The 141,696-nt window shown below is 49.5% G+C and overlaps 2 protein-coding genes across 12 annotated transcripts; one reads left to right on the plus strand and one right to left on the minus strand.

Moving 5' to 3' along the window:
* The first annotated feature begins 291 nt into the window (after positions 1-291).
* LOC100733801 (beta-galactosidase-1-like protein 2) lies at positions 292-32,137 on the plus strand. Of its 6 annotated transcripts, XM_063256123.1 has the most exons (20): positions 292-440; positions 7,818-7,865; positions 8,291-8,488; positions 10,159-10,227; positions 10,828-10,923; positions 12,590-12,698; positions 14,435-14,527; positions 16,914-16,995; positions 20,078-20,148; positions 22,133-22,217; positions 23,566-23,703; positions 24,315-24,395; positions 24,670-24,776; positions 25,364-25,504; positions 25,774-25,845; positions 26,110-26,188; positions 27,825-27,912; positions 28,218-28,329; positions 28,724-28,840; positions 28,985-32,137. In XM_063256123.1, exons 1-20 carry the CDS (start codon positions 355-357, stop codon positions 29,069-29,071), a joined length of 1,959 nt encoding a protein of 652 aa, XP_063112193.1. In that variant the 5' UTR covers positions 292-354; the 3' UTR covers positions 29,072-32,137. The 6 variants fall into 6 exon arrangements, with proteins under 6 accessions (XP_063112193.1, XP_063112190.1, XP_063112192.1 ...); XM_063256120.1 differs by having other exon boundaries at positions 28,724-32,137; XM_063256122.1 differs by lacking the exon at positions 7,818-7,865 and having other exon boundaries at positions 28,724-32,137.
* Positions 31,766-66,340, minus strand: B3gat1 (beta-1,3-glucuronyltransferase 1). 6 transcript variants are annotated; one of them, XM_063256127.1, is made up of 7 exons: positions 66,111-66,340; positions 41,032-41,142; positions 40,754-40,900; positions 36,485-36,993; positions 35,796-36,092; positions 35,101-35,201; positions 31,766-33,844 (listed from the first exon to the last, which is right to left on the minus strand). In XM_063256127.1, exons 3-6 carry the CDS (start codon positions 40,863-40,865, stop codon positions 35,115-35,117), a joined length of 1,005 nt encoding a protein of 334 aa, XP_063112197.1. In that variant the 5' UTR covers positions 40,866-40,900; positions 41,032-41,142; positions 66,111-66,340; the 3' UTR covers positions 31,766-33,844; positions 35,101-35,114. The 6 variants fall into 6 exon arrangements, with proteins under 6 accessions (XP_063112197.1, XP_005004952.1, XP_023421924.1 ...); XM_005004895.4 differs by having other exon boundaries at positions 41,049-41,142; positions 66,111-66,339; XM_023566156.2 differs by lacking the exon at positions 66,111-66,340 and adding an exon at positions 65,681-65,959 and having other exon boundaries at positions 35,076-35,201; positions 41,049-41,142.
* Between the last annotated feature and the right edge of the window lie 75,356 nt (positions 66,341-141,696).

A 141,696-nucleotide genomic window follows, 5' to 3' on the forward strand; every position in this document is an offset into this window, starting at 1 on the left:
TGAAGCTTCCAGAGCCGCGCCGGCCCTCCCACCCTCTCCTCCGCCCCCTCCCCTCCTCTCCCCGCCTCTTGCGCCAGCCCCCCAACTGCACCCCCAGCCTCAACCCCAAGCCTGCACCCGCCCCGCCCCCACTCCATCCCCTGCCCGTCCCTCCCCCAGCCGTCTCCACCGGGACCCTGTTTATCCTCCGCCAGAGGCGGGGAACGGGTCACGGGCTGCAGCCAATGGGCGCCGGTGGGCCGGCCGGCTGCAACTGGTTGCCTAGGCGACCCGCGCGCGGTCCCGCCCCCGCCCAGGCTCGGGCGCCCGGTGCCGCCGGAGTGTGGGTCCGGCACCGGAGCGTGGCCGAGCGGGATGAGCATCGGGAGCCTCCGGCGGCGGCCGGGCCGCACCCTCGGAGTGCTGCTGCTGGTGCTCCTGAGCTTCCTGGTGCTCCGCAGGTGAGCGACGGCGCCCCTGCACCTGCGGACCGCGCGCCCTCTGGCGCTCCTGCTCAGAGCGCTCGGACCCCCAGGGCCCGCGGTGCCTGCCGATGCTCTGCTGCCCAGAGTCCCCAGCCTGCAGCTCCTCGGCCCTAGTGAGGCGGGGCTCGGTGCGGGAGACGCTCCCAGCGCTAAGAGAAGGCCCCGGGGAGGTTCCCACGCCCAGCCCCCGTCACGCCCCCTTCCGTGCTTCTCTGATGCCCCCACTTTTCCTCCCAAGGTGGGGCTCTGTTCTTGGGAGGGCAGCGCCCCAGCGCCCAGTGACAGTCGATTTAGCTGTATTGTGCCGTTGGCTTATTTGCATCGCTTTGGTACTGATAAACGACGTCGTCTCTCTGCTTCCCTCAGTGGTCACTAGCTCACTCCTTTCTCCCACTCACAAATTCTGTTTCTGACAAGTGGTGGGGTTCAGGGACAGGACGGCCTACCCACCCACCTTCTGGGCAAGTCCAGGTTTTCCAGGTGCTGTGCTCCAGAGTTTTTCTAAAACGTGTCTATTTATAGGAGCTTGCTGCCCTGGCCATCTCTTAGGTCGATGCCTGGCACTTTCCATATTCAAAACCTCCCGGGTGACTGGGAAGCGGACCAACAGACAAGGAGCATTTGGGGGTGAACATTATTGAAGAGATGAAGGCTGGGCCACTAGAGCTGTTGACAGGACCTCATCCATCAGCAACTTTTCTTTCTTCATTTCTCCAAACTTCCCTGAGAGACAGGGATGTTTTTGATGGAAATACAGATTTTTGCTGCCATAAGAGCACATTTAGAAACTTTTTCAACTTAACATCTTTTCAGGATTTATATCCCTGTTTGCTTCTGAGGCAAGGATGACATATAAACATTGTTTGGGAGAAGAAATGATTCTTTTCTCACCCTGGGGTCCAGAAAACTTAGGAGGAATTTCGTCTCCATTTTTTGAGGATTTCCTGTCTGAAACCCACCTGTTCCTCCTGGAGACTGGACTGTGCTCTTGGAGGTTGCTGGGCCTCCCAAAGGAGGAACAAGGCTGATGCAACTCCACAGAGTCTCACGGCAGAGGCAGCAGCAGGGTGTCAGGGAGTTGGGGCTCCAGGGTGCTCCAGGGAGCCTGTCCTGTGCTGTTGTATCTGGAGTAGCTGCTATCTCAGGCCTCCCAGACAGCTGCTGTGAGGGCTACAGTCAATGGCCTCGGAAGGTCAGTGGACACACCTGAGTAGCCCCAGGAAAAGGTGTGGGCGGAGGCTTGGTGCTGTGGACAGGACTGTGATAAGCTGTCTGGCACCTGACAGCTATGAGGAAGCCTGACCAGCTGCAATGACTTAAGCATGTCCCCACCTAGGTAAATGGCCACCTTAGCAGTCAGGCTGGTTCCTGGTATTTGGTTCGGGGATGGCAGCAGAGGGCACACAGCTCTGACTCAGGCCTGGGAAATAAGTTTGCCACGCTAACAAGGCTGTTGTTGCTGCCGCCTGTGGTCTCTCAGCAAATGAGACAGCTGGAGGTGCACGCTAGACTGAGTTTGGGATTCCTTAGAATGTGCACCTGTTTGATCATATCTCTGCTCCAGTGGTGTCTGCACAGCTCCTTCTGTCTGACTTACCAACAATTGTGAGTTACTCTCACAGTCCTAGGGCCTGGAGGAAATCATAATGTGTTTCTTCTTCCTGCCTCACCTTACCTGTCATGAACTGACCCAGGTGGAGGCCACTCCCCATTGTCACTGGGGAGTGTTGGTGTGGGCCAGAAGCTCACAGTTCTGTAGAGTCCTGCCGGTGGATCTGTGCTTCTCCCGGACTCCTGAAGAAGGTACTTGGAGGGAGCTGGGGAGACAGGGGTTTGGCTGTCACATCTCTTTTTCCCACAGTTGTTTCCTTGGGTTGGCTGGTGATCGGGCTTAACAATTTGATGGTATCATATCCAAGAAATAATAGGGTCAGGTAGACTTTTAGGGAGGATTCACTTCAACCTTAGGTTTTTAAGCTTGAACAGTGGTCTTCCTTATTGAAGACCACCACCTTTATTGAAATATAGTTGTCATGTCATTGTACATAGTTAACATATATAGTTTGCTAAGTTTTGATACTTAAAATATAAAGTTTGATAAACTGAGAACCTACCACCACAATTAAGATAGAGAAAATATCCATTAGTTCCCTCAGCTCTTTTTTATCCCCTGGCCACTCTTGCCCCCATCAACCCCTGCTTCTCCCCCTCCGGCACCCAGGAATCAGTTGCTGGTTTGCATTTTCTAGTTTTACAGAAGTGTAACCTCAAGTGTGTACTCCTTTTGTTATGTTGTCGTTATTGTTTGGTTTCCTTCACTTGGCCTATTACTTTGAGATGCATGTGTCCAGTACCTGTTTTCTTTCCTCTTTTTAGTTCATGAGCACGAGAGTGCCTGCTTGTTAAGAAATGGCTTCCATTATGCTTGTTTTCTTTAATATAAATGAATCACTGAGCAAAAATTTAGTCAACTCTGTGTCTTACATACCTGACACTTTAGCTGACAAGAGCAGAAAGATAGAAAAGCCTCCAGTAGGCAGCCAGCATCCTGCTCCTAAAAGATGGGTTCATTTCTTCTCTGAGCTCTGTCACACTCACTGTTTCTGCACTACCATTGTCTAGAGCTTTCCTCATAGAAGAGAGAAGAACCCGTTGGACCCTTCTCTGTGGTAAGGGTGGAGAGGTTAGCCCTGCAGGTTGTTTTCTTTGATCCGGGTCATAGGCTGTCTTCCAATGCTATTCAGATAAATTGTGTCTTCTTCCTAAGCTTCCGCGGGGCTTTGATTTATGAGCTTTGCCTCCTCCAAGTCCATACTCTGCTTGAGGCTTGAGTCAGTCCCTGTAAAGTTCCAACTCTTTAAATTCTGGTCCTTTCATCTTCGGGTAGTGGCGTTTTCAGCATCTGGAAGCATCTCTTTCAATAGGTGATGGGGAAACAGAGTTACCGGACAGAAGCTCCCAGTGGGGAGCAGTTAGATGTCTGAATTACCATGTGTGGGGAGACAGAGTTAGCCCTGGGATTCACAGAGTGCAGGTCAGCCGTGCCTTTAGGGAGACCAAGGTTGTCTTGAACACTGACTTTAGTGATATATTTGTGATTTAAAGGTCTTGGTTACTGAGGATATTGGGAGTCAAGAGCTTTGGCAACAGAAACGGCAGCAAGTTGGCTAAGATGTTGTTCTTGCCTTAGGGTGAGGAAGGAGCAAACGAAATAAAAACACTGGGTCATTGCTGAGGTGACTCAGAGCTCCATTGTGTCATCTCCTGTTTTGCTCTGTAGAAGAATTAAGGAGATGCTGGAGTTGGCAAGGAAGTTATCAGAACAGTTCTGAAAGGTGCTGCGGAACCCAGGGTGCTGTCTTCCACCCGCCTCCCCACCATCTGCAGACAAAGTCAAAGTGAGGCTCTCTTGGTATGGACCCTTTGTGCTTTCTTTCCATGTGCTTCTAATATTTGCTTAAAACAACTGCCCTGAATATTGAAGACCATCCTGAAAAAGAGTCCTCCCTCAGCAGGATTTCTCTGGGAGTGATAGGGCAGGGCATTTCTCAAGGTCCTAGTGGGAAGAAACTCCTACTCCTGGACTCTGGGGACCCCTTCCCCAAAAGGTGATTCTTGATAGCTATACCTCCTGGCCCATTTGCCCGTAAGATACCTAATTTGTAGAAACAGACCTCTACTGCTGAGAATTGCTTGCTTGCAATCTTTCAGCTGTGAAGTAAACAAAGTTGGGAGGAATGTTTACAGGACCTGTTTCTGTGGATAGAATTGCTGACCATAACATATATTCACTTTAAATCTGGATAGACCTTTCTAACACTGCATGCCCCTATTTTGTTGGACTAGTGTAAGGAAGATTTTGAGCTCAACTCTGTAGTCTAAGGAAGGAAATTCTGTTAGTTTGTATGTGGAAAGCCATATGGATTCCTTGGCTCTTCTGTGAACTAGCTTGTCTCTTATTTATGTGTTTGTAGGTAAGTCCACTGGGAAGAGGCCCCCCCAAACCCTGATACCTGGAATTGAGTCTGATCCTTTACATGGAATTATATCTCTGGCCCTTTAACAATTCTTCCTTTGAGATGATCTTGCCAAAAGTTGTCCAGGCTAGGCTCAAATTTGTGATTTCTGTGTCTCAGCCCCAAAGAATTCTGGGATTACAGTTATGTGCCACCATGCCCAGCTCAATAGATTTTTTAAAAAAATATGCTGCCTCCTCTTTTTTCCTGTTTTATGAAGTCATTCCACTTGGACTTTCAGAACATCTCCAAGAAAGAAGTTTGTTATTGAGAGTGGAGCCTGTTTGAGTTAATAATAGTTTTCCACTTCTATATAGGCTGGGGTATAATAATTTTTCTACTTATAAGGCTAACAATAGAATATTTTCCCATAGTGAAAATACAGCACTACAGAACACCAGAGCACTGATCCGTGTTGCTGTGAAGAGGTTGATGACTGATGAGGTTTGGTAAACTACTCCAAAGACCTCACACACACAAATTTCTTCACGCGAGTGAATCTAGAATGCAGATTTCTACTTAGTATTCTTGAGATTCTGATTTAGCTACTGACTCTCATGAAGTCTAATTTCCTCACCAGTCTTGCTCCCCAATCTAGGGTTCAGGGTATTTCAGTTCCAGCAGATTCCAGCCCTGATCTTTGCATTCTTGAAGGTTAAGGAAGCAACAGTTCACTCTGGCCCAGGCTGTGCCTTTAACTCTCTGCTTCACAGTATTACTCTTGGCTTAGCCTTTGGATGCTAGACTGAAGCCCTAGGCAGGTAGAACTCAGTTTTCATGTCTGACCTGGCTTTGGAGGCGAGCCCTTTTCTCGCTGGAGGGATGGAGCATGACCTGGTAGAGTACCTGGAGGCTGCAGGGTGTTGGGGGTAGTGCAGGGTGGCAGCCAAGACCTTGCTGTCCAGTGTTTTCCGGGAGTAAGAAGTCTCTTCCCTGAAATGAATCCAAGATGAAACAGCAGGTATTCCAGAAGAAAATATCTAAGCTTTTGCTCCAAGGAGAGCATATGCCCCTGGCTTCACACAAGAAGGTGTCATTGTGCCTAAACTGCTCACTGAATGAAGCTGCTGAAGCGCCCAGGCTTCCTTGGGCCTTGGTTAGAACCTTGTGGCACAAACCTGGCCTACAAGCAGAGTGCTTCTGACTTTTAAACCAGCCAGTTGTAACCATCCCATTGATATTTCCTTATTACCACTGAGTTGATTGCCAGGAAATTATGGGGTTATTCTTAATGATGATCATTAGTATTAATGATCATGATTAGCATTTAATAACCATTTGCATAGTGCTTTGTCGTTTGATATGTGAAGCTCTAACTAGCATCCTCTTCTTCACAGTGAATGCCCTGGAGAAACCCAGTGCTTATCATGTTTGTTTTCTTACTGATTTCTTTCCTTTTATTTAGTTATTGCTGGCTTTACCTAATAACCTACCAGCAAATTTCCAGGAAGGGGACAATTGAATGCTCCAGAATTTGAAATTTACTAACATATAACTTTTTTTTGTTGTTTGTGTTGTTTATTTCCTGCATTTTGGTAAGCAGTGAGAAGGAATTTTCTTTAAGTCTAGAAAGTATGATTGTAGTTACCAGTAAAGAGGCACTTTGCCCAAAGACACAACATACACACAGATCACAGGAGAAGGCACAGAGGTGCTTCTGAAGCTATAACCTTGGGATCTGATTAAAGTGCAGATTTTGATATAGCAGGTTTCAGATTAAGCTGACTTTCTGCTTTCCTAAAAAGCTGTGGATATGGATACTCTGCAGCCTGCTGACTGGGTCTGGAAGACTTGGCTTATGCTGATCATCAGTTAGGAGCTCAGATTAGTGGGGTTTGTCCCCAGCAGGGTCACAGAGCTCTCAGCCACCTGTCTGCACCAGCCTTGTGGGAGAGGGAGGTGCTCACACCTCTAAGCTGAAGACGTAATGAGTGATGTACACTTCAATTCAGAACTGGTGACGGTGCTTTGCGAGTTCTGACCAAAGGATAAAGCTTGTTACCAGGTGGAGTGATCACCAAATTGTATTATCATTGCTTTAAAGATAGAAAGATTGCATGCATGTGAGTTTTACTATCAGACTGCCAAAATGCCCATTTTTAAGAAAATAGTCTGTCCGACCAGTTCCTATTTGCACTACCTAGAACAGGCCCAGCAGGAGTGGCGTGGTGTAGGGTCCTTCAGACAGTTGGGACTGGGCAGGAAAGCAGAGTGTGTTCTTTGGAACAGGTATAGTAAAAACTACAGAGGTACGGGAAATCTCAAGACAAAGGCAAACCCGGTCAGGAGCTTGCCAGCCAAAGAGGAAACATGAGTGGTTAGGCCCAGACAGGACAAATGGGGGCCCTGAGGCCTTGTTTGAGTCATCTGGGGCTTCATCTGCCAAGACAAGAGTTGGCGAGGTTTCCTAAAAATGGCTGGAGAGTGAAGATCTTCATCTGTACAGTCTGTCTCTGTTGCATACTGCCTTGTTGCCCCAGCAGCCACCTGTGGATGGTGGATGTGGCATGTGGCTGTGGGCCAAGAAAACAATTCATGAACACTGAAATGTGAAGTTCATGTTGTTCTTATAGGTCCCTCAGTATTATTATTCTGATTATTTTCAGCCACTTACAAAAGTGGAAACCATTCTTAGCTGGCAGGGTACACAGAGAACAAGGCAGGCAGAGTTTGGTTGAACTCTGGCAAGGGGCTGGGTTTCATAGGAAAATAGGATCTATTTGTATAGAATCTCTTATTGTAAGATTAGAAGTTATAAAAAATAGCCTGGTACAAAGTCTATGTCATAAAATATTGTGTGCTAAAACAGGGAAAATGGAGAGATTGGGGTCACTCCATATTAGGACAGAAAAGCTCTAAGGCTCTTCTTTAGTATGCAGAAGCATGCTCATCTAAATTTGTTTCAGAGAGCAATAAACTCCTTGACCGCACGTGGCAGAGTACCTTGTTTCTATCTGACTCCCTCGCCAGCCTTTCTTCCTGTTTTACAGAAGCAGGAAGGCCATTCTGTGGGGCTGGGGTCGTTAACTCTGACTGCTCTACTCAGAGATTCATGCCCAGATATTCCTCTTTCAGATATCGTGTTTGCCTTCACTCCTCATAGAGGGTATTTTGGAAGAACTGAGTCCTAAACTGTCACTTGCAGGTCACTTGGAACATAGAACTTTTGTCTTTAGAGAAAGAAAAAAGTGATTAGTTAGGTCCCAGTTATCCACACAGAGTGGCTCCCCAGGCCGGCCACGGAGATGCCACAACTTGCTTATTCCTGATGCTTGAGCTTCAGAAGTGGAAATTTTGTTAATGAATTGACGCTGTTTAACTTAGATGATCTTTCCAGGTATCTGCATCTCAACCCGGACAATTGTGCCCAGGAGGGCGCTCGGAGGTACTGTTCTAGTAGTTGCTGCTTTAATGTTCAGAGCAGCTGGCCATGGTAGGAGCCTGCGAGTTACAGCTACTCCCGAGTCCCCGCCATAGAGAGAAGCCCCTTCCTGTGTAGTGTAACCCTGCCTCGTCCTCTTTTTTAGCACGTGTGTCTTCATGTTGGGCGTTATGTTTGTCTTGTTCCTGACTGCGTCAGCTTGCCCTTCCCCTGCAGCCTGGTCCAGCTCTGTGAGTGATGCTGAAGAAAGACTCCTTCCAAGGTTTGGCTGAGTCAGAGGGGAAGCTTTGCTGGCCACCTTGGGAGCTGGCCCTCTCCAGAGAGGAAGGCCAAGGTCCCACGAAGGAGGCGAGGATACCCATCTCCCTGCATCCTGCTCACTGCTGCAGGGAGCTCCCAAGCTCCAAGAGGGCCATTTATCTTTCCAGGTTGAACTGGAGCACCCTGATCCCACACTGGCTTCAACATCGGCAGTTAGGGCTGCAAGCCAAAGGCCAGAACTTTATGCTGGAGGACACTATCTTCTGGATCTTCGGAGGCTCCATACACTATTTCCGTGTGCCCAGGGAATATTGGAGGGATCGCTTGCTCAAGCTGAAAGCCTGTGGCTTGAATACCCTCACCACGTGAGTGCCATGCCCCTGCCCTGCCTCGAAGCCTGGTTACCAAATAGGGGCTCCAGGTGTCTGCAGGAGGAAAAAGATAAGAGGAGGATCCAGCCTAAGTCCTCTGCTTAGGTCTGTAGGGTAAGAGTTTCCCTTCCTCCTCATCCTTTTTGAAGGGCATGAAAAGGCCTAAAATTGATTAAGATCTAGACCAGTGGTGGCAAACCTATGGCATAAGTGCCACAGCAGGCTGTTTGTTACCATTGAAAGCTTTAAAAGTTTCGCCATCACTGCCCTAGAGCAACCAAAATAGCAATGTTTGCAAAAGAATGCAGTGAGGGAGGTAATTGTGGATGTGGCAAGTGATTCAGAAAGTATAATTAATTAATTATTTCTTATTGCAGTTTAAACAACAGCAATTTATTTTGTCCCCCTCCTGGAGGGAGGCTGGAAGCCCAAGCTGACGGTGTCAACATATTTTGTTCTTCCTGGGGCTTTTCTGCTTTTCCTGTTATTCCATGACTCTTCTTTTGTGGGTGCACATGCTGCTGCTTCTTCCTGTAACTAACAGACGTACTCCTCTGCCTAGTTTCTATAGCAGATGAGTGTAGCCCTCTTCAGGGGTGCCGACTGGGCAGCTGTGTGTTGGCTGTCTCCTGCGTCCCTCGTGTGGGATGGTCGCTTGTGCTGAGGCTCTGTCCAGCGTGTGGTGTGCCCATCAGCTCAGCATGGTGGCACAGAGTGAAGTGGTGAATGTGAAAAGCAAGCCTACTTATTTATAATCTTAGTTTTTTAAAATCAAAATTGCCAGTAGATATTTGGCTATGTTCCACAGATAAAATGGGTTATTAGATTAGATTAAACTGTTTTCAGAAAAAAAATGTGTAATTCCAAAGCCAGGAGGTAGACTTTCCGGGGTGGTTCATGAGCTGGCTGTGAAGGTGAGTTGTAAGGCAGGTCTAAGCAGGCTTAGCATTGTTGAAAGAATGTGGGTAGAGTCCTGGAGGACTACAAAGTCATGGCCACACCGCAGGGCTTGCATTCTGCCTTAACAGAGGATATTCATTGGTGTCAGTGTGGAGCCTTCAGTTTGAACTGGCAGCCAGAAAAGCGCCCCTCCCTTTGCCTGTGAATTTGCCTTGTGGTGGGGAGGGCTCAGCTAGAGATCAGCGATGGGCTCCAAGGAATGCACACCAGATCCTCTCACTGTGGCCCTTGACTTCTGCTCTCTGCCTCTTGGGTTGGTGTCTTTTAGCAGCTTATTATGGGGCCCTATCTTCTCTTTGGAGTTCCATTTTTCCTCAAGTTTTAGAAATCTGGATGCTTTGATAAAAACAGTGTTGAAACTGAGGTTTTCCTGTCCTACTTCTGTTGTTGCGTTCTTTCTTTCTCTGAGGAGGGATGAAGTGGCAACCCTATCTGGGGTCATCAGGTCTGATTTTTTATGCCATGGTAGGGCTTTACCAAATCCAACTAATCCCCCTGTCTCTTAGGGGAGCACCTCTTTGGTTTGCACCAGATTCTCAGTGATCCCCAGATCTCTTCGTTTTGTTCTTTGGCTCCAGTCTTAAGCTTTAAGAAGTGCATTGGCAGCCATCACACTGTGCTTCAGAGTTTAAAAGAAAAGGTGATCTGAAAAGCGAAGAGGAATGAATGACAAGCTCCTGCTTCTGATTATCTTTTTATTACAGCTATGTCCCTTGGAACCTCCATGAGCCAGAAAGAGGCAAATTTGACTTCTCTGGGAACCTGGACCTGGAGTATGTGGCGTTGCTGCTCTTCGACCCAGCCCAGGGAGAGGGGCAGAGAGGCGGCTGCTCAGGGTGGATTCAGAACCCTTGGGATCTCGTCTCTGCTTTGATGACCGGGGACACTGGGGGTTGAAGCTTTGTTCTCAGGATGCTGTGAGAGACTTTGTGCCCCCGGTTCAGATGCACCCCCTCAGCAGGCATTCATTGCCTGGGGCTAGGCCTGCAGCCTTGGGTCCCCCCTTTCCTCTGCAGCCCAAGACCAAGTGTCACTCCCCTCTGCAGGGGGTGCAGTCACCTGGGTCAGGGCACAGGCTGCCCGCTGGGCTAGGAAGGCTGCTGTTATTCTCTACTAGGATGCCCTGTACCCTGTCAGGGCTCTATCAGGGGGGCTGTGTGGATGGGCCTGATGCTGGAAGTCTGCACAAATCAGGGTATGAGGACTCCCTGGACTGCTGAGGCAAAATGGACCCTCCTTCACAGCCAGTGTCCCTGGTTGTAAGAGAACCGGGGCAAGGAGTAGGCAGCTGATCCTGTCAGGTGTACAGGCGCCCTTTGCAAGCAGCCGTCCTGTGGACCATCACCAGATAGCTGACTTTGTTTCCCTCCCAGGGCCTTTGTCCTGCTGGCTGCTGAGATCGGTCTCTGGGTGATTCTGCGGCCAGGGCCCTATATCTGCGCTGAGATCGACCTTGGGGGCCTGCCCAGGTGAGCCCAGCCATGAGGGCTTCCACGCTACTGGCCATATCTAGATTCTAGTGAAAGTCCTCACAGATGTTGATTTAGTTTGCATTTTAAGGTACAGTTTCCATTTCTGTGCTTAATTTCCTTTTCAGACTAAGTGGTGCCCACAGGGAGTCCTGAGCAGCGCTATAGTTGCTGGCCTTGTAAAATCTTGATGGGTCACTGTATGTGGTGAACAGGAGCACAGGGAGGTTGGCCGCTTTGAGGCATTTCATGCTTCTGGGCCAACTGTGGACTTGGGGCCCAGGCAGGTCATTTATCTGCTCCAGACCTTCCTTTCCCTAACTTCGAAATGGGAGAAATCAGACATGCTGTTGTCTATTTCTTAGAGATACTACCAATCATTCTTTTCAAGCCCCAGAATTTTGATGAAGAATAGCAGAAGCCACTGTTGTCTAATCGTGAGGTCTCATGATGTCTCGTCTGCCCATCTGTACGCACTCTCTGTTAAGATCAGTGTGCTGCAGCTGCAGGAGAGATCTGGGCAGGAATCATTTGGGACTGTATTCATTCCACATGCTTATCTGTATGGTCATTATTTTCCAGTGGGAAGATATTGCTGTTAGTAGGTGTAAGTTTTCCCAGCTTCACCCAGTACTCAGACATAGTGGGGAGAAAGCTGAGCCCTTAGGGATCATTCTCCCCACAGCTGAGCACTGCACCTGGCTTGTTTTCCCTCTTGTTTCCAATGTAACCCACCCTTCCCTGGGGGCTCTGCCTCTGCCTCCATCTCTGCATTACCCAGGATCACTTCTCTGAGTTGGCACCGTGCCCTGGGAAGGCTGCAAAGCCAGCCAGAGCTTTGCCTTCACTCTCTGCAGATTAGAGATCTAGGTGCCGTGGTCAGCAATTTCCTTGGGCTCAATCAAAGCTGTGCTTGGAGGACAGTGGGGTTTAGCAGGGGAAGGAGCTCTGACCTCAGATCTCTGCCATGTGTGACACCTGCCTTTTCACGAGTGGGTCTTTGAGCAGTCTGTGTGAGTGAGGAACCATGCCTGTTTGGGGGCCAGGGAAAGTGGGGTAAGGCTTGGAGATCCCACCTCTTCATTGCTAGCACTGATCAGTGCTTTTCCAACTCTGCTGGGGCAGGAGAAGCCTCAGAGCTGTGTGTTAAAGAGCATGATTTCTCAGGATTCCCGAGAAGAAAGTGCTCCGACCCCAGCTTAGGAGGAGGCCTTGGTGCTGCTCCTACAGAGTTTGTGCTTCCTGCAAATGGATTGAGCAGTGTGTAGGGGCACTTTCCTGCTGAGGGCTGAGCTCTGCAGGGCTGTGTGCCTCCTGCAATGGAGTTGATCTCTCTTTGAGATCAGGCTCATTTTCCTGACTGACCCAGAAGGGGGCGCCTGTGTCCTCCAGGCCCAGTGACACCTAGCCCTCCTGGATTTACCCTTTTACAAGGATACTGTAAAACCATAAAAGCACTGACAGGAGAGCCCTGAGTCCCTGTGCATTGTCTCTTAGCTGCTGGCAGGTGGAGGTGGTAGGGTGGATGTGTCTCCTCACTTGCTGTTCAGACTTTCTCCTGAGCCCTCTGAAGTTGCTTCCTTCTCCCTGCACCATCAGCATGCTGAGGCGAAGCCCAGGTTCTGACCCCAGCACCCCTTCCCTTTGCTTCCCTTGTGTTTCCAAGCTGGCTGCTCCAAGACCCTGGCATGAAGCTGAGAACAACTTACCAGGGCTTCACTGAGGCTGTGGACCTTTACTTCGATCACCTGATGTCCCGCGTGGTGCCACTCCAGGTAGGAGCACACACACTGTTCGGGTAGCAGGCGTCCTAGGTGAGTTCTTGGACCCCAGGATCTGGAGATCTTCCTGACACAGCTCCTGCTAAAAGGACAGACAGCTGTGAGGACTCACATTTCTCCATGTGGTGCCATTGCTGTGACTGATGAGTAGAGGAGGTGACTGAGAACTGAGAACACCCATCTGTCATCGTCCCATTGGTTCCATGGCTCAGGTTTGTGTGAGCTGGACGCTGGTCTGTTAGTCAGACTTTTCGTACTCACAGAATTTCAGCCGATGACTTTTCAGTGTACTTCAGTCTGCCACCAGAAAGGTACTGCATGGTACCCATTTACTATTCAAAACAAATATGTTAAAATGATTCTTTGGGGGAAAGTATCTTAATATCTTAATATTTTATGTGATAATTGGAAGCAATACAAAACAGGAGTGGGAATAATTAAGCCAATTGCTTATGTAAAACCATGAAGAGTGACACATGAAGAGAAATTAATACATCAATAAAAAATTAGTACAATAATAAATGCTTCTGAGTTAATAGTTTGGGATGTTCACAGAACACATAAATCAAAGAGAACTGCTAGATAAAACAAAAGTTATCTAGTTAAGTTTGTATTTCAGATAAACCATGAGTAATTTTTAAAGTATAAATATACTCCAGATATTACATAAGCCATATTTGCATTTTTAAAAAGCTTGTTTATAAAAAGTCATTGTACATTCAGATGTAACCGGGTGTCCTGTCATTTTATTTACTAAGTGTGGCAGCCCTCTTAGTGACAGAAGCTAGGTGTTTGGAAGTTCCTAGCGCAGGGAGGATGGCGCTGCTGCGCTGATTCCCAGGGTGGAGCTGGAGGTTGTCCTGGAGGTGCGGTGGTGAGCGCAGCAGGGAAGGTCATTCTGAGAACAGTTTGGCTTGAGAGCTTTTTTTCTGAGTATAATTATTTTATTTTTACTGTGAAAATACACGTAACACAAAATGTACCACCATTAGTGTATAAGTGTATCATTTGGTGGCATTCCCCCTCATTTCGGGGAAGGATATATCTCAAGACCCCCAGAGAATGCCAAAACCACAGTAGGATCAAATTCTACATACATCAGATTTTTTCCTATACACAACTGACAGTAAGTTCCAAACATAGTTAAGTCATGGTAAGAGTCTAATAGCAGTAAGCAATCAGAAGCTAGAACATTTTAAACATATACTGTGATAAAACAGTTTTATACTTTGGGGACATGCGAAATAGAATGAAACTGGGACTGCGGGTCTGATCACAGATGGCTACCGAGTGACTCAGGCAGGCGGCCTACCTGGGTAAATGCCTTCCATCCCAGGAGTGGGATGTGGCAACCTGGGCAGCTGCTTCCAGCCCTATCGTGATACACCAAGGAGCATGGCCAGGACGACTGAAGGCATGGTGGAAGTCCCACTCTTGCATGTGGCTGCTGCTTGGTTGTGTCGTTGTGTGTTTGCTTAGATCTTTGACAGGTTTCCTGAGGTCATATGATGTTATATATCACTTTATAGTTGTTTATCTGATGCTTCCACTGGAGAACAGAGCATGGTGCTTCCTGTTCCACTTCTTACTGGCAACACTCTTAATTACACACCAATCCTTTGGAGACTTGTTTTCAAGGGGTATATTGCAAGTAATTGGTAATAGGTATGATGGGTTTGGATAACATGGTCCGTGAACTTAGCTTCTGAATGTTCATCTCTCTTCTCTAGTACAAGCATGGGGGTCCTATAATAGCTGTGCAGGTGGAGAATGAATACGGTTCCTACAACAGAGACCCCGCCTACATGCCTTATATCAAGAAGGTGAGTCAGTGTGGCTGGTGTTTTTGTATGTATTACGTGAAGGGTGATGATATGTGGCTCTAATATTTTTCTCATATTAATGGCTGTATCTCTTGGCCCCATTTATTAATGGCAATTTCCTTCATTGATCCAGTTCAGCAGGGTTTCGGTAGGGTCAGCTGTGTATACATGGTGACTCGGAGGCTGAGTGGTCGTGTGTAGAGAAGTTATCCTGGCCTCTGCCATGATTCCAGCGCTGGGCCAAAGCCATGAGTCCCTTTAACTGGGGAGTTAAAAAAAAATCCTGCCCTGGCCACAGACTGTGCTGTATGATTGTAGGAGTCTGAGGTGGCCCCCAGTGTGTGAGCCAGGGTGAGGGTGGTAGCTTCAGTGCACAGCAGGTCAGGGAAGGACAGGACTGCAGTGACACTTAGCAGAACAAGCTAATACTCAGGTCTGGTTTCCTTCACTTGGTAGCCAAGACCTTTAACAAATGCTTTCTTTTTGCTAAGTCTTCTTTTTCTCTTATATAAAATAGGATTAGAAATAACATCTGCCCTTCCAGATTGTACTGTGTGAGGTCCGGTAACTGAACGCACTTCTAGGTTTGCAGTAAGTTGTCAGTCAGCAACTCTGCTGGTGTCCTTGGAGGGTTAGCGTCTGGAGACTGCGTGGCTTTAGCTTATACCCTGATTGCATAGGCAGCATCTCTTTTGTTTTCTTCCACAGATTCATTTTCCATCTGGAAATCACGTCCATCACTATAGACTGTAGACTCTCCTAAACCCTCACTGTCCCCTCACCTCTCACTGCAGAAGGCTTCTGGGAAGGGCACACATTGTGTCCATTCCCTATGCTAGTTCAGTCCTGAAGTCAGGCCCGGACACAGCCTGGAAGAGAGCATAGACCCAGCTTCCTCCTTGTCTTTGAATTACTGAAAGTGATCCCATTCCAGAGTCAGGCTGCAGACCAGCCACGCCTTCCCTGACTCCCTCTGGGGCTCTGTAGCCACTGTGTGTGATGGCTCATCTGCAGAGGAAAGTTGTGCAATGAGTGGGAGAGGAGAGGGGCTCCTTGAGGACCTCACTTTCTGTGCAGGGGGGTACAGTCATTGGTGCTGTTATCCTAGTGCTCCAAGGAGGATGCTTCTGAATGCCATGTGGCCCTCCTGCAGGTGTTGCTTGGATGTGGACACCACCAGCAGTGCATGACCTTGGGCAGATCCCCTGAGCTCCTTAGTGAGCCTTGGTTTAGCATGAACAAAATGGAATAATTATCCCTTGTAGGATGAGTCAGTGAATAAATGCCCGTGAGCTGTAAATGCATGCATATGTTATAGGAAGCAAAGCAGATGTTACATGTCAGGGAATGACTGATTGGATAGCTGAGGGGGTCAGTCCAGGGCTTTTGATAAAGATCTCAGCTGGCCTCATGGTAAACACTCTTCTGCTCTGTGAGTCCTAAGAATGATACTGCCTTTGCCCTTTTCTTAATAGAATGTTGACAGAAGTGTTACTCTCACCCTGAATGGTAGCTCTGCCTCCTTTAGTTCAAAATAATTCAGTTGAAATAAGTATTCCTGTTATAGATCTTCAGGGAAAATTAGGGGACAATCACTTTTGCAGGGGCTTATGATCTCAGTGTGTCTGCAGCCTCGGAGCTGAGCCTTTTGCTATGGACAGATTCTGGTGTCAGCCCAAGGGCTCCTTATCTCTGTGACCCATCATCCTCTCCTCATCTGTGCTGTTGATAGACTTATTGTTAAGACTTAATGGACAGTATGCAGAGTGCTTAGCAGAGTGACTGAACCTTAATAAATGCTAGCACCTGTCTGGGTAGTAGAAATCCTCACGGCCTTTCAGTGCTCACTTTGTCCTCAGACTGATGACCTCGAGGAGTGCTTCTCCCTTCACTGGAATGGGCAGTGCATAGGGCATGCCACTGCGACACAGCTGGGTCAGCATTGCCCTTGCTGTTGACCAGTGCCACATTGGGCTCAGTGTGGGGAAAGATAAACTGTCTGCTTGTATTATGGGCAAATGGGAAGATATAGGCACTGCCCTGGAACCCCCATGGCCTTGGTGGAGCCCAGAAGACAGTTGGCAGGTGACAGCATGGCAGCTGGCCTCCAAAGCCAGCCTCTGTGTAGGCTGTCTGGGAACAGCAAACTGGCCAGAACTTCAGAAGCAAGGAAGAGCTGCAGATTCCAGCAGCCCTGGCCTCGCTGCGTTTGGAAGTCAGGCTCGTTTGCTGAATATGGCGGGGACAGACAAGGAGGGCTTGCTGCAAAAATGCTTTCATTAGCTCTCTCCAATGACTGTTTCACATGCCTTGGCCCTAGCAGTGCGACAACACAGATGTCTGGAAGAATGAACACCGACTGTGACTTGTCCTTTATTTCCTGTAGGCCTTGGAAGACCGTGGGATCATAGAACTACTGCTGACCTCAGACAACAAGGATGGCCTGCAGAAGGGAGTGGTCCACGGAGGTACTTGCAGGTGGCATTGCTGTGCAGCGTCCTCCAGGTGGCACTGAGACACAGGCAGGGGGTTTTCTGTCTCATGCTCCCTTGGCACTGGGCAGGGAGCTGTAGGCTGAAGGGATGGAGGATCTGTGTCGGAGGTGACAAGCCAAGGCCAGCTCTGGGAGAGTGTCCCATCCCTGCCAGGCACTAGGGCACTAACAGAGCTCTGTATGTGCCATCTTGCCCGCAGGCCTCCTCTTGTCAGCAAGCTGCAGCTCTGTTTCCTCTTGGTTGCACAGGGTGCATACCTCTAGTGTTCTTCAGCTCCTCTCCCTTCTGCCTTGCCCACAGGCCATGGCCTGTCCTTCTATCTCTAGCCTTTATCTTCAGAACCCATCTGGAGCTTGGGTGTTTCACTCCTTGACTTGCTAACGTGGTCTCTGTCTTGCACTGTTGGGTAGCCTTCGGACTCCCTTCTCACCACCGATGCCTCCACCTCTTTGTCCGTGTAGCATCGGTGCACGTCCTTGAAAGCACAGCCTGGTTCATCGGTCTGGGTGCTCCCCAGGGAAGCAAAGGCTCTGAGAATAACCATTGAGGGCCTCCCAACTCGGCCTTGGGACTGGCTGAGCTCACTCCCAGGGCCTCTGCTTGCACACCCCTCTTCATCCTCCTGGCTTTCTTGCCATTCCTTGAGCACTGTCGGCCCCCTCTCGCCTGGAGGCTTTGCCCATCCTCCACAGAGCCACTGCAGCTGTTCGCCAAGGTCACCTGCAACTGTGCTTGCTGCTACTGTAGCACATGCTTTGCATTTGCAGACAGGGACTTTTATACCCCCAGTAGTAGCTGGCATGTAGAAGACTCTCATGCCCCACAGAGTGAACTGAAAAGACAGGTCCTGGAAGCTGGTTGTGGTGATGCCCAGTGGTGCTTCCTGCGATTTCCACATGGTGGTGCTGTCTCCCCATTCTTTTCCCAAGATTGCTGAGACTATAACTGTGGCAGTTTGGTCTGGGCAGGGCTTGACCTTTGGTTGCTGGTGAGTAGTTTCAGCTCTTTGCAGTCCACCGATGAGTGACCAATACAGGTGCCTGAAGCTGCTCTCTCCATGCCCCTTTCCTCTCTTGCAGTCTCCACACCTAAAGTCCCTGGTGCCACCAGCTGCTGCCTAGAATGATACTTTTACATTTAAGAAATCAATAAAGCAATGCATTCACAGGTCTAAAAGTAAAACAGTGCAATCCTCATGGAGAAACACAGTGCTGCCTGCCTCCTCAGCCTGGTCCCTAGAAATGAGCATCTTGAACTTTCCCTTTTCTTCCACACTTCCCTTCTACTGAGCTAACATTCTGCCTCTGGCTTCTCATTCTGGAGGTGATGGAGTTTTTCAGCTCTGCTCCCTCCCTCTCTCCCAGGGAGCTGGGTGTTGGGATGTGCATGCCGGATGCGGAGAGACCTTCCTGTGGACCCAGCCCCTCTGCTTCTTTCCCCTGCAGTATTTGAATCCTCCAGTTGCAAATCTGCTGGCTTTCCAATGTACTTAGTTCTCACTTCCAATGTAATAATTACTCTGGTTTTGCTTTCATTTCAATTTTTCTTTTTCTTCCTCTACTACTTTTGTCTTCTTTTAACAATCGCTTTATCCAAAGCCTTCACTGGTGCATATTGGATTCCACAGTGGGGCCTGGCAGGCTGCTGAGAGTCCTCCCTCTCATGCGTGCCTGTGAGCTCTCGCGTGTGTGTGCACATGTACGTGTGTGTGTGTGTGTGTGTGTGTGTGTGTGCGTGTGTGTGTGTGTGTGTGTGTATGATCTGCTAGAGGCCTGCACACAGCTTTATCCTGACTGGTCACTGTGTCTTTTGGGCTGCGCTTGCTTCCTGGGGGTTTGAAGGCATTATTCCATCATTTCCTAGAATGCATTGGTGCTACTAAAGTCCAGTAACACTCTTTTTGCATGTCCTATAATCCTCACTCTTCTCTTTTCTTAAAGATCTATGATTTTCTTTTTACCCATACTATTCTGACATTTCCCAATGACACTTTCTCCTGTGAGGCATCTTTACCTTCATGGCATTTCTGCACATCGCTGGAACTGACACAGTGTCGTCTATTGCGTTGAGGTGTTTGTCCATTCGCTGCCCTCCTTTGGCCACGCTGCACTGTATTACTGGGCGGCTTCTCTTCCTTCCTGCTCTTTGTATGTGCACTCTGCTGGCCCTTGTTCCTTGCTGTCTGTTCTCCCCAGGCTTCCAGATGAGGGATGTTCTCAGTTGCTTGGCTCCTACTGAGCAGCTTTATGAGGAATACCTGCTGGGTGCCCTGGGGTGGAGGACGTAGAGGGTAGGACTCCTGCCTTGTGGGTGGATGGGGCCATGCTGCTGATCAAGGAGGGACACCTGTGTGTGGGTGCCTGGAGACTGAGCACCACCTGGGAGCTCTGTAGAAAAGGCCTTTGGTTTTTGCTACAGATATTTTGGGACCAACTGTGAGGAAGGAGCAGAGACCTCCTGCCATATTCCCTTCTTACATCGTTCTTGCTGTCATGACCTGCACACCCGTGGCGGGGTTTAAGAGCACAAGGACCCTGCTGAGAGATGGGGCCCACTGAGCCCAGGCCAAGGCCTGTGCCTGTGAGGTTACTGTGAAGTGGGCAGCAAGCAGGCTCAGACCCTCAGAGCCAAGTGTTGCCTTAGCCCAGGGAAGCACGGCCAGCCACCAGCCACAGCGGATCTTTCTAGAGCATGTATTTAAACTTCAGAGTGAACTCATTACAGTGTAGGGTAGGAAATGACCCCTCATCGAGAAGCAAAGCAAGTGGCTTCCTAGGTCAGTGTCCTCTACTCTGTGCTTGGTTCGTGAAGCTCAGGTCTGGCTGCCACTGAAGCACAGTTATCCCAGTGCACAGGGGTAAAGCCATCTCCTCAGAGATGGGTGCTTCTTGAGGGAGGGCCATACCAGCCCCATGCTGAGTGATGGAATTTCCAAATCATTAAGATATGTCTGCTGCCCTCAGACTAGTTGATGGTCTGAGAAGGGCTTGGGGATTCAGAAAGTCTTCCTGACTTTAAGACCACGTTTTGTTTCTTCTTTCTCCTTCCCCTTCAGTGCTGGCCACCATTAACCTGCAGTCACAACAGGAGCTACAGTCACTGACCACCTCCCTCTTGAGTGTCCAGGTAAATCTGACCCAGGGGAAGCGCTGGGCCTGCCCCAGCCAGGTGCTGGGATTCTGAGTGCCCTGGGGGAGATAGACTGGGCTGCTCTGCCTCTCATTCAGCCCAGTTGCCGAGCACCTTCCAGGGAAGCAGCATAGAGGCAGCTCTGTGGTTTTGCTGTGTGAGCTGACATGCCGTGCGTGTGATCTGGCTTTTGAGGACTCCACAAGCCCCAAATGTGCTCTGAAGGGTTAAGGAAGAAGAGAAGTTTCCCTCTGTGCTATCTTACATAAGCTTCTGATCTTAACCTGAAAGGCTCCTCTGGTCCTAGAAAGATGGTTGTCAAGACAGCAGCCCCATCCATGCAGGTCAGGAGGAGACACAGAAGGGTGACTGGGCATGTGAGCATTGTTAGATCCATGGTCATGGACAGCTCAGTCCTGATCTGATTGCTCTCTGCTCAGCCCAGCATCTCTGCTGAGAAGACAGATGTGATTACGGAGAATTAAGGGCCCATCTTGAACCCTGGTTTGCTGAAGGGTGCGAGGAATCCTTGTGTCCACAGAGCAGGGCAGCATAGTCAGAGTGTCATCTTGACTGTAGAGATGGCTGGGCTCATTTACACTCTAGCCAGTAGCCTTTAAAGCAGGGGTTGTGTCTTTGGGCCAATCCCCATGAAGTCACCAAGGCCTTGTGGGATGAGGGCCATGTGTCCAGGAAGACTTCTACTGGGAAAGATAATGGATACAGGTGGGTCCAGCTCGAGTCCATTTGCTGAGTGGCTGACCTATACATAATATGCTGTGTTATAAATCGCAAGATCTATGTGATCATAGAATTTTTAACCTACTTGGGAAGAGAGAAAAATGAAATACTAAATGATAATAACTAAGATTGCACCAGAATGCTGCCAGAGAGAAGTGTAGATTGCAGTGAGCTACCCCTGCACTGACCTGGTCACTCTAGAGTGTACTCACCTGCTCACTCTAGTCTAGGGCAAGTCATTGAACCACTTGTGCATCTTTTCCCTTTAGTTAACTGAGCATAAGGAGAGTTCCAACTCATAGGGGTACTGGAGTTAGGGTTAATGGCCCACAAGTGTACCCCAAACCTTGGATCAGGTTTCATTGCTCTGTAGGCAGCTGCCCTCCCTGGCAAAGGGGACATTTGATTATTGCTGAATGACTGAGGAAGACTCTGGTACAGATTCTGAAATGGTAGCAGATGAGTCCTTATACTTTGCACAGGCACTCTAGGCCTTCTACTAACATGGTAGAGCCAAGCATGGCCCTGACAATGACCTTGGCCTGCTTGTGGCAATCATGCATCAAGATCAGCATTCTGAAATAATATTTCAGACTTGTGAAATATGAATTCAGACGGTGGCTGTCACACCTGTAGTATGAGTGACTGAGCTGGCAGGCCCTGATTTGGGGGTCTGGTTTTACAACCTGCTATTTAAACTAAGCTAGACCTTGAAATCAGTGCCCTCTGTTGCTCCCTGGCTCCTAGGTAGGGGAAAGCAGCAACTCTGAGGCATCTGAGGAGAGGCTCTCAGATACAGAGTCAGGCTGATGGAACATTTTCCTTCCCTGGAAGAGGATGGACAAAGCTTGCGTTGATCCAGAAAGCAACTCAGTGTAGGGAAGGGCTTCCCAAGCAGATGTCTCGAATTCTAATGAAGATCTGCTAAGGAAGATGTGAAGATCTGAGCTACTACCAGTGTCATCTTCTGGCATCCAGTGTATGTGCCATTAAAACCACAAAGAGCCGTCAGAACCTACAGCCTCAGCCTGGGTAGCCTCTTCCATTCTACAGATTCGTGTATGGAGGCCACACACAGGGGACAAGCATTCTCCTCCACGCTGTGCTTCCATGCCTCTCAGGCAGAGTTGTATGGTCAGAGAAGGGTCAAGAGGCAGAGGTGCTGGGGTTCCCTGCAGGAAGCGCATCCTTTTTTCTCTTTTGGGTGGCCTTTCTGTCTAACTTGTTTTGTGGTACCCAGGGAAATCAGCCCAAGATGGTGATGGAGTACTGGACAGGGTGGTTTGACTCATGGGGAGGCCCACACAATATCTTGGATTCCTCTGGTGAGTGCCATGCTTTGCCGACATCCAGTGTGTATGTTGATCCCAGAAGAAGGCTCCTCCTGTTCTCTGCCAGTTGATGTGTGGAGCTGTAGGATGCAAGCTTCCTGGGGTCATCTGTGTGCAATAATCAGCTTTTGATATTTCAGAATTATTTGTCTTTACATTTGAAGCAAAGGTAGGACTTTCAGCATTGCTTTTGTATGGTTTTATGATTATAAAAGTAATGCCTTTGTACCTCAGACATCCAGAAAACACAGAAAGGTGTGAACAAGAAATAAAAGAATGAGCTCAAAGAGTGACGTATGCATTGTAGACAGTTATTAATGCATCTCTACCTGTAGCCCTGTTGTGCATCAAACAGAGACAAAGGGGTTAGGCCCTGCTGACCTGGTTAGCTGCTTAACCCCATTAAGGACACAGAGAGAAGCTTTCTATACTACTCAGTGTGGATTTATATTGGCAGGGGCAACAGGCAGAGGTGCTGGGGTTCTGGGGTGCTCAGGCAGAGGTGACAAGTAAACCACTGCTTATTAACCTAATATTTCACTGCTGGGCTCTCAGGGGTTTCCCATGACTTTGGTGGATTCAGCACCATTTCAGGGAGCACTCTTAGACTCTGGTCTCATGTACCTGACTTGCCAGTTCCCTGTGATCACAGAATTTCTCCAGCAATGCAGTTTCAGCGTGTTTACTCACCAAACTGCCCTCCAGGAGGATCATAGCAACTTTCACTTGCTATGACTAAATGCTTTTCTGCAGATTCACCACATGGAGTATTAAAATAATGTTTAGTATTTGCCAGTCTTCTCATTGCCCTGTTTCATTTCTTTAATTGATATTAAGAAAATATGTCTATTAACCTTTATTTTTCTCCCATGATGCTGTCCTTCTGCCCTATTAGCTCATTGCCAGGTAAAGGTGGGACTGAGGCAGGGGATCAGGGCTTTCTGCTGATGGAAGAGCTCTGTTCACCTTGAGTGACTGCTGAGAACACAGCGTGTGGCTGGCCCCTGCTGCTTGCTGCCCATGTGGTAGTTGATAGACTCAACAGGGATTTTTTTTTTTTGGTGCCCGGGATTGAACTCATGACCTTGTGCTTGCCAGGCAGGCACTTAAGCCACTGAGCTAAATCCCCAGCACTCAACAGGGATTTAAAACATGGGGGTCAAGCTCAGCTGTGACTAGTGCCCACCTCCCCTCTTCTTTTGTGCGTAGACTGTCAGAAATAAAGCTTCAGGACACAGCAGTAAGGTGACTGTGCAGAGGGGCTGGCACCGTGAGCTCTGAGGTACTTTGGGCTTGGCTCAGACTTCTGACTCTGCCCGTCCACCCTTCTCCCGTCTCCTAGAGGTTCTGGATACAGTGTCTGCCATCACCAATGCTGGCTCCTCTATCAACCTTTATATGTTCCACGGGGGCACCAATTTTGGCTTCATAAATGGAGCCATGCATTTCAATGACTACAAGTCTGATGTCACCAGCTATGGCAAGTATGATTCCCTGGGACTGGTCCTCCCTTGTCCTACCCTGCCTTTGCTGGCCTGGGCTCTTTCTGGAGAGTCTCTACAGACTACTAGCACCTTTGATGTATTTGGCTGTAAAGTGCCTGGGGAAGGCGGAGGCTGTGTCAGAGCAGTTGCTTTTCACCTTTGAGAGCAGCAGGAGCCTCAGGCTGTGCGGTGCCTGTGAGCTGGCCACTCTGCCGTGGAAGCCTGTCTGGTGCTGCGATCCAGTGGAAGGGAGGAGAGGCCCAGGACAACGGTGATGGGAGCAGTGCCTGCCTCCTACCTAGACCTCTGAGAGGGTGTGATCTCCAGCCCCTTTGGATTGGGAGTCCCTGGAGAGTAGAGAAGATGCCTCATTTACCCCCCACAGCCAGAAATCTAGGGCCATGCTGTGATTGTAGGCAGTTTTGCAATATTTGATACATTAGTATTTATAGCACCTGAATGGCTCATACTAAAGGTAGTTTACCCTTCCCGATTACTAGGCTAAGAACCCTGCTGCCTACCCCAGCCTTTTCTGTCTCCTGCTCCTGTGGCAGTAGATAGTTCTGGGGACAGGGGTGAGCGTGACAGTTGGACTGGTGTCTTGCAGACTATGATGCTGTGCTGACGGAGGCTGGCGATTACACAGCCAAGTACGGCAAGCTCCGAGACTTCTTTGGCTCCCTCTCAGGTACCAGCAGGCAGCTGACACATGCACCACTTAGGCTTCTGTTCTGTTCTGAACAGTGGAGTTCCCCCCACCTCCCCCACCACCAGCCATGGACTGGGGAGACAGCTTTGTTGCAGTGTGTACAGGCCCCATCCTTCCCTAGGCCTTGCCTCCCAGAGGGGCTTAGGCTGCACTGAGAACTAGCCATGGTCCAGGAGATGCCGGGCTTGTGGTTAGGAGGCTGGAGGGAGGCTCCAGACCCCTCAGGGATGGATGTGGGATCTGTCTGTTGTAGGTGCCTCTCTCCCTCCCCCACCTGACCTTCTCCCCAAGACAGCCTATGAACCAGTGGCACTGCCTTTCTACCTGTCACTGTGGGATGCCCTCCAGTACATGGAGAAGGTAAGCACATTTGTCAGGGAGCAGGAGCATCCCCTGTGGGTCCCTGGGTGGGCAGTGCCCAGGAGCTCTCCAGGAAGGGTACTGAGAAGACCAAAGGCAGCTCTTGATACCTGGAGGCTTGTTCTTCAATTCAGAACTCAGATTGAAGGCAGCAGGCTGCGGAGGCACCATGTAGGAAGGAACAGAAGAACTTGAAAGCTGGCGATTTCATTCCCCACAGCCATCTGTCTAGGGCAGGGGGTGGAGGCTGGCAAGGAAAAGGCTGACCCTTTTGCTCGGGGAGAGGGCACCTTCTAGACGGAGCCCACTCCAGGAAGCAGTGGTGCACCGTTGATGGTGGTTAGGAGTTAAGACCCAGTAGACTGCAGGGCTCCATTCTTTCCTGATGTCCCCCTCCTCCTGTCCCTGTGACTCTGGGGCTCCAGAGCTCAGTGTGATGAGAAGTCAGAATAGAAGAAAGAGGTTAGCACCCCCTGCCTCCTTGCTCTCAGTGCAATCCCTGAGCCAGCCAATTAGCCATGTTCACATCAGAGGGCTGAGCTAAAACTCGGCCTGGTTCTCTGCCTCCCTGTGTCCTCTGCACACAGCCCATCAAGTCTGAAAAGCCCATCAACATGGAGAACTTGCCTGTAAATGATGGGAACGGACAGGCCTTTGGGTATACTCTGTATGAGACCACCATTGCCTCTTCGGGCGTCCTTCATGGTTGTGTGCGTGATCGAGGCCAGGTAGGACTATCGCTTCTGAATCCCAGGAACTGTGTAGTGACCAGGTCTACAGTGTATACTTTATTCTCTCTGCCCTTGGAATCAGCTCTCCCCTCTCCTGGCTCTGTGATCCTTTGCCGCTCTGACCTCAGAGTTCATTTCTCCTCTGCACCTGGTTAGAGCCCTCCTAAGCAGGCAGGTGTATAGCACTGCCTCTGTCATTGGCTGGAGGAAGCCTCTCTCATCTGTCTCCTGCTGACCATGGATGCCTTCTGTGCACACTTTGGCAGGTGTTTGTGAACACAGTGTCCATAGGATTCTTGGACTATAAAACAACGGAGATTGTCATCCCCTTGACCCAGGTTTGTTACCCAGGGATCCGGGTGTGGCCAGCCCCATGCCTCTGTGGAGGTCTGATGGGTGTTCAAGGGGAAGACCAAGGAGCCAGGTGTCTGCTTAACTGTCAACTGTGGATGGAGGGATGGGTGTGTTTTCCAAGTCAGCAGCTCTCACTGTAATTCTCAAAGTGTGGGGAAGAACTGGGGTCCACAGACAAATCGAGGTGCATTGGTGACCTCATGACTGGGTCATCGGGAGCTTAGCTTTGGCCACTGTGTTCCTGGCAGGGTTATACCGTGTTGAGGATCTTGGTGGAGAACCGAGGGCGAGTCAACTATGGGAATAATATTGATGATCAGCGCAAAGGTGGGTGTCAGCCTGAGCCAGGAAGAGCTACCACTGCTCCACCCAGATGTGGGCTGCTGCTCCCTCCCACGCAGCTCATCAGCAGAGTGGGAGGCTGCCTGGAGGGAGGCAGAGGCTGAGTGGGCTGGAAAAGCCTCACTGCATTCTGATCTCTTCCCTGTAAGCATGGGCAGGACGGTGCGGGTACGTGCTCATGTGGAGCGCACAGAATGCTGCGCCGGCCGCCAGTCTCTCAGCTTGAATCTGCTTTCACAGGGAGCCATCTGCTTGCTTAGGTGTAAAGAACAAGGAAAGGGATCGTCAGGCACCCAGAGATGGGCACAGGACCTCTGTCTCCACCCTGAATTTCCTTTCCTCCTCTGGGGAAACCTGTAGATTATCTTTCTGTCATGAGGAAGAAGAAATAGGGTATAACATAAATGTCCCTTCTAGGAATTTTGTACCAATTCTTTTTATTTTGCCTGGCCTTCTGATCTTTCATGCTTTGATTTAGCTTTTCCTTTCTTTTATGTGTCTACCTAAATGTGGGTGCTTTCAAATAAGGTATGAATAAAGTACTCAGGTAAGGCAACCCTACTGCGGTGAGAAAGACTGCTGATTTCCATTCTCTCCAAGCTCTACTTTTGTGGTGGAGGAAACATTTTCCGGTTTCAGTAGAGACCCTTTGGTAGACTGCACAGACACTGGGATTCATCCCCAGAAGGACCTTGGAGAGGGTTCCAGCATCCTGCAGGCCAGCCTTTCTTTTCCTGAAACAGTTCCCAGCATTCCTGTGGGTCTCAGTGCCTTCCCAGGTCTCTCTGGGAGCCCACCTCACTTCCTTCATTCTGCTGGGTTTGGAACTACCTCCTGACTTGGGTTTTGTTACCCATGTTTGCATTTCTGGGGCCCTTATCAAGTGTGTCCTGCACCCCTTTGTGAGTCCTGCCTTCTGGACCACAGTTCCATGTTGTAAGTCACAGACCTCCCCTTTAGAAATGTGCACACACACACACACCCCTACACACCTGTCCCTGTCACTTAAGAGCACCTGCAGCCCCATGGTGCCTGTCTGCATTCCTCTGCCTGCCTGAGTTCCACTGCAGCCATGTCCATGTCCCTGTGTCCTGCCAACCTCCAAGGCCGTGTAGCGGGGCCCACTGTGGGCATGGGCTCTGCTGCTGTTCACGAATGTAGTTCCAGAGCATTGGGTCCAAGAGAAACTGCTTGTCCTCAGGATTTAAATACTTTCCAAATGCCTCTTCAGCTCTGGGCTGGATGGAAACTTTGCAGCTGAGTTATTGGGTCTGTTAGTCTGAGAGCCGCTGATCCTGACCTTGAAGCTAGGCCTGACCCTTGTCACCTCTTCGTCATGTGGAGCTTCCCTCACAGAGACCAGAGATGTCTTGCCTTGGGTCATCCCAGTTCTAGCCCTGTGTGTGGGTAGATCATTCTTCCTGCAGCCTTGGAAGTCTTGGTTTCCTTCTCAGTGGCAGGAATAGGAAGCTTTGTCCCGAGGGCGGAGCTCTAAGGGCAGCACCTGCTCCTGGAGAAGCCCACACTTGAGCTTTCTGAGAACTTCTGTGGTGGCCCTGGTCACAGCAGGCCAGTTATCTCTGCCTTGGACTTCTTCATAGTTCTGACCTCCTCTCCCCAGGTTTGATTGGAGATCTTTACCTAAATAACTCTCCCCTGAAAAACTTCAGAATCTACAGCCTGGATATGAAAAAGAGCTTCTTTCAGAGGTGGGTGCCTTCGTGAGTCGCTGTGTGCTTGCAGATGCACGTGATGGGAGTGGGGATGCAGACTGCCCTGCAGGCACCTGCAGGGACATGGATGGACCGAGGCCCAGGCACTTGGCTGGGCAAGTCAGTACCACCCCAGCACCCTGTGCCACGAGGGAGGGAATCTCTCTCATGCCACATGGCTGCTACTCCTGTGGCCTGGTTAAGGGGCAGGAGGTAGGTATGTGAGGTCTCAGAAGGGAAATAGTGTCTGCAGCCAGGGCAAGGAAGTGCCCCCAACTCTTTCCTCCATGTTCTGTCCTTAGGTTCAGTGCTGACAAATGGAGCCCTGTCCCTGAAGCACCTGCACTCCCTGCTTTTTTCTTGGGTGTCCTGTCCATTCTCCCTTCCCCTTCTGACACGTTTCTGAAGCTGGAGGTTCGTGGGCCCCTTTCCCTGCCCTGCGTCCTGTGCCTCTGTGGGCTCTGAGCTGTAGCCCTTGTGCTTGGCCTGGCTGGGAGCCTCTGTGGTGCCGGGGCACCCATCTGAAAGTGCCTTGGGGCCCTCTAGAGGTAGAGTGGGAACAGGGTCTCAAAGCAGAAGCACCTGGTGGAGCTGCTTGAGGCTCAGTTCCTCTGGCAGCCAGCATGGGGGCGGGGGGAGGGGGGGATGGTGGTGCTTAGAGCTATAGCGTGGGGCCAGAACATGCCACCTTCCACCTTTGTGATCTCCAAAGCTGAGTGAAGGACACAGGTGGTGTTGCCTTGCCTTTCACTGCGATGCTACCTTCCTGGCCTTTGCAGTAGACTTACACTCACTACTCTGTTTGAAGGGCTGGGAGAAGGGAGTTGTGTTCGTCAATGGCCACAATCTTGGACGATACTGGAACATCGGACCCCAGGAGACTCTTTACCTCCCAGGGGCCTGGCTGAACTCAGGAGCCAACCAGGTGGGAGCACTTCAGGCCTCCTCTCCTTTCCTATGCGAATCTCTTTCCACCCCTCTCCTTCTGGGAAAGAAATGCTTCCCTGGGAGCCTTCAGTCAGGACCGGAGAGGGGCAGATGCTCCAGAACACCCCTCTCTCCCCCACAGGTCATTGTTTTTGAGGAAACCATGGCAGGTCCTATGGTGCAGTCCACCGACACCCCCAACCTGGGGAGGAACCAGTACCTACACTGAGCAGCAGCCCTGCGCTTCCTGCCCGGGCTCGCTGCCTCCACCTCCCTACTGGAGTCTCCTTAAGAAGCAACCTCAGGGAACCGAGGGCTGCAGTCTGCCCTTGGTCTGAAACCCTACTCCTGGGGACCCTGAAGAGCATGGTGGAATGGCACAGGGACCTCTTGCCCCAGGTGGCTCCTCAGCCTGGCTTAGTGGCTGGTGCGTTGTCCCCTCCTCATGGGAGAGGCCTCAGGGAAGTCTCTCAGAGCTGGGAATGTTTAGTTAGATGCCAGTGGTGAGTTCTGGGCCCCTAGACAAGGTGCTGAAGCTGGGATGTCACCCCCACTCTGGAACCAAAGCTCTGCTCTTTAGTCTGCAGGACATGGTGTGCTTCCAAATGTCCAGGGGTGTGGCTGAATCTGCACAGCCCTTCTGCGTCCTGAAGCTGTGGGGGCATCGTCTGCAGAGGACAGGGGAGGGGGTGTCATCTGAGTTGACTCTGTTTTTCTTCTGCACTCTCCCTGAGCAGCCTCCACTGGAGAAGCGATGCTGTTTTTCATTCCTACAGTCTCTGCATCTGATAGGATGACAAATTAAGCTTAGGAGAAACAGAAGCAGACACGCACTCTCCTAAATTAGAAAACCTTTCCAGTCATACTCAATGAGAGGTATCTTTGAAGAGAAATATGTACCCTAATAGAAAGCCACCCCATAGCCAACGTCCAGAGTGGGAAAGGTAGAGGTCCAGCTAAGAGGCATTGGGCAGATGGCCCCCAGAGAATGTCCAGGTAGCCACAAGGTGCACAGGTCTAGCCTAGGTACTATCCTTAGCCTGGTGCATCTGCTGTCCTTTATAACTAGGCAGCAGGAGAAAGGGTAGCCTTTCTGTGCAGCTGTCTGTCTCCACGTCCAGATTGGAGGCTCTCTCTCTCAGGTCAAGTCCAGTGGTTTGTCTCAGGTTCACTGTCCTGGTTTACAATAAAGTGATGGAGATGAATCCAATCCTCTTGACTAGTGTCCTGCCTTGTCTGTGCTACTCTGCTGGTGGAGAAGGCAGGCAGGGTCAGGTACACATTCCACTGCTGGTGCTTGAAGACGTAGATGCTGACCATGCCCAGCTGGTGCCTGTCCACACCCATGGCTTCTTAGTACCTTCTGGACGGTGGTTCTCCTTGTGGTGTTACTGGGTTGGAAGGATCACTGAACAGGAGGGGCCAAATACAAACCATTCTCATGCTGATGGACAGGCATGAAAATGCACCAAACAGGCAAGGATGCCCAGTTAGGTGTGGGGGTGGGCAGTGGTGTTTTCTTCACCAGGCACATCTGGCGTGTAATGCCTAAAATTAATTATCTTCAGTAACAGTCAAAGGCAGAGAGCACACACTTTCTAAGCACAGCTCCTGCATGGTGTTGGGAGAGCAGGAATCCTGAACCCAGAGTCCACAGTAGGGGTAATCTGGTGTGCAGCAGTTCATGGGGCACCCAAGTGACCACCCAGTATAGAGAAAAGAAACTTATTAAAGTGGAGAAAGACAGGGCCTGCAGAGAAAGACAGTTCCTAATTTTGTCCAAACTCACCAGCTCTGAGCTCCCTGGAGTGGAGGGCATTGAGCTAAGATGCAAGTGAGCCCAGGGTGACTCAGGCGTGACCTGAGCCAGGGAACAGTGTCGCAGTGTCACTTACTATACAGCACACAGGAGCAGGGTTTCTGCAAAGCTCAATTCTGCTGGAAAATGTGATAGGGAACTAGAACTTAACACTGGGCTCCTGTCCTCTGTCCACAATGCATGCGGTACCTGTGAGACGTGTGGCTTTGTAAACAGCCTCGACACCAGTCCCTTCCAACATCCTTCCTTCCCTGTACTCACTCCAGGGTACAGGCAGCTGTCCCCTCAGCATCTTCTCCACGTCTGGCAAGCATCAGACAGAGTCCTGATCTTCCCATGCCTCCCCTCCTGCACTCCCTTCCACATCAAGCAATAGCAGCTCTCTTCTGGGTTCCCACAACTTGTTTTTAGCTCTGTGTATCATTCTAGTCCCTCAGCAGGTCCTCCTGGTCTTAAAGACCTGGAATTCAGCCACTTCTGTCTTGCAGCTTTTGCCCTCAGAAGGCCCTCCATGGTCTCTATCTGGGCTACTACAGGAACCGCCTTCCTGCTTGCCTTGGCTTCTCCACATGTATCTAGGCCAGTTGCATCATGCTGGTCCCCTATACTGAACTCTGCAATGCCTTGTTTCACCCAGGGTAGAAACCAAAAGCTTCACCCTGGCACCACAGCGCCCACCCTACCTGCCCTGCACCTTGACCCTCTTCCCATGCTTGTTGGTGGCGGCAACACGAGCCTTTGGGCTGAGCCCTGACCATGCTCGGCACCCCACAGCCTGCCGAGAGCTCTGTCCTTGGGTGCTGTGACCTTCAGAGCTGCGCTTCAGGATGCTGCTGCTCTGCTCAAAGTTACTGTTTCGGGGAGACCTTCCCGACCCTTCCACAGAGAGCCACGGCCTCTCACCACTGCTGCTGTCCACCACCACTCAGGGCCACTCCTTGCAGCAGATCATGTGTGAAACACTGTTCCTTTGTGGACTGAGTCCTTTGTTTTTCCCACCACTGTGCACTGGCTTTTAGGGCCCCCCCTTGTCATAGCAGGATGCTGCTCAGTGCTTGTCATGTGCCTGTGTCAGTCAGTGATAGTGAAAGGGTTGAGGATGAGGACTGTTAAAAACTGTATCTGACTTTTAATTTTGAAAACAAATTACAGTTAAATGAAAATGGAGCAGATGGTGCAGCTGCCTGGGCTCTCCGCTCCCCAGCTTCTGCCCTGGCTGCACTGACCTGGCCTCGCTGCCCAGGGTGGGCTCACCGGTGCGGGGCATGGAGTAGCCTGGGTTGGAGAACAGAACCAGTTGTGATCTATAACAAACTCATTCCCGACAGAGAGAAGGCTGCACCCCACCAGGGTTATAATTATAAATAAATATACATGCAGCTAAGAGAGGGGATTAAGAAAAAAACAACCCGACTAGCATCTGCCAAAAGAACTTTTTTTCCTCATTTTGTTCATTGTCAACTTCCTGAAAATGAGCCCTGGGTTTTGGCTGAGAAGATGGCCTCAGACCAGGCCATCTGACCTTCGTGTCCAGGGCCCGTTTCCACGAGTGAGGCGCAGAGTGTTGAGATGTAAATTTGCTCACCGGTGGGTGTGCCCCACCTCCCTCTCCTCTGCCCCCTCACTTGATGCCAGTGGTCTATTTCCAAGTGGAGAGGCTGGGAAGACATCCTGTGAGGTGGTTCTGGATCTGATCCAGCAGAGGGTCTGGTGAACACCGTGGAAAAGGTCCACTTCCTGATACGCAGCCAGTGCTATGCTCTGCATACTTGGTCTCTGGACTGAGTCCCACACCCATCCACTCTGGAGGGTCTCAGTGGTCTGCAAACCTGTCCTGTGAGTTTTAATGGAGTAGGGGCTGTTAGCCGTTAAAAAAACAAATACCTCTTCTGTTCTCTTTCCTTTTCCTCCACGTGGGAGAAAAATTGTGCTTCCAACTTGCAGGAGCATGCGCTAAGCTCACACCAGGGCCTGCTGGGCCTCAGGCTGGGTCCTGAGCAGCACCGCGGTGGAGGGCAGCAGCTCACTGTACACTGTCTCTCTGGGGCGGCGGGGGCAGCTGGGTATGAGGAGGGCTGGCTCTGCGTGCTCCCAACTTAGGGAGAAGTGAGATTTTCTTTCTTACTTTTAAAACATAGAATGATTTCTAAAGCAGTGTGCACTCAGGTCTCCTGTCTGTTCAGCAGTAATCTGTTTCCTTGCCCTAAATCCCTCTGCCATTCCCCACCTGCACACACACCAGGGCTGGGCAGGGGGGACCTGGGGCTGCCTCACCTTCCTCTGCTCTGCAGCCGGAGGATCTTTTGTCTTCCCACAACTGCTCATTCCAGCCCTGATATCTGAGGGTATCAAAGCTCCAGGAAGTGGACCTCTTCCCTTCTGGATCCCGGCCAGGCAAGCAGCCTCTCAGTCCAGGGTTGTGGGAGGCAGTGTGTGGACAGTGGGGTCCTGTGGGTCTGGGTACAGGTCAGGCGGTGACCTGTGCTGGCTCTGGGCCACCTCCTTGCCAATGCTGAAGGAGAAGGCTTGAGGGAAGTGGGCCAGAGGAATGGGCTCCACTCCCGTCACAGCTTGAGGTATGGGGGACTTCCAGCAGGCCCAGGGCCCCCCTGCCATGCAGGGCTGGGTGCCAATGGGATCAAGGGCCGCCTGATGCTCTGTAAACATGAACCGGAGGAGAGCCAGAGGTATGTCTGCTTTGTGAGCAGGGCTCAGGAAGAGGAGGTGCCAGGGACAGTGTGGGTTGTATGTGATGCCTGGGGCTGCTTTCCAGTCTTCGGTACCCCCTGGCTGGTCAGCCTGTGTGGTCACGCCGAAGCCGGGAGCTGGTGCGGGCTGTGTCTGCTGGACCACAGGTCTCCTCACCTCCCTCCTAGCCCCACCGGCTGCCCAGGCCCTGTCAGGGCAGGGAGCTTAATGAGAGTGTGCTGGGTGCCAGTGCTGCTGGCAGCTGCATCCCAGCCCTCTGTCTCTCAGGTCCTGGGTCGTGTTGGATGGAGAAAACAGGTCTGGGGTTTCTGTGCTTAAATTCTCTGTCTTTTGTCCTGGCATCAAGCTGGGCTGTCTGAGAGGCCCCCAGAATAACAAGGAGGTGATGGTGCTTCTTCGAGTCTGCCATGGAGGTCCAGCAGCCTTGGGAGGAGGATGGAGGCTGAGAATAGGGTCTGAAGGAGGAGGAGGCTCCTGTGGGGCAGAGGAGAAACCAGAGATTCAGCCTGGGTAGGGTCAGAGAGGGCACGGCCAGCCCCTCAGTCTACAGTCCTGGATGTGGCCCCTGGAGTCCACAAAGCCCAAACACTCTTCGGTACTGGTCTTTTCTGGGGCAGGTGAGGAGAAGGCTCCAATGATTGGGTGAGGGTAGGGGGCTGGGAACAAGGGTCTACACTGATCATCCTAAGTGGCACTGGCCAAGATGACTTCGGTTCAGAGGAGAAAACAGGCAGAGTAAACCTTCCAGTCTCTGGGCAGGGAGGCTGCAGGTGTCCTGGGGCACAGGGACAGATGTCTGCCCACCACTAACTGAGCCTGGGCCTTTGCATGTGCAACCTGGATGAGACAGCAGTGAGTGGGATGTGCTTTCCCAGGCCAGGGGAGGACATGGAGAAGCCCTCAGGAAGCCGGGGCCTGGCTGTTCACCCAGCACCACTCAGGCCAGTGCATAGCACTGGGGGGTTATTTCACTGCCCTGAAGCTGCTTCTTTACCTCTGAGCTTTGGGCACACCCTGTGGCTACCTCAACAGAGAGAGCTGAACAATCAGACAAACACAGCAAAACTCAAACAGGACCTGCAGGGCCCCATATGGTTTTCAGGGTCTCTGGCAGAGATGAAGAAACTGTGGCACAAGAGTAAATTGGGTCAGATGGAGAAAGGCAACAGGTCTGGATGCATGAGCCACTGCCTGCTGGGATCCTCAGGGTCACTGGTGGGAACAGGCATGTGACAAAAGGAGAATCCGGAGGGAAGAGGAAACCTCAGGACAGAACTGCTAAGCATGTCTGAGCAGCAGCCCCTTGCCATGGGCCAGGACACAAAAAAGTGAGGTCACTGACACCATCCCCAGCATCTGGTGGCAGGACCCAGCCCTGTGGGTGAGATCTAGCACCTTCCACCTGTCAGGTGGCTGGGCAGGGAGAGGTCTTCAGCCACATCTCTTTCTCTCTTGCTTACACTTAGCTCTGTCTTCCCACAAAGACCAAGAGGAGGGAGACTGAGGCAAGAGGATCAAAGGTTCGAGGAGCCAAGCTGGGCAACACAGTGATGTAGGGAGACCCCGTCTCAAGAAAATAAAGGACTAGGGATACAGCTCAGTGGGAAGGCTCTGGGTTCAATCCCTGGTAACATTCTCACACACATGTAAACACACACACATGCACAAATGAGAAGCCCCAGTGCTGCATGGCTCGGCTCCTTACCTGGCCTAACTTCCTGACCTCCTACCTGCATCCCGAGGCTCAGATCTCCACCGAGGGGTCAGTGAAGCCCTTCTTCCCCTCGTTCACCAGCACTGGCTTCTCTGTGCGGGTGTGCCAGACCAGGATCTATGTCCAGAAAAGGAATCAAAGTGGGGCAGGTTCCAGCCCTCAGCCAGCACCTCCCTGCTCTCTCCCACGACCTCAGTATTTCTCCTGCTCCACCTCCTGCTCTGATCTCATAGATTTCTCAATTATTTTTTATTTCTACCTGGCCCCACATTCTTGCCATTTGTATACATGATACATCCAGAATATCCATTGCAAAGGAGAAATCTAGAACTATTGACTATAGTCCAAGTCCCAAGATTTCCCAAGTGTGTGTACATATGTGTGCACGTGTGATGCACGTATATGCATGTGTGCATGTGTGTACCTGTCATGGTAGTATATGTGCATGGGTTGTGTGTGCGTGTACTCAACAGCAAGGTTGTGGAACACCACTGTTCTGATGAGGGTCAGGAATCCTTGGCCATGCCCCCCCAAAAGCCAGCCCTCCCAATTCCCTGCCTGGTGTCCGTGTGGCCACCTCACAGGCGACAGAGGAAGAGGGCCTTTTGGTAAGGGTTTCAGGAAGGCTCTGTTTCCTTCTATCTATGGAGAGGGTCCAGGTGGGCTCCGGGACACCAGTCTTGCAACTGCAGGCTCAGCAAGGGGTCCTACCTTGGTGCAGTTGGCTGCCTTGGGCTCCAGGTCATTGAGGGTGACCAGTTCTCGAAGCAGGCTGCTCTCCTGGTAGCCGCCCTTCACGCCGCGCAGCTTGAAGTAGGCCTGGCTTCGCTGCAGGATGAGCCGCAGGTTGACCGCAAATCCAGCCATGTCGATTGCAAATGGTCGATGTGGGTCGAACACTGTCTTCCAGCCAACCACCTTCCCTGCCCCATTGACCCGCGGGGCCTCGTACCGAAGGCCACCAACAAAAGCGACAGGCCACACGGACACCCTCCTGGTGCTGCGCATCTACATAGGAGGAGGCAGAGTCAGGACAGCTGATTTGCTACTGGCAGGAAGGCGATTCCCATGGCCTCTCCCTGAGGCTACCCGTGCGCCCTGGCTGCCCCTCTCCTCCTGGCGCACTTCCCAGTACCGCCCAAAACGAAATGTCTCCGCTCCCTCCTCCAGTCCCAGGGAGCAGGGGCGGATTCTGGTCGCCACTCTGAATGCCCCCCCCCCCAAAACGGCCAAGACTGCGGTTGAGGGACGCGGTGGTCCACTGTCCTTCCTTTGGTTGGGGAGGTGGCGCGGCCGCAGGCAGACTTTGCATCTCTCTCCTGGGTTCTCTGCCATCCTAGGGACCCCGTCCCATCTCCTGCCCCTCCCGGGAGCCCGCCGTCCGGCCCTCAGGCACGCACCTCCTCGAAGAGCTCCAGGCTGTAGGTGTTGTCGTCGTCTGCGAAGTACACCACGCCGGGTTGCGTTGAGTTCCGTGGGAAGGTCTCCCGCAGCCAGCGCAGCGCTAGGTTGCGCTGCATGGTGCCCCGCGGGATGCGCGGATCGCGGGCGTCGCCCCGCAGCTTATAGTTGCGGGGCGTCTCCACGTGCAGGTGCGTGTAGTTGAGTCCCGTGTCGCGCAGCAGGCGTGCAGTCAGCGGCGTGCGGCGCGGTGCGTCCTCCACCACCAGCCAGTGCAGGTTGGGCACGTGCAGCAGCGTGTTGGCCATGCGCGTGAGCTCGGCTTTCTGCACTGGCCGGCTGTAGGTGGGCGTCACCACGTGGATGGTTGGCAGTGTGTCAGACCAAGGCGGGGGCCGCGTGTACACGTATTCTGTGCGTACCACCTCCACGATGTCGCGGTCCGACATGCAGTACTCCCTGGGGTCTGTGCCCACCGCCGCCTCTCGCCTGGGGTCACTGGCCTCATCTGTGGAGTTGGAGACAGGTAGTGTGGGTAAGGGGGCCCTGGGCTGACTCCCGCCCTGGATCCAGAATGCAGGGTAGCACCCTGTCAAGGCAGCCCTGTCCTCTGTCCCAGGGCAGGAGTCAGAGCCCGGCCTCTTCTGCTGGACATGGGAGGACTAACGCTCAAATCCATCTCTGGGTGCTCAGGGGATTTTCTTCCTAATGACTCCCAGAATGACAGGATTAACATCTTTCTCCTCCTCACACTTGACAGCCCTGCTGCTGTTCCAGGGCAGCTGGCCATGCTCCAGGCTTACACCTTGTCTTTTGAGTGTGCTGGCTTATTTTACGACAAAGTGCCCTGACCCTGGCGTCCCTAATGCTGCCGCATCAGTGGAGCTAGTCATATAGCACGGTGGCACTGCCATGCTCAGCAGGGATCACAAGACCAGAGCAGAGTGGCTACAGCATGCAGTGGCCCCCAAGGAACCTGAGGGGAGCTGCCCCAGATTTTTCACAAACCTTGTCAGGTGGGACTTCACCCTCCTGGCCTTATGTAATTGACACTTTGAATCTTAGCACAGAACTTAATGTTTAATGCAGCATTTTGATTCTGCTGGCTTTGCCCATAGCTTTCAGGCGGGTTTTGCATCCTGAATGTTATTCCCAATTTTAAACATTCTTCCATTTTGGAATCCACAAGAGGACACAGTGGAGACCTTCTTTTTGCCTGGTGTTGGTGTCTTAATTTGCACTTTCTGATCACTCTGGTTCAGCCCTTGGGACCCTGACTGTCCCACTGTCCAAGCATCCAGGTAGTGTGTTCTGTCTCCACTCCAAGGATGCCACAAGGGACACCGGCAGTTTCTGAACCTGGCCCCTGGCCACACACTCAAGTGTGGAGCGCTGTGCTTTCTGAGGTAACCTGCTCTGCTGGGGGTAGCTCTAACAACCAAGGTTTTCCTTACATCCTAGACATTTTCCTCAGGGGATGCAGCAGGCATGTTACGAGGAGCTGCAAAGGCCACTGGCATTCTGGTTTCAGGCTGTGTCCTTGTGTTTGAAGGGCCCCTGCACAGATGTTGTGGCCCTTGCTGCCCATGACATGCCATTGCAGCAGGGAGGTAGGGGGCAGAGGATGGACCTCACAGCCTGGATGCCCAGGCTCAGACTCTGCGCTTCTCCTGGAAGCCTATGTGCTCTTGAGCAAGTCACTTAGCTTCTGGTGCCTTGATTTCAGGAGATATTAATAGCATCTGCTTTATTGAGTTAATCTGTGGATTAATGAGTCAATACCCATTCTGGGCTCAGAGCACTGCCAGGCACAGTTAGGATCATTTCCTCTTGTGTAGGACGCTTGCTGCCCTACTTCCTCCTGGCTCCATGTGACTACAGTGAGGGGGGGAAAGAGCACGGTCACATAAGAGGATGCTGGCTTTGGCATTTCTGTTGCACACTCCAGCCCACCACTCTTCCTGGCAGTGTGCAGGGTGTGTAGGGTGCTTGTATGGAGTCTGATATGGTCAAGTCCTGAAAACGGGCTGCTCCTAGTGCTTAGCAGCTGGGAACCAGTCCCCAGGCTGTGGATAGGATGCTTGGGGAGGGGAAGGTACAGGGAGGAGAGCAGCACAGATGCAGCTCACCAAAGATGGCTTTCTGGAGGAATTCTGGGTCAAACTGGAAAGGACAAGGTGGGATGCATGTCCAAGATTCTGACCAGGATATAAGGTTTCATTTATTCTGCAGTCAAAAAAGGAAACTGAGGTCTGGAACGATTCACACTCTGCCCACATTCTGCTGTCAAGGTCACACCAGCAGGTAAGGGCCTATGTCAGGAAAGGCTCCTGTGCTGGGACTCACCCTTCCCATGGCCTCAGGATTTCTGCAACTTTGAGTCATGAAGGCCTACTTGTGACTGTCCCTTCACTGAACTGCAGGATCCACTCCATCAGTCCATCTTGGCTTGCCCCGGGGAGACTGAGGGCCAAGTCACTACCCGGGGGGAATGGCACCAGTGCTTAGTGAAACAGTCAGTACCTCCAACCTGAGCTCTATCAACAGACAATGATATTATGTTGTTTTATATATAGCAGCTTAAGTCCTCTTGATATTTTCAGGATAATCATGATTCTAAACTGACAGGCACCAATGAGAAGTGCTGGTGTCAGAAACAGAGAATACCATCAGGTGGAGAGGCCCAAAGTGCCAGCATGGGCATGGGGGCTGCAGCAATCCTGAGCTTGGTCTTTCTCAAGAAAACTTCAGGGACTGCAGGAGGCTTTGCAGGACCGGATACTGAACTGTGTCTGCCTCTGTATTACTTGGTGACAGGACTGACTCCAGAGCTACCCTCTCTGTTGCTGGGATGGGTTTGGGCCTTCTTGTTTTTCATGCTCCTACATAAAATGAGGATGCATTTGTACTGAGAGTGAAGCTCTGATACAGCTCTTGCCTAGCACATGTGAGGCCCTGGATTCCATTTCCAGCACCTCATTAAAAGAAAAATGAACAGAAGAAAAGGATAATGAACATTGTAAAAGGGAGAATTGTGCTTTCTTAAAAGTGCTTATGCCCCAAAAGCATGAGAATAAAGGCTGAGGAGTGAGAGCAGCCAGATGTGGGGTGCGCAGATGTTGGAATACAGGGAGCTCGGGTGCAAGAGAAAAAGGCAGCCTCAAGACGCTGGACCAGGACAGGCGGCTCAGTCCCAGTGCTGCCTGGTAGGACTCTTGACAGATTAGAATCTCCTAAGCAGGAAATGGGGCAACATAACACTTTCCTTAAAAGGTTTAAAACACCATCGAGACTCCGGGAGGGGTAGTGAGAGCGTCTCTCAAGAAGTAAAAGGCTAGGAATAAAGCTCAATGTGAAGGGCCCGGGTTCACTCTTCAAGGACTACAAAACAGACCTTACAGCACAGTTGTGAGTGAACTCAGTGGTACAGTGCTTGCTTAGGATGCTGGAGGCCCTTGGGTCTGTCCCCAGTGGGATGAAAACACAGAACAAGAAAAACATATCTGGTAAGGGCCACAGATGCTCTTCTTACCTAGCATCTGGGGCTAAGTGGTCTGCTTCTTGCACATGGTGAGACCTGATGGAAAGCTGTGCATGTATGCGCGTGGATCTTGTTTTCTAAAATTTTTCTATAATTGATGCCATGACTTCTCAGGGCCTTGCACACCTGAGTCTGCACCTTCCAGGGGCACTACTTTCTAGTGATAGTAGACAATTGCCTGAACACACCTTTCATGTGCAAATGAAGCAACCCAGAACCCTTACCCCAAACCACCACCTTAGCAAACTCAAACACAAGCTAATCTTTCCCTGCCCTGAATCACCCCATGGCCAAACATCAGATAATTAGAAACCACCTCGCATCTGAGAACCCATGGAAAGGATTCAAATGATCCACTTCTGAGTCCCCCTCACTGCTTGCTTGGCCTTTTTCCTTCCTGCAGAAGCCACAATAAAGACTCGGCCCACTCCCACTCCAGGTCTCCCCCGGCCTGCCCCAGTACTTCCCACCCCCGTGATTCTGTGGAGCGTGCTCCCTCTCTTTGGGAACTGAGAATAAGAAATTCTTTGAAGGCAGCAGTCTCTGTGTTATGCTAAATTAAAACAAATCCAAGGTGTATCTTTAAAACTGTGTGTGGAGTTTTTGCCAGATTCCCAGAGTGGTGTGAGACTCCAGAAGGGTAAGATGACTCAGATGATCTCTAGGGTTCTCCTGGCTGCCCCTGTCTGTGGAGAGGGGAAGCTCTGCTGCAGCAGAGCGGGCTCACCCTTGTGGACGGTCAGCAGGGGTGCGAGGGTGGTCTGGTGCCACACCGTGATGAGCAGTGTCCAGGGCAGCACGATGAGGACGATCGCAAGGATGTCTCGTCTTTTTGGCATCTCCAAGGCTGGCTGTGCCCACAGCTCCTCGTTACCTGAGTGGTGGTAAGTTCAGGAGAGAGGCGGCCACGGAGCAGCAGCAGCAAAGGGGAAAAAAGAATAGGTATGGGCGGCCGGCCAGGCGTGCAGAGAACAGAGAAGCCAAAGGCTGGCTAGCAGGTCTTACCAGCACTCACAACCCACCCATTGCGGAAGCAGGTTTGGAGAATCCTGGCCAGGAAGTCTGACAAGGGGTGGTTGATCAGGGGCAGGGTCAGGAGCCCTCAGAAGTGGACACCTGCCAGAGAGAGCAGACAAGGATGGCCAGAGATCTGGGTGTTGAAAGCATAAAATACCAAATATGCTGTACTTGTTACTTAATTTGCCTTTATGACTCCATATAATCCTCCTCCCTGCTTCCATGTTTCTTGTAATCCCACCCTCTAATTACCTGTAAACTAAAGCTAATTGCCTTTTATGGTGACAAACTGATCTTATGACCCTAAGGCCTCCCCTTGCAGTTTATTGCTTTATAGCTCCTTGCAGCAGGGGGGCAGGTGGGTACTGCCCGGGTTACCTTTGGGCATGGTGCCACTGCTAAACTCAGCTAGATAAAAGCGCTTCTTTTTAAATTTTTGATGCCCATCAATTTCATTGCCCATATTACTTGGGGGCTCATCCGGGATTAACACTTTTTGGGGTTCACCCCTGGACTCCTACTCCTTGGATGAACTGGACGTTTCCGAGGAACCACACACGAGGATCTCTGGGATCATGGCTTTCTTCTACCAGCAGGTAGTTTCACTTTGTAGTTTCTCCCTTCCATATGCCCCAACTCAAGTTTCCAAGCTTATATCCATTTTGGCACAACTGCATCAAATATAAGGCAAAATACCGCCCTTTGAAGAGAACCAGCCTCTGTTGGGTGCACGTTCAGGGAATGCACATTTGGGGAGTTAAATTCACAGACTTGCTCCCACCTAATTGAGACATTGCCATGATCTTGTCTTAGTTCCCAAAAACTTTTATCTTTATATTCTAGGCCTGATTCATCTGATGTTGAGAGCCCTTGTAAATCCAGCTAGACCTAAAGTGTAACCTGTTTCCTAGAGTTTTTTTTTTTTTTTTTTTTTAGCTGATTGGTTTGACTACATTACATGATTTTTGTTATTTCCAATGAGAAACATGCTCTTCCTGGGCTAGATGGCAGCTAGCAAATTGGTTATTTTAAATTCCTGGGACAGTTCTAGGATTAGCAAGCAGGACTATAGCCACCTGGTTATTTTAACCAGCTCCTGGTTGCAAAGACAAGAACCTGCTCCAGTTGTTATAGCTTTTTGGATAGTTCTTTGTTTACAGGGCAGAATTCCACCATCTTGCCTTTGTTCCTGGGGCAGGCTCCCACCATCTTGTCTTTGTTCCTGGGGCAGGCTCCCGCCATCATGTCTTTGTTTCTGGGGCAAGCTCCAGCCATCTTGCCGCCATCTTGTCTTTGTTTTTGTAGAGGACATCCACCATCTTGTCTTTGTTTACTTCTCTGTACCTCTATCTCATGTGTATACTATTATGGGCCAAACAGTTTCCTTCCCTCTGTCACCCTTACAACTTGTAATCATTTTAAAGATTTTAGGGATCGACTTGCCAGAAATGGAGATCCTGTCTACCCTAAGAAACTAAGAACATTCTGTGAACTCGAATGGCCTTCCTTTGATGTTGGATGGCCTTACCAGGTCCACCAAGTCATTTTGGGCCCCTGCATAAGCCAGCCACACATGCTGATCAGGTGGTCTATATTGAAGTTTGGATTGACCTGATCCAGGGCCACTCCTCATGGAAAAGAAAACTGCTATGAGAAGGACCCTGGGGGACACAGCCTCCTCCTGTGGCAATGATGAAAACTAGGGTGTCACGTCCTTCTGCTGTTCTGCCTCCTCCTGATGATGATGATTCCCCTCCTTTTTCCCTCTACCCTCCTTACTGCCCTGATTCTTCAAGCTCATCAGAACCATCCCCACAGGTCCCTACCCCTCCCAGGCCACCCCACACCAGCAGGGGTTGCCTCCCACCATCCCATTCTGTGCCTAGCCCTGACTCCACTAAACCTTCCTCCATTCTACCCCTCTGGAAGTCCCTCCCTTGGACTCCTCCCAGGGATCTATCTTCACCTATGTCCCCTTCTCTACTATTGATATATATATATAATTGGAAATTACAGAATATGCCTTTCTCTAAGGACCCTCAGGCTCTAGTATCTCTCTTTGAGACCATTTGTTTCACTCATTGGCCAACCTGCAATGACTGCCAACAGCTCTTGCAGACTCTCTTCACATCTGGTGACACAAACAAACTCGAAGCTTGATGCACTGATCTGTCCTGGACACTGGAGGGGAGCCCACTTTGGATCTTATGAGACTTGATGCTGTTTCCCCTCTGACCTGCCCTAACTGGGAGCCCAACACGGATAGAGGTAAGAAGGCTCTTGATTGGTACTGTCAGACTCTTCTTGTGGTACTTGGGGTGCTGCCTGAAAGCTGGCCAACTTATCAAAAGTAACTGAGGTAAGGAAATTTGCTTTTGATTCCTTGTCAGCTTTCCTTGAGTTTCTCCTAGAGGCCTATAATATATAAACACCTATAGACCTGGAGGTACCAGAGAATAGGTGAGCTATTAAAATAGCACCCGTCTCTCACTCAGCCCCTGATATTAAATGAAACTTGTGAAAATTAGAGGGTTTTGAAGGGGGGATGATAAGTCAGCTGATGGAGATAGCCCAAAAGTCTTTGAAAACAGGGAAGACCCACAAGACAAAAAGTTGACCAAGATCTTGGGTGTCCTAGTGGAAAGCCATACTCAAGGCAAAAGAGAAAAGGATCAACATGAGGGTCCCACTAGGCAAGAATCAATGTGCTTGGGTCACTGCAAACAGTTGGGTCATTGGAAAAAGGATTGTCCAAAGTTGAAGGCCCAACTGGAGAAAGGGAAAAACACCCCTTGAATCTTACTGGAAAAAGATTGACAATTTCAGGGTTCATCCACTTCCCCTCAGCCCCAGATAACTTTTAACTGTGTGTGTGTGTGTAACCCATATATATCCTGCTTGACACTGGAGCCAGTTACTCAATATACAACACCCCTTTTCGGAGATATCCAAGAGTACATTAGTCATTCAAGGGACCACTGGTGACATCCAGCATTACCCATGGACAGGAACTAAGATAACTCACTAGGGAAATCCGACTTTAACTCACTCTTTTCTTGTGGTGCCTGAATGCCCTGAGCCCTTACTTGGCTGGGACCTACTTCATAAGCTCCATGGAGCATTAGGTTTGCTGGGGGTAATTCCCTTGTTAACCTTGAGGGCACAGTAGCTATTAAAGACTCACCCATATGTCTTCTGATAACCTGCCCCATTATGGAGGGACACCTATTGATAATTGACCCACCAAAAGTATCTTCAGAGTTTCAGACCAAATTGCTGGACCTCTTCATGCATGAGATTCCTGTTGTTTGGGCAGAGATCAACCCTCCTGGACTGGCCATTAACCAGGCACACCCTGGTCATAGAACTCTTGCCTTGTGTGATTCCTATCAGGGTTGGCCAATACATGCTCAGTTTCCAAGCCAGACTGGGAATCTCAAAACACATACAGAGATTAAAGGAAGCAAATATTCTAATACTTTGTACTTCAGCCTGGAATACCCTGCTTCTCCCTCTCCAAAAGCCTGGAACTACAGGCTATTGCCCAGCCCAAGACCTGAGAGAGGTAAATGAGTGTGCTGTTACTCTTCATCCCACTGTCCCAAATCCTTATATGCTCCTAAGTCTTCTACCTCCAGACCAGATATGGTATTCGGTTTTAGAACTCAAGGATGCCTTCTTCACTCTCCCAAATTACACCGGTAAGTCAACCTATTTTTGCCTTTGAATGGACGACCCAGACACCAGAGGTTCATGCCAATGAACCTGGAGTAGGCTCCCTTGGTGGTTCAAAAATGTTCCCACTTTATTTGAAGAGGTCTTGAGCAAAGATCTCTAAGAACATTGTGGTGAACCCTGGAGTCACAATATTGCAATACATTGATGATGTGCTACTGGCAGCCCTTGATTATCAAAGTTGCCTACAGGCCACTTGAGATTTGCTATACATACTCAGATGCCTAGGCTACCATATTTCAACCAGAAAGGCTCAACTATGTACACAAGAGGTGACTTATCTGGGCTATATGCTTGTTAAAGGAAATCGGTCAATTTCAAATGAAAGAGTTCAGGCTATCCTCCAAATTCCTGAACCTCAGACAAAAAGGCATATTCAGAGTTTTTGGGATCCATAGGCTATTGCCGCCTCTGGCTCCTGGACTTTGCTGAGTTAGCACAACCTCTCCATGTTGCAACTGGGGGAATCCCTTCTGGTCCTCCTGTTTGGACTGAGAGGGAAAGTCAAACATTTCAAAAACTAAAGTTGGCCCTTGCTCAAGCTCCAGCATTGGCCCTACCAGATTTGATCAAACCCTTTCTCTGTTCATTTCAGAAAAGCACAGGATAGCAAAGAGGGTACTGACTCAGATGTTGGCACCATGGCGCTGCCCAATTACTTATCTCTCAAAAAGGTTAGACTCAGTGTCTTTGGCCAAATTGCCTTTGAGCCATTGCAGCCACTGCCTTGATAGTAAAAGAGGCAAATAAACTAACTTTTGGACAGAAGCTGCAAGTTGTGGCTCCTCATGCAGTTGAAACCCTCCTCATGACCCCACCCGACAGATGGCTCTCAGATTTGGGATTGTACAATATCAGGCCCTCTTGTTTAACACTGACCTTATTGAATTAAAGGAGACTACTGTCTTAAATCCAGCAACCCTGCTGCCAGATGATGATCTACAGGTACCCATCTGATGGCATGGACTTGCTCTCTACCACTGCCAGTCTTTGCCAAGACCTCACTTATCTTCCATTAGAGTTGAATATTTCACCCATGGTAGCAGCTTCCTTCTTGAAGGTAAACGGATGGCAGAGGTGGCCATAACCACTCAAACAGAAGTAATTTGGGCCAAACCCCTAGATCAAAGCACCTCCTCTCAAAGGGCTGAATGCATTGCCCTCACAGAGACCCTAAATTTGGTTAAGGATCTAAGGGCCACTATCTACACAGACAGCCGCTATGTTTTTGCTACCTTTCATGTACATGGGAAAATATACCAAGAGAGGGGGCTCTTAACCTCTCTCTACTGGTTCAAAAATTAAGAATGCTCCTTTTATCTTGGGCTTGTCAGCTGCTGTCTGGCTTCCCAAATCTATAGCAGTGGTGTATTGTAGGGGCCACCAGATGGGAAAAGATCCAATCTCGGTAGGAAATGCACTCGCTGACAGGAGTGCTAGAGAGGCAGCTCAAAGGCATTTGTACAGTCTGCAGCCCATTTGCTGGCAGTTCTGCCTCCCCCCCCTTGTTTGGGCCAGTTGGTGTATTCCAAGTCAGATCAGGACCTAGCTAGACAACTGAAAGCAAAACAAAAGTCTCCTGAAAATTGGTTTCAATTGCCAGACAGACGAATTGTAATACCCACTGCCTTAGGAAGAAACTTGATTCTTCAGATGCACCAGGCCTGACATCTAGGAGGCTCAAAACTGGCTGAGTTGCTTCAGACCAGGTATTTCATTCCTAAACTGACTCAATTAGCAGAGGAAGTCAGTCAAAGATGCCCACAGTGTTTACATGTAAATACCAAAGTCTCCACTATCTCAGAGAGAATTCCATACAGGGGAACTTTTCCTGGGAAAAGTGGGACACTGGGAAATTGATTTCACAGACATGGGAAAACCAGGACTACGTGGACATAAGTATTTGATGATTTGGGTGGACACTTTCACTGGATGGACGGAGGGATACTCGACAAAGACCAAATCGGCTTTGATTGTTGTCAGAAAGCTTTTATATGAAATAATTCCTAGATTTGGTCTTCCCTTATCTATGGGGGCCAACAATGGCCCAGCTTTCATAGTTTCCATCACTAGCAAAGTTGCTCAATTACACATTGATTGGGAATTTCACTGTGCCTACTTTCCCCAAAGTTCAGGTCAAGTTGAAAGATGAATCAAAATTTAAAAGAGATGCTTAGTAAATTGATTTTAGAGTCTGGGGAAAACTGGGTGAGTCTCTTCCTTTTGCTCTCCTGTGCATGCGTTGTACTACTCCATATATAAATGGAATAACTATGGGACACCGCCACCCCTCTTGTCCTGCCTTGATAGAACCCATTTGGCAGAGACTACTAACCACAGCTTAATTAAATCTCTACAGGCTCTTCAACCTGTGCTGAGTTCCACCTACCAACTCTTCTGAGACCACCAAGCCATCCACATGCATCGGAGACTCCTGGAGAGCAAGTGCTGCTTTAATGCCGTTCTTGCACCTCTTCTCCTGAAGCCATTGGACTGAACCATACACTGTTGTCCTCAACATTCCCATGGCTGTCAAGGTAGCCAGAAAACCCACCTGGGTACATCACTCCCAAATCAAGGTCCTCCGTCCAGATACCCAGGATACAGGTAAGTGTACTGTTACTCGGACTGAGCATCCCCTGAAACTCAAATTGTCAAAATGTTCCTGATGATGCTCTCTTGGTTGTTGGGTGATACTCTCCTTGTCCCATGATCATAACCTGACCCTTTATACCTGGAAGCTAACTAATACATACTCAGGTGAAGTTTTAATGAAAAACACTTCCCCTTAGGCTGTCCTAAATACAGTTCTGTGCCAACTTCTGTGGTCATCAATACCATACCTTCCTTTTTTATCAATTGATTTAACTTCACCCTTAGGAGCAAATAGTGGTGCACTGACTCAGTCCCAATATGTTAGCTCCTATGACTGTCGCACCCAATATGAAGACAATGCTTGCAGAACATCGAATTTTATGTTTGTCCCCAAGAACAGACCTCTGGAAACCCTGTTGATGAAGAGGCCTATAATGATGGATATGGTCAATAGTACTGTGCTTATTGGGGATGCAAATCCATTTCTCCTTGGGGAAGTAATGATCCTTTTCTGGATGTTAAAAGATCCTCAAAACCTGCTAGCTGTGCAGACTCAAATTGTAAGCCCTCACATTTATTATTTAAAAAGCCCATCACCACTCTTGGTTCAGAGGAAAAACTTGGGGTATCTGACTCTATGTATCTGGGTATGACCCCGGGACAAGTTTCTATACCTTCAGGGAATGAGTCACAAGATGCCCTACTGGACTAGCTATTGGGCCACTGGCCCCACCAGTTCCTTCTACTTAAAAGACCCCCAAACCTCCTATTACCGTTCCCCCTTCTACTCCTGAAACCAAACTACATACTCCCTTGCCATGACCCCATCAGCCTACCTCTGACATGTATGGTCCCCTAGACATAATGTTTCAGTACCTCAATTGCAGCAATCCCAGTCTTACCCAAGACTGCTGGCTATGCCTGGACCCACAACCTCCCTAAAGCAGTAGCCCCAGATAGACCCAATGCCATCAGGATTGGGACTAAAAAAGGGGCTGCTTGAGGCAATCGGAAAAAATCTGATTCAAGTTTAGACATTCTCCTCTAATTGGGCCAGAATACCAGTAAACTTGGGGAAATACCAAGTGCAATACAAAGAGTTAAACCTGAAGTAAAAGCAAACCAAGATCCTGTAGGGGCTTCCAGGTGTTGATTAAGTACACAAGAGACATTAGTTATTACAATAGAATCAGAACATAAGTTTGCATAGGGGCTAGAATCGAGATTGTAGGCACCAGATCTGATACAAGCATTACCTTGAACATTTCCTAAGGTGAAGATGGGTTTGTGTTCCCACCAACAAGGAGAATTAGAATCTAAAGTGGTAGAGTTCCGGATCTGGGAAAAACTATTTGAGCCCATGAAAGTTTAAAGGCCAACCCTATGTAAAAGGGAGGGGCTACAAGTTTAATGATCGGTGACAAAAACTACGGTGAATTAAATGCTCTCATAGATAAAGACTTAGCAACCTTAGAACACTCAGTGCCTGAACTAGAAGAATCACTGGGTTCTTTGGCTGAAATGGTCCTCCAGAATTGCAGAGGTCTAGATTTGTTATTCATGAAGGAAGGTGGTCTATGCATGGCCCTAGGAGAGGCCTGCTGTTTCTATACCAGTCACTCCGGAGTCATACAGGACAGCACGAACAAGCTTAGAATAAGGCTCCAAGAATGGGAGCAAAAAGGACAACTTGACCAAAAGTGGTTCCAGAAGCTGTTCTCACTGTCCCCTGGCTGACTACCCTGCTCTCAGCCCTGATAGGACCCATATTTCTCTTTTTACTTGCCATTATTGTTGGGGCACGCATCATAAAGTGCCTTTTAAAACACATCCAAGGGGCTGGGGATTTAGTTCAGCGGCATAAGTGCCTGCCTTGCAAGCAGGCAGTCATGAGTTCGATCCCCGATACTGATAAAAAGGAAAAATATGCTGTACTGCTACTTAAGGTGCCTTTGTGACTTGTTTCTCCAGTAAAACTTGTGTAATTGCTTGTAAAGTTGCAATTCATGGCATACCGCCCATGTAATCCTCTTCCCTTCTTCCCTTTTTCTTGTAGTTGCTTGTCCCATCCTCTTGACTACTGTAAACCTAAGCGTAATTACCTTTTATGGTGACAAATTAATCTTAGGGTCATTAATCTTATGACCCTAACCCTCCCCTTGAAGTTTATTGCTTTTTAGTTCTTTACAGCTGGGGGGCGGGTGGGCACTGCCCAGGCTACCATTGGGCACGGTGCCACTGCTGAGCTCAGCTAAATAAAAGTACTTCTTTTTAAATTTTGTGATGCCCATCAGTTTTATTGCCATATCACTATGCATGGTAGTCACCAGCACACACCAGTCTAGGCCATGGCGATGGTGGACTTCAGAGACTCCTACCTGGTTGTCAGTATGAAATATGATTTCTGCCCTGTCCACCACCTCTGTCCCACAGGTTTCTCATTCGTGTAAAGTTTGGCCCCTACTTCCCAAGATTGTTCTCAGAGTTAAACACTGCCGGTTGCCCCTGACATCAGTGCATGAGAAACCAGGCTACTATGATGTTCAAATGGCCAGGCCCGAGGGGATCTTTCACGTTAGAGATGGAGGCCTCCTCTGATGGGAAGGAAGATGCGCTGTAGGGCCAGGTCTCAGGAGGGAACACCATGAGTTCTTGTCCTGGCCAGTGGCTAGCCTGTGGCTGCTAAGTCTTGGGGAGACACTTGTAAAAGGCAGCTGCGGGGCCCCAGGAAAGGACCCTTAGTGACTAGAATGTGCCAGACTTGAATGTGCATTCAGCTCTTTTTAGTTTCTGCTGGCAGCCGCGCCTCCAGGATTTGCTCTCTCTGGCCGCAAGGAAACTTATGTGTATTGAGTTCACAGCCATTCTGGAAATTCTCATATCCCCTCTCTCTCCTTCTGCCTTCACTTCTGACTGAGCTGTGCAAATGCAGCTGGGGTTTGCAGGGTGGAGGGGAGAGGGGGCAGCTGGGGCCCCCTGGCTGGCCCTCAAAGCACTCCTCCCAGTGCCCAGCAGCTGTGACGGCAGACTGCACATGCTCATCTCTGGTGAGGTGGAGAGGTATGCCCAAAGAATTTCTGCTCAGATTTGGGAATAGCATGCTGCATCTCTTGGCAGTCTTCACTAGATCTGAGGCCTGCTGGACGCAGGTCTGTCTCCCAGTACAAAGCACCTTGGTTCTGCTGTCCAGCCCTTCTGACCAGAGGCCTAATACCTCCAAAGTCTTTGCACAGATGGCACCAGGCAGCCTTCATTCCTGGGGATTGAAGGAACACAGGATAGGGTTAAGTGTCATGGACAGAGGGCAGCAGTGGGGTGCACAAGGAAGGCTGCTGCCCTTTCTGGGTGGGGCCTCCCTCTGGCTGGTCTGGCAAGTGACACACCCAGGGCCCACACTGTGAAGCTTGTGGGGGTCCTGTATGAGGCAGGTGACCTCATGCCACACCCTCTGGATCAGGGTCCTGGCCCCCTCACCCAGGCCACTGGCAGGGCTGCACAGGGCTCTGTGTCAAGGCCGCCTGCTAGCTGGCATGATTTTAGGGCACCTCTTATGAAGTATTGTGGTCTGAAAATGATTTGGCCCCTCTGCAACTTATACTGGAAGTTGGCAGTCACTGTGGCAGTGTGCACAGGGGCACTGTTAAGATGTGGTCATTTAGGGGCTGATATCACTCTCACAGGAGCAGGCTCAGTCCATCAAGAGCAGGGTGTCATAAGACCAGGCCATCCCTCCTGCTCCATCTCTTCCACGCTTGCTTCCGGCACCTCTGCTTTTTGCCATGACTTGAAGCAGCACAAGGCTCTTTGCCAGCTCCATGGTCTTGGGCTTCCAGCCTCTAGAACTATGAGCCAAATACACATCTTTGCTCTGTAAATTACCCAGGATCAGGTCATTTGTTACAGCAACAGAATGCACTAAGACAGGAAAGCTGGGCGTATGTGGGCCTTGAACATATCTGGGAAGATTTCTTCTGTGTCCTTTGAGACTTGTAAAGGAGAATGCTCAAATGTTGCTGGAGGGTTCTACTTCCAGCAAGGAGAAAGCTGAAGAGAGAGGTGAGCACAGCCATGCAGGCGAGCCCCCATCAGCCCCTTCTTGTCAGCACACCTCTTCTGGGCAGCCCTATGGTCCCATAGCCTTTGCCCCAGCACCCGCTCAGCCTCAGCCTGTCCACACCGGCTGCTGTTAACAACAGGCGTTCCTCCTGCATCTGACACTTAAGCGCTGTGCCCAGCACTAACACACCTGCTGGTGGTGCTCACAGTGCCCTGTGTGTGCGGCTGTCCCGTTGTGATCTCTGTTTTATGGCTGCATTCACAGAAGTCACAGAAAGCACTTTGCACCAAGTCTTAGAAGGAAATGGTTGAGCCAGAACTCAACCTGGCCATCTGTCTGCAGCTGTCACTGGGAGCGCAAGATGGGAGGTTCTCCCCTCCCCCGACTCAGGGTGATGAGCCACCCGCTAAACACTTTCTCTACTGGATGAATTTAAGAGCCATGCTCCTTGGCCACAGCTGCTACAGCATGGACACTGGCACCTGCTTGGAGCTGGGAGCAGGGAAAAGGGTGGAAAAGGGATCAGGGGATAGGGTGGGGTGGGGGTGGGGGTGTCACAGGAGCATTCTGATCCCATCTAGTGTTGGTCAAAACATCTATGAAAGGAAAAGGAGGGAGTAAGGGAGAAAAGCTCTAAAAATAAACTTAGCCATAAACCCAGTTGTGCATTAATTACTCTAGAAGCCATTATGTCTTGAAAACCCCATAACTTTAATGGAGGCTATTATAAGCATAGTGGCAAAATTGTGGAGCTAATTACCATGCTGTTGTGGGTAGAACAGAGCACCCCAGCTGTGGGGAAAGTATCCGGCCAGCAGGGGGCAGGTTCGTGAGAACTGAGACTTCCGCAATGGCAGGGGCCTAGGGCAGGGGCTGCATCCTCTAAAGAGTCTGACAGAGCTCCAAGGGTGGCCAGGGCAGCCACCCCTCTACAGCCTGAAGCTTCTGCCTGGGCTTGGAGAGAGCATGGTGGCTGCCTGTGGTCATAGGTAAATCCATCAGGGACTTCAGGGAGGCTTTGGCTTTGGACAGGAAAGGCAGAAGCACCAACCCAGAGAGAAGAGGCCTAGCCACACAGGAGGGTGGCAATGTTGAGGAGGAGCAGGGTGGGGGTGTGGCCCAGGTCCTCAGGCGCTGTGATATGCCAACGGTCAGTGTTCTCACAGCCTCTAGTGGATGGATACAAAGCTGCATTGTGGGAGCAATGGGCGAGGCCCAGGGTCATTGGAGGAGAAGCAGGAGTAGGTGGCAGGGCTGTACCCCCTTGCAAGTTGTGGTCCTGCTGCTTGACTTCCTTGACCTCTGTTCTTGGTTTTAAAGCATGGAAGGTGGTTGGAAGAGTTCTAATGATTTTCAGCTTTGCCATTTTGGCATCTTGAAGCTAAGGTAGCTGCAGCTCCGAGAGGGTGCAGAAATGAGGCAAGTGTGGTCCAGGTGGGAAACCAGGCCAGTGTTAGATCCAAGGGCCAATATAAATCTCCCCACAGACCGTTTTGTGATGAGAGAGCTGTAAGCCTGGGAAACCAGCATGTCCAGGAAGACCCTCCTATGGGCACTCCTCTGAGGGCTTAGGATGCTGTGGGCTGTGAATGAGAACAAGGGCTGTCCACATGGAAAGGCTGTCAGGGATGGGGTGCAAGTCAGGCCGGGTATCCCAGGAGCAGCCAGGCCTGTGAGGGCCAGGGCAGTGTGTGAGGTTGGCTCAAGGCTGGCCGTTCTGTAGATGTGGAGTGGCTTTCTTCTATCCCTGCATGTGCTCGAAGGAAAGCCTCTGCCATGTCCCTATCCCTGAAAAGGAAGCTTACTCAATTCCACTCCAAAAATATTAATTGCATATCTGTACATCTGTAGTGGGTATGACACTGTGGTAGGTCTGGCAACAATACAGCAGTGTGGGGAGGAAGCCCAGACTATCGAGAGGAGAGATGTTACACAGGGCATTCCAAGGTAGGGCATGCGTGAGGTATGTGCAAGCTCTGAGAGTTGTGTGTGCATGTGTGAGCACATGTGTGGCAAAGGTTGGTCACAGATAACTCAAGACCCACCACACCTTCTGGAGGATGAGTGAGGTCTTCCTACCCAGTAGGACTGGGTGTGTGATTCACTGGTTAATCAGAAACCTCAGAAAAGCAAGGCTCTTTCCAAATCTCACATACCTGCCATACACATTTAGACATAAGGCACTTTAAAGAGCCAGTTGTTCCACAGTTGATGTTTCCCCACACTTGCTCATATGTGATTGTCTTTCCAGAGTCCAAACTATCCCGTGGGGGCCGGCTTTCAGCCATTCTGCCTTACAAACATAGGGTCCAGCTTCTCCTGTTCTGTGGGGAGGTGCCTGGGATGCTGCTCTGCCTTGCTGGTCCCCTTCTGGCCCCCACTAGGCCTGGGGTCTCCAGCTCTGATTTTGCTGAGACCTGAGAGACACCTGGTGACCGATTGTCCACAGTGCCCATTAGCAGACTTATAATCTTCACCTAATTTGGAGAGTGCTTTTTCTGGACTCATTTTATGCATCTTTTGAGAATATTCATTCTAGTTTTCATAGAAATAATGTGCTTACTGTTGTGTAGAATTCCCAGGTAATAAGCATTACTGTCACAAATGGGGGCCAAAATTTGTGCCTCTTGGTGAGCATGCATCTGCCTAGTGTGAGCAGGAAGGACCCTGCTGAATCACACAGGTGCTGGCCTCAGTGCTGTGTGGGTACATCAGGCAAGCTACTGAGTCTCTTGAGGAAAGGCAGGGTGAGAGCTGTGTTCCATGGTACAGCAACTGCCCAGCACACAGGGTGCTGGGTCCATGCTCAGCACTGCATGGAGGCCATCTAGGAGCCTATGTCCCCCCAACACTGAGAGAGGGTGGAAGTCTCACAGGAGGAGCTGGGGGAGCCCTGGTGCCTGGGGAACCCTCCCAGGCCTTGGAGTAATGAGTAAAATAAAATAGTGGAGGGACTGTGGCCCAGGCTCCAGCATCTCCTCCAGCTTTAAGCACCACCCCCAAGAGAGGAAGGCACAGACTTTGTCCCAGAGAGCCACAGGAGCCCCTAATGGGATCAAGAGATTAGTATCGATTCTGCAGGCACTGCTCAGGGAAAGCCTGATGCCAGAGCTAATCAGCTCCCAGCCCAGTCAATCCATACTTCATTAACCCAGCCCCAGATGCCAGCCAGCAGCACTGCTGTCCTGTGCCCCTCAGCCTCTGCCAAGGGCAGGACACAGGCATCTGCTCCCTGTGTGCTGCAAACCTGCAGAACACTTAGGGTCCCTGCAGGCCTCCTGCTCCTCACCTAGCAGGTTCCACTGTGGGTCCCACATGGAGCCAGGAGGGCTTCCTTTATAAACCGTCATTTGATCCTCTCCAGAGCCCTATGAGGCAGGCAGGGAGATCCTCTCCCCATGTGCATAGGAGGAAACAGAGGCCTACAGTGGCTGCATGACTGGCCTAAATCCCAAATGTTAGGAGTGTGCAGAGGCCTGGGACAGACCCAGCTACCACCTACGTGCAGTGCATACTGCCTCTTTCCTACCTATTCTTCTGGGTCTTGCTTTCTGGCTGTCTTGGTGTACCTTGGGGTCCACCACCAGTGGCTTCCACCCCAACACCTGAAGCACTCTGACCTTCGTTGGGCGTGTTTCTGTTCCACCCATACGATGGTCAGCCTGAGAGCCCTGAGTGGGCCAGGGAGGCTCCCAACCCTGCTTCCACAGCACATGTCCAGGCCCTATCTCACCGGAGCCTGGGTCGTCTGCCCCTTGCTGGGTACATGCAAGAAAAGAAAAGTCAGCGCACACTGCAGGTCTCCTACCATGGTCCCCTCTAACTGGGAAAACCCAGCCAGGAACTGGTACTAAAGGAAAAATTATGTCAGTGAAGACTTGGTGTAAAGAATACTCATGTGCTTTAGTTTTCTTCCAGGCAGTGACAAAAATGTAATTCACTGAATTTTTGTATTTTCAGATAATTTCTTTGTTTTAAAATTCTAAGAAACAGCTTTTGGATTAGATTTGGATTATGATTCTATGACTCAATGAAAATTAGGTTTTGGTGTATTATGGTTCTCTGTGAGAGAAAGTCCATTCCAGTTCAGGGTAGGACGCTGGATGGAATAAAAATGGGCCTCAGATGGTCTTGCTGTAGTTCTCTGAATCATGCAGCTAGTGCTTCTTCCTGAGGGGACACTGGTGTCCTGCCCTCTTCTAAGCGCAAGATGGGCTTGGCTTTTCCAGAGCAGAGAGAGGGCAGCCAGGGACAGACCTGATGGAGAACTGTGGACAGCAGAACAGGGGCCAGCAGGCTAGTGGAGGACCCCCAGGGAAAAGCCACCACTCCCTGGGGCCTCATGGGTGATGCCTGTGTTGGGGAGGGTGCTCAGGGCGAGTGGGAAAGTGTTCCGCAAGATGTGTTGACAACCTACAGGACAGCACCAACCACTTAGCCTGCACATTGGGAGGCTTTGGGTTTGCAGGGCAGAAGGGCAACCTCTGCATAGAGCTTTGCTCCTGACTTGGGGTCAGAGAAGAGTTTCAGTTTTGGAAGGGGGCGCCTCCTGTACCTCCCTGGCTTCCCTTCTTTGCCCTCAGCTCATTCTGGCAGCCATGCCAGCTTTAGGAAGGGAACACTACTATTGCCAGTAAAAAATGTACTCATTTTCCATTGCTCTAACAGACTCCCACATCTTCAGGAGCCTAAAACAGCACCCATTTGATCTCTTTAGTTCCCATGGCGCGGAGCCCGGGCCTGGCTTCTCGGTATTCTCAGAGCCTGCAAAGGACGGTGGGGCTGTGTGTTCATCTGCAGGGCTGACTGGGAAGAAACCACTCTGTGCCGTGCAGGCTGCTGGCAGAGCGCACTGCCGTGCAGAGGTAGGCTGAGGGCTAGGGCTGCTAGGGGCCGTGGTGGGGCTACAGTGCACATGGGTCTCCCCAGCCAGCCTCCTGCCTCATCTGGAGTCGCTCACACACAGAATCACCAAGGGACTGATAGCCCCCACCATTTCTGCCACATTCTACAGTTAGAGGCCGGGAATTAGGGCCTTCCAGACTCAGGGCTGGGGGACAGAATGGAGGCACGGACCAAGCAGGCAGATGGACTGACCCACGCTCCCCCTTCCCAGCTGCTGCCTGGGTCCTGCTGTGTCCTTCCATCACTCACTCCTGTCTTTGGTTAACTCTTCTGCCCAGGGAGAGATGCCTGCAGGGCTGTGCAGCAGCGGGAAGAGCCCCAGGCACCTGATAGCCTCTCTCCTCCTCTGCTCTGAGAGGTCAGCAAGGGAACCTCCTAAGCCTTGGCTTCGCATTCTGTAAAATGAGAACAAAAGTTGTTCTTCCCCTACTAGATTGTCAGGATTATTAGAAAAAATTCATTGTAAATATCTAGTACATGGTTAGAGCCAGCAAGCAGATGCTGTCGTCACTGTCAACCTGACAGCCTGGGAAGGGCAGGCGAGAGCTGTTTGGTCTTGCTTGCCTCTGACTCCTGGAAGCTGGAAGCAGGTGGGAGTGACAGACCCTGGCAGTCCATGGCAGCCCTGAAGAGGAAGGCAGGGAGGAAGAGAGGGGCTGGGGTAGTGATACACTTCTGTCTCATGGACTAAGCTTGGCCTTATCACGTCGTGTGAAGCCCTGGAAGACCCATTTCTGTGCCCCAGCCTCAGCCTCCCCAATCCCAGCACAGCCCTGCTTGGCTCCTGGGCAGTTCTGGCACATCCCAGTGTGGCCTGACTGCGATCCAACTGCCCTCTTCCCTGCAGCTTCCCATCCAAGCTTCTTTCTTTAGGTCATTGTTTCAGAAGCCAACGTGAAGTCTCTGGGCTGTCCTTGATTCCTCCTCTCACAGCACCTGCTGGGTCTCAGCTCCCAGCTGCTTGCTCCAGATCTGGGGCTACCCCACCCCATCCAGGACAGTTTTGCCTGCCGTGCGTGCACACCCGCTAGGTCAGCTCTGCCACAGGACACGAGCTGAGGAGAATAGGTTCAGCTCATTCTGGTACCAGATGAAGAGCACAGTGAGCAGGGCAAGGGCACCAATCTGCCATTGCTAGCAAAACAGGAGCAGCAAGGCCATGTGGGCAGCTGGCCAGAGCCCCATCCTTTCTTCTGTCAGGCTGCCATGCACTGGCAGTGGCAGGAAACAATCCAGAACCCAGAAAGATGGCAGCGGCCTAGACTCTTCCAAGACAGAGGGCAGGCCAGCAGCCTTGCTTCCAGGACCTGAGCACTGGGGACAACAAAGGTCAGGTGAGGGTGCCACCTCTGGAACCGAGAGGGCCAGGTAAGCTGGTAAGTTTGGCGCTGGCACTGAGTGTGAGCCTTGTATGGGCCGAGCCAGCGTGTGGCCTCTCAGGCTGGCAGGGCCCATGTCCTGGAGGGAAGGGTGTGGGCAGCCAACATTGATCTGCCCCATGGTGTAATCCTTTCTGCTCTGATGTTGGCCTGGCTGCTCTCTGCCTCAGTTTCCCTGGGTGCTGCGGTCTGTGCTGTTTGGGTAAGGGTGCTGAGACTCCCTGGCACTTTGGTCTGTTGGTTTCTGCTCCCTGCACTGGCATCTTTTTTAGCTGCTCCTGCCTCTCAGGCTGCAGCAGCTGAGGCTATCACCACCTGTATCCAGCCTGGTCCTGCCATGCACTTACTGGCATTCACAGTCATCCTCAGGGCCCAGATCAGGAGGTCCTCTCACCATGCCTTCCTCCAGGAGGAAGCAGGAGCCAGGAACTGGATATAAAGCAGAAGCTTCACCGGTATCTCTGGCTCAGTGTCCTTACCAGTAACTCTTCCAGGACTATTCTGGGGTCAGTGGAGGGACCCTATGCAAAGCATGTGGCCCCAGCACTGGGAATGCTAGGTCACAGGAGGGTACCAGCTCTGAGCACCACTTCTACTGCCTGGACCTCAGTGCCTGGAAAAAAGAAGCGGTAAACGGTGGAACCGAGCTCCTTTCTATGGCAGCATGGACTGGCCGAGACTCGGGCCTGGCTGGTGTGTGGCAGTGTGACGGATACAGGAGGCCAGCTCTGGCCTGGCCTTCCCTGCCCACGCTTCCTCTCACAGGCACTGTCTTGCACACTGTCACCTTGCGGTCTAGGGCAGCTCCCTTAGGTGCTCACTGTGGCTTGGAGTGGAAGGCTGAACCGCAGCTCACCATCACCTGTGCTCTGATGCCTTCCAGTGGCTCTTGATTCTCTTCCTCACCTGCGCACAGGCCAGTCCACTCAGGGGACACTGAGGTAGGAGGACCAAGCATTTCCATAGGCCACATGCCTCCTCCTTTCCTGCTTTCAGAGCTGTCAAATCACTGAGACATATTAGCTGGGGATCCCTGGACACTGCCATTTCCTGCTCTTTTTCTCTTAGAGGTAGGATGCTGGGAAACTTCATTCTACACCCTCCCACTGTTAGGGCTTCCCCCCTTCCCTCTGCTACCCCTACTCTGCCTCGTAACCCTGTCTGGGGCAGCAGCTCACCCTACTACCTGGATAGGAACAGCTAAGGTACAGGGTGGAAGGGGTTGGGGAGCACAGCCTGAGAATGCCTATGAATCCTGGATGGCTCTTGCCCTGGTCCCCACCCTACAAGCACAATATGATGAACGCAGCAGTCCTTAAATCTCAGTCCCATGGGCTGAGTGGTGACACTATCTATATGTTTTACAGCCATATATTGTATAGCAAGCTGCAGGGCAGTTACAGATCACTGATCACCCAAATGGAGCCCAAACATCACGAAAGTCCATGCTCAAGGCAGGCTTGGGACTCTACCCAGGGACTCTACAGGGACTCTCTCAGGGCTCCCAGGTCCTGTCCTGGGCACAGAGTCTGGAAATAGTAGAGAAGGCAGCAGGGCAGAGAGGCAGTCTGCTGCTCAGTTCGTGCTCCCTTCCTCACTGGCAGTGCACCTAGGCAGTTGCTCAGCCCTGAAGGACCAGATGGGGTACGCTCATGCCGGGCCTGACATGGGGCTGGGCATCTGAGGATGCTCCTTAGCACAGGATACATGAAGGGACATCCAGTGGCCTGGGCAGATAGCAGCTAACACAGGGCTTTCCGCTTGGCTCACAGGTGACACCCAGAGTGGAGCTTCACTGAGTGCAGACTAAGTCAGGTTGCCCTGTGTTAGCCTCCCCTGAGCACTGACTGAGCACCCTTTTCTGCACGGCCTGGGAAGCACTGGAGAACCTGTCTGCTGGGTCAGTGAACAGACAACGTGAGGTGTAAGCACACACACACTGTCAGCCTTGACAAGCAAGGGGATTCTGTCACCTACTCCCACACAGATGGGCTTGAGGACATCATGCAAGTAAAATAAGCCACTGCAAAGGGACAGACCTTGGATGGCTCTGCTCACAAAGATGGAAATCAGTGCAGAGGCTGCTGGGGCTGGGGAGGCCAGGGTGAGGAGCTGTTTCGCAGGAACAGTTTCCGGTGTGCAAGATGAAAACGTCCTGGAGGTTTGTTGCTCAGCAATACGAATAAACCACAATGTGAGTACACTACTGACCTGCACAACTAAACATGGTTAAGGTGGTAACTTTTATATCGTTTTCTTTACCACAATAAAAATGGGAGCTATCACCTGCAGGTTTGTTAGACATGGTGGAGGTAGTTCGTGAGCTTTTTTATAGCAGACAGGCTTGGGGGCTGCCCCATCAAGCTTCCTGAGCTGTCACTTGGACATCACAATGAGAAAGGAGGCAGAGGAGACCCTGGCAGAAGCACCCCTCAGAGGGTCTAGATGTTTACCTCATATGGCAGCTGGGCCCTGGGCAGTAGAAGGTACTGGGAATAGTTGGGCCATTTGCTGATGAGAAAGAGAGAGAGAGAGAGAGGGAGAGAGAGAGGGAGAGGGAGAGGGAGGGGGAGAGGGAGAGGGAGAGGGAGGGGGAGAGACTGATTTACAAGTGGGAGAAGTTAATATTGACATGTGATGAGTTAGGAGCATAATACTTCAGCTAAAGTTCAGACACTCTGACAGAGAAAGGAAATCACATGCCCAGAGGCTGTACGTCAATTTAAGCAGGCTCTGAGCAGTCCTGGGCCTGGGCTCCATAGACTTAATGTCTTCTCTGCAGGACAAGCAGGGTTCTCTGTGGTGTGTGAAGGGAAGGTGGGTAAGCAAGGGAAAGAAGTGAGCAGGCGGGAGCAGGCAGCAAGGGCACAGAGCCCAGCCCCGAAGGCAGGCCCAGGACAGCCATGGGAAGGAGGCTTCTGCAGCCACAGTATCTACGACTTTGATGGCTTCGAGAGTCGAGAGTCGCCTACCGCACTCCCAGGGAACCAGTGCCACCAGTGCTCTGATCTTGAGAGTGTCAGGTCAGTGAGGAGAGGTGTCGGGCCCTCAGATTTCTTGAGGCAATCAGGGCTGCAGGTCTGAGGGAGGCAGGAGCCAGGCAACTCCCAAGCCTCAGCCCCGAGCCACTGAGGTCCCTGCCAGTCAGCCAGCCTAGTCCTCCCAGGCCAGCCTTTCCTTGGTCAGAGTTGTATGGACGGGTGCAACTAATGATTCAAAAATTTAATTAAGGTTCTGTATGTGCTTTTGATTCTGCCTGTGGCCAGGAGGAGCTGGCCTGCCCAAGGACCCTGGTGGCCTTATGCTGTTCACTGACCTGCTCTTCTCCCTGACTACACAGGGGTCCAGCTGTGGGCACAGGCTGCTCCTATGGTGCCTGTACAGCCCTGTCCTGCCCACAGGACAGGCCACTTGCCAGAGAGGAAGGGGCAGGAAGCATGTGACTTCAGATGCGGGCTGGAGCAAGGCACTAAGATACCTGGTGACCCTGGACAGGAGTGGAACCACTTTGGGCACTCATTCCCTCATCTACAGAACAGGGAGGGCCTGTATTCACAGGCCTTAGTCCTGAGAAACCAGGAGGCCAGGTAGTCTGGGGCATCCATTGCCAGTGCAGGCTCCTGATGGCCAACAAGACTCCTCCTCGCCTGCCCCCTTCCTCTGGCAGCATGGCTGGCGGCCCCCTTGCTCGTGTGTCCCACTCCTGGGTGTTCAGTGGGCAAGCGAAAGCCTGGGGTGTGTTCACCTGGCCCACACCTCTCCTGTTGTAGATGAGGAAATAGCGCCTGTGCCAGGCTGCTCCGTGGTAAGTTGCTGATGCAGCTCCATGCCCGGCTTGCAGTCAGCTGGACGTGTAGCAGCCTGAAGTCCTGTCCAGCTATGGCCTCTCCGCTGGGCTGCAGCCTCCTGGCTGTCTTCCCCTGGACAGAGCTCGCCCCAGCAGGGCCCCCCATGGCCCCTGCTCCACCACAGTGCAGCAAGAAGACAGCACAGCTTGCTGCTTTTATCTTACAGCATTTAAGATTTTTTTAGTGAGAATATTTCCAATAAAAGAGAATTTCCACTACATGCCTCTCAAAACAACCTCAGTTTCTTCTTACAGCATTTAATTACAAATGAGGAAAATATATTTCTAGCCTCACTTATCTCACAGGGCCGGGCACATTGCAGGTGTTATGATCTGGCCCCATACTTATAGGTGGGGAAACTGAGGAAGGATCCGAGTTCTAAACAAGGTAACACACTGATGGCAGGCAGCCTGGTACAGAGTAGGCTGCTCAGTAAATATCTCTGTGAATTGCTACAAAATGAATAATACAAATTGCTTGCTATTTTCAAATAAAAAAAAGCAACTGGTGTTGCACATTTTGAGTGGTTAGCATGATTAAACGTAATGATTCACCCCTTCCTCACCATCCTATTATCACCCCTGTTTTAGAGAGGAGGAATCAGAGGCCCAGAGAGGTTAAACAGTGTCCTGAGACCACACAGCTAGGAAGCGGCAGACCCAGGACCCAAGTCCAGCCAGGCTACATTCTTAGCTGGCCTCCCAGCTACACAGAGGAAGAGTGGCAGCTGCATTGTCCCCAGATCCTCTAGGCTGCTGGAGGTGCTGTGTGCATGCTGTCCAAGATGGTGGCTGCCAAGCCCCTCACTAGGGCTGGGGTGGCTGCAGTGCTGTTTAGGGTGCAGAAAAGCAGCCTGTCCACCCCAGTGTCCGGTGCTGGCCATTGTGAACAATGGGCATGAAGAGTTACTCTTGCCTTAGAGTCAGACTGCTCATCTGCCTCTCAAGAAGGAGACAGCTCGGGCGGTGTTGAGAGATGCTGCCCCACGTGGTCATCCTGGGAGGACAGAAGGGCTGGTCTCACCACAGACAGTGCTCCGTCCCTGTGGTCATGCCTTCGTACTGTGGCTTGACTTTCTCCCCACCCATTTTCCTTCTCGGTGCACGTGAGCAAAGGACTGGCAATCATCCCTGCACATCTGAGGAGAGCTCACCCAGCCAGGGCTCACCCAGCATGACACCTCGGCCCGGGGCAAGGTCATTCCTCAACCCTGCCAACTCTAGAGCCAGACCCAGACTCTCTGGTTCGGGGCAAAGCCCTCATCCCTGCCAGGCACTTGGCACTAGGCTGCCTCCTGTGCCGCTGTCAGCTGGTGTGTGCTCCCTGAACACACACATTTTAATATTGGCCAGAGACAAACCTCATTAGAAAAGTAAATTTGCTGTAGCTGCAGAGAGAGAGAGAGAGAGAGAGAAAAAAAGCAACCCATATAACCCTTCCAAAACTAAATAGAAAACACTAATTTTGGGTTATTTGATGCTTTGTGTCCCTAGACCCTAGTGTAGAGCCTGGAATACAAGAGGTGTCCACCCAGGGCCCCGGGAGTAGACTGGATGGTGAATAACTTCTCTGACCATCCCATCAGCTTTCAGCATGCATAATAAACAGTAATTTCATGACTTTTCTTAGACACTTATTCCCTGATAAAATGGAATGGTCGCATTTCACATTATTAGACAGAGATTATCATTATTTAGCTGAGTAGCTCTGGGTTCCTTGGGCCTGGACAGAGTTTGGGATTGTGGGTTGCCTAAAGGGGCAGCTGCACTGATTGCAAAGAACTGGTGGGAAAGCTGGCCTGGCCAGAGAACCAGCTACTCCAAATTTCACAGCCACAAAGATTCTGGGAGAATGGAGGGTAGGAGAGTGTCTAAAATAAATTAACACTTATCTAGCACTTCTCATAAAGCAGTCTGGTGAGATGAGGGTTCCCCAATTCACAGAGTGCCAGGAAGTCAGGGTTTAGAGGGCCCTGTGTCTTCCTTTATAGTCCACTCAGTTGGCCACAGTTGGACTGAGGCTGGACCCTCTGGGGACTGGCTGGCTCTTGTCCATGTGCCCTTACTGATCTTCAGGAGGGTCTTGGTGTCTTTTAGTTGGAGGCTTGGGAGGAGAGGACAGTATGCAAAGCAAGCTTCTCTTCCTCCTCCTCCCCAGGTGCCAGGCCTGCTCAGACTCTGTGTCCTCCACATTACACCGTGTTCCAGGACCAGAGGGGTGGGAAGAGGCTGGGAGGTGGTGGAGATGACAAGGAGACTCTGAAGATGCCTGCGTGACTCAGTCCTGTTGAACTTGTAGCTTGTCCCCCTCTGCCTTTTGTCCCCCTTGCATTTGCTAGAGCCCTAAACTCCACTGAGAGGATCCTGCAGGGGAGGATGTGGGGGTTCTGGAAGGAACACCTTTGCTACCCAGCCTCTTCTTGCTTTGCATTCCCTCTGCTGTAAACCTTTGTCTGTGCTCTCAGGCTCCAAATCCTTCTCTTCCTCGGGCCCTGTCCTTTCTTCGGTTATCAGATGAAGGAGCACTCAGGCATCAGCCCTTGCTTCTGGCCACACAGGATCACAGGCTTCCTTACCCTGGAGCCTAGGTCCCGGTCCATGTCCTCCTCCAGTTCTGACCCTTGGAGCTCCTGACCTGCCTTATCACTCGAGACCCTACCCAAGAAGAGCATGCTTGATCTCTTCTCCCCTAAAACACTGCTATGGAAAAATCGAAGCCTATCCAGAAGCCTGAGTGGAAGACATGGGCTGCTCTGGAGTCCTGGGTCTCTACCACAGGTTCCTATCCTATGGCACAAGTTCTGCTTCTCTGTGATTTGCCAGCCCCTTGCTTCAGCTCCTCATATTCAATCCAGCACACAGGTGCTAACAGCATCTAGGGGTGAGCACAACAAGGTGCCGGCTCCATGGGTGCATGGGGCTCAGATGCTTTAACTCTCCCTGGCTCATTAACCCTATCCAGTTAAGGAGTAGAGGGAAATAACATGTAACTCCAGAACCTTTCAGGATGCAGGCACAGCCTGGGCAGTGAGACATCTTGGAGGACTCTAGAGCAGTGGTGCTGCAAGACCACATGCCCGCGACCTCAGGAATTTAGCAGGCAACCTTCCTGGGGTTTCCATACAAACACTATTAAGTCACAGCACTCCCCACTAGGACATCATGCCCAACCATTATTAACAGCCTGAGCTCAATTCTGTCACATCCCTCACCCAGAGTGTGCCCATCCAAGTAGACAATGTCCACCAGAGGCCACTTCGAGGGCCTTGTGCCACGGAAACCTCTGGGCTTCAGTTCCTATATCAAGCAGTCCAGCTAGTGATGCCTGAGACAGGGAGAGAGGAAAGGGAGCCAGTCAGGCCCGGATCCACATCTGAGTGTGCCGACTGTTTGGAGTATCCACCTCAGCTGCTTGGAAAGAGGCTGTCAACCCCCTTCCCTGGCACTGCTGGATCCAGCTGCTTCTTTGTTTCTTCCTTCCCTGCCTCAACTCTCAGCTTCTTTTTTGAAGTTGTATGCTTTAATTAGAGACATCAGGTCTCACTCCTGAGCCCAGGCCCAGAGGGAAGGGTGGGAACCCAGCAGCCTTGCTTCCTTCCTCCCAATGGCACTGAAGGTCCCAAGGAACCTAGGGTCCTCTACCCAACTCCCAGCGCCTCGGTATCCCCAGGAGCTGCAGAGCCTAATCTCCTGAATCCAGTTAACTTGCCAATGCTGAGAGGGAGCCACAATGTGGGGAGGGCTGCTGGGGAACAGAAGTGGGCCAGGGGCTGCTGGTCCAATCCTCCTCAGGGCCTCGCGAACCACCTGCTGAAGTGGCGAAGGGGCAGGGCAGGCGGCTAAGAGCAGAGCAATTGTTAGGAGTCCTTGGAGCGCAGGACCAGGGCTCCCTACATCTTGGTCTGAGGATGGCAGGCGGCATCCATCCCGGTTTTGTTTTGCAGCCCCTAGGCACAAGGCCTCCCAGCCGTGGCCCCTTTCCGGCGCCCCCTCCTCTCGCTCCACATACACACGCACACGCGCACACGCCACGCGCACGCCCCGAGGACATGGCGTGGGGACTGGCGAGGACGCATAAAGGGGCTCGGTGGACGACGGCTGCAGGGCGGGGGCACTGACCTGCAGCGGCGGCGAGTCCGGGTACTCAGCGGCGCGGTCCATCGCGGGCAGCGGCTAGGCTCGGGCTCCGGCAACCCCCGGCTGCTGCCTTGGGCCGTGCTTCCCAGGGACTATCTGGCTCAGGGTCCCCGGGGGTCCCTTCATCGCCGCCCGCCGCCCCGTCCGCTCCTGTGCGCTCGGGGAGAGCGGCCGGAGGGGGCGCGCGGAGGCGCAGCAGCGCGGGCGCGGCGAGGAGCGGCGGGGGCTGGAGCAGGGCCCGGCGCGCGCGGTGCCCTCGGCGGCGGTGGAGCTCGGTGCAGCCCGGCGGTGACAGCGCCTTCGCCCCGCCCCCTCCCCACCCCCACCCCCACCCCGCACCCGGCACCCCGCACCCCGCGCGGCGGGCGCGCGAGCTGCTGCGGGACCCGCGCCGCCGCCGGTCGGTACCAACCTCGCCAGTCGAGGCGGGGGCGCAAGGTGGCCAGCGCGGAGGACCCCCGAGATTGGTATCATCTACCCCATCCCGGGCCGCGGGCGCGCGCCCTCCCGCGGAGGCGGCTCGGCTCCGCTCCACTCGGCTCGGGCTCGGGCTCGGGCGCGGGACTGCAGGCGGGGCTGGACGCGCGGCTGGGCTTGGCTCTCAGAGTTGCATCCCCGGCCCCTGCCCGCGCCGGGCCACCCCGCCTTCATCCTGGCGCCCAATTTGGCAGCCTCTCTCAAAGGGGGATTGTTTCTGGCCAGGCTGCGGGGGCGGCTCTCCGGACTAGGAGGAAGGGCTAGAGAGCTGGGAGGGTGCGGCCCCTCGCAGGCTGCAGGCGCCCTGGGGTGGGAAGAGGCCAAGGAAGCTGCAGTCTCTTCCCCAGACACCCGGCTGCTTGTATGGGGCGGAGGTGGGGGTCCTTAGGCTCCCGCCAGCAAGGGCCCACCTGCGAGCACTCCTCCATCATCGAGGTGCTGTCGAGCTGCGAGTGAGTGTCAGCGCCCTGGCCCCCTCCCCCAGGACGGACCTCACCCATCTGGAGGGGAGGCTGAGGCACCCGCTGGACGCCGAAGAGCAGAGCGGGCTGTGGCAGGGGATGGAGGGGGCACGGTTTCCTAGGCTCGCTTTGCTGGTGTGAGCAGGTGGGCTGCGTCTCCAGCGAGTCAGGGCGGATGTGTGCATGGCTGTGTGCACATGCAGAGGTAGGGGCAGTGTAGCCAACTAGGAGAGGTTTCTGAATGAGCTTTCCTCCACCTGCCAAAAGCTCAGAACGTGTCTGCCGAGATCCTCCAGGACATCTGTCGTCAAGGCCATCCCAACTCCTGTAGGTTGTCAGCACTTTCCACAGGCTTTGTGACCCGATGTTCTGTGCGCTGAGGCCTGTCTGCATCACCTTCTGGATCTGAGTGGCACAAAGCCATCCTGGTCCTTTTATGGGGTGCGTGTGATGGGATGGGTTGGGTAGGGGCTCCAGAGTCACCCAAAGTGGGTCAAGACCTCCAGGTAAGGCAAGGACTCCACAGATATTCAGAATATAATTAATCCCAATCTCTAAGGACTACTGCCCTCCCTTTCTTCCTCTCCTTCCTTCTCAACAGCAAGGAAGTCCCTCCAGATCTAACTTGAGCATCTCTCGCTGGAGTCCAGGGTACGTTTGCGTTCTTCCTTCTCTTACCAAAGCGTGGGTCACAGGGAGCCCTGCTGTGCTTCTTCCTTCCCTTGGTTGGATGGCTTGGGCTCCTTTAGATTTTGCTTAAAGAACTTTCCTGGGTCCAGTTTCCCCGCTAGTGTTTCCTTCTGCTCACACTTGATTCTCCCTGACTCCGCACTTATTGAAGGACAGTGCAAGAGCAGGAAAATGGAGCACTGGCGAGTGTAGAGGAGAGACCAGGCCCTGAAAAGCTGCCTCTTCCTTTCCAGAGGAAGCCAGGAAGCCAGCCAGAACCAGCAGAGTCACCAAAGGTAGGGCAGTGAAGACTTCGGAGACTCTGGGTCCAGCCCAGAGTTTCACCAACAGGAAGCAGGCCCACAGAGCAGTCATCCAGGTGTGGTCACACTCATGCATCTTCCCTGCCAGCGGAGCCAGCTGCTGAATGGCAAACTCAGGGATGGGGGCAGTGAGGATGCCTGGGTTCTAGTCAGTCCTGCAGGTACCAGCCACCTTGCAGGGTGAGGTCTTTACGTCTGTCTGTCCAGTCAGACAACAGGGGCTGCACTAAGTGAACCCCCTGGTCTTAAGAGGTGTGGGCCTGGGGTACTGTCTGCAGGTGTTCTGCGGTACCTTTCCTTGAGCTCATGGGAGCTCAAGCAGCTGAAGCAGGAAGGCTGGTGAGCTTCATTTCACTAATCATGTAAGAACAATAGTGGTAATAAAACCCCTTTCCAGGGACCTGTCATGCAATTTAGCCCCAGGTTGTTTATGGAATTTTTAATATTATTTTTTAAAGCCAACTTAAAAGAATAATGTGAGATTTAATTTAGCATGAGAAGGCTTAGTGAAGAGACAGTACTCTGCCATTCGTCTCTGTGGGAAGTTTGGTAACACCCCTTGCACATGGACATGCACACACACGTATGTCTGTAGGTACTGCACACACATGGAGGGAGATTTGCATGTGCACACATTGAAACTAATATCTACAAATGTCCTCTCCAACACGTGTACATATATGTACATACATATGTACACATCCACATCCACCTGCATTCCACCAGCGTCCCCACGAGGTGGCCTGACCCACAGCTGCCACCTTCTTACTCCTCTGTCTCTCCGCTCAGTCTCTGTAAGTCTGGGGAAATCCATTCCACATCTGGCTTTAGTACAGTCCTACAACTTGGCCCTTAATCCAAGTATCTGGAGCAGCTTCCAGGTGTCCCTGAATAACTTTCTTTTCTTCCTCCTCATCTGCCAGGAATGAGCCCCTCTTCTCAGAGACCCCCAAAGCCTGGCACCAGTATGTTTAGTATGCAAAGTCTGGGTCTGTCCTCTGGGACAAGCCGGTATGTGTTTATTGTGTAAACAGGACAGGAGCCCTGCCCCCAATCTGGTCCTGGCCTGGTTCCCATAATCTGAGTCCCAGAAGGGTCCCATAAAAGCATCATCTGCAGTGCAAAGCTGGCAAAATATTTGGGCAGGTCTGTGGTTTTTTAAATCATCGGTGCCCTAATTTAATATGGATAACAGTTTACTTTTATCAATTAATAGTTTCCCTAGCTGGTTATGTCTGCCCTAGCCTATCTTTCATTAGGAGCTTTGGTCTGCTCCAGGCTTGTGATGCTCCCTTGCAAGCCAGTGTCCCCTGGGCCAATCATCCAGGGAGTAGCAGTGGAGCTGCCTGTGCCTGGACACCAGCCTGAGTCCCAGGCTGGTGTCTTAGCAAGGTACCTGCTGCCCCTTCATTTTTAGGGAGCCATCCAACATCCTCTGTCTTCCACAGAGAAGGTTCAGCCAGGATTTTGCTGATGAGAACAGAAAAGCCAAAGGAGGAGTCCATCATCACACAAAGCATGTGCTCCCCACCATTGCCCGCTGGGGACATGGGGTGCTCATGTGAGTGAGAGCTTACCAAGCACCCCCAGGGAATGCTAGGAACACTGTCCCTTGCCTCCACAGCAAGGCGAATCCATGAGGACCCCCTCCTGCTCGGGCTTTGCATGTGTGGGTAGTTGAGTTTGGGGCTCTGAATCTTTTATTGAGAGGGCTCTGCTCTGAGCTTTGGATCTTGGCACACCTTTGTTTACCCATGGAAAACTAGAGATGGTTATTTGGCCACAGGAACTCTCAAGTCCTTTGATGTCCTGTCTCTTTTCCTGCCTTCTGTATCCTCTTAGTACTCTGGGCCCTAGAAGGGTGCAGGTGTGTGGCTGGGGAGTGCGATGTCATTTAAGGGTCTCTGTGCTTTGATTTCTGTGGCTGAGAGCGGCTGGAGAGGAGCAGAGCCCTGGGTCTCAGTTAGGCATCTCTGGCATGTTCTCTGGCCTTTTGGCAGTGTGTGAGGAACCCAGTAATCCCTTGCAGGGCCCTGTCTTCTAGATTCCCTGGAGCTCCTTCCCCCCAGGCTCTGAGGCTTGTGCTCTTTCCCTCATCCTCCTTTGACCTTCAGGAACCCCAGGCAGTGAACAGTCTTCTTCTGAATCCCATAGTACATCTGGACATCTCTGTGGGCTCTTCTTTGTATGTGCCTGGTTTTATTTCCAAATATATATTGAGCTCCTGTTATCTGCAGGAGAGAGAGAGAGAGAGAGAGAGAGAGAGAGAGAGAGAGAGAGAGAGAGAGAAAGAGAGACAGAGATAGAGACAGAGAGAGAGAGACAGAGAAAGAGACAGAGACAGAGACAGAGACAGAGACAGAGACAGAGACAGAGGGAAAGAGAGAACAGCTGCCAGGGCAATGAACTTTGATTTGGCCCTCTGTGTATACCAGGTGTTGTTCTAAGTTTCTCTGTGTGTGAACTGATTTCGTAATGTAAAGGTAATGTAAGGTATCAAGAATGATAAGTTTCTATTATAGTTTTGTAGGTCAGTGTTACAGTTTGTGTCCAGATATCCCCAAGCCAAAGGGGGACATGCAGTCTTGGGCGGCGGGGGGGGGAGCCTTCTATGTGATTGATTCATGATCTGATGCTGGGATTATGGATGTGAGTGCTACACTTGCCTTGGGGTGAGTCACCTGCATACAGTATAAGGGAGGAAAAAAACCTTGGTCTGTCACCCCTCCCCTTTTGGCTCTGGTTGCTTTTGCTGTCCATTTCCATGAAGGGCTGCCCCTCAGCCATACAACACTGCCCTGGAGCCAGCTGATTACAGACTGAAACCTCCACAAACTGTGACCTAAATAAACCTTTCTTCCTTCAATTTTGGGCATCAGGTATTTTTGTATCATCAACAAGAAAAGTAACTACCACAGTCAGGAATCTGGGGCATAGTATTTAGATAACTTAATCAAGGTCATGTGCTTGGTAGGTGACAAAGTTGGCTTTTATCAGGTGATCAAGTTCCAGACTAATTGTGGTGGGACTCGGAGAAAGACACACAGCATTTATGGATATCAAATGAGACAGACTGAGTTGAACCAGATTATGCACAGGAGAGCACACAGGAGGAAGCTGAAGGAAAACATCTTCAAGGAGGTCACCCTGGAGCAGAGTCCTATAGAAGGGTCAGTGATTTGTGGTGCAGGAGAGCAGAACCCAGGCCAGTGGACGGCAATGAGGCTGATGTGTGGTGAGCGAGGATGGAGCTCACCAGTGTGGAGAGGACTCATGTGCAGCACTGGCCTCACGCACGTCTTCTAGGAAGAAGCTGTTCAATAAATATGATGGATGTAGTTGTTTAATTTCCTGCCCAGCTCCCATCCACATCCAAGGTGATGAGCAAACATAGACTCCTCATGCTTCTTTGCAGGACTTGGAAGACATGAGTGATGACTTTAGAGACTTCACTCACAGGTGCTTTGGTTTGCTTTTTCACTTCTTAATTCACCCACCCCCAATTCTCTGAACTTTGGCTGAAAATACGGAAATGAAAGACCTGCTCGTGCTTCTAGTCTGTGGTTCTCTCAAGCTCGGAGCATCTGTGTTCCATTTTTTTCACCTGCCTTTCCCCATGTGCCTGCCACTGCATCCTTCTGAGGGAAGGAGGGAGCAGGCAGAGGCCAGATTGTTGGAGGCTCATGGGGACCTGGTCCCGGGTTGCTGCAGTGTAGGATCCAGGAGAGAAAGAAGGGCAGGTAGTGTGAAGTGGCCTCCAAGTATTTTTTATTACCTAAAAGAAGTCTGGGCTATAAAGCCTTTTGAGAGGATGGGAGGGAAGGAAGAGAATCCTTTAGGAGCTGCACACAAGTCTAAGATATCTGGATGATAAGGTGCATTCTGCAGGATTTATTTAGTAATAAAAATTTTGAGAAAAGAATCGGTATATTGGAAGGTCTTGCTCCTCCCTCTCAAGTTTCCTCAGGCCTATTCTCTTTTTCTGTCTGTCTGTCTGTCTGTCTGTCTCTCTCTCTCTCTCTCTCTCTCTCTCTCTCTCTCTCTCTCTCTCTCTCTCTCTCTCTCTCCTGGCATCCAGAGTGTGCCTGACACTGGGGAGAGGGCTACTCAAAAAGAAAGAAGCAGATTTGGAGGTTCTTTCTTCCACCTACAAATGGCCTGACCCATGTGTTGAGCCTGAGAGGAAGAGGGAATCACACTGCCTGATGGATCACTGATAGTGCAGACAGAGCCTGAGAGCATTTTCCTGGTGATTTTATGAGACAAACGTCTCAGAATTTCTGGAAAACTGGAAAGAAGGAAGATGGACTCATGAATGGAGAAGTGTTGAATGTTGGGGGCGAAGCTCTTCCTTTCTCACACATCGAGAATACATGCTAGAGCAAGTCCACTTGAAACTCTGAACAGAACTCAGCAGATCACACAGTGACTGGCATTCCCTGACACCCCAGCAGTGGCAGTCCTGGGCTAACTACCCAGACAGTTGATCTGGGCCTCTGTGGCTATACCCATATCCAGAACTTGGAAAACCACATTTTATTTGGTGGCCACTTTCTGGCTGGGAGCATTTGAAGTGTGTAGAGGGCAGTTGGTCATTTGTCCTCACACAGCCTTAGTGAGGGATGACACTTCTGCAGTGTTAGGGAGAGTTTTAACAGGAACCCCCGGGTTTGAGTACACATCTGAAAGTTCTAATTCTCTAGCTCTCTTTTCTGCAAATGGATGGTCATTTTGGGCTTTCTGGTCTCTAATCCCCCATTCAGCAGAGGTAACACCCTAAATCCTTAATAATGTGGGTTTCACAGCCTCACATGCATGCCCATGTTTTAGCACCAAGGCCAGCACCACTCATGAGCAGCATATGCTGCTGCATCTGGACAAAAGCAGTGTCAGCATGCGGAAGGCCAACTTGGGGTTGGCAGGAGGGCATCGCATTGTGGAAGCCAGGCTACCATCCACGTGGAGACTTTTTCCAGGCCTGGTAGTTGTGTTTCTTTAAAAAAGACAGGATCTTCTGTAAAGTGACCTGTAGACCAGGCTTACAAATGCAAGCTGTATTCAGAGAGGACTGGAAAAGGCTGTGAGAGCCTATATTCCAAATGAGGGGACTGAACTAGATTGGGAACAACAAATCAGTTTTATCTTGTCAATTTCAATAAATTGTTTATAGGTGTGTGAAGTGCTGTGAAATGTTCTTCAGCCATATCTGAGATAAATAAGACGGAGCACTGTGACCTAGAGGTGATGTCTGCTTGGAGTGGATGAGATATTTGTGTGTGTGTGTGTGTGTGTGTGTGTGTGTGTGTGTGTGTGTGTGTAAGACAGAGAGAGGGGGAATCAATTTCTAGTATTAGGTAGTATCCAAATATGTAAGATCCCTTCAGTTTCTAGAATATGTATTTAAAGATCAGTAGTTCTGTGTGGTCTCTTCTTTCAACTCTTCCCTTTTTATTTCGTTCTTTCGTTTAAACAACATTTGTTGTTTCAGGTGATGTACTAGGAAGTACAATTTATTGACTTGCCAAGAGCTTACGTTCTAATAGGAAAAAAGGGGCAATTAAAGGGATGCAAAAGAGTGGGATAAAGGCAGTGTTCTGTGGGGTTGATGGCATGCTCTTGGGAAGAGAAGGAATGCTGAAACCCTGGCCCAATGGGTTCCTCATATTAAGTCAGATCATCTCTACATGAGGGAGGCACAACTTGTAGAAGTTAAAAACAAGATTTCCGAGAGTTTAACTTGGATGTCTAGAAAAGAAGTCTCAGGTTCTAGATCACTTATGTTCTGATGAGTCAAGGCAAGGTTTTGGTAAGTGATACTTGTCTATCAGTGCAGGATGAGTGATCAAGAAACTATCTCCTAGGACTGCGCTGGTTTTAGACACCTACACACTACCTACCAAAGGTCAGAAGACTGTTTATTTATTTGCAACCAGAAATTGAACTCAGGACCCTGCACTTGCCAAGCAGGTGCCATGCCACTAGGCTATATGCCTGGTCCCAGATTCTCAATTTAAAAGCACATTGAGAACTGCAAATATCTAGGGGTGGGAAGGTGGGCTGGAAAGTCCACTTTCTAGATTACAGGAGGGATGGGAGTTGTCTTTATATTTGAGCACTTGGGAAGACCTCTGGACTCAGTTTTATAAACCCAGTATGCCTTGCTGGGACAGCTTTTCTAGTGAGCCATGTCTTCATTCTCTGGTAAACCACTGCCATCCTTGTAAGTCTTAGCAGATTTATTTGTGATAAACTAAGTATAAGAAAATTTAAGCAATAGGAGAATGGACACTAACTTTCCAATAGGGCACACTGAAGCCCAGGGAGGAAAGGAACTGCCCAGGACACATCACGAGGCCCGGTTCTCATACATGTGCTGCCCCCAGAATGCCTGGAAAACCAGGATGCAGTAATGGTCAGGGCCTCTGTGGCTGAAGACTGAAAATCCTGTCCATTCACCCTAGTGGTGAGTGGAGAATCTCCACGCCTCCCTTAAAGATCCCACAATTAAATAATCAGAGAAATGTATTTCATAAAATATACATATTGTTTGCTTCATACAAAAGCATTTTAATCTCTCTTAGCTCAGAGCCCAGTTGAGCAATGAGAGGAAGAATCTTCCACGGTGCATTAAAATCAGTTGCCAGCCAACAGTGTCTTCTGGGGTGAGCATCTGTCATAACAACCTATGGCATCATCATCACCAGCCTATCACTGGCATTGCCATCATTGATGCCATTACCACCCCTTAGGTTCTACTCTTTATCATTCATGTATTATTTTACTTGGGTTCTGTGGAAGTTTAGGCTGTGTTTTGTCTGCCAAAGCTGCTCTTTCACCTGTATGCCAGATCCCTAGCAAATATCAGATCTTATAAATGTTCATTCAAATAAGTGAATGAGGCTTCACATGAATTGTTTTGCCTGTGTATTCCTAGGTATAACCCCTCAAGATGGGCAGGTGGGTCACACCTTAGGAAACTGAGCCCAAGATGGGTGCAAGATGGTGTGGACACCAGCCCTTCCGTGCCTGACATTGCAGACGTATTGTCATGCTCTGATCAAGTTTTCCTTCAGCAGCAGAATCTGGTTGTCCTCTTCTGTGCCTCGACTCCCCGCAGGCCTGGCCTGGGTGCCTCCCCTGGGGCTGAAAGCAGCCCTCCACCCACTCACTGTGGTGCTCTAACTGACTCATCTGACTCCCATGGATAATGGCACCTTGTTGGGACCAGAGCCTGAGGAGTGAATTCTTCATTATTGGACGGAGCTGACATGCAAGAACAATTGGACTAAATTGATTGTATTTTCCAAATCATTGCCCAGCTTCTAATTCTATCTGCAAGATGGACTAATTCGAACGAGAATTAGCTTCTAAATTGAGAATCCAGGGCCTTGACCAGGAAGGGAGAGAGGGCCTTGTGCAGTCCAGCAGGGAGGAGCCTCCTGGCCTGTGTATAGCCAGTGGCCTGCCAGAAGCAGCCTCTGTGGGGGAGGAGGTCGCAGCACTGCCATGCTCTGTCACTCTTCTCTGCTTTACTTGGTTGTCCCCTTCTGCCACTGCATGCATCCTGGCAATGTTCTCTCAGAACCAGCTATGCAGACAAGTGGATGTGTGTTCTAGCTCCTCTGTTTCCCCACATGAAACCAAGGCAATGGGCAGAGGTGGGAGGAAAGAAGCCTCAGAGTGAGAAGGGACTTGAGGGCCGCTGCTCCAATCCTGTACAGTGTCGCTAAGTGCCGGTCCCAGTTCCGCTTCCATCCAGTGCCCTTCAGATGTCCAGTTCCAGCTGCAGCCTGCTCAGTGCAAGTTCTTTGGAAACTAAAGCCTGCTGCTCCTGGACTCATGGGGCCTTGTCCTCTTGGGCAGTGCCCTCAAACTTTAATGTACTTGGGAATCTCCTGATTCTGACTGGAATCTGAAAGAAGTACAGCCTAGGGCACATAGCCTCGGGAGCCTGTATTCCTAGGAGAGGCTCAGTCAGAGCAGTGGAGACCACTAGCGCAGATAGGGAGTATTTGAAGGCAGGTGCCTTCTTTTGATTTCTCTTCACCAAGATAAAACTCCTACACGTCATTAAGAACATGGTAAACAAATTTCTTAAGCTCAGAGAATGTCAAATTTGGATAAGACCTCTTCCAAAGGAATCATGTCTCATCGTATTCATTTTGCAGAAGACGAAACTGAGGAGCACAAATGTCTGGAGAGTTGCCTACAGCCATATAGCTGTCAGAGTTGGGTAAATGAAAATGCGCTGAGCTAGGATCTTTTCCTCTTAAACTATGTCTCCCAGATATTGGAAGTAGGTGGAGCAGATAAAAGAGGTGGTAAAACTGGTCCCCAGATGCTTGGGAGGCAGGAACATGGAGGGATGGGTCTCCTTGTGAGGCTCCCTATGGTTAAGAACAGGAGGGTTTTGAAAGAGAGATGCCACAAAAGTGGGGAGGAGACTAGAGAAAAGAGAAGGGGACCAGAGGAGAGAGAGAAGGGGATATGGAAAGGGTCAGGGATTTAGCTCAGTGGCATAAATTCCTGCCTGGCAAGTACAAGGTTGTGAGTTCAATTCCCAGTAAAAAAAAAAAAAAAAAAAAGGGTGTGGGGGCATGAACAAAATACGCTATGTGTGTGTAGGAGTATGCCAATATGAAACCCAGTGGCCTGTGTAACTACTGCGCACTGATTTTAAAAAAGTCATACAGACATAGGAAAGTTTTATAGCTTCTGCTTGGGAAGAAGGGATATAATTGGACAGAAGTGTAAGAGGAAGGAGACAGCTATTAGGAGGGGTGGAGAGTGGGGACGGAATGAATGTAAGACCTTCAGGAGCTCCTGTTGGAGAGGAAGAGGTAATTAAGGCAGAGGGAAGGGAGAAGGACTTGGATCCTTTCACACGTTTCAGAGAAAATGGATGATAAACCTTATTTGGTCATCTGCCCTCTATTCATCATTTTCTGTTTGTGTATAATGTTTTCCCACCTCTGCACAGTAGAAGCACGTTGGGGGCAAAGAGTTCCAGTTCTTCACCTTTGTAAGTGTCTGTCCCAAGTTTGCACACAGTAGGTACTTATGTGTACCCACTACGGTATGAATGTATGAATAAATAAAGCGGTCCACATCCAGAACTATACATCCTAATAAACGCTGACCACTACAGACACAGCATGTATGCGGTGCAGAGTGAGGTAACTAGATCTGGGACAGCAGGAAGACTTTGTAGGTTCTGAATGTGCATAATGAGGGAGTTGAGGACTCAAGGGCAACCGCTAAGATTGTGCACTGAAGAAGGAAGGGAAGAGTGGAAGTGAGAATCAAATTGCCTGGGAAAACCGAGTGCTCTGTTCTGGGATGATATTAGATACTTCAGGAAAGATTGTAAGAGTTGGATACAGCATGTTGTTCTGGGGACAGAGATGCTAACAGAGGCTGGTGGGGTGAGCTGAGCCCTCTTCTCCAAAGCTGGAGGAGGGCTAGCTCCCCTGGCAAGGCCTAGAAGCAGAGTTTGGTTGAGGCTGAAGGCTTTCCAGCAGTGTTCATTAGCACAGTTTAACATGTTCATGGAGGCCCAGTGAGGGAAAATCAAAGTGTACTGAAGGGGACCACTCAGCAGGAGAGAAGCCCATTCAAAATGCCTGGAGTGGCTGTCTCTCCCAGAGGACACAGAGCAGGAATTCTAGCTGCAGAGGGTGCAGAACTAGAATGCCAGGCATAGTAGGTACTTGCTGTTTCCAAGTTGGAAAATATCAGTAGCCAAATTAAAGGAGATGGCAAGTATTGAGAACCAAATCAATGGCTTCTAAGACCAGGGGAAATAAATAACCTTAATATGGAGCAAAGAACAGACTTGAAAATTATAAGCAGAAATAAGATATTTGGAGGACATAATCTTAAAAAGTAGGAGAAAAATGAACAGAAGGAGATGTAACAAATAAAGAAATAATACAGGAAGCTTTTTTTTCATTTGCCAAATGTTTAAGTCTGGAGACTTAAAAAGCTCTTAGATAAGACTGACAAAAATGTCCTTCCCAGGGCTATACTGGGAAAAGTGCAAGAAGCACACTCTTGTCACCCTCCTCACCCCAGGGAGATGAGCGTCTTACCTAACTATGCTACTGCTGCACTGCCTTCCTTGAGCAGGGCCCTGGGGCTCCACAGACCCATCACTGGAGTGTAGGACTTCCTGGGGGAGGAGAGGGATTCAGGCCACACTGCTTCTGTGAGAAGCAGCACTTAGGTCGATGTCCGTGAGTCCACAGCAGCACACAAACAGTTGAATCTCAGTGCACACCTGGGAAGAAGGAAGGCTGAGGCCAGCACCAGTGGTTGACCATAGTGTAACCAGGCACCCAACCTCTCCTCGCCAGCGTGCACTCATTCCAGCGAGGGCCTAGTAACATCCCACTGTGCTGTGGTTAGGGACAGGTAGAATGGAGCTGTGAGCCCACATCAATGGCCTACAATGGCCAAGGTGTTGGGTCAGAGGCACCACCGTCTCTCTGGATATTCAGATACTAAGAGGAACTCTTCAGAGCCCAATGTGTGGAAATCAGAACAAACTTATCAGATGTAGCAGGCCTGTGTCAAAAGCCCAGTGTTCAATATGTAACTGTGGACCAGCCAGGATTTATCATCCCTATGACCAAATGACGGGCAGTGTGTCACGCTGATGGGGCACAGATATGCTATGTGTACACACAAGACTGGAGTTAATGCATGAGAGTGAAAAGCTCGCATGGATGGGTGTTCAGAAATGTCACTGTGGTCTCCAGTAGGAAGACTGGGGTCCACCAAAGGTGGCCTCCATCTGTGGCCCTTCCTATGGTGAGCTCTGTAAGCAGAGAGGTTGACACATGAATAATAACGTGGCAGTGTCCAGTCCAGCTGCCCAACATGGATCTGGAGAACCTGGCAGAACACAGGCTATCGGCTTTTTGGAACTCATGCTGTAGGTGTGATGGTCCTGACAGCTACTGGACACAGCTCAGACATCACTGTCACACTAACTCACCATGTGCGTCCAATACTTTGTGAACTACACAAGGGCAAGGCTTACTAGGTACCCATGTCATAGGTAATATGATTGGCACATGGGGCTCTTTTGTTGAAGAAACAATGAACTATGAGCATCACATGGCTTTAATTCTTCACCCCTCCATGAATCTGTGCCCTTGTCATGGTCTTGTGGACAGCTTCTTGTTTCTCTCCTTTCATTCGGGTCTGTCTGTGTAGCTTCCTCTAGCTACTAGAAGGGAGTGGAGGTAAGAGCGAATCCAATCTCACGCTGGGTGTCTTGAGATGCCATGTGGTCTACACTGCTCTCTGCCCCCTTTGCCATGGCTGTGAAAGGGACTGGTGCATCCTGGCTCTGGCCAGTCCCACCCTGCCATCCCAGTACTCCTAGACCTGCAGCTGGAGGCCAAGCTGCTTCTGGTGAGAACAAATGGCTATTGTTTCATACCACAGAGATTTCCCGAGTCTATGCTTGTTTTACAGACTTATTATGGCAATAGTTAACTGGCGATGTTAAAGACAATACATTACCAACTTTCATGTGCAGAACAATAATCTGCTAAAACACAGACTCCTGAGACCCCCAGAGGGGCTATGCGTGTAGTCTGGAGAGGGATCCAGAGGTCCTTATTTTACACCAGTGGCTGGTGCTGAAGTGTTGTCTGCTCACTATGCGCTGATGAAAAAGCTTTTCCTTTGTCTCACACTCACCTGTGGTTGTGTGCTGTGTCTTCTAATCCTGGACTCTGGGCTCTCAAAGCACAAACACCCTCCTCCCATGGCCAGCATGGCAGGAGGAGAGAGTGTGGTGGGGCTGTGATGGGTGCAGCCTGTTCCTAACCAACTTGGCTGAGTGCTGCTGTGGATGGCGTAGCTCTAATCTAGCAAATTGTTCCAGGAATTGGTGAAAGCCACGCTCTAAACTGCGCCCAGCTGCAGCTTCTTAAAGCGCGGGGCCTCTTCCTGCACGCGCGCATGCAGGCACCACATGCACATGCGGGATAGCACTTTTCTTTCTGCGAGGATCAAATTGGCTTCCTTGTCGCTGACTCAAAGCAGCTGTTTATTTGTTGTTTTCATGTTTTCGCCTGTTGTGATGAGGTTTGCTTCCTTCTTCTTTAACTGAATTACGTGCCACTTAGCTCGTCAGAGCAAGCTGCAGACTGAGCTCAATCTTTCTGATTCAGCTCCCCTCTCATTCAGATTCTCTCTCATTCAGAGCCTATTAGAACTAGCGCAGCCATCAGGTACCTGGGTCACAAGGAGAGGGTCAGAAGCACAAGTGCCCCTTCAGTCTGGCCTGTCTTCCAACGTTAGCTCACCAGGAATGCAGCTCCATATGGGGACAGGCAGGTAGCCAAGATTGCTGAGGCAAGCGTGCTCCTCCTGAATTTGTCCTCAGGCCCCATTCTGAGAGTGCTTAGAAATTCCAGAATGCAGAATCATTTGCCTTAACTGGAAGGTTCATTGGTGACTTGCAACTGGTCCCCAGGAACTGAGTTAAGTGCATGGGAAAGAGACTGAAAACAGGTTGTACAAGCTCTTGACAATGGAAATGGCTGGATGCAGGGCTATGGACCACGTATTTTCAAAATCTTTCTTTCTCTTGCACCATGAGATCTATCCACACTGAGCTCAGAGGGGCCAGAGAAGCTACCATCATCTCAGGGTTCTTTCATTCTCTTTCCACTGGGACAGTCCTTGAGTCCTGTTCCTGTATCCATATAGGACAATATAAAGACCACCTCCACATCCACCAGGTACAGAGGACTCAGTATTGCTTTATAAATAGTTGGCTTGCTGTGTGACCACTGGTAACTACTTTCCTGTTCTGGACTTGACTTTTTAACACCAAAACGAATGATTGGGTGATAGTAGCTAGATGTAAGTTGCAAACTATAAATGTCTGCAATTTACACATATGGCTATAGCTAAATTCCATTACTTCTTAGAATTCTACAGGGTCAGTTTAACATCTTTGTGATAAAAAACCTTGATCCTAAGGTAAATTCGGCATGGTGATGGGTTGGGTAACATTTGAAGAGAACTGAGCAGACTCTAGAACTGAGGCCTCTTCAGCCTGAGGTCTACCTGGTAGCACATGCGTTGGGATGTGGGTCAGGGGTCTGGGAACACAGGGTATCTTTCAGAGCAAGGTTTGGCAGCAGGGAAGCAGGCCAGTGAGGCCTTGGGGAATAGGGGGTGGACTAAGGGAGGCAGGGGAGCCCAGAAGAAGGTCTAGCTCTCGGACAGCTATTGCAGAAAGACCTGTAGCTGTGAGGCAGGACCTGCTGAATGAATCAAAGTGTCCTTGTCTGTGTAGGGGTAGAAGGTCATGGAGGATTCTGGTCCTAGAGTGGGAACAGAAGTAGGGGCTCCCTGTGAGGATGAGGCATGAGCTACTGCCAGGTATGTGAGAAGCAGGGTCTGCAGCTCCTCATATGCCCCTGCCCCAGCCTCAGGTGGGGTGAGAGCTTCTTTAGCTCCAAGTCAAATATTTTTCCTCTTGTTATCTGTCCGACTGAGCTACCCCATGAGGAACCTGGAGTCAAGATCTGCAGAGGCAGTGGACAGCACTTTCCTGTCCTCCCTGCACCTAGCATGTCAGCAGGACAGTGAAATGTCCTGCTTGGAGCCCAAAGCACAATTTGTTCTTCCAGAGCCCTTCCAAGCAAATTTCAGCTCTTCACAGCAGGATTAATGAATGCTTTTAATAAGACTGCAAGAAGATTATATATGTTTTCTTCCTAATCAAGCTTGTATAAAGAAACCACAAACAGAATTAGGAATGAATGCTATGTGTTCAAGCAGCAAGTTTTGAGAGAAAGGCTGCCTTTGGAGAAGCCTGCCTATGACCCCTTGATTCCGTAGGTCCTAGCAGTGCTCATGTGTTTACCCTTTCAGGTGGATCTTCTTGCAGGTACCATCAGTTTAGTGGGACCTGAAGGAAAGGGCAGAATTCTCTTTTTTCCACAGAGCCTCTGGTGCATCATGAAGGACTTCTACAAGGTCGGTAGCCCTCTGAGGTCCCATTGCTATAGGGCTGACACCAGGGTTGCCAGGAGCCTGGACCTCTAAGTCCCAGTACAGCACCTGGCCTGCTTGTCTGGGGTTGGCACTTCACAGCCCACCCAACCCCCCTGAAGTTTCTAGAAGCTGTTTCCCAAGTGTGTAGTTGGAGGTATCAGATTTTATAAGGTTCTGTTGATTTGTCATGACAGAATTATTTATTCTGATTAAAATGGATTCTTTGTGACACCATTTTTCAAATTTTGATTTAGGAAACATGGTCACTGAAGTAGAGAAGTTCAAAATTTAGGAGTGTTCTGGCCCAACAGGGCCCCTGTCTCATAGCTGGTGGTACCTCAGGGTGACTTCACTCTCCCACACTGCCCTCCTGGGCCCTAAAACTCGTCTTCCGGCTGCTGCGCATCCTCAACGTGTGGACGTATCACAGAGACTATCTGAATTTGCTTTAGACTGAGCTCTGCCACAAGCCACAGAATCTGATGAATTCCAGAAGAGAGAATCCTAGGTGAACCAAGTCTTCAAGGAGGTCAAGGCATAGAGAAGGGCACTGACTATGCCAGATGCACATGCCTGCAGGTTGTGCTGCCCACACTGAGACATTTTTGGAAGAGAGTGAGGGAGTGCCTCTGCACCCCCAGATGCTGTTTTCCTGGAAAATAGCATTGCAGTGAGAGAAAAATCACCCTGAAAGAGTCTCCTGGTTGCAACCCAGAGGCAGCTACCCAGCTGTGTTAGGCAAAGCCAAGCCAAGAAATCGTTCATCCCCTGGCTGCCTGGTGATGGAGGACACCCCGGGGGAAGGTTAACATGGGAACATCATCATTAGCGTCAGTGGACAGAAGCCTTCTCTCCAGACCCAGGCGGCCTGCCTGATCTGCTCAGATGATGGGAACTGGGTGCTGATTACCACCGAGTGACCACATTGGCTGCCACTCAGCCCTAGCAGCAGGCTTGCGACCACCAGACAGGCTCTCTTCTCTGTTCTTCAAACTTGCAATCTTAGCTGCTCACGATGCTTTACCGTTGATGGAGAACACTTCACATTATTGTTCTCCTTTCATGGGTGGAAAGAGAAAAGTTCAAGAGAAGATCAAATTAATCTCACTAATGGGTAGAGGATCTGGGATCAGATATTATGTTTTGATTATATCTTTTTCTATTTTCTTTCTTCTGAGAGGGAACAGGAAAGAAATAAAGTAAGGCTTCTTGATTACCTTTTATGTAATGCACCCCATGCTAACTCATGTTACATAAAAATATCCATTTTATGGGTGAAGAAACTGAGGTCCAGAGAAGTTAAATGTAATGCCTCATGTTGCCCAGCTCATGAGTGGTAAGCTGAGACTTTGCCTCAGAGCTACCCTCTTCTGACAATACCCTCAGGTACTTACAGACTTGGGAAAGAACTAGGTTCCTTTTTGATCATCATCTCTAGATTATGATCTAGCATACTACTAGCTATACACTAGCATATGTAGCTCCTATAATTCTGTACCTTTTGGCCTTGCAGGGAAGTCAGTGACTTTACTGAGTTATTTTAGCCAGCACTATGCCTATCTTGTCTGCTTGAGTTGATGGCCACTTTAGAATGAAACTCACCTCTGTGGCTGTGGGGCCTGGGGATTGGATGTCCCTGTGTCACTGTGGACTTGGCTACAGGCTGTGGGGTGTGCAAGTTTACCCCAAGTCCAGAGCCTCCTTGCAGGGTCCAGGCCAGGACCATGGCTATCCAGCCATCACTGTAAAGCCCAGGAGCCCATGAGAAGTCCTCAGTCCCCCTCAGCCCCCATATCCTGCTTCAGCACTGGAAGAGGAGCCCTGGTAACTCAGTTTCTTTTCTTGTAGGTCTCATTTTTCAGATATCTGGGGTTTTGGTTCATCACATACAGCAGAAATCAAATTACATTTTTTATCACAACCCTGGGTCTGTGAATGAGATCTTCCACAGTGTGCTAATCAGGGTGCAAATGTAGGCACGCACAGTGTGTAAAGGGCTGCTGGAAACTCAGAGGACAGAGGAATCAAGGATAACCCAGTTCCTCGTAGTCACCTCCCATTTGCAAGAACTGAGGCTCAGAGGAGAGCGATGTGTGCTTCCTTTGTCCTTCCTCTTGCTCCTCTCCTTCCCTCTCCCTCCCTCTCCTCTTTCTTCTTTTCTTCCTCCTCTTTCTTCCTTTCTTCTTTCCTCCTCGTCTTGTGTAATTATGCTGTGGCATTGTTACTTTCTATATCCTACTTCTGTGTCCATTTTCTCCCATTTTACCAAATTAATTCAGACTAAAAATGTCCATTTGAGCTATAGATGAGCTGAGAAATTGTGTAGATCTTACACTGGCAGCTTCCTCAGCAACCCAAGGTTTGATAGAGTCCTAAGCCTGCCTGGTGTCACTGTGTCCTGGGGACAGCCCTGCCAGAAGTGGAGCCTCGGGTGGTGTAGGGCACTAAGCCTAGCCAGGCCCCCATGACAGTAGCTGACATGTACGGGGGAGCCAGGGAGAAAGCCACATGTCACAAAGACATCAGTTCTTCCTGTTAATGTGTGAGCTGGAACTTTCCTCAAGGTCTGATTTTTTCAGGGTGAGAGGAAGACTTGAAGAGTTTTTAGTGAAGGTGCAGAGAATAGGTGAGGATTGTGACACAGAAACTGAGTGCTGGTGCTCACATCTGTTCTTCACCTCTCACTGGGCCTGCCTGCTGTAAGGTCCCAGGGCACCCCAGCATCACTTCAGCACTGGGACCTTCGGTGAGCCGCATGAAAATCAGCACTTCTGAGCAGGGCCCAGGGGGTGATCAGGAGCTATTAAATAGCTCTCAGGTCTTCTTCTTCCCAGAGGAGAAAGCACCCTTTTCTTAAGCCCAGTGTCCCAGGGCCACTCATACCCAAGAATAAACCTCTAACGGTAGTCCAGAGATCCTCCGAACGTCCCTTGCTGACCTGGTCCTCTATCTGGAATACAGTCCCCTTCCTATAATGCTCAGGGAATGCCTGCCTACCCATGTTGTAAAATCCTGTCAAAATTTACTCATCTCTGGGCATCTTTTCTGACCACCCCAATTCAAGCCAGTGTTGCTCTCTATCACATCTGGCACTTGCTGTCAGCAATGTTCATGTGACATTTACTGTGTCCTGCCCTTTATTGCCAGTTATTTGTTACTGTGTTTGCAACTCCCTTCTCTGCAATTATAACACCATTCTCCTTACTTAGAAGGTCACCCTTTCCCCTCTCCATCTGTGAACTCCTTCTGAACACTCCAGGCTCAGCTCAAAAGCCACCCTCTGCCTGGCTGTCCACCATATGTTTTTAAGGAATTGCAGCTCATGGTAAGTGCCCTGAATGTACTCCCTGTGAGGCGAGGAACCATATCTGGCTGTCCTAGCATCCTTCTAGGTGCCCAGCAAGGTGTCCAACAGGATGCAGCTGGGCGCTGAGTCAGTGGGCAAGTGAGTGACTGAAAGGAAGAGGGTGGAGAGCTTTCGGAGATTTGTTTGGATGAACTACAGGTTGGGTGGGTTATACCTACACCCATGTTACATAGAAAGTGCATACTGATAGCATGTGTTGGTAACTTTATTATTGTGATTGCTACTCAATATTGCCACCTCTAACTGAAGTCTGTCACAAGTTAGAAGATGTTTGTTCCCTTTCCTTCTCATCCTTGGTGAGGAGAACTTTTCTTTGGAGTTATTCCAATAATCATCCCTCTGTGACAGGGTCCCTTGACTGGGCCCAGCTTCTGTCCCAAGGTGAGTGCTTTCATGAAGGCATGACTTCCATGATAGCCTTTGTGCCATGTGAGAGCCTTGAGTGCTGCCATAGTTGCCTGGATCATCTTCCAATTGGGCTGTGAGGAGCCTTTGAAGCTGGAAATTTACCACACCTCCAGGAAGCAGCCAGTCAGGTCAGAGAACAAAGACCCCCTGGAGCAAGCCATGGAACCAAGTCACTCTGGGCCCCAAAATTCAGGACCTTTGGTTGCCATACATGCAGATTACTAGGTAATGGAGAGTTGCTGAGTGTATAAATAAACGCCCCTGCAGTGAGGGGGTAGCCCCTTTCCTCCCATCAGGAGAGAGAGGTCTTCACCTGACCTGTTTTGATCTCTTCTTTATTTTTCTCATCCTCTCACCATCCTTCCCTCTGGAAAACATCTGAATCTGCATGAATCACAGCATTGGACCACCTATGTGACTCTTCCATCTTTGGCGCAAGGAGACATGATTTGAACAGAGGCCAAAACACCTGCGTAATCCTAGGGGTGTAGAACCCATTGCCACTGGGAGTGCTTGTTTACCCCAATGACTTGTCTGTTAGGGGACAAGGATCTGAGTTCTGGGCCCAATTTCAACCAAAATGGCAGGAAGTGGTAGCTCTTCCCTCCCTTCTCCTGTGGAGAGGAGCTGGCTGCCTGCAGCAGTGCCTCTAAGCATCTTAGAAAAGAGAAAAGGAAAAAAAAGCACCCCCCCCCCAAGAACCAGCTCAGCTGAGCCATGCTGTCCAACTGGCTGTAATTATCCCAACAATGTCTCTCCTTTGTTTTCCCTGGGTAAAGCTGTTCATTTGATGTCAACAACCCTCTGAGAGAAGTATGGCACTAAGATAATTACTTTTTTAAAGTTGCTGAGGCATCACAGCCATGGATAGCCCCTGCCTCTGCTAAGAGGAAGTCTCCCAGGCCTTTGTCTCCAGCCTTGGTACGAAAAGCTCTATCTGTGAGCCTGCTTGCAAGGTAGAGGTAAGGTGAATGCAGGTAACCCACAGTGAGGTTCCAGGGCCACTCAGTGAAGGGGATAAGGTGAGGTGGGGATGAGGGAGCAGAACGAGATGGTACCTTTCTTTCTTGCACAGATCTACCACCTTGTGTGGTGAAGCAGATGACAAAGTACATTTGGGGTCAGGGAAGATGACAGCATGGGCCCCTTTACTCCGCAGCAGGCCAGTTGACCTGGAGCTGGGCTTGGCATGAGGGGTTCACCGTCCTTGACCCTAATTGGGATCTGGCTGCCAGGGGTCATCCTTGAGCACACAGAATTCTGCAGCCGACATTGTGGTTCTGAGACAGCCCTGAGTCTCTTTGGTTGGGAGGCCCCGCTCTCTGCCTATGCTGTTCCCTTCCCACAGGCTTCACCAACACAGCTGTACAGTAGAGCAAGGGCTTGCCCCCTCACGCTGGACAGCTCCTCCAGTCTCCCTGAGCTTCTGCTTCTCCAGCTGCTGTATGAGTGGGGCTGGAGGTTGAATCAGGTGTCAGGTGAGCTCCTGCAATCTCTTTCCTAGGTGGATTGTACTGGCTGGAGGAGTGCATGATGTCAGGACCAGCTGTTCTTCCCTGTGCGTGGAGCTGAGTCCCTGGTGTCCAGTTAGTGGACGAGGCACTCTCTTGGCTTCCCGAGGGAGCCAAGCCAGCTTCGTAAGGGATACTCTGCTTCACATTTCTCAAGCCACTTTGCAGTTTCAAAAGAAACAGAGCCCAGCCTTGGCGATGGACACTGGGCTGGGCCTTGGGCTGTGAGACTGGACAGCTGCAGAGCTCTGGGAGTGGACAGACCTTGGCAAAATTGTCGGAGGGGAGCCTGGGAGCACTTGGATGGGGGTAACTTCTGTGGTCTCAGGGAAAGTTTCTACCACAAGCAAAGAGCAGCCTTCTTTAATCACCAGAGATAAGAAAGCTTCTGGTCTCATCTCCCCCTGAATTTTCCCCAGGCTTTTGCTCCTCTTTGCTGTAGTCCCAAAGCCGCATTAGTGAGAGCCAAAGCTTCTTTGTAAAAGGTCTGTGACTTCAGAAATCTGCTGCATCTATTTGGGGCACTGAAGATGGAGAGGGCAACACAGAAGCTTCTGGAAAATTCCTGATGAGATTATGTATATTCCCTATCTCTGCACTCCAATTAACAGATTAGACAGTTCATAGGGCCAGAAACCAGTGGAGTGGTGCAATTTTCTGGACACCTTCTTTTAGTCACAGCCTTTCTGCCCTCTGGGTCCCCGAAGGCCTCAAAAGCCTACTCAGGGGGCACAGTGGGGAAACCTTTAGGCCTTCAGTGTTCGCTCATGGGCTTTACCTCCAACCAATGTGGCAGAGTGGCTCCCATGCCCAGTGACACCATCCCTGCAAGGCCTTCTGGAAGCCTGCTGGGGACTAGTTCTTACCTCCTGCTCCAAAGGAGGAGAGGGTGCGGGGAGGTCTGCCTGCTCTGATAAAGGCTTACAAGAAAGATGAAAAAGAAACACAAGAAAAACAAGGAAAACTACTTTCCTCACAGACCCTGTTCTTAAGAGACCAGAAGACCTAAGACCTAGAGAGCAGGGTGGAAAGGAAAGACTGGAGCCCTCACATGGCCAGGGCTGTGGAGAACAGGGCAAGAGCTGCAGGTCCCCTTTCCCACCATATGTGACCAAATGTGTGGTTGTCTGACCTGGAGGAGCCACAACAGGACAGCTTGCAGCAGAGAGCAGCTTCAGTTTTTTTGTTCCTCCCTGATAGATTTTCCTCCGGGCCCCTCTTCATGTCTGTCTTTTAGCAAAGGACATTTCAAGGACTTCTTTGTCTTTGTCTTTCCAGGGGATGTTTCCACAGAATGTGCCTCTGCAATATGGAAGATCAGACTTCTTGCACTGAAAACAGCTCAGGGCCCAAAGTGGAAACCTTCCTTCAAGCTGGCCCACGAACTCCACACTTTCTCCTTTCCTGTCCGAGAGCCAGGCTGCCCCTATCTCTAATCAGCACACTGAAAACAAAGCCCGTCCTCCTCCAGCCTCCCTGCCCATGGCTGCTGCTTCCCAGCTTATGGCCACATTTGGCTCAGGACTCCTCATCTCCAGCCTGACCCAGACCTGGCTGCCCTTCTGGGCCTGGATATCTTAGCCTGGGCTTCTTGAAGAACACAGCCGGATTAATCGTCCCAAGGTTTTGCTTTGATGATATAACTTTTATAGAGACATAAAAAGGAGCATTTAGGCAGTCAGTCATGTGAAATCTTAACCATCTTTACAGGTTTTTTAGTGCAGCCCATCAAAATTGTCACTGGCCCTACAGGTCCCACGTTTATGGTGCCCATACAGCTTCTCCTTGGCAGGAGCTGCAAGCACTCCCTGGGTCTATTCCCACACAGCCCGGACTAGCTCAGCCCTCCACATCGCCCAGGCCCTCCTGGGCACTGCCTGGGGACTGCAGCCACCTCCTGTCCACTCTACTCAGGAGCACCGGCAGTCACACACACACACACCCCTGGTCTGGCAGCCCATGTCTGCAGTGGCAGTGCCATGGGCTGTCAGGTGCTGACTGCTGGTGGGTGGTGGGAGGAAGTTAGGGCCTAGGAGCTGGGATGGGCAGGGTGGACAGGCCTCAGCTACAGCTCCCAACCACCAGCATGGGGCAGAAATGCCAAGTCAGACATAGCAACTGCTGACTCTCCCTGACTTACAATGGTTTAATTCATGCTTTTCCAACTTTGTGATGGCACGGAAGCCATGTGAATTTGGTAAAAAAATCTATAGCTGGAATTTTGAACTTGCATCTTTTCCTGGGTCATGTTGGGTAGCAGTGGGGACTGCCACATCCATGGCTGGAGGAGAAGCAGTTGTGCACTACGGTGTGCTGTGGCTGCCTGCATAAGATGGGAAGTGTCTGACAGGTCTATCTCGACATAACCCTATAAGAGGAGGGGTTGTTACCTAAGGAAACAGGACTCAGGACACAAACCTCTGACTCATGGAAGCCGTAAATTCCTGGTGTTGCCACTGTGTGTAGTAATCTAGAAAAGTCAGGCTGCTAAAGAAACGAAGATACTGAGAAATAAAAGACCTCCATGGGCTTTGGAAGCAGACTCTTTGAGTTCAAATCTTAGCTCCAACACTGGCTTGACCCAGTCTCTTAACCTCTTTGGGCCTCAGTTCTCTCATTTGTAAAATGGGTAAGAAACAGAATCAAGCATTGCAGTTTGAATAAGTGACACAGCCTGAAAGGCACTCCAATGGCGTTTGGCACTCAGCAAGTGTTTGAGAGTTGCCAGACCTCCTCACCTGAAAACATGGGGCATTGTGGTGTGGGCACTGTGGTGGTGGAGCGGGCAATCTGGATTGGGGTGCTGACCACTGGCCCCTGCTCCAAGCTGGCCTCCTAACCTCTGTCTGGGGCTGCCATCCCATCTGCTGGTTGTTCACTTGGCATGCTACATGCATGCCGTGCTTGGGCACTTGTCACACTTCTCTTTGACCACTGGAAGACCTTTGAGGTCCCAATCACCCAGCAAGTCTGACCTCACTGCCCTTCACTGCCCTGTGCTTCAGGAAGCTTCTCCCTGACTCAGTGCACTGTCACCTCGGTCCTGGGATCCCCAAGACTTAACCTTGGAATGCTTTGTTCAATGCTTTCTGTATGATTCCTTTTAAGTCTTACTAGTAACAGCAGCTATGGCGAGATGTCTGTACACTTGTGTGTAAGATGCAAAGATGCGCTTTCTCAGCTAGTCTGTTTGCTCTTGAGTACATGGGCTGTATTCCTCTCAACTCTGCGGGGTGTCTTTAAAATTTTAGTTTATTTTCAAATTCTGTCTAGTGGGTGTGTATCCACTCCCTTGGCCTGTGCATGGCACCCAGAGTCCACTGGGGACTGGGATGGTGCTGGTCTGCTTGAGCAGGGACCTCCAGCTTGATGTTGACTCTGCTACCACCCCCACCTCCTGAACATTCCATTTGCGGTAAGATCTAAATGAGTTCTCCTGCCTCTCACCTCCTGAATCGAAGGGCTCCCTGCCTTCTCTGCACTGTGGGAAAAACATATGGAACAGTTAATTAGGGCAGAGATGGTAGCCTCTTTGGCTGCATGGGCAAGGCATGGTTGCAGGAGGCATGGGCCTCCCAACATGTGTACTTGGCCTTTAGGACTCCCAAAGGCAACAGCAAGGTGGTCTGTGGCCTTCTCCTCTTTGGGGGTAGTTGAGGAGTCGCTGATTCTCTGCTCACTGTGGCCTCAGCCCATGCAAATAGCTGGTAGTTCCATGCTGCTAAAGAATTAATTTTATACCATGTGGAGTAAAATGTGCATGTTGGTCTTGATAAAAAGCTGTGATTAATTACTTTCATTTCAGCAGTGTACCATGTCTTCTGGAAGAGATAAGAGAGACAGAATGTGGGCTTTAAAACCAAGCTGAGATAGTCTCATAAAAGGTGACAAATGCCTCTCTTCGTACCCAGTTGGGCTCACTCAATTATGCATTACAAGGGGTGGTGGCTGCCACCTGGACATCATCTGTGGCTTCTGGGGACTGGGACAGGGACATGGGGATTTTGTTCCTTGCTGATGGGTAGCATGTGATTGGTTGCTTCTGACCTGATTCTGAGATAGAAGAGAAAGCAAAGTCGAGTAGCTTTTCTGGTGCTGTGATTGAAAAAACTCTGAGTCATCATGTACTTGTCTCCTGGGCCTTGCAGAGGAGGCCTGGTGTTCGCTTCAGGAGACTGTCAAAGCAAGGGGCATTCATGGTGGCTTTTGATGCCACCAAATACCAGTGACAAAGGGAACTGTAGTCTCCAAATGCCTTGTGATGCATGGATTAAACCTACCTCCCATAAAGCTGTCCTTTGTTGTTGTTTTACCTCTATACAGACATTCTTTTCCTTGAGGACAGTGCCTGTCCTTTCTCTCTTGTCTCTCATTTCTCTGCCTGTCCTTTCTCTCTTGTCTCTCCATGTCCAGGGCCTCTATCACCAAGTGGGCTGGTGTGGAGATCATGGTGTAGGTAAGGCCTCCCAGAGTGGTAGCCTCAGTAATAACCATTCTGAGAATCATTTCAAGTGAATAATGATAACCAAGAAGATCACCGAGGCAGGCATTAACTGCGGGAGCCTGGAATCAGGAGGCTCACAACCCAACAGTCCACTCACTACTTACTGAACAGGTGGGGAGCTCCTACTCTGGTAAGGATGAGTGGATGTCCTTAGGTTTCCCCTGGCATTCAGAGAACTATCTGTCTTAGTCACTTTCCTCATTGCTAGGATCAAACCCCTGGCGTCCACCACCGAAAGGGGAGAGGCTGATTTAGCTCAGGGTTTCAGTCTGTAGTTGACTGACTCCAAGGCAGAAACACCATGGCTGGGGAGCACCATGGAGGAAGCTGCTGGGTCACCCTGGCCTGGAAGCAGAGTGAAGGGAGGACCTAACACAGGAGACACTGTACATCGTCCCTGGTGACAGCCCAGTGCCCACTTCCCACCAGCCCCACCTACTCACAGCAAGTCAGCTATATCACACAGACAGTCATATTGGATTCTTTCCTCTGTATTTCCACAAATGTCCCCTGGGACTCTTTGGATTCTGATCTTGAAAGCCTGTCTAATAAATCCCTTGTGTAATTATACACATATTTTGTATTGACTCTGTTCCTCTGGTGAGCCCTAACTAATATGCCATTCTTGAGAAAGCTCAGGGATAACCAGTTCTCTTCATTCCTCTTCCAGCCAGCCATGTGGCCTGGAATTACGCGTGCAGTAGTCTCACCTCTGCTTCCAGTGGCTTCTTTAACATGGACTGTACGCTCTTCTACACCACTTGACTTTGAGTTTTGTCCTCCAAATAGCTTTTCTAATCTCTCTTTTCAGCGGTTTCCCAGGATGGATCATGAGAGCATCAGCAGCTTCCCTGGCCCCAGAGAGTGCTAGGCTTATGCTTATAACCCCACACACAGTGGGTCTAACTTGTGGGAGACAACTCCAGTGACTCCCTTTAAAGCCAAAACAATTACTGTGACTTTGATTACTTGGAGACTCATTTCCTTATACTGATATGTAAAAGGCTGGCTAGGGTATTTCCTTCTCTTCAGTTGGCTCTGAGCATTGCAAATAAGGCTAGCTGAGGTGCTAAAGTCCAAAATCTATAGCCATCAGACAGTCCTGTTCCCTCACATGGTGCTCTCCACAATACAGGATTGAGCATTGTGAGATGTTAGAGCAAATAGCTCTGGGAATGTCAACTGGGCAGGAGCGTCAAGATAGGAGGCTGTGACTCCCCAGGGCACAAGAGTTTGCATATCAGAAACCCAGAAACAGAAGCCATAGACCTCCAAAACATTTCCACTGCTACCTTAATTGGATTATGTAGATTGATCTTTCTGCATATCTTTATCTCTGCAATTTACAGAGAGGCCAATCTTGCACCTGGTCAGCCAGCTCAAGTTACTCAGTAATCCCTTCACTAACCCTCACTATCACTGATCCTGAGCCATCCCCCTTTCTTCACAAGATAATAAATGCTGGGAGAGGCCTAGGATCAAGGCCTTTGTCCACATGTTCTCAGGAGGATTGGATTTAGGATCCCTTGGCTGCCCTTAATTTGGAATATGTCTTGGTGTTTTTACTCTCGCTGTGGGTTGCATTGGTGGTAGTAGATTGGAATTTATTTCGGGAACGTGGGGAGAGACACCCCCCACCCCCCGGGGAGTGGCATCTCCACCCCAGGGCCGGAGATCTCTCTCTGAACACGTGGAGTGAGGCACATAAGTAGCCTCGGTCTGGGGTGGACCCTAAGGGGCATTAGGGATGTACAGGTAGCCCATTGGTCTTAGTTTGGCACCAGAGGTAGGTTTCTAAGGGTGGGGGTATAGGGTTACAGGTAAATCTCTAGGGGCGGGGGAGGCAGGAGCTCCCTAATTCTGGCTGAGGCTTTTTCTGGCTATAGTGTCAGGTCTGGGCAAGCAACCCTTTCACAGATTACAAATATAACCTTTTGGATTGTGAAGAAAACTAGAAAGAGGACTATAATACTTGTATAACTGACCACAATATTTGGGTTTACAATATAACCCAATGTGGTTTTGATATTGAGTGTACCCCTGTTAAATTACTTTGGTCTATTATGGACCACTCTCCCATGATCTATAGATTTTTTTTTAAAATAAAAGTTTTTTATGATGTCTTTTACAGAGTTGACTTAGTGCCTAGACAGACAGCCATTCATCCATCCACCTATGCATCTCTTCATCTACTTGTTGATCAATCCATCCATCCATGCAGTATTTATTTAGAGTCTTTATATGTCAGGATCTGTTTCAACAAGGCGGGATATAGCTGTGAACAATACAGGCATTGCTCTTGTCCTCAAGGGAACTGTATTCTAGTTATTTTGGTCCAGTAAAAAGAACTGACATTTAAAGTTTTTGGATCTTAGCTACCTCTCAACCAGAAGGAGCCTTCCAGGTCATATTGTAAAATCTTCTAATTTTACAAATGAAGAGTCATCTTTGACCCGGAGAGAGAGCTGAATGGAGGAAGTACCAAGGCTGGATAGCTGGCTAATGCAATGGAGCCCAGTCTTTGTCTAGGGCACTTCCTGTTGCATTTGCTTTCCCCACCCTGACCTCTGGGTTAGATCCATAGTCTGCGCAGATGACTACAAGCTTAATGTCTGCTGATAGAACTGATAGAACTGAAAAGATAAGAAGTATAAAATATAAGTAACCTTTATTTCGGGAATGTGGGTAGAGACACCCCTGACCCCCCAGGGCGTGGCATCTCTACTCCCGGCTGGTGATCTCTCCCTGGAACATGTGGAGTGAGGCACATAAGTAGCCTCGGTCTGGGGTGGGGTGTCTCTAATTCCGGCTGAGGCTTTTCTGGCTATAGTGTCCAGTCTGGGCCAGCAACCCTTTCGTCTGCCTGTTGTGTTTACAATGGAATATATACAGTGACATTTCCAGGAACTGAAATCCAGGGCAAGAGGAAGCACTTCTAAAGGGAAATCCTATACAACTGCAAGATGCACATGGTGGCTCAGGGAAGGAGGTCCCTGCAAAAGACTGGGGTATTGTCTAAAGGAGAGAGGAGGTGGCTGAAAGCAACATGGGCTTCTAGACAAGGGAAGGAAACTGGACTCTGGACAGGCTGGGCTGCGGCTACCTGTAGCTTCACCTCAGGGTTCCAGTGCTGCAGTCTGTCTGGGAGTATGATGTCATTCCCCTCCCCCCCCCCCCACCTCAGAGGGCTGCTTCTCGGACACAGTGCTTCGCTGTGACAGCATGAGGACTGCTGTTAAATTGCTGCTGGTCTGGCTGGCCACATCTCCAGGATCTTCTGCTAACTTTTCCCTGTTTTTTTTCCATACTTCCCAACTTAGCTTCATTTTTCATGCCATGAGGTACACAGAAATTAGTATTTAAATGGTGCACCAGAGCAAACTAGAGATTTGGGAGTATCTACATGGCACTTTGTAAAAATGTGCATCGCATGTTACTGTATTAGTTAAAGTTGATAAGAGATTACAAAATATACAAAATTGAGAATGATTAGATACTTGCTAAATAAAGAAATAAATAACAAAAGATAGTAAAAATAAATTTGCATTGAAGTTCTAGGAATCAAAATAATCTTTTAAATGGGAAAGTTGATTTGGATTTCCTAAACATAATTCTTTAATATGCCAGTGTCCATGGTTAAAAGAGCTACAATGCAATTTATGCCTCACTCTCAAGTGATCATTTGTTCAAATTCCTGGTAGGCACCATGGACTAGAAACATTGTTCTACAAGTAGGTGCTAAAAGTTTTAAAATCATTTTTTAATAACCATTCAGAAATTTATAGCTGCTCAAATTACATTTAAAGTCTCAAAGACGTCTCCTGTTTCTCTCACTGACAAAAGTAATGTTGGAATTTCTGGTAATATTATTGATATCAAGTATTTTAAAATAATGAGTGACTGCAGTGTTAGAGAAGTTAGCACATTTCCTGCCACCAGCTCAGACATCACTAAAGAGGTGTCAGATGGACACATATGGATGGATGGACACACATGGGCAGACAGACACAGGTGGACAGGCAGACATACATGGACAAATGGATACCTAGGGCCACATGGACACATGGACAGATTGTCAGGTCTGCAGACACAGAGACTGGTCTTTCCCTACAGCCCTACTTGCAAGCAGCCTCTGTCCAGTCCCAAGTGAGGGCCAAGCTCTCAGGTGAGGCTATATTCCTCTTGTGCTGACCACTGGTAGCAGCAGGTGAATTGGAGGTGGAGTGACAGAGCCTCTCCTTGGCCACACTCTGAGCTGACCAACTAGTGAGTTTGAGCTCCACATGAGGGGCTTCTGGTGGAGGCTTGGTCCTGTAGTGGCTGAGCTAGCCCGATGATCTCAGGGCTGGTGGCTGACCATGCCTTGGATCCCAGACCCATTCCAGCTCCTCTATGTAGCATGTGTACACAGAAGCATTTCCATACTGTCTTGGTTACTTTTCTCTCATTGCTGAGACAAAATACTCAACCTCCAAAACTAGAGAAGAAAAGGCTCATTTAGCTTATAGTTTGTGGAGGTTTCAATCCATATTCAGCTGGCTCTAAGGCAGCATGGCAAAATGACTAAGGGGCAGCTATTCAGCGTGGCCACAAGCAACAAGAGCAAAAAGACAAAAGGGATAAAAGGGGCTAAGCATGCTGCCTTTCCTCTGTTACATTGCATTTCAGTTACTCACCCCTGGGAGGCTGCAGCACTCACACCATCAATCCCAGAGTGAGACAATGAACCAATCACAAACCCTAGACTCAGCTGCTTCCATGACTGCATGAGGCTTTGGGGAGACACTTAATAAGCCATAACACACTCCTTGTCCATGTGCCTGACCCATGTGTTACATTCTGAACGGATGACATTTCTGTCTTTACTGAGGGAAATGAAATCCTTCAGCAGGTCCCCCATTTCTTTTCTTCTGTATTTTAAATTATCCACTCTTTACTCCCTTTCTTTCCTGCTATTTGTATTTGCTAGTATGTTCCCACCACCCAGTAGTGGTGGACACACCATTAGGTGGTGTGTGTGGGTGTGTGTAAAGAGTAGGACAGGTCTCTTCTGTTGAGGACTGGGGACTGCTGGTCTTGCTATGAGGCAAGTGAGGTTTTGGCTGACTCCATGCAGCTCCCTCTGTGAACTCCTGCATCTTGTTCCTCTTTGCTGCACCCTTGACATACTCACCATGTACCTTGTGCCCCTATGATTTCTGAAAGCCCTTTTGTTACCTTATATCTATACTGCTTGACTTATCTGAGACAGGGCTGCAGGCTCCCTTGATGCTGTCTTTCTACTTAGCTTTGTATCCTCTGGACCCCACATTCACTGCATGATAGAGGTGGCTCTCTCAGAGGTCACTGGATGGCCTTTCCCCAGTCTTTCCCTCCCTCTCCCTCTTTGTATGAGCAGAAACTGGAGATTGTCTTTTGTGCCTGCAGCTTCCCAGCTCAGCAATACCACATTCCCTGGCTCTGTGTGCTCCCCCAGAGTTCCCTTCTCCTGCTGGAAAGAGGCCTCAAGAATTAAAGGCTGTCATGCTAGATGAGAAAGAGAAGGGCTGGGCTGGGGTGGGGAGAGCAGGGGGCAGAATCTTCTGAGCACTCAGGATTCAAGGACTTCTCCGAGTTACTGTTAAATCTCCGGATCCTCCCTTACTTAGTAATTCTTGCCATTACTGGTAGTGAACATCCCCAGGTAGCAGAAATATGCTTTGTGTTTGTTTAAGAAACAGTAGGGAACAGGTTAGTGGCCAGATCCTATTTTCTGGATCAGTAATTTGGAAGAACTACAAATCCCCAGAAGCAGCTCTTGGTGCTCACAGCCCGGGCCATGCCAGAGAAGCTGCACTAATCCGTCTGGCACCCACACATAGGCCGACGTCTTGTCCTGAAAAGTCTACTTGCTAGCATGATGGAGGCCAGAGCAACACACTTGCTCCTTGCTAATGAATGAAGTTTTCCCCTAAGATTCTGAGCCAACCCTGTTTCTCTTCTTGGCTGGTCTCTGTCCAACAATACTGTGAGTCTTTGCTTCCCTACATTTGGAATCCAAATGTAGAAAATTCTACATTTAGAGATTGAACCCAGGGACTTTACTCCCGTATATCCCCATGTATGGTTTTCTGTTGAGAGAGGGTCTTGTTAGATTGCTAAATTGCTTAGGCGTTGCTCAAACTTGCAACCTTCCTGTCAGCCTTCCAGAGCACTGGGTCGACAGGTATGTGCCACCATGGCCAGACAAAATACTCTATTTCTTATTTACTTAAATTTTCTATGTAACAAGACTTGAGAAAAGATTGTGGGTGCAGAGAATAAATTTATATTAATTTGTGATACGGAGCAACTGCAGTCAGGCTCTGGGCAGGCAAGGAAGAGCTTCTGTCAGGCTGCTTGGGGACCTGAGGCTCGGTATAGGGTGATATTCTCCTTAGAAGGAGGGGTGAGGAGTCAAGCCTTGCTCCATGGGACTGAAATGTGCCCCCTAAGCAATCAGAGGATCAGACCTTCCAGCCCTACTACTGACCTCCAAAAAGAGGAAGACCCTGAGCAGTAGACCCATTGATCTTCCATGTGATCGAGTATGGGGTGCATGGCACACCCAGAGATAGCATGGAGGCAATAAACCTGCCACCTCAGTTCATGCCCCCGGGACTGCTCAGGTGTGCCCTGGCAAAGGTTCTCTGTTTCCTGTGAGTGTCCTCGCAAACGTTAAGCATGAGCAGGAGGTTGCGGAATACCTCACAGATAGAGGGCTGGTCAGAGGTGCAGGTGACAAGCAGGCCTGGGAGAACATCTATAACCCTAGCCACCCAGGAGGCTGGGGGTCGATGAGGATCACAAATTTGAGGCCAGCCTGTCTCATGATACAAAATAAATTTTGAAAAGGACCAGGAATATGTGTAGCTGAGGGGTAGAGCACCCTTTGATCTAGTTCTACACATACACATGCACATACACAGTGCAGGTGCCAGCCTGAGTATGGAGATTTCCATTGCCTCTTGGGAGTCAATCCTTGGGAACTAGTAGCATCAGCCAATATCTCTGGGTAGACCTTCAGAAATGAGCTATTGCCACCAGCAACTGCTGCAGAGTTGCGTGGCATTTTGGGAAACTCCACACACTGGGGCCATAGGAGCATCTTATGTTTAGTGTGTGAGCTGAGAGTTTTTCCTTTACACAAAGTGAAATACCCAAGATCCTACATCCAGTAGCCAAAGCCAGGATTCTGTTTCTTACCTGCAGCTGCCAGGGTGTCTTCTAGCAGCAAAGGAAGTGGTCGTGGAGAGGTGGTTGAGGCCCACTGTGCCTTGGTGTTGTGAGGCTGCAGGTCACAGCCATGCCTCAATCCAAGGGAAAAGCTACTACAGTGGCAAAGGAGGGGAAACGGGCTTTTGAATGGGCATCAGTTGGTAAAGCTACGGTGCTGCCAGCTACACTTTGAGTGTGCGCTGGGGATGACAGGAAGGGAGTAGCTGTCTGCTCAGTGAGGCTGCTCAGGGTTCCCAGAAGACATCGGAGGAGAAAGAGCCAACATTGCCAAATGCAGGGCTGCAGGAGAGCTGTTAATAAGGGACAGACTATGATGAACATGATCATTACGTAAACCTAAATTGTACCAATAAACTTAATAAACAACAACAATAAAACCACAAACAAGCTAACAAGTACAGCAATGTTCCACCATGGCTTCTGAGGGAGGAGGACTGGAGCTGCCCCCAACACAGTGGCTGTGTGCTGCTTCTCTTCCTCAGTGAGTCACTGCGCTGGCTCCTTCAGCTCCTGAGAGAGGCAGCCTTCAGCTGTTCCTGCATTGGTACCTGGGCTTGAGATCCTGCTGGAGCATGAGTCCATTGATGGTCAGGGAAAGTGCTAAGAAAGGCAAGGCAAGACTTTGTTATTGGTGAAGGCTACATAGGAGGAGCTGAGGTGTGTGTCCTTATCATGCATCTGCAGCCACTGGCCCTGGTTTCTGAACACATGGCTTTTGTTCAAGCACAAGTCCGTTCTGACAGAGCCTGCATGAGTGCGCCTGTGAGGTTGACTGGGAGAGGCCCTTGTCCCCTTCAGGGTGGGGACAGGAGACCTTGTGATACTCGACGAGTAACAGAAATGCTTTATAATCAGCAAGTTGTTAGGAAACCACTTGGAAGCCTTTGTGAAAGATACAATATTTGTTTAGTAACAAGTTTAAGATCAATAAAGGTTTCATGATGTTTACTCAGGCCAGTAAAATGTTAATAATATTTTAGTTGGTTTGGGCTTTGATTTTCTTTTCTACTATGGACCTGAGTGCTGCCAATTAGATGAGGTGTGTGCGTGTGTGTGTGTGTGTGCGCGCACGCGCGCACATGTGTGCCTATTTCCTCAACAGAGGACCCTTCCCTCCCCTGGGAAGCATTTCCCTGCAAGGCAGCTTGTTTTCCATCATGTGCAAAGTTGTACTTTCATGCACATCCCTTGCTTCAGCTCCAACAATGTGCCACCACCAGGAGATATGTCAAGGACCTGGCCATGCCCCTGCATAAGGATGCAGTGTCGTGGTGGGTGCTCCCTGTGTCCTCCAGTTGCAAGGTCACCATTATTGACTTCTGATAGTTTCCCTGTTGGCTTCTGCAGGATTACTGGAACTTTTCCCAAGAGAGCCCTCAATCACCTGCAGACCACTGCTGTCACTTCTGAGGGACCTGGTGGGCTGGCTGTGAGGGTTTACCGCTCCTTAGGTCAGTGGACCTGGCTTCCGTGTGGCTGCATCCACTAACTCTGTGAGCTGGGGCATGCTGTGGGACTTCACAGGTACCTCTTGTGGCATCTGCAGGATGGGGAGTATAGTGGTGCTCCTTTGAGACAATGGTCCTGTGGATAAAATGCTGCAAGTGAGGAGAATGCTCTGAGGCCAGTGACCACCACACTCCTCGAGCTCAATAATTACTTGATAAAAAGGTTTTTTTTTTCACTGATTCGAAGACACTTCCTCCCCAACTCTCAGTCTCTTTGCAAGAAGAATATGTCAGTTTCTCACACCAGCTGTAGCTAGGTGTCGGCTGTGGCGTGGTGCTCATCACCTGCACTGGCACCACAACCAGCAACTTCAGTCTCAAAACCTGCAGTCTGGGTATCAGTGGCCTAGAAAACTACTCAACAGATAATACAGATAGGTGTTTCTAGGCGTCTAAAAATTAAATTGCCATAGAGGATAGTGAGTTAAGTGTGTTTAGTACCATTCCTGAAGCAAGAGTCAGAAGTAGGCTAGCTCTCAATAATTGCAAAACCCACTTAAGGGCTCCCAGTGGCTTTGGTTCTTATATAGTTTCCTATAAAATGTTGCATCAGCAAGGCTTGTGATGCACAGAGACAATATTATGCACAAAACCCGAGCATCACTATCTCTGAATCAGGAAGTGTTGCAGTAGGGGTGGATTCTGAACTGAAGAGGTTTTAAGGTATCTTAATTTATTCTACTGATTTTTTTACATATGTAAAAGAATAATCTATAATAAAAAACATTGCCGAAATAAGACTTAACAGCTTTTGGAACAAATGTAAAATTAAACTTATGCATGTAATAAGTACCCATTGTATCTGAGTTTAATTTTCTTCATTCTTGACACACAGCAAAGCAATAAATACAAAGCCATCATAAGTGTGTCAGGTTTACTGAGACACAGTATTAGGTAAGGTACAGATACTTTTGCTTCCTTTAATTCTCATATGACCCGGTTGTGAGGTTGTATGCTCCAGATGATTCCAATTTGATATGTCAGTGTGTCTTTGTGATGGTGATTTTTGTGTCATCTTAGCAACACCATGGAGCTCAGTTGTTTGGTCAAAACTAATGTACATGTTGTGGTGGAGAAGCTCTGTAAGTGTGAGGAGCATTGGCGGTCAGTTGACTGCAAGGAAACCAAATAGACCACCTTCCATAATGCAGGGTGGGGGATCATTCAGTCAGGCGAAAGCTTTAAGATCATAACCTGAGCCTTCTTGAAGGAGTTCAACTCTTACCTGAATTCCAGCCTATTGACCTACCCTCCAGATTTTTGATTCATACCTCCCTACAATCACTTAAGCCACTTCCTTAAATAATTCAGTTTCTCTGGGAAATCCTAACTCACATGGTCTTTTAAAACATGCTGTATGGAATTGAGCATAATGACCAATTTGGTAAAGTGATGGGGTAGAGGATTTTAGAAGGCTACCTGTGGAAGACTTGCTTTCCTCAAAGCAGACTGTTTCTGTTTCAGCTCTGTGGGTGGCTGGCTGCCTTCAAACCAGTGTCTCTTACTCAAGATGGAGTCCCCACATCTTCCCTAGGTTTATGTCAGATCACATACACTTTCTGTCACTAAATCTGGCCATTTGCTTTAGGTGCCATTACTCTCCAATGGGACTTTTCCACCACCAGGGACCTGTGTGTCGTGACCATGCAACTAGGAAGGACAGAGATCTTGCTCTTGCAGGCCCAGGTGGGTGGCACTGATTATGCCCTCACTGTCGGGAATGAAACCATCATGTCATTCCCCTCTCCACAGCTGGGCATATCTGGAGTCAGTTGCTCTCAGCTTGGGCTGCACATGGGCAGAAGTGAATGAGTTGTATTAATAGTTTCCCTAGCATAATTTATCATCCCTTTAACAATGCACCTCTGGCAGTTAATTGGAATCCACACAGTGGAATAACGAACATCATGTCTAGAATTGTAATCCATTGCTAAACAACAGATCAGACAGCCTGTCATCTCCTGTCACCCTGGCTGTCTTCAGTGTCTGACTACCACAGCCTGCTCAGCAAACTTTAACCAGCATTCCACCAAAGGACCTCAGAATACTTAACCACACCCACAGGGTCCAGCCTCCATGTCTGTGGCAAGAGTGAGAAGGAGGGGGTAGAACTCACCATGTAGAGACGGGAAGCTGCCTCTACCCGAAGCAGGAAGACTGCCTTCTCCTCCTTGGCTTGGCCTGCGGAGCCTGCCAGCAGGATGCAGAGGGAGGAAGCATTCGGGGGACAAAGTTTGAATTAGAAGAGGCCTCAGAGACATCAACCCTTAAAGAGGATGGAAATCCCCCTCCCCCCCAGGCCATCCTTTCTCCAGTCCCAAGGAGGCCTGGGGTGGTCTGGGAGAGTCTGCTGGTGGACAAAGTATAGAAACTCTCACAGGGTTCCGGTCTCTCTTGACGTTTCCTCTGCCAGCTGTGGCCCTCAGGAGAGTTGCTCTATCTGGCTGTCTCCATGGTTGGTCTCCAGCCCCACGAGGCAACTGTTGAAGGAAGCAGCAAACTCAGGAAATGTGTCCTTGACCATAACATGGTGGTGCATTACATCTCTTCTGTCACCTTGCAGGTGGTCTTTCCCACTCCAGGGACTGAGAGAGGCTACTTTTCAAGTTTTTGGGTGTATGTGTGGTGGGGCATTGGCTGTGGGTTTCTTCCCCGACCCATTTCTCATTTTTATTTTGGACAGGATCTTGCCCAATTGGCAAGTTGCCCAGGTGAGGCTGAACAGTGTGATCCTCCTGTCTCAGCTTCCCGGTGGGGTTACAGGTGTGCACCACACCTGGCTGGTTGATGGTATACTCCTGAGACAGAGAGAAACAGATCATTTCTTTTGTGGGGATGAAGCTGCCTGTTCACCTCTTAAAGGTTTCAGCTTCTAGTTCAGCCACATGGAAACTAACTTCCCCTTTTGGAGCTGCATTTGCTGGTTTGCAGTGTAAATACTAGCCTGCAGCCTCAGAGGCAGGCAGAGGTGTGTGTGCAGTGCTGGTTCTCAGGCATGCATCTGAGTAGGCCTCGGGCACAGCCAGGCAAATGCAGTCGTGGGGAAATGGGTTTAGGCCCCTCGACCAGCTGCCGTTGCTGTTAGAGGCCACCTCTCACCTGACCCAGAGCTGTCAAACTAGACAGGCTGATGGCACTTTCACCCACCACAGTGGACGCCAGGTCCGGGGAGGGCACTGGCGTCAGTCACTTGTTGGGCCGGGGCTTCAGTCCTGAACTTTGAGCATCTGTGTGACTTAGTTGTCGAGATGCCTGCCTCTGCCACAGCATTTCCTCAACCTTGTGACTGTGTTCCATGCCTTCCGACTGCACCTGCAGCCTGCTCAGTGTGAGTGTTTTATGAATAGAACAGACGTTGCCAGACCCTTTGAAACTTCCCCTGCCTGAGTCTTGGAATGGTGATGAGGGTTTGTCTTTCCCCTCGGGACCTGTGGTCTTGCTCGGGGCTCCACTTGTCCTTCTGCCTGTGATGGAAACACTCGAGGCAGCATGGTCTGGCTGCTCCCATCTGCAGGGAGCTGGATTCACAGCAGCTGCCCAGGGACCAGAGCAGGCCCGATGCAGGATGCCCACAGAGCGGCCGATGCTCCATCCCCTCACTGCTGACTCTTGGGGCCAGAGGGAGGCACACTTGTGAATCAATTGCAGAGCCTCGCCACTGTGTCATGACTATGTTGGGTGCCCTGTGGAAAGATCACCTGATCTCTGATGCAATAAATGTAGATTCCACAAGATATTCCAGATAAATATAGATTCCTTTGTCATCATCACAGTGACATCTTGATCTACCCGTGGCGGTTAAAGCATAACCGAACTGCTGTTTGATTTCATTCCATTTACATGCAGTGCTATACACACTTACTCCTTGCAGCCCAGGGCCCACAGGGTGCCACTTTGGAAAATCATGACTTCAGAAAGCAACGCCCTTGTGCCCCAGTGGATGCTGCTCTGAGCACTGTGACGACTCTTCAAATGAGTTTTCCCTGCTTGGCTAGCGTTTTAGGCCTGAGCTGGAGGATACACAGAAAAGAAAGAATGGCGAGGCTTGCAGAGTGGCGGATGAGGGTGAACTCTTCTAGTCAAACTGGCAGGCTGGCTCCTGTGAGCTCCTCGATAGTAGCCGGCAGCCAGCAGGGTGATTCATCTGATTTCCCTGCATCGATTCCTCCAAATGCGAGAGCGCCCATTTGTGGAGTATTCTCTGGCCAGCACTGTGGGGGTCCATTGCACATGCATCTAGGCTGACTCAACATCATCAGTGAGAACCAGGAGGTGCACCTTTCTGTCCTCCTGGCACCTGAAGAAGTCCTGTGGAAGCTGGATTGGAAAGCAGTGAAAGGAGGATGGAGCTGGCACCCGTGTACCCACTCATAAAAAAGGTTTCTGATGTCTGTGAGATCCTGACAAATCTGTGCTCTCAATAAGCATGGGCCTCAGGGATTCTAAAAGATGAAACACTGAACAAGTGGTCGGCAAACAGGGAAACACATTTGCCAGAGATGCCGTGTGTTACAGAGCAGGGACTGTTCTGTGTGTGCATACACATGCAGTTGCACACCAGGGTGTAATCCTTCACACCACTGTGATGGAGACTGCAGCTGTGGTGGGAGAGATCCTAGGACACATTCTCCAGGACCAAAAGCCAGATTTTGGGGAAATTCTGTGCTATGACCTCTTCCTATGTTTCAGCTCCCTCTTCCAGGTGCATACCTTGCTCTGTGCTGCTTCCCCTCTGCCTGCCCAGGCTGATATGCACACCTATGCTCCTGCAGAAGCAGCAGGGAGGCCCCAGGATACTCCCCAAGGGCTGGCCATCTGGGGTGTGCCCACTCAGCCAGGCATTCTCTGGGCCTTGTTTCCAGGTATACCCAGGAGGGTGAGGGGCAGGTGGAATAGGGCCTCCCCTCCTACCCTGTTGCCCTCCTGAAGAGATGGAAAACAGTGCATTGCCTCTAAGCCTGCAGGCCTGCCTTGCTAGTCTGTGTTGGGTTCATTCCTCCTCCAGGCTGGAAGGGGAGCCTGGGTCTGAGGGAGGGGTCCTGAAAGCTAGCTCTGGAGCCTTTGTGCTGAAGAGCTGCTTTTACCATCTCTTTGTCATGTCTGATTTCTCTGAGGTGACAGCTTTGACTTCAGAGCTCCTTCTTTAATTGAGTCGTTGTCACTCCATTGATGGCAATTTACACATCTGACAATTATAACAATGTGGGATGGAGGTTTAGGTAAGCCGGGGTGAGGGAGCTGTGGGAAGCACAGCCTTGTGTGAAGAGCCATCTCCAGCAGTGGCCAGGCAGGGCCTGGGCCATGGGCTTTCTGGAAGCTGTGCTGGCCCAGGCTTAGGCGGGAGTGGCCAGTTTCTGGCTTCCCTCTCTTTCACCCCACACAAGGAGAGTAGGGCCATAACAGTGGGTTCCAGGTGTTTCTCTAAAAGTTCACAAATGCAAATAATCCAACCTGGAGCCTCGGTAGGTCAGGCAAGGGAGACTGTGCTCTGAGCTCAGGGCAAACAGCCAGCGTCTACCTGCCAGGTTCCCTCAGATTGCACTGAGAGAGCCTCGTGGGATGGCAGGTAGCCTGGGTAGCGTGGAGCCCACACAGGCTGTGAAGCACAGGCCTTTCTTTCACAGGCTCCCTTGTTCTCCTTGCTCCCTTTTTCTTTCATTCATTAATTCATTCATTCTACAAAAACCCCTACTGCCCATCTGTACTTGCTGAGTGTGCTTTGTCCCCATCCTCACAGAATTCACCCAGGGGTGAACCTGTAGCTATGCCCAGGAAGGACTTGGGGAGCTGTGAAAGCAACTGATCCTGTGGATGGCCAGGGAGGCTGGCATTTGCTACGACAACTCTGGGGCGAAGGCCTTTTATTCCCCCCTGTGTGTGTGTGGGGGGGGGTGTTTTATATAAATATGTGTATTAAACTGCAACCATCACAACCTGACTTGTGGCAATGAGAATGGATTTTTTTAGGGAAGTGTGACATCAACAAAAAAAAAAATGTAAGTTCACTTTCAAAGATTTCACATGCTAGCAAGGCCAGGAAACACTGGAAGAAATGTAGGTGGGTATTTGTATAATTTTTGAGTAAATGAGGTCTTCACAAGCATGAAGGAAAAGATTAATGATTGCAATCAGGTAACATTTGAAAGCTTTAGAAAACCATACACAAAGCTGAGCATGAGTGCACAACTGTAGGCCTCTGCCCAGACTGTGGCTTTCTGTAGTATAGCCTGGCAGGCAGGCTTTAAGTGGCAGGCAGCTCAACACAGAGGCCTCCTTGGTGCAGGCGGCCTGATTCTGCGATGGCTTTGACCAATCACCTGCCACTCTGCCCAGCCCAACCCTCCACACACTGAGAACTCAGACCGACATAGATGCTGCCTTATGTGGCTCATGTAATGCGGTCGACTTTCCTCTTAACTGACTGATGTCTGTGCCAAAGATCGTCCAACTAGGAGTGCAGCTGGGCTGTAACTGTGTGTCACTGCACCTGTGCTGGCACCCTCTGACTGTGTGATGAGGGGTTGGGCACTGGACCACTTACCATCACTTGGTCTTCTGGATCAACAAAAGCAGGTCAGAAAAAGGCTGTGAGGTTTGCACAGGTAATCTGCACACATGTACACACATGTACACACATGTAGCACACACACACAAGAAACATAGATGCACACTAAGCCTATGCAAATATTCTCATTTTCATTAACCACGAACTGTAGATAGCAACAATGAAATATTTTCTATTATTATGTTGGGAACGACAAAGCTCAGTGTTGAGATGTGTGAGGATCTGGACAATTTCAGGGGCTACTACTAGGGGTGGTCATAACATTTCAGAGGCTGTTTGGTAATAGCATCAATTATAAATGTGTTTATCCTTTGCATCAACAGGTCCTACTCCCAGGTTTATTACAAATAGAATGTTACAGTTATGCTAAAAGTGTATACTAGCCAGGCATGGAGCTTACTCCTGCAACCCCAGCACAGGAAGCAGGGGGATTCCAAGTTTAAGCCCAGCCTGAGGAACTTAGGGAGTTAGTAAGACCCTGTTTTGAAATATAAAAGAGTGAGGAGTTGAGGATGTACTACAAAGCAAAGACCCTTGATTCAATCTCTAGTACCACAATAGAGTTCATACTGAATATATTCACAAAAAGACTGTTCATAATTGAAAGACAGTGGGAGCAACAAGAAGGCCCACCAGCAGTGAATTACAGGGCAAAATATTGCAAAATGCCTTACAAGATAACACAGTGCCCTTGGAAACAATCACTGAAGTGAATAGTCTGGGGGTGTCTTCCATGAAACAAGGTCCCAGTACAGTGGTTTGCTGCCTCTCGTATCCTGACCGGGGCCCAGAGATGACACAGCATCTGAGGAGGATGCCAGGGAGGCAGGCGAGGGCTCTCTCTCTCTCTCTCTTCCTCCCCCTTCTCTCCCTCCATCACAGAAAAATTTCATCTTTCTGAAATGTTCCACCAAAAAGGTGTCAGTTTTATAAAAATAATAAAGATAGTTAACTTTAAAATAGACTATCAGTAAGATTGGGTGTGGCTTCAGGTTGAGTTTCCTGGAAGGCTTTACAAACTACAGGTTACTACTGTCTGTTACTGTAGTGAAGTCAGTTTCATTGGTAACAGAAGCATTCAAATAACAAACTAAATCTACATACTATGGAGATCATCATTCAATGAACAGTCTTTTTTTCCATGGTTATAGGCATCGGTGCCAACCCCTTTGAAGACTGTAATGTCTGTGGGCGCTTAATCCCTTATATAAAACTTGTACACAATGCATGTACATCTTCCTGCATGCTCTGAATCTTCTCTCAATTACTTATAATTCCTAATGCATGTAAGTAATACACATATATTTGTTGAGCTGTATTGCTTAGGGGAGAGTGACAAAAAAGATTTGTGCTTGTTCAGTGTAGATGCAATTACAAGAAATAATGTTTGACCCATTATAGATTGAATCAGTGTCTGCTAAACCATGGATAGAAGTAGGTTTTCTGCACATGTGGTTTCTTACTTATGAGATGCAATATTCCCTACTTTGAAGCATGCTAAACATATGGCCTGGGGACCCCTCCTGCATCTTAAGAGAAGAGAAGGGTGCAGGCTCTTCCTGGTCTATGGCCTAAAACCTGTCTGTACCCCACTCTCACCTCTTTTCCCCTTCCCTTCCTTTCATCCTGGGCATTCAGGAGCCGGGGGCATGGGAAGCCTGTGGCTTCTCCTCCGTAGCATCAGCATGGAGACACAGGCTTTCCAGAACAGCTTGCTGTGGCCCTGACACTCACATCATGAGTAGTGTACATCCTCAGAGAAGACCCGGGTCCCCTTGCAGGCTTGCAACTTCCTCCAGGCTGACCTGAGAATTTTTCACAAGAAAGCCACAGACAAGAAAGACTGGGACAACAAGAATACTGGTAACTTCACTCCAAAGCATTTCATAATCCAGACACAAACACAACCACTACACAAGGTTACATTAGTCCTTCTTACTGCCCGAATTTTATGATGCTTGGCATCTTGGGGATCTGTTGACCAGTGAGACCCTGCCCTCCCAGGGGTGGTTGCTTTTGTGGAGCATCAGCTTGCTGGTGAGTGGCTCTCCTACAGTCCCAGTCCACCAGCTTGTTGTCTCCTGTACTAAGTCCCTGCCCTGGTCACCTCAGGGTCATCTGATAGCTCCCTGGCCAGCTGACACTGCTCAGTTCATCTATGCTGGACCCTGCTTGGTTACTGTCCCTGTCTCACCTGCGCCTTCCTAGGACACCTACTCCGAGGCTCTGCTGGGGCTGCCCTAGGGCCCATTCTGCCCGCTCCCCACTTGTTTGCTCACCTAGCTGCACCGTGTTTTGCCCGCCTCTCAGGAACTGTGGGTACACAAAAGTATTTTTTTCTGTTTTCTTCCCTTCTGTATTGAGGACTGAACCCAGGGCCCTCAACCTGAGGTACATCCTAGTCCTTTTTGTTTTTTTGTTTGGAGAGAGGGTCTAGCATTCAAACTTGCTATTATGCCGTCTCAGCCTCTCAGAGTGCTGGGGAGACAGGCCTCTTCCAGAATGCTCAGCTACAAAATATCTTTCAGATAGCAATTTTCCTCTGAGCTGTTGGTCTCCCTTTACCAGTAAAGCAAACCCTGGTTACATTTTGAAACAAGAGTCAATGACTTCCCAGTGTTGTAGGCTGGGGTTCTCACACTGGATATAGCTCCACACTGTCTCCCGTCTAGCATGCAGGAGGCCCTGCCTCAGGCTCTAGACTGTCCAGTAGTGTGAATAGTAGCTCACACCACTGAGGATTTACATTCCCACTTTGCCAGTAGATTGAAGGGTACACAAAATTTATGCTGGGATCAGAGGAGCTGCTTGGAAGGGTGGATGACATTTGAATCAATTAGAATGGGTCCTGTGAGACTTTGCTCCAGCAGCCTGCAGTAAGCAGCTTCCAGGCTGCACAACTGGAAGAGCATTTGCTGTGGCCCTAAAGGCCACCCAGGGGTGGACTCCCCATTGGACAACTGTCCAGGATCTTTTCTCTTGCCAAAGGTGTTCAGCCGCCTCGTGCTTCTGGATGACAGTGAGCACATGCCTGTGAGCAGCATCATGATGGGGCAGCTGTTGCAGGAAAACTTCTCCTTCTGGCACAAGGGTGTTGTCAGGCTCTCAGGCTGATTCACGCCAGGGTAGTGATGTGCTGGGCATGCTCAAAGTTGGCCATAGGAAGCGCCACCAGTGTCTGAGGTCCAGACAAGGAGACCTGGATTGCTGAAGCCAGTTTGATTGGAAAAGGAAAGGCTTCTGAGAGGGGAGACATGAAGGTGCATCCCCCCAAGAAATCCTCAGGATTTGGGTGTGGGGGCTGTGATCCCAGGCCTTTAGGGGCGGATCATGCTGTGAAGGCCTTGGGTATCCTCTCTGCCCTTGTTTTCAAAGCTTGCAGTCAGTCGTGTTCTGCTGGACCTGCTGGGAAGGTGCGTCTGTGGTGTGTGCTCAGAGAAACAGGTGGTTACGTAAGAGACTGCCGTTAGCCCCCTCCGACACTCTCCTTTGCCCCATGCACGCGGATCCCCTCAGTTCCCCACTTTATGGAGCAACCTGGAAGACCTTTTCTGTGTGTGTCTTTCGTTGTGCTCTCATGGCTGCCTCAATTAAAAAGATCCCTTTCTGTGATTATTTTGACTTTGAGGAAGAGCCAGGTGTCCTGCAGTGCCAGCTCCAGTACGTAAGGTGGATAGGACACACCAGGATGTCTTTACCTGCCGCCTTTCTGTCAAACAGCACTGGGCAGCATGGCATTATGGAACACACCTCCCAAGGACACTCAAAGAGGACTTCAGAGCTGCTCAGAAAGTGACAGGAAAGATGGGATGAGAGTGTTTGAAGTGAGGGGAATATTCTGAGGAGGATTAACAGCCGTGTGTCTTTTATAAATATTTCATTTTAAGCTTTCGTTATATTTTTCAATGACTCTTTGTATCTGTATAAAGCCACAACCGCAGAATCCCCACAGCTATGACTTCCTGGATTTGGGAAAACTGGCTCTTGACGTCTGAGTGATGGCTGCACCAGAATGGCTACAAGGGAATAGGCTCCCCAAGAATAAAGGCAGGAAAGTTGACTCAGGTTTTAGACCAGCCTGGATGACATGTGAATTCAAGGTCAGGCTGTACTCCACAGTGAAAGACTGTTGTACTGAACCACACCAAACCAAACCACACCACACGACACCACACCAGGTCACACAATGCTATGCTCACCACACCCTTCACCACATCCCACACCACACCACACCAAACCACATCATAGGACACCACACCAAACCAAACAAACAAAAAACAAAACCTAAAGAAGAATGAAGCATTCTAGCAGTGTCTTACGCCCTGATCCCTGCCTACTCAGCCTGTATCTGTGCGTGGCTTGGTGGGACTGGTGGAGCTCCTCATGTGTCCCTCCCCAGTTCGCATGCTGACTGGGGGGAAGGTTATTACATCAACGCTGAGGAGCTTGTCTGAGTCAGAGCAGTGGAGCCTGGGCTAACTTGACACTGGCGCATTCCACCCTGAAGTCAGGCTTTCCTGGGACCTCTACGTGCAGCAGAGCCTTGGCCACTCTCTGAAGATGAGCAGCAGGGCCAGTCCTCCTGAAGCAGTTCAGTCTGAGGCTGAGCCAGGCGTCACTGCCGCCTGTGTTCCTGGATCGGGGCCCAGGGCACCAGTATCAAGCATTTTTTGGGAAGTCAAGCAAATGTTAACTTCTGAGCCTGGTGAATTTGTATACTGAGCACAGAGTGCTGGTTCTTAAGCAAAGCCTTCTCCTTACAGCAATGGCAGGACGTGCCCCCACGGAAGGCCAAGGGCATCTAACCCTGGGCTGAGCAAGCACTCTCTTCCTGCCCCTGACCTTCTCCAGTGCAGCTGCAGCTTGTGTGCTCCTTCATCACCGCCACGATTTGCACTGAGCTGATGGCTCACACTGCTCCCGGCTGGGCGGGGGTGGATGGGTGAGGGGGGTGGGGTGGGTGGGTGGGTGGGGTTTTTCAGGCAGTAGCCTGGTGGGACAGGGAGTGGAGAGGCCTAGAGGGGGCAGAGTGGCATCAAGGGCCTTGTCTGAGAAATATGCCTTAAGCCTTATCACCTTTCTAGAGCTCAGAGGCTTCCACTTCTAAAGATGGAAGACTTTCTGACCTTGGACGCCTGAAGAGATCCTGTGACAGTGAGTAGGCGGAGGACCCCTCTCTGTCCTTAGTACACGTTCTTACCACTGACCTTGCTCTGCTTTCCCGCCCTCCTCCTTTCTTCTTTCCTTTTCCTTTCTCCTGTTCTCTGTTTCTATTTCTTTCCTGCTTGCCACTCCCTGCCAGGCTCTTCTTTGAGAATCAGATGCTGCCTGCTGGGCTAGAACAGGAAGAGGAAAAAAGATGCCTGGGGCTGCAGGGAAGCCACAGAAGTTTGACCATGGATTCAGAATTCACTAGCTGGGACCAGGGCACTACCCATCTGCATTTGAATGCCACAGAGGCCCAAGAGCTGTGTGAAGCAGGCTCTCCTCCTGTGCCTTCTCCACTTGATACAGCAGGCATCCCAGAGGGGAACACGACGAGCCCACAAAGCACATGGCAGCTGGAAATATGCCACTGCATCATAGGTAGGGGAAAATCACCTCCACCGCAGGAAACAACTCTTGCACTCCCCTTCGTGTTGGAAACCAGAGGGCCTCACGCCTCACTTCCAAGCATTAATTCTCTACTATAAATAAAATTAATGAGCTCAGGCAAATTCTGGTGCTCATAAAGTTGCACTTTTCATCACCAAGGTCAACAGCACCCTGCTGTTGTGGCCTCCTGGCAGAATGCTACAAGAAGCAGGCATTGATACAGGGACAAGAAGGTGCACAGGCCGGCCTGCACCCTGCGCCTGCTGCTAGTGCTCCCAAAGAGCTGCTTCGTCTTCCTGCCCTGTCTCCCTCTCCCTCTGCCCTCCCCCTTCAGTGCTGTTCATTAGAGACCACACTTCAATGTTCAGCTTCCCGTTAACTGAGCACAGAGCTTGTGATTAGGCAGTGATAGCAGCGTGGACTGTGGTAACCTAGGGCAGGACCTGCAGAAGGGTGTGCCAGGGCTGCTCATCTGGCTTGGGGTCAGGGTGGCTTGCTGAAGGAGGTGCCACGGTGGCATGTAAGTATCCAGGCTGGGAACTGCAGGCTGAGTAGTGGTTGGTCCAGGAGTGGAATGAGGCGGGAAGGAATGTTCTGAGAAGGGTGCGTGGGTGGGCATGGTGTGACTTCTAAGTCCCCCAAGGAGAGTGTGCTGAAGAGTCTCTGGGGACCTACAGGAGATGGACGCAGAGTGCTCTGTGCTTCACCCAGGGTCTAGGGACAGATGGTTGGAGTTTTGTTCATTTTGGCCAGGAGTCAACAAGTAGGCCCATGGGCCAAAGTCAGCCTGTGGACTGTTTTTGCCAATAATGTTTTACAGGAACACAGCCTTGCCCATCCATGTCCATAGGGCTTGTGGCTGCTTTGGTGCTGCAAAGCAGCATAATAGCAATCCTAGGACCTTCAAAGCCAGGATATTTACTATACGGCCCTTGATGGAAAAAGTTAGCCAACCTTGTGCTCAGCTCTTTCTGCAGCTCATGCGAAACCTTCCTTGTGCCTCCTCCCAGATAGAATCCCCTCAGGGTAGTGGGCTTCTCAGTGTGAGGGGTTTCAGTCCTGCTGTGCTGCCCATATGCCCTGTCCATATCCTCTTCTGCCCAGCATCCTGAGTCTAGCAGCAAATGCCTTGTCAGGTTGTGTCTGCCTGTGAACAGTCGTCAGACCTACGGTGGCTGAGCACATCATGGCTGAGTTGATGGAGTGAGAGCCAGCTCTCCTCCATGCTGGGACCCAGCACTCAAACTGGGGCTGTTTGCTTCCTGGTCTACATGGCAGGCACAGTGGGATGGTGCCTCAACCTACTCCACTTGGTGTCTAGGTTTCTATTCACACACAAAGCCTAATTATTCATCTGCCTCATGGGGCTGCTTCAAGAAGGAAGTGGAATATGGTATCAAGTGCTGTTATGAGTATTCGATGCTATTATTAGTAGGCTCTCCCATCTGGGAAACTGATTTGCATTTTAAGCAGAATTTACAATGTCCAGACCCTTGAGTAATGTTAATGGGAAAAACTTCAGGTATTATGTAGGCCAATATTAGAAATGTTAATTAAAAATAAAACACAGGCAACAACTCCTAGCCCTTTCCCCATCTTCTTTAAAATGTGCCCCTTCTTTTCATTTCTTTTATGTCTCTCATGTGTGCTGGAGACCTTGCTGGGAGGAGTGTGGGGGCGGTGAGGCTCCCTGAGTCCTGGCTTCCATGAGCAAGGTAGCTGCTGTCTGTGTTCTGTGCCTTTGCCTTCAGTAGAGATAGGGTGATTATTACAGGCCTGCGAAGACACTTCTGGGTACGAGGAATTAAGTGCAGCTCAGGAACTATTTTGTAAGTCTCCCCACCTTTAAAGTTAAAAAATTTTTACAGTTTCCCCCTAATGTTTATGAAATAAAATGTGGACTGCACAGAATAGTTTAGTGGAGGGGTGAGTACTTGGGCTCCCTATGTGTTCTGACCTCAGTGGGGAGCTCCACAGACCTTGGGGTGGTGGATAGTTTACATGATGCTGCAGCACTGGTTCTGTTCTGCACTGCTTCTTTCCTTGTTAAGATTTCAGGGATATCAGTCATCACTAGGCAGCAAATTCCCAATTAGGTCTGAGCTCTGGGATCGACAGTTTTATAAACAGAACAGTAGCTTGTGAAGGGCAGTGGTGACATTAGACTGTGAAGGGTAGCCTAGGCTCTGCCGGCTTAGACCAGTCTCTCCGAGGCTCCTGTGTCCAGCTCTAAGGCATCACGAGGGCTCTGGGTACAGCTGTGGTCCAGCAGCAGTCACATTCAAGACCTCATCACTTGCTCCAAGTCAGAGCTCAGGCCCTGGCCCTTCTTGGCGGGAGTGTGGGCAGGAACAGAGCTATACCCTCTCGCCCATCCAAGCCTGACATTGTCTGTGGATCAGGGAAATACTATGAAGCGGACTATTGGTGCTCAGGGTAGTACCCAGCCCAGCTCGGCAGGGTTCAGTCTTGGCGGACTGGAGTGCCTGTGGGTCTTGCTTTTGCCTGGATGCAGCATGCTACAGACCAAGCCCAGGGCCATTGGGCTGAAAGCTAGAACTTCTGAGTTTCTTCTCCCTGGCAGCAGCCTGGTGTCTTGGACATTTGTGCCAAATCAATCAACAGTGCATCCTCCTTCGATTGCCAAAGTAATTCAGTTAAAATGCAGACCTGAAGTTGGCCACATTGCTACTTAAATGCTTCAGTAACTCCTTGTCACCTGCAGACAAAAAGTCCCTGTTCTGAAAAGAGGCTTGCAAGGTCCCAGTCGGTTTGGCTCCATGACCTCCCTGCAGATCACAGCCTCCTTAGGCACATCATCCCACAGAGCTGAGTCACTCAGCGGCCTCCTCCACCAAGGCTATTTCTCAAGGGCTGCCTTCCATGGCTTCAGATGCCCTTCCTTCCTTCTCTGAAGACTTGGTGTCAGTATCCCCTCTTCCAGGAAGACTTTGCTTCTTCCTCCTCCACCCAAGCTGCCAAGAATGACACTCCTGTCTGTGCTGCAGGCCTGCAGCCACCCCATCATGCTGCACCAGCTGGATGTCTGTGTCTTCTCCTGGGCCTGGTCCCTTCACTTGCTCTCTGGTCCCCACGGGGTGTGGTGCATGCAGTTGGACACCAGTATATTTGTCCCAGTTGGGTATGCCATGGTACCATTATTTCTGTCACTGTTCCCTTGGGTATTGAGTCTTGCACTCTGGGAGAAGAGTTGGCCGAGCAGAGGTGATTCTAGTTGTGGGGACAGAGTCTGGCTGCTCCAGTTTCTCACCTGCCACCCTGTGGCTTCTTCCGGTCAGCAGCCTTGGGGCCCAGCCAAGGGCATCTGCTCCGAGCAGGCAGGTGCATAGCCCAGTGCTCTTTCCCAGAGTTGAGAGACCAGTTCTTCTTTTGGCTGCTCTTTAGCTGACAAGGTAACCTTAATCAAGTCATTTTGCTTTTCTGGGCCTTGGTTTCTTCACTGATGAGATGAGCACAGAGGCCCCATCTTCCTTTGATGCTTTCTAGCTCTGACTGCTGTGTCTCTGATCTCACTCTGCTCTGAGATTGCCTGAGAATCAGGGCTTGGAGGAAGAACAGAAGAGGGAAATACAGAAGGGAATTCCTCCATTTCAGTCACCAATAGGGTTCTAGGATCTGCAAGTCTTGAGCATAGCATTCCCCATGGGCTCATAATATGAGCATAGACAAAGACAAATTTGCAGCCAAGGCTGTAGCCCTCCATCAGTCCATGGGACAAAACTTTGTCTCTTCCTGCTCTTGTTCTGAAGGCCATACCACAAAGTCAGGTTTAGGTCCTCAGTTGCATACCACCTCTTTCTCTTTTTATCTGGCCAATGTCCCCAGGTCACAGAGAAGAGTCAGAGGTGAAGCCTTATATGGTGTTCAGATTTCCTGAGATGTTTATAACAATGGGGATTCTGGAATCTTTTTCCAGTGCTTCAGAAAATCTGATAAAAGCTAAGCTTGGATCCACGTTCAAGCTGTAAAGTTGAGCTGGAATGTCAGTCTTTCACTTTGCTTTACATTATACCTACTTGATACAGTTATCTCCTACCTATCAGTGACCCTAAGGGGCACTTACAATGTTCTTTGACTTGTTTAAAAATGGCAGGTGAAGCAATATATCCATTCCTGAAAACAACTCTATGCTGAAAGGCAGAAATAACAAAAAGGTCCTTGAAGAAAAGGCCTGGAAAGGACAAACTATTCATAATTTAATAGATGAGGAAACTGCAATGGGGAGAGGGTGCTCTGGTTTGAACCTGTCCTCCCAAACCTGCTGTGTTGGAAAGATAACTTTCAAAGTCCTATGTAAATGCTGAGTGGAAGTGGAGCCTTTGGGAAAGATGAAGTTATGAGGATGGGGCCAGCACAATGGCATGAGTGGCTTTCTGTGAAAAGGAAGAGAGACCTGAGCTAGTACTCTTGCTCTGTGCAGCAAAAAGGTCTTTACCAGATGCAGAAAAGATGTCAGGTCATTACCTGTGACTTCTCAGCCTCTGGAACTGTGAATCAAGCAGACCTCTTTTCCTCAGCATTAGCTGGACTCAGGTACTTTGCCCTAACATTAAAAAGCACACTGAGACAGAGTGAGCTGCCAGGGGTGGGCAGGACCATTCCTAACTGGAACTCAGTGGTCTCCTTTTGATTGTGTGGGAGCTTGTGTTCTATGTTCTTGTGTTGATTGTGGGGCAAAGATTTCTACATTGAGCACCTCAGAATCTGCTGGGGTTGCCCTTTACACAGCAGGAAACATTTGTGGGAATGTCCACCTCTCGGAAGATGGATGGAAGAGCCCTCAAGCCCCAAGGAGATTTCTCTGTGGAAGCCATCATTCTGTAACACATCCCCTTTTGTGGATGCCCTGGGCTCTCCGTAGCATAGATTTAGCGAGTTGGATGTGAAGGAATGGATGACTATGAAACCCTTAAATGTGAAAAGACACTGCTACTTAGAGAAAGGATGTTCTAGTGTGGTGTGAGGGGATGGCTGGACACGAAGTGCTGTCTTACTTACCAAGCACCTGCGAGCACTGCTGGACATTGTGCATTGTGGTGAGTGGAGAGCTGAAGGGGGAGGAGCTGCATCAGGCAAGAGGAATTGGGTCCCGCACTCAGAGAAGCTTTTCAGATGAGGAAAATGCAAAGACGGCGAGTGCTCTGCAGCATAGACACTAGTGTCACAGTGCTCAGGAAGGTGTTGATGCTGGGGCTTTGTGGATCAGAGAAGAGATAGAAAGCTGGGTATTAGGACTCGCAGTAGGGGAGAAGCCAAGACAGGCACCCAGGCCACTTGAGCAGCCTGGCTAAGGCCAGGGGTGTGGAGGAGTTTTGGAGTGCGGTTGCCTGGGTCAGTGGGGCTAACTCTGCAGGTCCAGGCAGAGTGTGAAATGCTGAGATAGGAAGGCTGGGAGCTGGTGTGGGGCCTGGCTGCCAACTGAGCCCATCCCACCCCTGCAGTGAGAGACCTGGGGAAGCCAAACCCCACTCAGACCTCTGTTACCATTTTGGCTTGGTGTTGAGGAGAGGAAAAAGGAATCCATAAAAGAGGACAGAATTTTCCAGACCCTGTTATTTGGCCTTTGAGTGCATCCTCTGCCTGCTTATGCAAAATGACAAAGCATACAGAATCAGGGGCAAGACAGTACTTAGAAGGCAGCTGGAAGCCCCCTTCTGAGGTTCAGCTGGAGTGGGAGCCCTGGACATGACGATTTGAGTGAGAAGCTGAGGAAGCGCCTACCGCTTGCCCTCCACTGGTTCTGTCGGCTTGAGTCCAGGAAGTTGGCTCTGGAAATGTTCCTTGGGGGCCAGTTTGCAGGCAGCTGCAGAAGCTGGGGCCAGCTGAAAAATAAGTGCATTGCAAGAGCCTGCTCAGCTGAGGGAAGGAAGACTATGATCGTCCAGGGCCCTCTGGAGCCAGCTAGCAGGCTAAGCAGTGTGAGAGCAATTTCACCTAAATTCCTGTCACAAACTCATCATGCTCTGCCCTGGTTTAAAGCCACTGAGCTTGGAGAGGTTAAGTGATTTGTTCATAAGTGGAGGAACTGGGATCTAAACCTAGTTGTCTGCTTCTAGGTTCAGGTCACTTTCTGCTGTTTTTCTTTCCTTCACCCTGACCCTTTGCATGTGCCTGAGAGATCGAGTGGCCTGAAGATTGTCCTACATGTGACATAAGTTTATTACTTCTTCCCTCCTGCCCTCATGGCCACAGCTTGCTGGTTCATTTGGATTTGAGAAGATGTTCTAACAAGACTGTGCAAGAGCACAGGCCACTGCTGCCTCCCTTTCTAGGCTCCTATCAGCCATCCCAAAGTGCTGGTGGCTTCTCTTGGAGACTATTGGAACCTCTCTTGTTCTATATGATGGTCAGCTTTACCATTCTCCAGCCAGGACGTTGACTACTGTGGGTATTTTTTGTGCAGAAACAGGTATACAGAGCTATAGCCAAGTGGAGCAGAAGGGAGAGAATGCCACAGAATGGTGGCTCCATCTCAGCCTGCAATGGGTTCTGACCATTCTCTGGACTTCCAGAGGAGCCATCTATCTTCAGCATACAGAATGGGAAAGGAGTTCTGTGCAAAACCCCCTGGAGATGGGGACAGAAGCCTGGATGTGGTATCTCCAAGTGTGGATGTCTACATGGTGACTCCAGGCTGGGCAAGAAGGAGAGCGGCTGACGCTCCATCCTACTAGGGGTGCTTGCTGAGCCAGGCACAGTCTGCACCTCCAGCTGCTCTGGAGGTAGCCTCATGCACTGGCACAAGTGCAGAGGTACCATTCCAAAGAGACCTTATTTACCATGGGCAGGAGTCCTCCTGGGGCTCAGGATCTTCATATCTGTGCACTGGAGAAAGAGGCAGCAGCCGCTCAGTATCATTTACTCTGTGCTGTGTTTAAATGATCCCAACAAAACCTCTACTCAAGAAGCATCTTCTTAGGACAGCTGCCAAAGGCTAGAATCTCAGCATAGAGACGAATCCTGCTGGCTAAGTATCAGTCCACTTAGAACCCATGCTTACTGAGAAGAGACCACTATTTGTCAGTAAGAGGATGAGTGAGAGTGAAGTGGTCTTGTGCTCATTTAGTGGGCTGAGTGGGAAGGTGAGGAGCTCAGGGTGAATTGAGGTGGGGTACCTCAGGTGAGCTATATGTAGAGGTAAGCTTTTGTGGGTGTCAGCAACTTTTTTTTATTTAAAGAGAAAACAATAACAACAACAAAACATCCAGAAAAAAGGGTAGAAATAATACAGAATTACAGAAAAATAAACAGTAAGAAATCACTAGTTCCCAAGTTACATATTGTCATCTTAGTAATAGTTGTTCAGGTTACAAAATTACATACAAAGTGACATTCAAATAGTGACACTGCCAACAGTTCTGCTCAATGATCCAACAAAAACTTAGTAATATGGTTATCAATCTTACATACTTGTTTTTTTTTATCTTAAAGAGGGTAAGATTAAACATATCAAAATAGAACAAAACAGTTCATGAAGAAACAATCTAAAGAATTACAGATTTCAAAGCAAGTCCACTGGAGATCTTCATTATCCATCTTATTGTCTCTAATTTTCTTCTAAATAGTTGTCCCTATATTCACATACATTGAATACATACTGTATATTATAGAACTAATCGTATCATTACTGGATGATGAAGGCTTTTTAGGTCTTCAAGACCTGACATTGGGGAAGTCAATAATGACTACCATAATGTCTCTCATTCTCTTTGTAGTAGGTGTCCTTATCTTTATGTATGCTGAAATTGAACTTAAGAGACTAGACTAATATCACTCGAAACAGTGAATAATAGTATTGCTAGATTTTATATCATAATGTTACAGAATTAGCATTGGGTTTCTTAGTGTCTCTTCTTCAGAGTATCTGTTCATTACATCGTGCACTATATACTCTGTTTCTGTAAATAGCTTAAAAATTCTTCCCATGTGTGAATTTCTACATGTATATCTATCTTCTCTGTATTATAGGGAAAAACAGATCATAACAAGACAACAAAACAAATTCCTAGAAAACATGCAATGGAAAAGACACATAAGACCACAATATTAGGTCATCTACCATAGTTACTATGCTTTCTCTTGTTATTTTCAATAGACTTGTCCACATCATCAGGCTTAACATAGTTAAACATAGTATTACATAGCTATTATTATAAAAACACAACTTTGAAGACATTGTAGGACTTGAAAGCGGTTAATAATCAAAACTGGTATGGATATCTTTTACAACTTGTCATCTTCAGAGTAGTTGCCTCTACTCTTAGACTTGATACTATCAAGCATACCAAATTTGAATAAAATCAGCCAAGGCAAAAACTGCGGTCTAACAAATCAGCTTCAAATAAGATCAGTCATAGTAAGACAATGTAAGTAATACGGGGCTTCAGTTTAAGTTAATAGGAAATTAAGGATAGTTACCATGGTACAACCTGCTATTTTTGGGTTAGATATCTGTGCCCTCAAATATGTTATGAGTGGACAGACCAGAACAAAATAAAATCAAACTAAACAGATTGATAAGACTACTGTGACTTTTAAATCCTGATACACTATTTTTTTTTAATTTTTTTTTTTTTTGTCTTTTCCCTTTTTACCAGTACCGGGGATCGAACTCACGACTGCCTGCTTGCAAGGCAGGTGCTTATGCCGCTGAGCTAAATCCCCAGCCCACCCTGATACACTATTAACAATGACCTCTGCCTTCTTTTTTTAGGCTAGTTTTCACCTTTCCCTTTCTCAGGATGTTTTGTATGTTTTGGGTCCCACTAGCCTCTTTAGTTTTTAGATTAGGGGGCCAGCCTGTTGTCTATCTGAGTGTTGCTGAACCTTTTTACCCCTGAGCTTGATCTTGAGCTGTACTTCTTTACTTACTAAAGTCATAGGGTTTTCCTTCCTTCCAGCTGTGTAGTTCTACACTGCCCAAAAGTGTCATAGCTTTCCAATCCATCTGCAGATGCTGGATGAGTTGTCCCTATTTCTGTCTGGTTTCCTGTCACATATAGCATTGCTTTCTCATCTTTGACTTTAGTTAATTAACCCTCTTTTGGGTTGAGTATATTTCCTATTCAGAGCATCTCGATGGAACTCTGCCTGTTTCTTTTTTTAAATTTTAGTGTATCAAGGCTATCTGTATTAAAGATTATAGCTTACCGTCTCTGCCTCATGTCCTCTGTTCTATTTTTCTGCTATAATTTGTCCACTTTACTCCTTCATTTCACTGTCTGTCCTGTTCATTGAGGCCTCTTTACCACTATTGCTAGAGGCCTGGTATTTTTTCCTGTCTCTCTCTGGAATGTCCTTCAGTATTTTTTGTAGGGTTGGGTTGGTGGCCATGAACTCCCACAGTTCCTCCTTGTCTTGGAAACATCTTATTTCTCCATTAATTTTGAGAGAGAGTTTTTCTGGGTACATCAGTCTTGGTTGCAGATTTTTTTCTTTCAGGGCTTGGACTATTTCCCCCCAGCCTCTTCTCAATTTGAGAGTTTGTGTTGATAAGTCTGTTGTCATTTTGATAATTTTTCCATTGTAGGTAATCTGCTTCTTTTCCCTGACTGCTTTTAATATTCCCTTCTTTTGGTGGATTTCTGGAATCTTGATTATTATATGTCTGGGTGTAGATCTATTTTGGTTGTAGGTGGCTGGAGTTCTGTATGCCTCATTTATCTGTATATCATTTATTTTTCCTATGCTTGGGAAGTTTTCCTTAACTATATCTGTGAATAGTCTTTGTACTTCATTTTTAGTTACTCCTGCTTCTTCGCTCACATGTTTTATTCTTAAGTTATATATCCTTTTGTCATCTTCTAGCCTTTGAATTTTTCTTTCTGGTTCCTCATTATTTTTAAGAGATCTTTTCTTTTGTGATCATATATCATAAATCTCTCTTCAAGTTTTGAAAGGCTAACCAGTTCCTGTCAAGGCATTTTTCTAGCTTTCAATGGAGTTTTTAGTTTCCTGGTAATCTCTTTGGATCTGTTTTATGTATTCTAGGTTTTGTTTATATTCTTCATCAAAGGTTTCTCTTCCTTTTCTGAGTTCCTTCATTCTTCCATCTGTATTTTCTTGGGAGGTGCTTAGCATTTCTTTAATTAATCTTTTTATATCTTGCCTCACTTGGATCAGAATTACAGTTTTAAATTTATTCATCTATGAGGTCATGAAGGTATTTCTTTATGTCTGCTGATGCTGTGTCTAATATTGCATGATTGCTGCACTGGTTCTCTTCTCTATTGACCTCTGCTGGGCTTATTTTCCCAGGTTCAGCAGCTGGAGGTTTTTTTAAAATTTCTATTTCTTGTCGTGTTTCTGGTTTCTTGCAGACTGGTGTGTCATGGGGATCTCTGGCCCTCTCCGTATTGCTTAGGGTCTTTCTGAAGCATGCTGACTGGCGTTTTGCTGCCATCCCCAGTTTGCTGTTATCTATCAGTACATGCAGGAATGCAGGGACAGTGCAAGCTAGCCTTGAACCTCTGAGCCAATCAATCCGCAAGTTAGGCTATACCTTGTGGACATCACAGAGTTGTGACAATTTTGTACCTGCTTACTGAGTCCCAACCAGAAGCATGGCTCAGCCCCAGCAGATCCCACCAGTTCTCTTTGTGCCAGGGGTGGCTGACTGACGTCACCACAGCACCAGGTTCTGCTCAACTCCAAGATGCCCCCCACCAGTCCTCTCTGTGTCAGGGGTGGATGACTGACACTACCATGGTGCAGCACTCTGCCCAACTCCAAGATGTCCTCCAGCCAGGGACAGCATCCATGGGACCCAATCCCTAGCACTCACTGGGAATCATTGCAGTTCTTCCTCTTGAGTCCACTCCACACCGTATTGCATGTCTTCACTGTGCTCCCAGCACAGTGTGGATTGGTCAGAAAACTGTGTGGTGCCCGGCTTCAGTGCCCAGGTGTATGGTCCTCTTGTGGTCTCCTTTGGTGCAGCCAGGTGGCTCTGGCTGCTTCGCGGGGACCTGGGACCCAATTTCCAGCACTCACCGAGAGCCAATAATGCTCTTTCCTTGGATCCACTGCTCACTGCACCGCGTCCTCCCGTTAAGGGCTTGGGATTCGCCAACTCCCATTATCAGCAGCTGCGGTCTCAGCGTGACTTTGGATTGTTTGGCCATGCTTAGTACAGTGTGGTATGGTTCTCAATGATCGTGTCACATTTCAGTTCTCCACCTTCACTTTTCCTTCCTTTTCCTACTTTTATTTTTCCCTTTGGTTATCGTCTTGGTTAATAAGAATCATTATCCAATCGTCTGGCCCTCTCCATGCTGTCAAATTCTAGCGTCTGATCTGATTTCTTCACAGAGGCTCTCCATCCAGCCCCCTAGCAAGCCACCAGTTTTTCTCCCCTGTTGGGTGTCAGCAACTTTAATCAACTATGCATGTGAGTGGACTTTTGCCTCAACCTTCTCATCTATAAATCATGGATTTTGCCTGAAAGAGTCTCCAAAGATATTACCATCTCTGAAGTTCTAGTTCCTGGAAACCATTAGAGACAAGGTTCTTATCATCTCATCTGATCTGGTCTCTGATCTTCAGTGGTTGAGAGAGATTTTAGGTAGTTAGAGAACTGCCTGAAAAGCTGAAAGGCCATAGAAAAATAAGTTAAACAGGCCTGTGTGGTTCTAAGAACTTGCAGAAACTTCCATTTCAGTGCTTTGATTGTACAACTCTCTTCTCATAGCACAAATGAATGACTCTGGGATCACACCACCTAGGACGAAACTGGCAAGTTGGCCAGGAGCTGTCCAGCAGAGAATGCTCCTGAAGCCTATGGGATTTCTCCACTCCCCCAGGATGTGGCGCTCAAGTGGCTCTGTGCATGTACGGAGTACCAAGGAGGATACTGGTGAGTGCTGACCTTGTCATTAAGGAGCTGATGCTTGGCTGCAGAGAATAGCTCTGTGGCTTCTCATACTGTGCTCCAGGAAGATGATCACTAGTGGGTGTGTGTGGAAGGCAGGAGTTGCATAGAGAAGAGTCTGGGTTTACCTGTATGCTGTAGTGATGGCATGAGCAGAAAGTTTTGCAAACTTTGCAGAGAGGTGAGGGAGTGAGTTGTGAGGAGAAAGACAAAGAGAGGAGAAGGAGGGAAAAACTCTGAAAGAGGAGGAACAGAGGAAGAAAGACGCAAATGTGGAAGGAGGCTGAAGATCTGAGGTCTGTGTGGCTCTTCGTGAAACTCCTAGCTGTGGGCTAGGAATTTAGTCTGGGAGAAGCAAGATGAATGTGGTAAAGAAGAGGAATGAGTGAGGAGAAAAAAGGCACTTCACCCCGAGAAGGAGAGAATCCCCTATGCAAGCAAATGCTCTTCCTCTGCTGTCAGGAAGTTACTCTACAACAGGCAAGAGTCCCAGACTCAATAGACAGAGTCATTCAAAGCCACCTAGGCTGTGTGGAGCCTGCTTTCTTTCGCCTGCATTTTCTTCCTGGGTTGCCCTCCCACATGTTGATCTCTTCTTTCAGGGCTCATAGCCCAAAGACTAAGGGGTTACACAAGGGCTGTGCTCCACATGCAGGTGGCTCAGCTGCCTCCATGGGACTGTCTCCTTTTCAGATTTGAGTGCCAGTCCTGAGCATCCCCTTCCACAGCCTGAGGAACTGGGCTGGCTTCTCCTGCTTGAGACACAGGCCACTCTTTTCCCTCCCTCTTGTGGGGGAAACACTTGTGTTCCCCTGCTCCAGGGAGCTTCATCTGAGCTCCCACTCAAGCTAACCCACTGGACTTTGCAGTGTCCTGCTTAGGACTGCCTGTGTTCTCATTTCTTATCATTTTTCAGTGGGTGTATGTCTGCACCTGTGGCAGCTGTCTTCCCTGGACCTCAGCTGTTGTAAGAGGAGAGTTGTGGGCTGTAATGACATATTGTTAATACCCCCACAAGCAACATGCGTCAGGTTATTTCTGTGCCTGAGCTTCCCTGCTCCACAATGATCTCCTTATTCGCTTCCCACTTAGCCATGAAGGGGCTATGAGGTGGGAGATGAAGCTGTTGAAAGATATTCTTTAGATTAGACAAAGGCCTTTTGCAGCAACCATGACGATTGGAATGGCTTTCCTTTGTTATTTATTGCTTGTGCTTCACAGAGGAGTTTAGCCCACGCTTTCAGTTTTCAGCATCACGTAACAGCTGGGCCAAGTCCTTCCTGCTGACATGCAAGAACACTAATCTCTCACAGCTAGGGATCCAGGTTATACTATATAAGACAACCCTGACATCAGAATTGCCTTGTACTGGTGCATTTTACTGGGGAAAGGGATCCCAAACAGCCTTCTTCAGAGAAGAAGAACTGACCTGTCTAGAATCCATTGGGAACAGTACAGGCTGAAGGTGGTGGTTGTCTGGACTCAGTGACCCCTGAAGCTCTGATTTCAGGGCATTTTCAGTCTCTGGCTAAATATAAAACACTCCTCCTCCCTCCCTGCAGCTCTGGGACCTGAGATATTTTTTCCTTTCTAAAGAGATGGAAACATCCATTATGAAAACCAGTTGATATAATTGGAACCTGCTTGCAATTAAAAGCCAAATTAAGCAGGTTCATAAAATATGACCTCCTAGTTTAACAGGCTCAATTCAGCATGTGGCCATGCAGATGCTGGCTGAGATTTGGTGGTGGGGTGGGGCAGGAAGGGCTGCTTGGCTCTGGAGGAAGTGGAAGGAGGGGAGCTCTTACAATTCTCTCCCAAGCCGAGCACCTCTGGTAGCCACAGGCAGCCTGGTGCTCATTCTAAGGCTTGCACCCCTGGGTAGGGCAGGTGCTGAGCTCCAGCTCCTCCAGACCCACTGAGGTGCACAGGCCGGGCTGGGCTGCAGGGGCTGCCCACAGAGGTGGTCTGCGGGCACACACTGAAGTCACAGACTCCACTCTTCTTTCTGTGTGCATATGAGAAAAACAGATTTTTTCAAATAGAGAGACCTACCTTGATTGCTGATGGAATGAAGTGGGTTGAGGTGCAGATTCTGCTTGGCCCTCAGTACCCACGAGGGACAGCATCAGTGCTCAGTTGCCTCCCACACACCTTCCTGCCCACTTTAAAAATCTCTAGATTGCTTATAGTGCCTAACACAATGCATTATATGAACAATTGTCATACTGTATGGTTCAGAGGAGAGTGACAAGGAAGATCTGCACATGTTCAGGACAAATGCAGTTTTTAAGAATATGTATGATCCATGTGGGTTGGATCAGTAGATGCAGAACCCTGGATCTGGAGGCAGGGCTGTGTGTCTTTCGAGTATGTACACTTACTTCCCTTCAAGAAGATCTGAGAATGCAGATGGAATGATGCTGAGAGGAGAAAACCATCGCCCACAAGGAAAGTTGTCACTTGCTTGTATATGGCCAGGGAAACCAAAAGTGACATGGGAAGAGACAGAGGGCTGGCAATGCTGTCTCTTTAATTAGGGTGAATGAAAACCAGCCCAGGGAAGTTGATGAAAATCTGGCTGAGTTAGTAGACAGCACGGCAGTATGACAAGCCAGAGAAGAGGTAAGCCAATAAAGACTCAAGATGAATTAGGAAGAAGGGCTCTTTACAGTCCTGTAAATAGAAATTCAGCTAATTTACTGCAAAGGGCAAACACTGAAAATCGGTATGATTTTATCTAAATGTACTCATGTGTTTATATTCGGTTAAATACTTTTCCAGACTATCTATTTTATTATAAAGGGATCTTCCTTTGTCTGTATTCAGGTAACTGCCTCAGTTTAGTTTGGAAATAAGTAACCCCTAAGTAAGTACTCTTTAATAATGTGCTTAGTTGTGAGGAAGTATTGCACTTTTATCAGCATATTCAACCACAAGAGCATGCAGAGCCTGAACTGCATCATCGCTGACTGGGCACCCAGCAGTTGGTCTTATGAAGCTGCGGATGGACACTGCACATTAGAGAGCCACTGTGGAGCATGTGGCCATTGCCTGGTTGCCTGGCTCCTTGCTTACCCCTAGGGGACCCAGGGACTCCTGCGGCCCTGTTTCTATTTCTTCTGGCTCCCACCAGAGACTGGGGTACTTTATGCAGGTGTATGTTTCAAGGAAGACTACCCTCGTTGGGGGCTGGTTCAATGGGGACCTGCTTCCTTGATGGTACATAAGGGTAAGCAAGGGCACGAGACACATTCTTGGCCAGTGAGCAAAGGAGGAAATGGAGTCAGAGGGGTCTGAGAGGCTCCTTGGAAAGGGACAGAATGGGGAGGTTGCTCCTCTCCCTCTGAGTATGCCATACCAGGACAGAGACCAGAGCAGAAAGAGCCCTCCTGTGGCCATGAAGGGACTCAGCCCTGGATAGCCCAGTATAAGGACAGAGGCAGAGGGGGAAGATGGGAGGAGGAATATATGTTGCTCATGACATTGTTGAGTCATTCAGGTTAAAAAAAAAAAAAAAGAAAAGAAATTTTCCCGTGGCAGCTTGTCTTGGGTGATAATGTTGCCTTACTGGAGTTGGTTTGCTAGTAGGCTAGCAGGGACATTTCACACTCCAGACATGCTTTAGATCCGTGATCTTACAATTACCGTTACATCATTCACTGTGCTGAGGGAACATTCTTGTCATGTGGTCCAGCCCTTGCCACACCACGGTGAGTTCCAGCAGGTGGTCACCTTTGCATCTGTCCATGTGCCACCTAGTATAACTGCTGGGCCCTCTTGAGGGCATAGGAGGGAGCAGAAGCCTCTGGCCTGTGAGCTTGACAAACAGGCACCTTCCCACCACGAGAGCCGACACGGGCACTTGCCTCCTGACCTTCTTCCTCTGATCAGAGAGTAACTATTGTGGTGGCAGCATCTTTGACTGCAAAGGGTGGAAATTTATGCTTCTCTTTTTACCACACTCTATCAGCAGCCTGTCAGACTCTAAAAATCAATCTCGTGCTGTCTTGGTCCCAGCACAGATGCTTCTGACAACAGTAACCACTGTTGAAATGGACCAACCACAAGTGGACGGGGCCCCTAGTCCGCTAAGGCTCGTGGCCTTTTATTCCCTTATTTTGAGACTCAGCTAAGTCCATTCCTGTCCACATGCTCCTGAATTGCTGTTCCTCACCTTTGCATAGCCTCCTGTGGCCCTGCTCATTTCTGTCACCTCCAGGTGGCCTGGATTCCTGGCTGGGTTCCATGCCAGCCTGTAGTAGCCTGGGTCATACTGTCAAGGTGTCCCTCCGTGCCTGCGGTGTCTTTATCTTGTTGTCAACCAGGTCTTGCTACAGAAAATGCCAAGGGCACACAGTGGACCCTGGAGACCCTGTGGGTGCAGCAACAGAAGCAAGGGGCAGAGTCACTGCAAAGCTGAGACCAGATGAATGCACGCCCAAGAAGCAGTGGCTCCGAGACCTCAGGAAGGGGAGACACTGGCTTGAGAGTGTGAATGATGACAGTGGCCCACACCTGTCAGTCCATAGCGCTGGGGGGAACTTCTCCATCCTCATGACATGGCTGTGTTCCTGGGACTGAGACAGGTACTGGTGGCGATAGCTATCTTTCTTTCTAGTCCTTAGTTTATGCCATCATTTTACTAATTCCTTAGGTTGTCTCATTTGATACAACAACCCTCAGAAGTAGACACTCTTGTGTTCCCATTTTACAGATGAGGAAACAGAGATCCAGGGGCGGGGGTTAAGTAAATTTTCCAAGGCCACAGAGCTAGCAGACATCAGAGCCTGGGACAGAGCTCGAGTCTTATGTTTCTGAGTATAACAGTCTCTGGGTGCTCATCAGTCAGCATCAGGAGAAATCTGTGGCCCACATCCAGGAGTGGCTGGAAATGCCAGGGAGTGACACATTCATGAGGAGATGGAGAGGCTCTATACCAGGGTTTGCCCGTGGAGTTGTTTATTAACTAGCTGGGGATTTTGCTGACCATGCGTTTGCAGGCCAGTTAATGGTGACGAGGCTCTAGTGACTGTCAAGGGATGCAGAAGTGGGAATTGAGAGGAGGCATGCAGCCATGCTAGGCATCCCTTCCTGGGATTGATGAAGCCAGGTGTTCTCCTGGTGGGGCTGGGGGGCAGCTGGGGAAATGTCAGGTGCCCCCTGGGTGGTCCGTGTGCTTGTTAGCCTTCCTGTTTGTGAGTACCCATTGCTGGGGAAGAAATCACCATGGCACTGTGCCTTCTTTCCTTTTATACACAAGGCTGGGGCTCTGCACGCTGTTTGGGTCACCTTTAATCCACTTTGAACTCAACAGCCTCTAATGCTGCTGTAATTGCCTGGGTTACTTCATACAATGAATATTGAGAATAGTTCAACTCAGTAAAGAGGGATAACTAGATTTTATAATTCAATCTCTATTCCACTGCGAGTTACTTACCGATGTTTTTAGGAAGAGTACAATAAGTGAACATGAACCTCCAGACACCTGTATATGGCCCCAGCCTGGATCCCAAAGGTCCCTGCTGTCTGAGACAGTGCTTATGCTAATGAACTGGGCTGCACCTCAATTTTCTCATCAATATAATAAGGATAATGAGGTCCATTCTGTGTAATTGTAGTCAGGACAGAATATGAATAGAGTTAAGTGTTTCTTTGCTTCTCTAAATCCCAGGGCAGAGAAGTGAGTGAAGAGTGGAAGAGTGAGGGCACCTTTGGGAAAGGCTGCAAACATTCCTGTGTGTGTGAAGTGAGCGGAGGTTTTTGACAGGGATCAACCATTCCGTGTCTCATGCCCCTAACAGGCTCAGTCTCTTTTCAGAAGTTCAATTTATGGATTTGACCCATGGTTCATTTTGTTCTGAATTTGATTGTGTGGAAGCATGGTTCCTCCTCCTACCCACAGCACCCAGTGGAGAGCAGCAGAGTGAGAATCAAGTATGTGAGAAGGAAATTTGGTGGGGGTGGCTAAAGAAGAGGGCCTGGCATCTGGGCAAGGCCTGGGGTGGTCTGGATGAGAGTCCCTGGCACAGGTAAAGCCTGTGTATGTGTGTGTGTGTGTGTGTGTGTGTGTGTGTGTGTGTGACAGGTGTGTTTCCAGAAAAGACGGTGGCCTGAGTGAGGTTAGAGTAACCAAGGGAAGGACTCTTCTCAAAGAAAGGGCAAGAGCAGGAGGGCCTCGAATGCCAGACCGAGAGCCTGCTCATTTGGGGGAATTTTGAGGGCTTTTGAGCCCAGACTAGTCAGTCATGCGCAATGCTGGCTTGCTCCAGCTTGCAGCCACTGAAGCATCGTTGCACATCGCCGATCAGGCTGCAGTTGTGAAGTTCTCACAGCTGTCCAGGAGCAGTGGAAGGCTGCATCTGTAAGCAGTCTTCTGAGCAGAGCAGAAATCCTGTAGGAAGTTCTTGCTGAGCACCTACTGTGTCCTTGATTGACAGCAACAGTGCTAGTGCCAGCAGGCAGCCAGGAGGGTACCAGTGACTGCGTCCTCCCGTCTTCCAGCAGCGCATGTGGAGCATGCCAAGGATGCTCCTGTGGGATGGACACCATCTCGCCCACAGGAAGCTGACTTGATTTTTGCACACAGGAGAAAATGCAGGTGGAGAGGAACCCAGGTGCCTGCCTGTGCTCACCACCGGTTAGAGCAGGATGGGAACTGGACTTGTGTTTGTTTCCTGATTATGAGTGAGGGGTTGGCGGAGGAGATGAGTGTGCTACTGTTTCTGTGCTATAATGGATCATCGTAACAGTCCTGATGAGGGAAGTACTAACTATAACCCACTTTTAGGCCATGAAAGTGAGGCACAAGGAGGCACGGCTGCCCCAGTACAGGTGCATGCTGAGAGTGAGAGGTGAAATTGTACAGCTAAGTGCACCAACCTGACCCCAGGGTCTTTCTCTCAGACACTGCACCATCAAAGCCCCCCACCAGCCTGATGTGTGTGTGTGGCACCATCTGTGATATGGAGAGGCCCTGGGGAGGGGATAGAAGGGTCAGAGGCCCTGACCAACACAGGGATGCTGAAAGAGAACGGGTTTGGCAGGGGTTTGGGGGAAGAGTGGGCTCTATATGGTCCTGTGGGTCCAGAGCCTTGGGAGAACAGGGTTCCAGGTAGGCGGAGAGAGCAGACACTAAAGACTCTCTGAGCAGATGCTGAGCTACAGGCCACTTTTATCTGTTGCCTGTCTTCTGAGAGCTGAAACCTGAGGTCCAGAAGGCCTTGCCCAGACCACACAGTGGGACAGATCCATTAAGGATGAGATCAGGAGCCTGAAGAGTTTTGGGTGCAGCAGAGGAGGCAGTTGTTAACCCCCACATTTCTAATCTGTGTGACTCTTGTACCTAGTCACCTATATGGTAATTCCCAGTGTACAGCAGCACTCCCCTACCCTGATGAAGGAAAGTTTCCCCTGGTTCTGGGTCATGAAGCAACACCACCTCAGCAGCCCTTCAGCAACCCACACAACAGAGCCCCCGCACTTCCCTAACAATGCACCCCCCCCCCAGTAGCCCTTTCTGGATGCCTAGAGCAACAGAGGGACTCTCCTCTGACCAGCCAGTCAGACCAGCCTGTACTGTAGAGCAGCCCCTTCCAGCTCTGGCCGCTTCTTTTCTTGTCTTCCTCTTGTGTAGCTTTCCAGAGGACATTTACTATGTCCCCTCCAATTCATATGCTGAAGCTCCAACCCCTGTGAGACTATTATTGGAGTCAAGATTCCAAGGGCCTCCAGCTATCCTGCCCTTTTCAGAAGAGAGACACACATACACACACACACACACACACAGAGGGGACAGCTTGGTAAGTCAGGAAAGGCCCTCCTTGCACAACGCACCAGCTGGCATGTTGATTTGAATTTCCAGCTTCCAGAGCTGTGAGAAATAAATGTCCTCAGTGTTATGGAAAAGAAGGTTAGCAGAGACTCCAAAGCATGATGACACCCCATGTAGGGTGTCCTGGAGACAAGGGATCCCTGCCTGCTGACCAAGGGCCTGCCTGAGACAGGGCAGAGGGCTGAGGGGAAAGGGCCGCTGCTAGGGGAAAGTAGAGGAGCATTCACTTTCTGAAGTAGTGGGGTCCTGCAGCTGACACTGGACCTTCTGCTCTGATGGGCCTACAGCATCTCCAGCACATCATCTTTGGTTTGTTCTTGCAAACCAGCGCCAAGAGCAGTGAGCACAGAGAATAACCTCCAGTGGACAGGCCAGAGGGAGCCATGCAGCAGAGTAGGTCACCACCAGGCAAGGGCTCGAGTCTCATTGCTAAGTCACTGGAAGGTCCTTGGGGAAGAATGATAACAAGGTGTGATTTTAGTATTTAAAACCTGACTTTGGTACCTGGGTAGAGGGTGAGTGTAAAGTTCTTTAAGTGTAGGCGAGATGACCTGCGTGTTTTCATTTCCTGCCCCTGGCAGGCCCTGGTGGCAATGTTTCCCTCCCTTCCTCCCTCCTTCCACCTCTGGTGCACTGATGCACATGGACTTTGGGGAAAAAAGCACACCCCAGATGATGCTCTCCTGCTTCATATGGTATTCTCAGGGGCTCTGCATCCTATGCTCTGTGTTCGGCTAGGAGAACACAGTTCTGCAGAGAGCTCCAGGCCAAGGCAGAGCAGGCTCCTATGTCAGCCCCAGGGTAGCATCATAGATGCAGATCCAAGCACAAGCAGATCTGAGCGGTGGCCCAACCAGGCCCTCTGTGCACAGAGCCCCACTTTTCAGTTGAGGGTTGTGCAGCTTTCTTCTGGCTGTGGCTGGTGTTGGGCTGGTCTCTGCACTGGTGCCATGCATGCGAGACTCTGAACTACCTCCCTGCTCCACTCAGCGAGTGCCTTGATACAGGAGGGATGCAGAGAGACCCCAGTGCTCTGCCCTGTCCCTGTGCTGGGCTGGGTGCTGAGTCTTGGGTGTTGATGCCCTTGTGGACTCTGTTCTGGCCCCCAGCTGGATGTGATTTTACCACTGCGTGTTGGTTGTCACGAGGGCCTTGCAGTCAGTTCCTGGCAGGCAGGGATGCTCTTCCCAACAGCCCCATGGAACACTTTCTGAGCAGCACAAAGTAGCCTGTGGTTCTGCAGGGGCTTCATGTCCTCTGCTGTCCAGTGAAGAGGAAGAAGCTGCCAGCAGTGAGAGCTGCACATGTCTGAAACGCTGCTCTGTGCAGTGCGGCTGTGACTGTGTGTCAGGGGGCCTGTGCGTGACACTCTCCTGTGTGCTGCTTCCATACACGGGCATAGGTGTGCCTCTGCACACCTTGCCAGCCACATGGGGACAAACACATGCTTCCCTGCTTTTCCTTCTAGCAGGGAGGCAAGATATGAAGAAACAATTGCAGGTTATGTGCAAACTGATGGCTGCGCGACATCTGCTTGAGGGTCATCTGCAGAGATGAGAGCATGCCCACGTGTCAGTGCTCCTGTGTGTGCTCTTGTGCCAATGCCATGCAGGACTGGCACATGTCTTCACTCAGGGTGACAGAGGAAAAGCTGGACATGCACAGTGTGTGGGATTTGTGGGGGTTGATAAGACATGCCTGGGACGAGGAAGAGGGTCTGAGTCTAACTTAGAAACTGCTTATAGGCGACAGGGATGGTGCCATTGCTGGACTCCTGGATCCCTGGAAGGACACAGAGCAGCAGCATGTGACTAGCAGGGTAGCTCAGGACCTGGAAGCTGTCCTCACTGTCTTTGACCAGCGGTTCGACCTGAGGCCATGATTTTTCACTTGTAAAACCAAGACTGCAGGCTGAACATTTCCTAGCATCACTAAAGTTTCATATCCTATGAATCTGGACATGACAGCTGCCTGAGGGAACAGATGTGATGAAGAGGGGTGAAGGCAATACCTGGATCCATCACACACACACACACACACACACACACACATGCATGTGTGAATGAGCACACACATGTGTTCAGCAGGTGTGTGTTGCCTTGGTCAAAGGACTCACAAATAGAGTCATAAGAAGCTCATGGAGGCATTAAACAAAATGTAAGAAGGTTGGTCATTGGTGAAGAAGGGAGGGAGAATCAGGACTCAAGTGGGATGTGGCTGAGCACTAATTGCAGTGACTGTGGGCCACGAGACTGGAGGAGCTGCTGTGACAAAACCCACAGAGCAGGAGGCTCAGATAACTGAGCTCACCGTTCCAAGATCCAGGTGTCTCTGAGCCTTCCCTCCTTGGTTTGTGGGTGGCCATTTATCTGTGCACATCTGTGTCCTTTGTAGTCCTGCCTAGGGCATATCTCAATGACCTCCTTTTACCTCATGACCTCTCTGAAGGACTTGTCTTCAATATCAGTTACATTTTGGGCCTTGAGGATCAGGTTCCAGTGTGTTTTGTGGGGCACAGTTCAATGTTAATAAGAGGCATGGCTGAGACTTCTCCTGTCACAATTAGACACAGAAGACACAGTACCCGACAGACAGTGCTACTCCCTCCTTGGGGTATGGGGAAGGCCTAAGGCAGCTGGCTTTGCTGGGACCCACATGGAAGATGTGGTCAACGATGGGTCACTGTGTCCCTCTGACTCTCTGGAAAATGAGGCTGAGCACACTGGTTTGGCCCAGTGCAGGAGGAGGGGACAAGTGGACTTCTCAAGTTTACAGGGCCCCCTAGAGTTAAAGAAAGTCACAGCACCACAGGAATGATTTACTGGACAACTAAGAACTGAGCACACATTTGGGACTGGCTTTGCCATGGCTTGCTCAGTCCTATGACCTGGTGAACCAAAGCTGCCCTCCCTGGACTAAGGACCCAGCTTGAGGCTGAGACAGAGACCAACACCCTTCTCATGGATGAGGCTCCAGTGTGTAAAATTTTTCACCCAAAGGCATCAGCTCGCGTACCGGTGCTCATGGTCCATACTTTCTCTAGGTTTCTGTGTGGGCTGCATTTGCATTTGTTTTAGGGATGTTCGCATATGGCTTCATTTTCTAGTTGTTAGCTGCTTCTGCTTTGCTAAACAGATGGAGGAGACTACAGAAAGCAGAGAGGGCCCTGGTGTGGAGAGACCTGTGGGCGGGGATGGACTCTAACCATGGAGATTTCCTTTGTTGCTGGTTCTTAATAGTGAAATCCTAGGCATTTTAAAGAGGGAAAATTGACAGAGGTAGAGAGGGGAGTTTCTTGATGTTCTGCAAATGTGTTAGCAGAGTCACCACTTTACAAATGTTGTGCAGTACAACTGCATACAAGTGTGTGGCCCAACATGGGAAGCTTCCGGCTCACCTTGTCCAATAAGCAGGTGCTGCTCTCTTGCCCATAGATGTGCAGACCTGGTTTTCCTGGGAGAGTGAGGCATTAATGCAGAGCTGTCTTAAGCTTTAACAGCTTGTTGCATGAAATCGCTCACTTGAGTGGTTTTCAACACAGACAGAATCTGTGCCATCAGAACCAATCCCTCTTCCTCTCTCTCGATCCTCCACCCCCACCTGCAGCCCTGCATGCTGAGCTGGGCAAAGTCTATCACGTGGCAATGCAGGCTGCATGCTGAGTGTGTGTGTGTGTGTGTGTGTGTGTGTGTGTGTGTGTGTGACCAGTGTAGGGAGACACTAGCCAGGGACAGAGAAAGCATTGATGAGTGTGGCTGTGACTCTTCTAGACCCAGAGTGGACCTATGCGGTTACTGCCTGAGGATAGACAGATCCAAAAACAGAAAAGCAGGCTCACAGTCATGGCAGATTTGGGGACAACCCATCCTCCCAGCATTGCACAGTGGTTAAATGCTGAGATTCTAAACCATGCAAGCCCACTCTCCAATCCTGGCTGTGCCGCTAAATCCTTGTTTTCTATGAAGCAGCTGGTGTTACCTGTTAAATGGGTGACACTAGTTCTGAGCTGCTTGTTGTGAGGAGCCAGGAAGAGATGTGTGCACAGGAGTGAGCCCTGCTGTAATGGCAATGATCAAGAGTGTAGCTTGCACAGGAAGTCTGGGCTCCTAGGCATGCAGGGACTCTCCCAGGGTGCTGAGGCAGGGTGTCAAGGTTGGCCTTTTGCTTCTGTAGCTCCTGAAGCTTCTTTCCTGTTTAAATGTCCTGTCTTGCCTTCTCCCTTGACCTGGAGCCCCCTTTTGGTCCTCTACTTCTGCTCCTTAGGTCACTAGTGGGTTCTCTATGAGAGTCCCAACCAGGTGCTGGGCACACTGGGGCCTTGTTTGTGGGTCTGATCTCCTCAGGGCCTCTCTGGTTTCCTCCTGAAACTCAAAGACCACTTCTCATGCTTTCTTGCCTCCTAAGACTCAGAAGCCCCATGTGCCAACACGCTCCCCCTCTAAGTAAAATGGAGCTGTTTTAAACGTGAATGGCTGGGGCCCAGTAGGACCTTATTACAATCCCGAGAGATTAGCAAGGTCTCAGTCCCTTCAATTATTTACAATGTACTTGTTCTCCAGAAAAGTACCCATGAAAATTTAAAATAGATGAAAATGGTTTTCACTTAAGACTGCTCTGTTAATCTGTAATGTTTTATTCAGTGCCTTAAGTGAACACTGAGGTTGGATGCCTGCCGATCTGTCTCTCCAGGTAGAGAGAAGGATGAGCAGGGCGGCCTGGGGGCCACCTGGAGGAGTTCCCCTGACTTCCAGCCCAGCCCCATCAGTGGCAGAAGAGGGTGGAGAGCTGGCTGTTGAGTGCAGGAGGGGAGTGGAAGGGGGCGTGGCAGGAGTGGCCCACTCTGCTGTGGCTCCATGGCTTGTCCTTGAGTGGCTCGCTTTCTTCTCTTCATCTTTATGTATACCAGAGGCAGTGGTGCAGAACGGGTGGAGCGGCCAGGGTTCCAGACCTCAGGCAGGATGTGTGGGCCCGAGTTGAAATAGAAGAGACTGTGGGGTTGGGTGCATGGAGGAACACCAAGGGCTGGGTTTATGGAAGCACTCAGCTTGGTGCTCCCTGGAGGGGATGGCGGGGATGACAGCTGGGGCTGTGCAGGTTGGCAGGGTTTTTATGCTTAAAATTTAGTGTCATCTTACCTTCACCCCAGCATGGAACTGGACAGCGTAAATGGTAAATGAATATTTGTAGAATGAATTCAAAGGAGAAAATTTAGAAACAATTAAGTTGGAACATGTTCTGCCCCAAGGTTTCTCATATGGGGCCCCAGGTTCCTCCCACAGGGCTTGGGGTGTCCTGCTCAGTCTTTTGGGGTCTGGCAGATGATATGGCCAAGGCCAGTTGGGGAGACTGAGTATCAGTGTTTGCATGTCGAATGTGCTCCCCTCCCTGGACAATGGAGCTCTGGTGAGCCTGAGGCCAGACTCTTGGTGCACAGAATGGGACTTAGAATCTCCTGGCAGAATTGTTGCAGACTCAGTATGAAGGAGTTGGAAGGCAATTTTTTATTATACCAGTGGGCTGATGGGAACTGGCTACAAATTACCAGCCCAGACTCAGTTTGGAGTTTAGCTTTTTTACAAGAGGGAACAACAGAAGCTTAAAAAATGTGAGTTTTCACTGGGTTGAGTTAGTCATTGCCTGTCCTTGAAATATGTTAGAAAAATAGAGCATAGTAATAGGAGGGAAAGCACAGATAGTATAGCTGGATATAGTCTGACTGAACTGAGTCAGACCTCTAAGGAAAGCAACTGGGTGAGCCAGTCAAGGCTGACTGGGGTTAGCAGTCCAGCTTCAAGGTGGGCAGGATGCATATATCTTGTCTCAACATGATAGCAGGCTGCTAGTTAGTTTTAAAATTTCTAAGTTTCTGTCACAGAACCTGTTGCATCTGGGACCAGCTGTGAGGCAGCTCTGAGAACATAGACGTGGTGCTGACGACCTAGCTCTAAATGCTGAAAAATTAACTTTGCTTTTAGCTGTGCCTCTTCTCCCCAGTTATCCTGGAACTCAAGAACAGGGAAGGATGGAATAGGCAAGTCTGGGGAGACAGAGTGGGCTCACAGAGCTGCCAGCCAGCCAGGAACCAGCACCCTAGGGTGTGCTGCTGCCAAGTGGGGCTGGCTAAGGCAGCCAGGCTGTGTCTTTCAGTGGCTATCTGTGAGGGTGGGGCTGTGAAAGAGGTGGAAGCAGGTTAGGATGAGGAAGGGCTCCTTGTGCATGCATCTTCCTAAGGAGGGTAAAAAGCAGTTGTAGAGAGCTGGTTTGGAAGTGCCATATTCTAGAGGGTACAGAGCAGTGAGCCTTTGAGCCTGCTGTCCTTATGAATTCAACTCCATGCAGATGCTGGTGATGACTGTGTGGAAGAGTGACAGCCACGAGGGAACCAAGAGATAGCAAATGATGACATTTGAAGGCGAGTGTAATGAAGTAGGGACTGAAGAGCAGTGGCATTTGTGCTGAAGACTAGACAGCTTGAATCCCAGAAATACATCCATATGTGGAGGGGGAGACAGAGCCCTAGATCTCACAGACCTTAGGCTGTAGTCACAGAGGCGACTGGCTGTGAGGTGGGGCAGCCTGGGACTTGAAGGCAGTGTGCAGGCAGGCTCTGGTACCAGCTGTCTGGGCTCTGAAGAGCATTGTCTTACTTATGTACAGAAGAAGAAAAAATAAGCATGAGCACTACAAGGAACTGGCCCCAGAAAACTGGCAGCAGAGGTAGGGAGCCTCCGTGGCAAGCACTGGGGTCTGCGCAGCTGGTGACTGAGTGGGGGGTGCAGGCCAGGGATCAATCAGAAATGGGCAGGTCAGGGCTGGGCGTGGCTCAGTGGCAGAACTCCTGCTGAGCAGGCTGGCAGTCCTCACTTAACTTCTGATACTAAGACTTAAGAAAAGAAAGCAAAAGCCCTCCACAGCAGTGGTCAGCTAGGAGTGGGCTAGCGAGCCACCCAGACCCAGAGATGAGGGTGAACTGTGAGAAAAAGAGCAGTCAGAGTGTTGTTGAGTTTTGTTTCTTCCCCAAAGTAACTTTATGAATGAAGTTACCATTTACTGAGATGATGGACTCTACATCTCCATATGTAAGTGTGGAGTTTGTGGAAGCAGTTGGTGCTGGTTTTTTTTTTTTTTTTTTGTAACTCAGGGATATTAATATATACTTTATGTAGCAAAATGCATGGTTTTTCAGTGTGCAGGTCTATAAATTTTGTCAAAAGTATGCAGTCATGTAGCTACTGCCACAATGATAATACAAAGCATTTCCATCAACCCCATGGTTTTCTCCAAGGCCTCTGTTTATTTATTTTTATTACTACATGTTTGCAGTACATAAAATGCTTACACTCCTTATGCAGAGTTGGCATGTATACATAACATATTGTAATTCTTTGTTTCATCCCCTTCCCCTCCTCCTTCCCTGCGTCCTCAATCTGTTGATCCTGCTTTGTCATAGCTGTGTCTAGATGTCCCTCCACAGCTCATGCAGTCATAGGCGGAGTTTTCTGGAGGTTGTTGGGTCTGGAGTGTGTGATGCTGGGATTGCTTCATGGTGTTGTGCTAGGATTAAGGCTGCCCCACCCTGGGTGTGAGTGCTCTTGCCTTGAAGGCAGGTAGCCTGGAGAGGATATAAAGGACAGAAGATGGACAGCTGGATTGATGCTTGTCGCTTGATACTTTTCTGCTGCTACATTGCTTTGTTGCTTTCTGCCCCTCCCATGAACTGTTTCTCCTTTGCGATGCCCCTCTGGTGTCACCCTGTCTTGCAGCCAGCCAATGGTGAAATAAAACCTCTACAAACTGTGAGTTAAATAAACCTTTCCTCATTTAACTTTGGGTGTGGGTATTTTGTCTCAGCAATGTGAAAAACTGACCTGCCTTCCCATTTGAGAAAGATCTGTCTCCCTGCTTCCTATTACTTCTCTTTTATTTTGATCTTTATTTATGATTTAGATTTCTCATATAAGAAACTATGAGAAAGCGTCTGTGTCTGGTTTACTTCACTTATCAGTATAATCTCAAGGTAGATCCATATTCTTGCAAATGATTCAAATTTATCTTTCTTTGTGGCAGACTAGTACTCCATTGTATGTAAATACCACATTTTAAAGAAAACCTGTTGATGGATATATATGCTGCTTCTAAGCTTTAGCTGTTGTGAATTGTGCTGCTATAAACATGTGTCTTAGTTAATTTCTTATTGCTGAGACATAATACCATATACACAATTTAACGGGGCAGAGCTTTATTTTCACTCAGTTTGTAGAGGTTTCAATACTGAACAGTAATACTGCCTACTCCAAGGCTTTAAGTAGCACAGCAGAGAAGAAAGGGTCCATGGCATGGCAGGCAGGAAGCAGCAAGTGCTCAAGGCAGGAGGGATACGTGTGTGTGTGTGTGTGTGTGTGTGTGTGTGTGTGTGTGTGTGTGTTTATATACACATATCTTCAGGCCATACCTGAGTGACCCAGGTCTTACCATCAGGCCTCTCCTCTCAGCATAACACTGAGCTATGAACCCATCAGTGGAATAACACAGTTTCACACACCTGTGCTTCAGTCACCTCACACTGGTCCCTGCACAAGGCTTTAGCAAGACATCATGCATCATTGTAATATGATATCTTTAACTCTTTTGGGAAGGATTCCTGAGTCAAATGGAATGTCTGGTTTTAGTTTTTGGCTTAATCTCCGCACTGATTTCCACAGTGCCTGTAACTAGTCTACACTCTCACCAACAGTGGAGGAGAGTTCCTTTTTCCATGCATACTCTCCAGCTTTGGTTGTTGTTTGACTTCTGGATGATAGCTATTTTTGTGGAGCTAGATGGAATCTCAGAGTTGTTTGGATTTGCATTTCTAATGGCCAGTGAGACTGAGCATTTCTTCATGTGCTTATTGGCCATTTGTACCTTTTTGAATAGTGTCTATTCATTTCGCTTGCCCATTTTATTGGATCTTTTAGTTTGAGAATCTAATTATTTGAGTTCTTTATATATTCCTGATATTAGTACTCCATTTGAAGCAGAGTTGGCAAGAATATTTTACATTCTGTAGGCTGTCTCTTTATTTGTTGGTTGTTTCTTTTTCTGTACAGAAGCTTTTAAATTTGATTTTATTTTATTTGTGGATTCTCGATGTTACTCTGTGCTTATACAATTGAGGTTCTGTTGAGAAAGTCTCTACCTAATCCTGTCTTCAAGAGTTTTACTATTTCGTCTTCCAATGTTTCTGTTTCAACATCTAGATCTTTGATCTATTTTTATTCTGGTTTAGAGATATGATCTTTCATATATGGCTAGCCAGTTTTGCCAACATCATTTATTAAAGAGGCTATCTTTCCATCAGTGCATATTTTTGGTCCCTTTGTCACAGAATAGTTGAATGTAATTGGAATTATTCTACTTTCTCTGTTCTGTTCCATTGATCCTATGTCTGTGCCAATACCATGCTGTTTTTCTAATCACTGTAGCTTTGTAATATATCCTAACCTCAAGTCTAGGATAGTGATGTCTCTTGTTTTGCCCTTGTTACCCAGGATTGCATCTGCTTTGTTACTAAGATTGCACTGCTGTTCTATCTTATGGTCCTATAGCTTTGTCTTTTCCA

This window comes from Cavia porcellus, unplaced genomic scaffold (genome assembly GCF_034190915.1).
Source record: "Cavia porcellus strain 051 isolate PalLab524CR breed Dunkin Hartley unplaced genomic scaffold, mCavPor4.1 scaffold_9, whole genome shotgun sequence".
Classification (NCBI taxonomy): Eukaryota; Metazoa; Chordata; class Mammalia; order Rodentia; family Caviidae; genus Cavia; species Cavia porcellus.

Excerpts from the sequence above, each read along its gene's own strand:
- B3gat1 (XM_005004895.4), bottom strand. Across the intron at positions 36,994-40,753 it reads CCTGCTGACCGTCCACAAGG|ATGAGGCCAGTGACCCCAGG; the intron begins GTGAGCCCGCTC and ends CCAACTCCACAG. Across the intron at positions 35,202-35,795 it reads AGGCAGCCAACTGCACCAAG|ATCCTGGTCTGGCACACCCG; the intron begins GTAGGACCCCTT and ends TTCTGGACATAG.
- LOC100733801 (XM_063256120.1), top strand. The coding sequence starts at position 355 with ATGAGCATCGGGAGCCTCCGGCGGCGGCCGGGCCGCACCCTCGGAGTG. Across the intron at positions 24,396-24,669 it reads CTTCTTTGGCTCCCTCTCAG|GTGCCTCTCTCCCTCCCCCA; the intron begins GTACCAGCAGGC and ends TGTCTGTTGTAG. Across the intron at positions 24,777-25,363 it reads CCCTCCAGTACATGGAGAAG|CCCATCAAGTCTGAAAAGCC; the intron begins GTAAGCACATTT and ends CTCTGCACACAG.